General features: G+C 35.0%; 15 protein-coding genes and 3 pseudogenes across 19 annotated transcripts; 9 read left to right on the top strand and 9 right to left on the bottom strand.

The window, feature by feature from the left end:
* Positions 1–5,444: 5,444 nt before the first annotated feature.
* Positions 5,445–5,934, top strand: LOC120152021 (monothiol glutaredoxin-S6-like). Its single transcript, XM_039164323.1, has one exon. It carries the CDS (start codon positions 5,539–5,541, stop codon positions 5,845–5,847), a length of 309 nt encoding a protein of 102 aa, XP_039020254.1. The 5' UTR covers positions 5,445–5,538; the 3' UTR covers positions 5,848–5,934.
* A 3,282-nt stretch (positions 5,935–9,216) lies between these two features.
* LOC120152020 (monothiol glutaredoxin-S1-like) lies at positions 9,217–9,777 on the top strand. Its single transcript, XM_039164322.1, has one exon. It carries the CDS (start codon positions 9,278–9,280, stop codon positions 9,584–9,586), a length of 309 nt encoding a protein of 102 aa, XP_039020253.1. The 5' UTR covers positions 9,217–9,277; the 3' UTR covers positions 9,587–9,777.
* A 2,555-nt stretch (positions 9,778–12,332) lies between these two features.
* On the bottom strand, positions 12,333–16,114 carry LOC120152061 (annotated as a pseudogene).
* A 4,139-nt stretch (positions 16,115–20,253) lies between these two features.
* On the bottom strand, positions 20,254–23,765 carry LOC120152017 (zinc finger CCCH domain-containing protein 32-like). Its single transcript, XM_039164319.1, has 7 exons — positions 23,384–23,765; positions 23,097–23,239; positions 22,688–22,750; positions 22,463–22,582; positions 22,065–22,355; positions 21,665–21,982; positions 20,254–21,008 (listed from the first exon to the last, which is right to left on the bottom strand). The coding sequence occupies exons 1-7, from the start codon at positions 23,475–23,477 to the stop codon at positions 20,607–20,609; spliced, it is 1,431 nt and encodes a 476-aa protein (XP_039020250.1). The 5' UTR covers positions 23,478–23,765; the 3' UTR covers positions 20,254–20,606.
* Positions 23,766–30,757: 6,992 nt separating this feature from the next.
* LOC120152023 (cysteine-tryptophan domain-containing zinc finger protein 7-like) lies at positions 30,758–39,559 on the top strand. Its single transcript, XM_039164325.1, has 14 exons — positions 30,758–31,354; positions 31,857–31,929; positions 32,038–32,165; positions 32,263–32,664; positions 32,791–33,950; positions 34,128–34,558; positions 34,638–35,830; positions 35,863–36,402; positions 36,492–36,634; positions 36,841–37,001; positions 37,648–37,796; positions 38,245–39,015; positions 39,115–39,240; positions 39,360–39,559. Exons 1-12 carry the CDS (start codon positions 31,181–31,183, stop codon positions 38,437–38,439), a joined length of 4,749 nt encoding a protein of 1,582 aa, XP_039020256.1. The 5' UTR covers positions 30,758–31,180; the 3' UTR covers positions 38,440–39,015; positions 39,115–39,240; positions 39,360–39,559.
* Positions 39,560–40,684: 1,125 nt separating this feature from the next.
* On the bottom strand, positions 40,685–46,255 carry LOC120152081 (cullin-1-like). 2 transcript variants are annotated; one of them, XM_039164375.1, is made up of 20 exons: positions 46,040–46,255; positions 45,502–45,671; positions 45,284–45,383; positions 44,672–44,857; positions 44,526–44,573; positions 44,235–44,438; positions 44,057–44,134; positions 43,660–43,749; positions 43,476–43,556; positions 43,318–43,377; positions 42,955–42,984; positions 42,790–42,876; positions 42,552–42,701; positions 42,423–42,478; positions 42,181–42,301; positions 41,924–42,085; positions 41,677–41,820; positions 41,317–41,535; positions 41,051–41,218; positions 40,685–40,959 (listed from the first exon to the last, which is right to left on the bottom strand). In XM_039164375.1, the coding sequence occupies exons 2-20, from the start codon at positions 45,630–45,632 to the stop codon at positions 40,858–40,860; spliced, it is 2,217 nt and encodes a 738-aa protein (XP_039020306.1). In that variant the 5' UTR covers positions 45,633–45,671; positions 46,040–46,255; the 3' UTR covers positions 40,685–40,857. The 2 variants fall into 2 exon arrangements, with proteins under 2 accessions (XP_039020306.1, XP_039020305.1); XM_039164374.1 differs by having other exon boundaries at positions 45,502–45,681; positions 46,040–46,254.
* A 1,168-nt stretch (positions 46,256–47,423) lies between these two features.
* LOC120152070 (zinc finger protein GAI-ASSOCIATED FACTOR 1-like) lies at positions 47,424–49,839 on the bottom strand. 3 transcript variants are annotated; one of them, XM_039164365.1, is made up of 5 exons: positions 49,449–49,832; positions 49,347–49,394; positions 48,647–49,043; positions 48,087–48,544; positions 47,426–48,017 (listed from the first exon to the last, which is right to left on the bottom strand). In XM_039164365.1, the coding sequence occupies exons 1-5, from the start codon at positions 49,513–49,515 to the stop codon at positions 47,530–47,532; spliced, it is 1,458 nt and encodes a 485-aa protein (XP_039020296.1). In that variant the 5' UTR covers positions 49,516–49,832; the 3' UTR covers positions 47,426–47,529. The 3 variants fall into 3 exon arrangements, with proteins under 3 accessions (XP_039020294.1, XP_039020295.1, XP_039020296.1); XM_039164364.1 differs by having other exon boundaries at positions 47,425–48,544; positions 49,449–49,833; XM_039164363.1 differs by having other exon boundaries at positions 47,424–48,544; positions 49,347–49,839.
* Positions 49,840–53,707: 3,868 nt separating this feature from the next.
* On the bottom strand, positions 53,708–57,962 carry LOC120152013. Its single transcript, XM_039164314.1, has 4 exons — positions 57,810–57,962; positions 57,622–57,667; positions 56,013–56,837; positions 53,708–55,834 (listed from the first exon to the last, which is right to left on the bottom strand). The coding sequence occupies exons 2-4, from the start codon at positions 57,625–57,627 to the stop codon at positions 54,119–54,121; spliced, it is 2,547 nt and encodes an 848-aa protein (XP_039020245.1). The 5' UTR covers positions 57,628–57,667; positions 57,810–57,962; the 3' UTR covers positions 53,708–54,118.
* Positions 57,963–69,926: 11,964 nt separating this feature from the next.
* LOC120152076 (desiccation-related protein PCC13-62-like) lies at positions 69,927–71,098 on the top strand. The gene is made up of 3 exons (XM_039164367.1): positions 69,927–70,263; positions 70,338–70,575; positions 70,677–71,098. Exons 1-3 carry the CDS (start codon positions 69,944–69,946, stop codon positions 71,058–71,060), a joined length of 942 nt encoding a protein of 313 aa, XP_039020298.1. The 5' UTR covers positions 69,927–69,943; the 3' UTR covers positions 71,061–71,098.
* A 4,065-nt stretch (positions 71,099–75,163) lies between these two features.
* LOC120152022 (desiccation-related protein PCC13-62-like) lies at positions 75,164–76,442 on the top strand. The gene is made up of 3 exons (XM_039164324.1): positions 75,164–75,490; positions 75,568–75,799; positions 76,059–76,442. The coding sequence occupies exons 1-3, from the start codon at positions 75,168–75,170 to the stop codon at positions 76,440–76,442; spliced, it is 939 nt and encodes a 312-aa protein (XP_039020255.1). The 5' UTR covers positions 75,164–75,167.
* A 1,371-nt stretch (positions 76,443–77,813) lies between these two features.
* LOC120152062 (dol-P-Man:Man(5)GlcNAc(2)-PP-Dol alpha-1,3-mannosyltransferase-like) lies at positions 77,814–81,136 on the bottom strand. The gene is given in 14 exon segments (XM_039164359.1): positions 77,814–77,982; positions 78,067–78,123; positions 78,316–78,394; positions 78,471–78,565; positions 78,767–78,883; positions 79,350–79,438; positions 79,650–79,703; positions 79,808–79,874; positions 79,968–79,995; positions 79,998–80,124; positions 80,435–80,503; positions 80,605–80,742; positions 80,851–80,885; positions 80,968–81,136. Coding segments are annotated over 14 exon segments (1,293 nt in total).
* Positions 81,137–85,682: 4,546 nt separating this feature from the next.
* On the top strand, positions 85,683–86,399 carry LOC120152057 (translocator protein homolog). Its single transcript, XM_039164353.1, has one exon. It carries the CDS (start codon positions 85,733–85,735, stop codon positions 86,303–86,305), a length of 573 nt encoding a protein of 190 aa, XP_039020284.1. The 5' UTR covers positions 85,683–85,732; the 3' UTR covers positions 86,306–86,399.
* Positions 86,400–86,470: 71 nt separating this feature from the next.
* Positions 86,471–87,721, bottom strand: LOC120152055 (annotated as a pseudogene).
* Positions 87,722–89,525: 1,804 nt separating this feature from the next.
* Positions 89,526–95,872, top strand: LOC120152059 (DNA mismatch repair protein PMS1-like). The gene is given in 13 exon segments (XM_039164356.1): positions 89,526–89,871; positions 89,968–90,291; positions 91,039–91,238; positions 91,240–92,114; positions 92,117–92,349; positions 92,767–93,059; positions 93,140–93,266; positions 93,592–93,660; positions 93,773–93,846; positions 94,479–94,544; positions 94,694–94,797; positions 95,249–95,430; positions 95,680–95,872. Coding segments are annotated over 13 exon segments (2,907 nt in total). The 5' UTR covers positions 89,526–89,637; the 3' UTR covers positions 95,806–95,872.
* A 1,250-nt stretch (positions 95,873–97,122) lies between these two features.
* LOC120152058 (probable U6 snRNA-associated Sm-like protein LSm4) lies at positions 97,123–98,897 on the top strand (the record flags this gene model as incomplete). The annotated part of the gene is made up of 6 exons (XM_039164355.1): positions 97,123–97,201; positions 97,357–97,397; positions 97,517–97,615; positions 97,739–97,816; positions 98,276–98,315; positions 98,710–98,897. Coding segments are annotated over 6 exons (510 nt in total), but the record flags the coding sequence as incomplete, so codon positions are not given.
* Positions 98,898–99,230: 333 nt separating this feature from the next.
* Positions 99,231–102,183, bottom strand: LOC120152053 (WD repeat-containing protein GTS1-like). Its single transcript, XM_039164350.1, has 8 exons — positions 101,974–102,183; positions 101,651–101,858; positions 101,454–101,546; positions 101,168–101,242; positions 100,825–100,935; positions 100,204–100,295; positions 99,916–100,000; positions 99,231–99,771 (listed from the first exon to the last, which is right to left on the bottom strand). The coding sequence occupies exons 1-8, from the start codon at positions 102,111–102,113 to the stop codon at positions 99,406–99,408; spliced, it is 1,170 nt and encodes a 389-aa protein (XP_039020281.1). The 5' UTR covers positions 102,114–102,183; the 3' UTR covers positions 99,231–99,405.
* Positions 102,184–103,263: 1,080 nt separating this feature from the next.
* Positions 103,264–105,229, bottom strand: LOC120152056 (uncharacterized protein OsI_027940-like). 2 transcript variants are annotated; one of them, XM_039164352.1, is made up of 7 exons: positions 105,111–105,229; positions 104,633–104,819; positions 103,902–104,055; positions 103,778–103,815; positions 103,594–103,684; positions 103,473–103,491; positions 103,264–103,442 (listed from the first exon to the last, which is right to left on the bottom strand). In XM_039164352.1, the coding sequence occupies exons 1-7, from the start codon at positions 105,113–105,115 to the stop codon at positions 103,388–103,390; spliced, it is 549 nt and encodes a 182-aa protein (XP_039020283.1). In that variant the 5' UTR covers positions 105,116–105,229; the 3' UTR covers positions 103,264–103,387. The 2 variants fall into 2 exon arrangements, with proteins under 2 accessions (XP_039020283.1, XP_039020282.1); XM_039164351.1 differs by having other exon boundaries at positions 103,264–103,491.
* Positions 105,230–106,491: 1,262 nt separating this feature from the next.
* LOC120152074 lies at positions 106,492–107,046 on the top strand (annotated as a pseudogene).
* The last annotated feature ends 14,850 nt before the right edge of the window (positions 107,047–121,896 follow it).

The raw sequence follows: 121,896 nt of genomic DNA, 5'->3' as shown, positions 1-121,896 counted from the left end.
ATCCCATTGTTTGCGCAGAAATCTTTGAATCTTCTATTTTTGTACTCTCCTCCATTATCAGACCTCAACCGCTTGACTTTCAAACCGGTCTGATTTTCCACCATGGCCTTCCATTTTCTGAATGTATCAAAGACTTCTGATTTCTTCTTCAGAAAATAAACCCACACCTTCCTCGTAGAATCATCGATGAAGGTGACATAATATAATGAGCCTGCAAGAGATGGAACTGGAGATGGTCCCCATACATCAGTATGAATCAACTCTAACCTTTCAGCATTGGGTGTCTTACCAATCTTTGTAAAGTTGACTTTCTTTTGTTTGCCAAAGATACAATCCTCGCATAGTCCAACATCTACATTCTTTAGATACGGCAACTTCCCTTGTGACAAAAGTGTCTTCATCCCTTTCTCGCTCATATGGCCAAGCCTTTGGTGCCATATGTTTGATTTTCCATCAACATCTGTTACTGCAATGATATTATCTAAATTTGAGGTTACGTAGAGAGTATCAGTCTTCTTACCACGAGCAATGACTTGTGCTCCTTTGGTAATCTTCCATTCACAGCCTGAAAAGGTTGTGATATATCCTTCTCCATCAAGCTGTCCTATAGAAATCAAATTTCTTTTGAGTCCAGGAATATGTCTCACTCTCTTCAGTGTCCAGGTGGTCTGGTTTGGCAACTTTAATCGAATGTCTCCTTTTCCGACGATCTTCAAGGTTTCATCATCAGCTAGATGAACCTTCCCAAAATCACCACTGACATAGTTCTCCATGATTTCTCGGCATGGGGTGGAGTGGAAAGATGCCCCTGAATCCAAGATCCATGATTCAATCAGACTGTTGATGCTTAGAATCATGGCATCACCTGTCTCCTCTGTCACGTTGGCAGATTCTTGTGCGCCAGTATTTTTTTTTGGTGCTCGGCAATCTCTTTTAAAGTGGCCCTTCTTGCCGCAATTATAACAGGTAAAATCTTTATTTTTCGTTCTTGATTTTCCCCTTCGGGATTTGGATCTACCACGATTTGAATTTCTTTCTGAGTTCTCCCTCTGGACTCCGTGTGCAAGGCTGAGGAGGTTGATGCTTCACCTGATTCTCTCCGTCAAATTTCTTCGCTCAGTACCAGATCCCGAACATCGTTGAATTTCAATTTACTATTTCCTGACGAGCTGCTAACTGTTGTGACAGTAGCATTCCAACTGTCTGGTAGAGATGATAAGAGAATTAAAGCTCGAACTTCATCATCGAATTCAATTTCCACTGAACTCAACTGGGTTGTGATTGTGTTGAGTTCATTTAGGTGTTGTGCCACTGATGCCCCTTCCGCCATCCGCAAATTGAATAATCGCCTCATCAAGTGCACTTTGTTTGAGGCCGATGGGTTCTCATACATACTGGAGAGAGCCGCCATAAGACCCGTCGTGGTCTTTTCCTTTGCTATGTTGAAAGCAACATTGTGGGATAACGTCAGTCGGATAACTCCGAGGGCTTATCTGTCGAGAAGAGCCTAGTCTTCATTCTTCATGCCCTCTAGTTGCTTTCCTGAGAGAGATTGATATAGATTTTTATGGTATAGAAAATCTTCAATCTGCATCTTCCAAAAGCCAAAGTCCGCACCATCGAACTTTTCAATTTTCACCTTCCCTTCGTCTGCAGCCATCGCTCCCACTCGAATCTGGAATCGTTTGGATTGTTTCTGACAATCTTTGCGAACCACAGTGTATTAGAACACCTCCGTCGACAAATTCGTATCGCCGACAAAAATTTTTACTATTCACAAAATTCATTATTCATGTGAACAGTAATGAATAGTAACCTCGCAAAAATATTGATACAATTCACAACCAAAAGATCTGATTACCAGTTTTTGGGAAATAAACAGGTAACGAGTAATTTTCCTATAACCATATTAGTGAGAATGCGAAATAAAAGCGGAAAAATAATACCCGAAATTGATAACGGAGTTCAACCAATTTGCTTATGTCTCCGGACTGCTGCAGATCTTTTACTAAGAGAGAAACTTTACATGTGTTTACAAAACACTCACTACTCACAAGAAAACTCTCTAATATTGGGAGAAAGAAATGATTTTTGGTTGATTTTGAAGTTAAATGAGTTAGGGTATTTATAGTTGAAGCTTAGGGACTAATATTTTAAATACCCTAAAAATGCAATGACTAAAGTTACAATATTCCCATTTCCTATTTTCAAAAAAAAACAACACCGAAATCGGTGCATTAATTCCCAGCCAAACTTGTTGAAAACCATTGCAATCCCCTGTTAAAATCAATTTTAGCTGCCCCCTTTTTGACTTGGTTACTACTTGCTTTTAATTTCAACATCCTACGCTAATGATTTATCTCACGCAACCCCTTATGGCAATATCTCTTTCATTCCTATAGAAGCAGCAACCCACCTTTTCTTCAAATCCGAATCTGAAAGAGATGTACCAGTTAATTCAGAGGATAGAAGATAAGATTTCACCAACTTGAATCTCTTCAATGCTCGATCTCTTCTTTTTTTCTCAGCTTTCGTTAATTTAATAATTTTAATCTCTATATTTTTAGACATTAAATGTTCACCGATCCATGCATAAAAAATTAAAACTGAAATAAAAATGAAATCAAATTCATACAATTATCTTTATTTTATTAAATTGATCGAATACAATCCATCTGCAAACCAACTTTCACGTAGAGCATGAAGGCAAGAAACATAAACTATCGACATGAAACAACTTATTTCACTAGTTAACTAAACTAATCGTTATTGTTTTTAGAGGTCACGGGTTCGAGCACCAACGGCTACAACAAGATGATTGAACATTAATCGTAAAATAATTTAGAGTATTTAGAACAGATACTACTTATAATCACCTTAGCTTAAATAAAAAGAAACATGAAATAGCGAGGTCATGTAGTATTTTGTTTTTGAGTGATGAGAAACGAAACATCATTAATATCAACTGTATACAATGATTCAATAATGTTAATCAATTAATCTTGAATGATTATAATAGAGTATATGTTTAGAAATTTCTCAATTAATTGATCATGAATGTATACATATCATGTAGACATTATAAAAATTTTATATATTCGATAGATTAATTTTAGTCTAATAGTATTTTGGTTCATGTAAAAAACATTAAAATTTAAAAATCGTAAGAATCCATTAAATATTTAATCAAGTATGGGTAAAACTAAAGAAGGATAATCTCATGTTTTCAATTTTTTGTTTGATAACAATTTAGGTCATTGTAAGTTTAAATATTTGACAAATTAGACATTGTCTTCTAAATTTCAAGTTTAAATACCTAATAAGTCATTGTGTTTTTCTTAAAAACTTCAATACTTCGGCCCCTGTCAATATTTAATTTTAGTTACGTCCCTGATTGAGATCGTTTAATGGATTTTTTTAATAGTTTGAGTGATTATAAGATAATATATATTCATAATATTTCTTAATTATTGACAACGTACACATACCCTACAAACACAACTGCTTGAACTCAAAACTTATAATAAAAATGATTTTCTTTTTTACGAGTGAAATTGTTCAAAGGATTCATTATTTTCCCTGTTTAGAACTGTTTTCTTTTTCATTCATGGGATAATTATTACCATTGTGATTGTGGTGTATATTATATTATAGGTGTATAAATTATACTTCAAATTAATTTTTAGCGTCTAAAATTTTTTTTGTTAAAAATATGTATTTAATGTTTTATCCGTTATATTTTTAGATGTCTACCGTTAAAAAAACCGTTAAGTGATACATGTCACACTTATATATTTTTTAATTTTATTAAAATAAAAAATATTTAAAAAATATTTTAAAAAAAAATTGGACGTGACCCGTGACACATGTCACTTAACGTTTTTTTAACGGTAGACACCTAAAAATGTAACGGATAAAATATTAGATATCTATTTTTAACGAAAAATTCTTTAGATACATAAAAAAATCAATTTGAGGTATAGTTTAAACACCTAAAATGAATAAATTATAAATATAAAAAGTGACCCTGGCCTTTGGATTTATCTCGAGCCAAAGTTACGGCGCAAGCGCTTATTTAGTTTACTCTATGGTCGAATGAAGCAGATGTGCCTGGCTGCTGATAATATTGTGGTGATATCTGCTGGTACGTACTCAAAGGCTCTATATACACACGAACGTACAACGCGCTTTACGCTTTAAAGAAAAGGTGAAGAGATTTTGAGGCTATCAACAGACAGAAGAAAAGTAGATTCACCATAACAGTGCGTGTGATTCAAACTGGTGGTGGATTGAAAGTGTTCCAGCTGGCAAGGGATAAAGTGATCATAATGGATCCAGTTGTTCTACCATGAGAATATACTCTGACCTAATAAATTATTCGCATTAAAAAAAATACGTTAAGATATACGAATCAAGTGACTTCGTTGTTAAAAAAATTATTATTATTTTTTAAGGTTTCGGATTTAAGTATTATAAATGTTAGGGGTAAGGGTTCATCCTTAAATGGTTGAGGCTATCACCAGGAATTAGGGATGGCAAAAAAACCCAAATTCGACGGGGAAAATTCATTTATTTTAAACGGGGACGGGGACGGATTTGGTAATCCCCGCCCCGATTACCCGATTACCCGCCCCGATACCCGACCCGATAAATATTAAAAATAATTATTTATATATATATATATAATATTAATAAATTTAATTTAAATAAAAAATATATATTTAATTTAAATATATATATATACCCGGCCCGATTCACGGCCCAATACCGACCCAATACCCGACCCAATACCCGTTTAAATAACCGTTTATGCTAAACGGGGATACCCGTTTCCCCGCGGTTTTCCCCGATTACCCGACGGAGATCCCCGTTTAAATCCCCGCGGTTTTTTAAACAGGAACGGATACCGATTTTTTAAACGGGGATGGAGACGGGGGACCAATACCCGGCCCGAACCCGGCCCGTTGCCATCCCTACCAGGAATGTACGAATTTCGCATAGATGAGTGCACTAACAATGGGGTTTCATGTGAAGGAATATCTCCAGCTTCTTGCATTATTTTCCGGTGTAAGAGGCAGTGCTTGATAATGTTTGTGGGTCCCCAAGGCATCTTCTTCTTTGCTTCTTTGTACGGTCATTACGTTTGTGTTTTCCCAACTTGTTTTCTCCACTTTCAGCAGAGAGATGGTGCAGGCAAGAAAATGGAGATGGAATAGGAAGTTTTAGGATGGAAAAATGATAATCAGAACAGGAATACGATATGTATGAATACACGAAATCTTAATGCATCTCATGGCTCATGGATGGAAGATCTCTTGGATGTGAATAAGAATGTCTTTATCAATTTAATCATCAAGGGGAATATGAAGGAAGATCTTTTGGATGATTTTATTCCTTCTCAACACTGTTCGTGGACAGTATAAATAGGTGTCCAAGGTGGCTAGTTCTTCATCAAGCCTAGGAATTTTTTAAGTTTTCAAATAAGCTTCATACAGCTCTCAAATTAGTTACCAAAACGCTTCTCTGCTGCATATAGCAATGGATGTGGTGGCAAGTATGGTTGCAGACAGGCCAGTGGTAATCTTCAGCCGGTCCACTTGTTGCATGAGCCACACCATCAAGACTCTCATCCGTGGCTTCGGGACTAACCCGACAGTTTACGAGCTCGACGAGATTCCGAACGGGCAACAAGTCGAGAAGGCGCTGCAACAGATGGGGTGCAAGCCCAGTGTACCAGCTGTTTTCATAGGCCAGCAGCTCATTGGAGGAGCTAACCAAGTCATGTCCCTCCAACTCAGGAACCAGCTTGCCCCATTGCTCAAAGGGGCTGGAGCTATATGGATTTGAAAGATAAAGTTCCATTAAAACAAATCAATTGATAAATGCCTTTGTTCTCTGTGTTTATGTGTCACTGTCGTCTGTCTACATATTTTAGCTGAGAGTCCTTGTACACCATTTTTGGGGTTGTCCAGGGTTATTTATTATACTAGTACTTTCATTGTACTAACCTGTCTGTGCTTAAATAAAGGTATATTTGCTTTAACCTTGACTTGCATTGTAGTTTCACTATGGTCACTTAGCACATAAAATAGAAACTGTACAATAAGCTTTATACTGAGCAGACACTGTAATGGCAGCATGAACTGATAAAAACAAGGATGCCCTTTTAATGGAATTCCATAAATCTAATCATACAACTAATCATGCAACTTTGACACAAAATCAATGGAGATTTTATGTTTGTTGAAGATGATAACGCAAAGATCATAAGTCGTCCAAGTACAATACTAAACAAGGGTATGTACCAAGTGACCTCAATGATGTTATTCTTAGAAGTCTCATGTTCGACGAGTCTTCAGGAATGTTTCAGCTTAAACTAATACGAAGGGACACAGTTGCAGATCAATATACGGTATTAACAGCAAGTTGTGTGGTTGGCTGCACTAGATATTCTAATCTTGTGTAAGGAGCTCTCGATTTATTAGGAGGTGCGATTTAAATTTATATTTTTATTTTATCAGAAAATATCATTTTAACTAGATTTAGCTTTTATTTGATGAAAGTTATTATAGTGATTAAAATAATCAAATTAAAAGATAAATTAGTACAAAATTTTAGATTATAGCCGGTAATCTTGATTTTTTTTTTATTATTGATATAGGTTAATTACGCCGCTCACACTCTTGATATTCTTGGTGCTCGAACCCAAAACCTCAAGAAATAACAACAATTCTTTTATCACTAAGGTAACTTAGTTCGTACAATAACCTTAAATTTCAAATGTAATGGGATGGTATAAAATTACAATGGATTGAGGGTTAGTTTTACCTCTGTAATAGACTCAATTTATCATTTTCGCTACTATCGTATTTTTGCATCAATTTATCCCTCAAAGTTGTTTAATTACATCATTCTATACCCTGCCCCTAACTTAAACCCCTAAATTTTAAACCTTAAACCATTAGCCCTAACCTCTAAACCATTAGCCCTAACCATAACTTAAGACCCTAAACGATGGTAAATATTTTAAACATCAACACAATCGAACAACTTCAAAAGTTAAATTAATACAAAAATACAATAAGGACGAAATCGATAAACTGAGTATTCTACTTGGACAAAAATTATCTTTTTACCGGTTACAATTTATGTTGCACATTATCCATAATATTAAAAAAATTAACATTATAATCTCAAACAAAAATTTGAAATCGTATCAAATAATCTAAAACAATGTGAATACCAGCTTGACAACTTTCACGTCGACCATGAAGCTAAGAAACATGGAATGGTGAGGCACGTGGTCGAAACTAACGAAGAAAACAACTGCTCCACATATGCTGCTAGCAGTTCAAGACGATGATGCATTTTAATATTTGCAGAATAACTTTCATTTACTTCGACAACTATAAAACGTCTTCTTTTCATCGTTATATATAAAACAAGAACCGGCCAAATTCAGTAGTAAAAGAATTATTGTTATTTCTTAAGATCTCAAGTTCAAACACTTCTTGTCAGAGTATAAACGTTCAATATCAAATAATTGAGACTCTCTTTGAACATATACTATCTTGTATTTAACTCAAATTAATAAAATAAAATATCCTTATATATGGAAAATATTCTTCATAAAAAAATATTCTCCAAAATCTTACTGATTTGTTTTGCTTGGAAATATTTTTAAAAGAACCTCAATAAAATCCAAGTTGCTGTGATGCCAGGAGCCGACTTCGCATTGTTACTTATGATCTTTCATTGTTGTTCTTTTATTTTAGTGGCTCAAAGTACTTCAATATGTACAGGCGAATCAAGAAGAGTTGACATTCCCACACTGTCAGTTTCTTCACCATATCAGTATATATGTACTTGTTATCTTCATCGTCACTCTCTCTCTATTTCATGCAAATCAAGAATATTTCACATTTGTGATGGAAATATTTTCTAGTGTGCTTTAGGCAAAGGAAAAAAGTCGATATCTTTCACATAATATTCTCTTACAGATATCACTAGTAGCATATAGATCAATCCATGCAGGTGCCGAATGCATGGTAGCTCTTCATGCAAATATATACATATATATAAATGATACGTATTAATTGACCCCGGCCTTTCGCTTTATCTCGAGCCAGGTTTGGCTGCTGACAATATTACGTGTACGTGCTCAAATGCTATATAAATATTATATATATATATATATATATACACACTTCCAACACGTTTTATACTTGGAAAAAGTGAAGAGTTTTTTATGCTATCAACAGACAAAGAAGATAAGCAGATGCACCATAACTGTGGGTGTGATTCAAATTGGTGGTGGGATTGAAAGGGTTTCAGGGATAAAGTGACCATGATGGATCCTGTTGTTCTAACATGAGAATATATTCTGACCTGATAAATTATTCAACACCAAACAACTATACGGAGGAATATGATGATAAACATAAGTTATCTCGCATCAGATGCATGATCATGATGATGAGAAGATGAAATGAAGCCCAGTAAACCCCATTCCTTAATGAGCCATTTGTTAATGAACCATGTGATAATTATTGTGGAGTATCAACACAATGATTTAAGGAACTTACTTATAGGAGTCCTTATCTGCATTAGTCAAACTGCAGATAAATGGGAAAAGATATGTTAAAGAATCATTATCTAGCCATTAGCCCGCCATTTCATAAACTAAGAATCATAATCATACGGTGATTACTAGTGATTGTAGGCATTTCCAATAGTTGAGTGCACTAACAATGGGGTGCCATGTGAAGGCATCTTCTTCATGCTTCTCTGTACGGTCATTACGTTTGTAGCTTTTATAGTAAGCATCTCTTTTCTCTCCATTTCCCCCTTTTTTTTCTTGATTTGGAACTTATGCGAATCATTAATTAGATAAACCCAACTTCTTTCTCCACTTCAGCAGAGAGATGCCGCAAAAAGATAGATAAAAATTGAATAAGAATAGAATATGGACAGACTTTGCTCTCTTTGCACGCACATATGCATGTTAAGGATACTGCAGTCATTTAAAATAAAAATAAAAAGATATATATTGTCAATGTTTAATGTAAGGAGATATGAATGTCTTTATCAATTTAATCATCTAGGGGGAATATGAGTTGGAAGATCTTTTGGATGATTTTATTCCTTCTCAACACTGTTTGTTTGACAGTATAATAGGTGTCCGAGGTGGCTAGTTCTTCATCAAGCCTAAGCAGTTTTAAAGTTTCATACAGCTCTCAAATTAGTTACCAAAAACGCTTCTCTGGTGCATAAAGCAATGGATGTGGTGGTAAGTATGGTTGCAGACAGGCCAGTGGTGATCTTCAGCCGGACCACTTGTTGCATGAGCCACACCATCAAGACTCTCATCGGTGGCTTCGGGGCTAACCCAGCAGTTTACGAGCTCGACGAGGTTCCGAACGGGCAACAAGTAGAGAGGGCACTGCAACAGATGGGGTGCAATCCCAGTGTACCAGCTGTTTTCATAGGCCAGCAGCTCATTGGAGGAGCTAACCAAGTCATGTCCCTCCAACTCAGGAACCAGCTTGCCCCATTGCTCAAAAGGGCCGGAGCTATATGGATTTAAAAGATAGAGCATACTTCCATTAACTCAAATAAAGTGATAACTGGTTTCGATACATCTGTGTTTCCCTTTCGGTTCTTGTACATGTCACACTGCCTACGTATTTTTGCAGAGAGTGCTTGTACGCCATATTTGGGGCTGACCAGGGTTATATATTATAGTATTTTCCTTGTACTAACTTGTATTTTCACTTGCATGTGCTTAAATAAAGGTGTATCTGCTATTGTGTACTGCATTGATGATTCTTGTCATCTAATCTGGCTAAAACCTGCTAAGCACATCAGCTCATTTAATTACTTGATTATTCGCAGTAATTGATGAATATGGAAGTGCAAACACCGCCAAAAGGTGTTTAGTAAATTATGCTAACCAGAATGCCTAAAGTGTAAACTATATGGACTAAGGGTATTATAAAAGTAGGGACTAAATTATGCTAACTTAAGTTAGTAGCAAAATCACAAATTGAGAATATTATAGGGATCAGAAACATAATTTAACCTCGGAAATCTGGAGGTTTGCTTGTTCAGTTGTTTCCTCTCGGAGGCTGAAAAATTAGTATCGCAACGGGTTGGTTCGGTTTTGGTCAATTCGATCCGATTTAAAAATATATATTTTATTTGAATTTGACTTGATTTATAAATTATATATTCTTCACTAGAGTCGATTTAATCTGAAAAATATATATCTTTCGTATGACTTTGACCGATTTAAATTTTTAGAATATAAATTTGACCCGACTCGTCTTGACCAATTAAACAATAAAGATTTAACTGAAAAATATTTTTTTAAGAATTATATTATTATCTCTAAGTCGAAGTTTTCTAACCTTGTATTCGAACTCGATCCGACCTCAATCTCTTAAAAATCATATCAGACCCGAATTCAAACTTTTTTTAAAAAAAAATTCCGATACTATTGAATCGGGTCGGATCTAATTCCGTCGTTTTCGGCTTAAATTACCATCCCTAGAACAATCCACCTCCATTTTTCTAGTTCGATCTTACGAATTGGGGACGGTGCGGACGAGATGCGGGCTTCTCTTTCTCAATTAGGCAACATATTGCCCATTCCGAAGCTCTTCCGGTAATAAAAATTTCATCCTTGAATTCTTTTTTTTTAAGGATTTCCGAATTCCCAGTCTCGAAAAAGATTGAATCTCTTTTTTGTCTCCTTTTTTCGCTGATAATTTTTTTCAGGCAATTGGAGCAAGAAATGGAAACCGTAATCAAGGTGTTACAACCTGGACCCCTGGGGATTATCGAGCACAAAATCTCCGCTGAAGAAATTCGCGAGGCAAACGCTACTCTTCTTAGAGCCGTCGAAAATTGGCGAAGGAATGCAATTGTGGAACAAAGAAACGGGGTTTTGAAAGATTACATTCACAGGTAAACAATCATCATGCGGGTGTGTTCTTTTCAGCGTGTGATTTATAGAAGGAACTTTGAAGAGAATGGTAAAAGTAAAAAACTTTTGCTTGGTGTTTATCTTGTTATGTAGACTTTGCTATTAGTTCTGAATAAAGTTATCCAATTTGCCTTTTGGTGGGATTTTTCGTGTATACTGATGAAAGATTATATAACTCGAAACAATTGGACAAAATGGTTCCATTTCTGTTATTGGCTTTTGCTCTTCCCAGTACAGCGAGGATATCTTGTTATGTAGTTCAGGTGTTCCTTTACCTGGATTCGGCATAAATGATTGTACAACGAAGCTCTGCTTGTTAATGACCAAAACCTGTTTTTTATCATTGGGAAATGGGAATAAAAGGAGTAATGATATGCTCGTACCATCAGGTGGTTATCTGCTTCGAATTTGATCCCGCCAGGTATCTGCCATGAGCCCTGGATTTACATAGTGAATCGGGTATTCGTTGTGGATGTTTCGACAGCATAGAGTGTGCTATCGGGCTGAATGCTTGAATCCATGGTTATGCCATTAGGCTTGCATGTAATTCAATGCACGGTCATGGTCTTTATTTGTTTGCAACCCGGCATCGGGGATCAGTTGAGAAAGTACCTGTGTTCCATATTCTTTTTACTTCTGCCTTGTATGCAACGAGACTATTTGATGATTCACTCGGAGGGCCGTAACCCGATGAAGACTTCTGATGATAATTTTCCCAATGACTACAACTGCTACTCGGGGCTGGTGGTGAGAGCAATTCGAAGCTGTTCTTGTAGACCGAAACTACCATCTCAAGTTCCTACTTTTCATGACCGTTCTGATGCAAGCTTGGCCTTTCGAAGCTACTAATTGATAGAACCAAACATATGACAAACAGTTCATCTTCCTTGATGTTTTCCCAGATTAAGATAAATTATCTGAAACAAAGCAGTTGCAACTCCAATATAATTCATCTGTTGGATCTATATATTAACTTAAAAAGCACAGTGATTCTTAAAAGTTGATCGGTTGAGTATCAATTTATTTAACACCAAAATTTTTAAAGATTCTTAAAAGATAGAGATTCAAGTGAAGTTGAACTCGTAATGTTAATAAAGGAAATGGCATAGAGCTGTTCCTGTCTACTTGGATTCACAAATTTTGATTCAGAAATGCCCCTTCTCTCAAGACTCTTAAAAAATGTCGAGGCAATGATCTCACTAAACAATGCAACCCCAGAATCCAACACTCAAGAAAAAAATCATATATATAGATACTATCAACCCTGCAATTAGGCCACAAAGTACCACACTACATGCACATATAATGAGCTATACCTTCATTCCGTTTATCCACACCTAGTTAACTATGATATCGAGTGACGCCTTCTCCTTTGGATCAAGAACCGAGATTCTGCATTTGTTTACCCCTAAAGGCTTCAGATTGTTGATCCTGAATAAAGACTTGAGCTTGCTTAATTTCTTGGTGAATGATTTGAATATCTTGTTAGCAGGCTGAGACCTGACCAACTCGTGTTTCATTGACACGTGATCCTTTTCAAGGTCTGTTGGCCTCATTCTCGTCCTTGCAACTTCGAGTTTCAGCTCTCAGTTCTGTCTTCTAACTGATGCAACTCGGCGAGATGGCTCCACTCCCTGCACCGCTCCTCGAATGTTGAGGGAACTGGCCATTGATTGCACCGAAAAAGAACTGATTGTGTCTCCCATTCATTGCGTTCCGAAGCCTGATTTGCTCGAAATATAGCACTTGGACAGCCATTTGCACCGGTAAGCTTTCGTTCTGTGCTGCATGACTGCAAGCTTCTTGAGATAATTTCTGACAATCTATGGTTTTGCATAGTCTGCATCGTTCAGAATCCTTTATGTACGGATGAACCTGTAAAAAACAAAACAGAAAACGGTTCTAAGAATTCCCAAAGATGACTTAGCTATGAGACTAATTATTACTGTTTTCTTGTGAAATCCTCACCTTGAGAAAGATATCGACAGCTCTGTATAATCCGTCGCTAAGGATGCGAGCATGGTCGGGAAGTAATTCTGCAAGTGCTATGAATTTTGATGGCAGCAAATTTGTGTCCAGTGCAACTTTTGCAAGATAAGTGTCCAGTAGCTTCGATACTTTGAGGATTGAACTTTGTTTGGGAGATCCCGGGCTGTCGAAATCATATGCCATTTCACTTTCATCTCTCATGGGATCATCCTCATCCAAGTTCAAAAATATGGAGAAGATCCTTAAAATTGACTCCGTATCATACAAGGTTGTATGATTGTTTCCATGTGAATTGGCTGGCATTAGGATATCTTCAAGAATTGTCTGGTCTAGTTGCAAGCCTATCCTTCTCTCAAGATCCGATCTGCAAGAAGTGGATGCCGATGAGACCATTGCGGTTTTCAGTAAATTGGAGAGAAAAGCCATGGGAACGAAACTCTTCGTTGATTGAGTCGGCAATAAGCTAACCATGGCTTCAACAATTACCCTTTGTTTCTTTTGCAGCTCCAAGTCCAACAGGCTTCCCCTTACCAAGTGATGATCCTGACGACCAAACCTTGAAGAGAATTATGGGTGTAATTTATCAAAATTTTGCTGATCATGTCCTGTTTTAGACCCTTCGACTTCATGGCCGTTAAAACTCGTTGGAAGAAATCAAGATTAAGAACCTCCAGAGACTTTCCCCACCAGTCGGATGGTGTTTCCGGTTCGATGTTCGGCATAGCTTCTGATGGGAAGTTGTGATCAAGTTTCGAAGTGAGCTGCTCTTTGCATGCATTATTGGCAATTGCATTGATAAGCCTATTATTAGTAGTTATGCAAAATTATTAGTTGTCATACAATTAATAATATTTGTATAATATATAATAATGGTTCATAATGTATTGTAAGTTGACAACAATAATAGTTTATAGTTGACACTAATAATGATTGAAAAGTGACATGACAAAATCTCACATTTAGTCATTGTAATTTAAGGTATTTTCAAGATTAGTCCTTAAAGCTTCTACTATAAATATCCTAGCTCATTTAGCTTCAAAATCATCCCAAAGCATTCTAGCTTTCTTCCAATACTAGAGAATTTAGAGAGTTTCTTGTGAGTTATTTTTTCCTTTTTATCAAGAGAGAATTATCATTGTTTTCTCCTTGGTAGATAGAGAGAAGTTGTAATTCTTATTTTTTCATAGTGAAATTCTTCTACAGTTGCTTGTGGTTTTTACCCTATATTATTTAAGGGTTTTCCTCGTAAATTTTGTGTCTTCTTTATCTTCATTTTTATTTTCTCAAATTATCAGTTGCGATTTTGCTCTATCCGATAGCCGTCTTCCGCAACACCGATTAACCAGGTTGATCTCTTCAGATACAGGCAACAGGTTTTCGCAGCGGTGAAGAACGGATATCGAGCTCGATATGTTTGGGAGTACCATGTCTTTCAGATACCCTTCTGTCCGAGCTTCCAAATTCTTCTCCGCAATCTCTTCTGTCATCTCCAGGAAATGCGATGCACATCTTAACATGGCGACATTCGACAACGTAATCTCGATATTTATTACATAGCAAAACTTTGCAGCTAGCTCAAATGCTTCTGGTCCACCAGGAATGGAAGAGAGATTCATAATCGAAATCATTGCATCCTTCGCTTTGATCAACAACTTACGGATTCTTCCACTCCGAGAAACAAGAGGGAACTGAAAAGAAAATTTACAACCAAATGACTAAAGCTTCCATGAAAATGATGCAACAATTTCTCGGTCACAAGGTAAACATCTTTCAAATACTATATATGCATACATCAGAATTACATATTGGCTGCTAAGGAAATGCCAAAACAGTTTCAGCTTAGCTTTACCTTGTGAAGTGCAAACCTTGATGCTCCTACTTCAATGGTGAGATCACTAGAAACATCAGAAATAGGCCTGCATGAGTTATAACTAGGTTAAAAGTAAGATGAAAAGAGACAAAAACTACAAAATTAAAAAGAAAAAAGGGGGAGAAAGATGAATGAAATTCTACATGCTTGTTAGTGTAAATAGTTTAGACATCATATTGTTGCTTGAAATCATAAATTCCTCACTGCTTCAATTGTAATTGTTTCATTGAACATATCAGTCAATGGAAAAAGAAAAACATGGAGGACCCCAGATGAAGAAACTGACAAGAACACAATAATTATAGCATGAGTGGTGTTGCTTAAACATCACTGCATTCAATAGCCAATAAGGATCATGTTTGCCTATTAAAAGATTAAAAAAATCTACACAGCAGAACTGGTTCTAGTTTGGAAGTGGAAAAAACAATTAAACTATTTTACATTCATGAATATGAATTGCTGGGAACCAAATGGGACCCTTAATTTGATAGCTGTGTGTGTGTGTTTTTTTTTTTTTTGCATTCTAAGAGGATAAAGAAACTGTTGATAGGGTAGCTTATGAGAATATAGCATGTTGTATTATTGATTTTTTAGGATAAGAACACATCACCATATCCGGTAACCGAGCCTCGTGGTGCCGTCACTTAGGACGGAAGACTTCCGAGGTCAATATCTTAGCTCAGAGGGGTTAATCTGTCAAATTCTACATGATTGTATTCAGTCAGCAAGTGGTGATGTAATTTACTTGAAGAGCCCGGGGGGGGGCTTAGATGAGCTTAAGCCATTGATATAAGAAAAGGTTGAAATCCATGTACTTTTCTGATAACAGTTATTGGAAAAGTTATTGCACAAAGATGATTGCACTCTTTTCATAAATTATGAACCTAGGAAATAATACGTAGCAATATATATACTCTTGTTGTGTCAGAAATGAAGAATGAAGTTGGAAAACATCACTTTCCAAACTACTGAAAATAACCTTAAAAATCACTCTGCAACAAAGCTAGATTTCCCATAAACAACAGCAACAAAGAAGAAGGAAGTTATTACCATTCAGTAGCATGCCTTGGACTTGGACGAAAAGATCTCTTCCCTGATATAGTAGGTTTCACTTCACCAAGAGTAATAACGCCCATCTTCTCAAAAACCTGGAAAATCTCAGAGTTTAGCCCTATGAAAGTTATGAACCACAAGCAGCCACTAACAAGTTAGCAATACTCCATGGTTTCTGTTGCTGACAGGTTGTTGTTTAAGGACACAAAATCTCTCCTTTTCTTCTCGTAATGATCTATATTATGAAGGAGAAAGGCTGGACTCGGGGGTGAGGTGGAACTAGAAATCATGCATGATTAAAGGGTGGTGATGGCTTTAAAATATACTTTTAACGAGTGTTATGTACACAACGTGCTTTAATCTAAAGTCATTAACTATTTGGTTGTTTGTACTTTTTAGTGAAAGCCAGTGAGAGATGACCTTCTTTTTGACATGGTTTTTATTTATGAAGAAAAAAAATATTGCAGGAATCCTAAAGGGTTGCCTTGCTTTTTAGGGATGTAATCATGGCTAGTGAAAGCCACCCACATAAAATATTAGCTTAATTAACTCTTATATTATGTGTAAAGTCTTACTAAAGTAGGGTATCAAGAGGATGAGTTGGATCACATGTAATAATTAATACCACTCTCCTCTGTCCATATTACATCACTCAAAACTACTTTAAATTTTGCATATATATATGTATGCATGCATATATAGCCTATGTTAGGTCCTAGATAGAAGCCAAAGCCTGTAATTATAGTCATTTCTTTGTCACAATCACTAGGACATTACCTTAACGGGCTACAGTTACCTTACACAAACTTTGGTGCTAACACACTATTTATATGATTAAATATGAAACTCCTAACAGCTAGTTAGGGGTGGAAATGTTTACAGATTCAACCATTCTAACTACAAAAATATCCATCTTGATATTAATAGTGTTGGTTTTATTGTGTCAAGCTTCATTTAACCTAAACAAGAGTGTATATATGTACTCTTGGAATGGCAAACTGTTGGATTAATTATGATCAAAGATTGCATGGATCAAGTGGTAATAATATCCAATCAATTCTTGTTTTTCCCCTCTTTTGTACATTTAATTAGCTTTAAAGTTTGTCTCATAACATCCTAGCCCTCATTATATCTGGATGAGATGAAATTATTCCGACATTATTTTTTGATTTACAAATATTCTGATATTATTTTTGATTTACAATATTTAAATTAAGAATTTTAGGGTAAGGAATATCTAATTCTTTATTATTTGACTCGATAGATAGTGATGATAAAATGTCACTTTTTTTCCTTTCTTGGTTAGGCTTGATAACATCATTATGTTGTCCTCCTCTGTGTTATGTGCATGACTACTCAAATTCAATTAGGAATTTTTTTTTCTGGGGTGTGGGGGATTAAGGTTTGATTTTCATTTAATTGTTTATATTATCTCTTAGGTAGGCACATCATGAGCAACTTATAGGTCTCTTGTGACAAAAGACCTCTTAACTTTTGACTTTTCTTTCTTTTGAAATCCCATTTCATTAGAGCACACACCTTTAGATTTTTAAATGTTTGAACCAGGCATTATGACATTGAGCACCTACACCAGGAAAAAAGAAAGCAGTTTAACAGATTGGTTTTAACATGTTCACCTGTATTAAAAGTTCAACATATCCATATCGAACATGTACGAGTTGATCTTCGGTGTTCGATTTGAAATGAGAAATCCCGATTCCGGGTTCGATTTCTTTCAGAATGTCCCATTAAACCTGTATCAGCCAAGAACATGGGAGGACAGAGCCCAGAGCTGGACATTGATACCAAAAGCCAAAAGGGGATTTTCTCTTGGCCCTCTTTTTTCATTTTGTTTTCGAGTAAAACACAGGTGAAGAGGGGGAAATCAGTTTTGAATCATTAGTACAGCAGCTGGACAAGCAAAGCAAAGTTGGTGCCTACAATTATAGTTACAGTGAACATGTGAGCCCGCCCTATTATATTATCATAGTGACTTGCTGCAAATAAAAGGTTGTTGATCGTGTGGGGGTGTATGTATATGCTTAATCATGATCTTACTATAATCATTTATGAAGCTGAAGATTTTTTAACCTGTTCTGCACTTTCTGGTCTTTGCCATGCTCGAATCAAAGGGTTACTTTCAAAATATTGAACCATTGATTGTCTAAGTGTCTTCTTGCACGTGGGTTTGTTCATTAAGAACAGCTCTTCGGCCCTGTTTCTTCACATCCTCACCCACTTTGAAGCCATTTTTTTGTAAGAAGGAATTTATTAAGAACGTAAAGAGTAACAAACAGTTTGATGTCAAAATTTCACTTAACATGGCTATTAGGGAAACTATACGGTTGCTTTCATGCAAGTAAAACATGGGAGTTTATGGCCATTTGGCCATAAGTTCAAGCAAAGCAGGAAACATGGCTTTGTCATCAAAACAGGGAAACACTTAAAAAGTGATGGTTGCGAATGCACAAAAGTTCAACAGTGATTTACCAACTGATTGGTTCAAGTGGTTATTAACTTGATATCGTTTAAATAGGTCTCGAGTTTAAATTTGAGTTCGAGTAGACAGAAAATCTTCATTGTCAATGCGGATCGATCCGGATGAGTGGGGATGAAACCCTGGAAGAAGAATCGAAAGGACGCATGTACCACTCTCCTCCAGTGGCCCTCCTCCCTGTGGTTCATGAAGATGGGGCACGAGTCTTTCTTTGAATTTAGTTAGCATCAGTTTTCTTTTTTCATTTATTTACCAAAAAAAGAATGTAATGTGCGCCCTCTGTCCACTGAATCCGGTGAAATCCAATGATTAACTATTTAACTTCCCCTATTTAACACGAGCAAAAAAAATATTTCGTTACAAAGGAATTGTTATTATATTTTAAGGACCTGAGTTTAAACACCATAAATATTAAAATATTAGTATTTAATGTCGAAAGATTGAGAGTTATTGGTAAACTGTCTTATACTTAGTTCAGATTTATTAAAAAAATAAGCCACCTATTTGATTTATGTAATTGTCCCGTCTAGCAATTGAAAAGTATTTTTTGGTTAAAGCTATTTTTATATCCAGATAATCTTTTGAAGAAAAAAAGAGTTTAAAAAATATATTTTTCAAAAGTTAAGAAAATCACTTTTTGTATTAAAAACTATGTTTATTTTATAATTTATGTTGTTATATTTTCTATCAAGATATAGTAACATCATCAATAAATAAACTTTTGAATTTTTTTATAAGAGTTAATTGCATCACATGTCCCCAAACTATATCCCTCATTTTAAATTGATCTTTAAACTTTTGAATATTTCAATTTTATCCCCAAACTATGACCCTCATTCCAAACTAGTTCTTAAACTTTTGTGCATTCTAATTTCATCCTTAAACTATGACCCTCTTCTTGAATTTGTCCTCAAACTTTTGAATATTACAATTTTATCCCTAAACTCATCCAAATTTATAATTAGTTTCAATCATAATTTAACCTAAATTTTTTTTACATATAATAATATAACTTGGCGTAATGATTTTATTAACAAGAGATGTGATTAGTATCTACGTATAGTTTGAGATGAAATTGGAATGTTCAAAAAGTTCAATGACCAATTTAGAATGAAGGTCATAGTTTGGGTATAAAATTAAAATGTTCAAAAGTTTGAAGATTAATTTAAAACGATAGTTATAGTGTAGGAATGAAAATGGAACATTGAAAATTTTATGAACCAATTTAAAATAAGGGCAATACTTTAAGGACATATTATGCAATTAACTCTTTATAAAAAAAATCAATTAAACACTCAAATTCAACTAAAAAAATAAATAAATTCCTCTATTACATTAATATCATTAATATCATGGATTATGTTAACCCCGTCAATTGTTACATTAGTATCTTAATGATTTCATCAATCAAATGATAATATTAATAAAGAGTTTAAGACCAAACTAATACAACTAAAAAAATGGGATACAACCAACAAAGTTAATTCAAGTGGTAAGCAACTTGATTCCACTTACGTAAATCTCGAGTTTGAGTTCTTGTGAATACAAAAAATCTCTGATGGAAAATTCACCCACCAAAATCAAGTATGTAACCAGGACCGATTCGAATTAGGAAGGAGAAAAAAAAAGCGAGATACAACATTTTACTAATTTAAGAAAACTAAAAGGGCAAAATTACCCCCTTAAATCATTTTTGTAAATAAGTTGACCCCTCATGAACAGAACTATCCTTGAGGCAAACATAAATTGTCTCCATCAAAGCTTTTCCCACCTACACCCTCGACAAAAGCAGAGCAATACCGACACCTTTTAGCCCTTTCAATATAGAAAAAATACAAACATGGGGAAGGGGCATTGAGAACAATCCAGGTCATGTGTTCATTGCAAAATGATGTACATAACACATCAAGCTCAAAGGATAGTCACAGGCTAACCTGATATGGTGGCTTTATGTTGTGATTATTTGGAAGGTATACTACATACTCTGCTACAACAGCTTATTGCAGATAATTTTGACGGTAATAAAAAATACAAAGCTAGGCATAAATACAATTCAGTTCTACTCTGAGGTAATGCAGATTGGTTGATAGGCCTTGCACCTGGTAAATGTAACTTTGCACAGTTGACTATAATGTACTCATATCTATTAATAGAAGAAGAAAAACCTCCCATATCTGCCAGGTAATGAAGAATGGCTCTTGCATTTTACATCAATTTGTGCCACAAACCTCGCCACCCTGTCTTGTGCTTCTGCTACTGCTTAGAGGAACAGAACTCTGATTTGAAAGCTGCAAATCGGAAAGGGGAACGGAACCTGACTGCGAAAAAATCAAACCAACCGAACTACTAGATGTGCCAGCAGAAGAAGGAATTCTGCTCAAATAAGAATCCTTCTTAGGACCGGGAATAAGCTCCAGATGTAAATCAGAAGAAGATGAAGCAGGTGCCAATGTAGCCAGTAAAGACCCAATTTGATAAGGAGCAACCGGCATATCAATTAGAGATGATGCTGATGGACTAAATCTTATTGTTCCCACAGGGTGATCGAATTTGCATGTGGACCCAAACTTGCAGTGTCCATTCTGCAAGTAGAATGAACAAGGCTGCATACCCTGTTTACAAGAAAGAATCAAATCACACCAAGTTTTAAAAACTCGAGTAATTAGGATAGACACTGCATCTCAACATCACAGAACTGTGAAAGTAACTAATTCTAATATCCAATGACAACTTTGATGAATCTAAGTCATCTAGTAAGCAATAACTAGATTCCTGAGTTCTAAAGGCCAGAAAAAACCCTTCAACAGTATACTATTTGCAGGTGTAAACAATAATAAAAGTGTTAAAAGTGTATGAAGAAATCTCAAATCTATTAACGATGACCATTATTGAAACATTCTCAATCTTACACTTGAGCATTGATTAAAAGTGAAATCAAAGGTAAAAAGGCTATCACTACACTTGAGCATTGATTAAAAGTGAAATCAAAGGTAAAAAGGCTGTCGCTTCCTTTCTTTCCTATCTAAAGAACAAAACTTTGAACTCCATAGTAGATAAATTAAAAAACAGAATCTCAGACTTCTAGGGCAGTCGCTCAAAGTCAATTCCAGAGGTATTTACAATATATTAATCTAACCAAACTTGCTTTAAGAAAGCAAGATTTTGAAGCCAATATCCCTATAAAAGCAAAGTCTAAGTGACAGCATTCTAACAAAATGTCATCTTGAGCATAAAACACAAGATAAAGAGATTAAGAGTGTTCACATACCGGATGTAAAGGAAGTCCCATTGGATTGAGGGCACAATTTGTTCGTGGCAGAACCCTGTCTTTGGGATGATGATACCTACAAGATGATCCAAATTTACAATCACCAGTTCTCAAATAGTATTGGCATTCAGGTTCACCGGGTCTCTCTGGGAATGTTTGTTCCTTCTGGTAACTGCTTGAAGGATCAGTAGAAGAGGACAAGGAAGAATAGGGTCTCACAAATGAGGGTGTTGAAGAAGATAGCTGCGTTAGTCCATAGAGTGAAGTTGCTTCAACAGCCGGTTGCGCACCAGGAGAGAGTGCTGGGCTTATGGGCGCCTGCACAAAGCAAGTTAAAAACAGCTTCAGGAATCCCATTAACTTTGGCATTATTGTAATGCAACAATGCTGATTATCCTACCGAATAATGACTCCAACCCGGAATAGGAACTACTCCAGGGGAAAAGAGCACAGGAACATAAGCCCCTTGAACATATGAACCAGGCATTAGTGGAGGCCTTGTCACTCTCACACTGGTGGATGCTCCCCCATATTGTTCAGGCATAGTACCCGAAGGAGACTGCACCGACTGATAAAATTGAGGTGCAGATGCTGGCATTGATGTGCCAGCTGGCTGAGGATGATGGAATTTACAAGTAACACCAAATTTGCACTGCCCCATTTTCAAATAGTAGGAGCATTCTTCCTCGTCCTGTTAATGCATGCACATCAAACCAGTTCTGGAAGTTTTTAAGAATACTCAAATAGATATATACAAATTGAGAAAGAAAAGATGAGAAGAGAAGAGATCATCCAAACCGGTCGTAATGGATATCCATATATATTAAGTGGAACACGGCTAAAGGATCCACCTCCGTGTTTTGGATGGTGAAACTTACAGGATGCACCAAATTTACAAGTCCCGGTTTTTAAATAAAACTGCAATAACCACAAAAGCACAAGTTAGGGGGGAAATAAAGAAAAGGTCTTTGCAACATTAATTAGAAAAGGGGCTGATTCATTAACAAATATTTTTTCTTTTACCTGGCATGCTGGTTCCCCAGGTCGTTCAGGGTACTCCCCTGTAGCTCTTACAGCAGCCTCAACCTAAATGGCATCACAACCAAATAAATATGAGCAACTAAACTCTGACAATAGGCTTAAATCGAAATACATGGGGAAAAAATCATTCCAGACATCTGACAGATCATTAAGAATATAAGAGAAGGGCTCCTTGTATATCGATATGAAACTATTAAAATTAAATTCACTTAGTTACACCTCATCTGTCGCTGTTAGCAGTCAAATGCAACATCAATAAATACTCTTCATTCTATTTCCACTAACCAATATCAGTTGAATGTAAAGAACCAGACAGTACAACTGAAATCAATAAAGAAAAAAGAAGGAAAACCACATTTATTGAAGCAAACGATAAAAGGATTTTACTCACCGCAGCACGGTTGCGAGGGTGATTGTACCGGCACCTAGTACCGTACCCGCATAGACCGGTTCGCATGTAGTAAACACAGTCAGGTACCCCAGGCCGTTCCGGGTACGATTCAGTACCTCTCAACGACAACTGCCACATCGATTCTGCATTAAACCAAAGAAATACTACTAAAACACCTAATTCACTCTCCGTATGGCAAAAACCCTAAATCCCCGGATAAAATTAAGTTCTACCGAGGTGATACCGTTATAATGCGGGTAGAAAACCGGGAAAATAACGGAAAATACCTTCCAAGCCAGTTCCGGGACCGGCGGGGCTCCATTCGGGCTGGTGAACCGATTGCGACACGCTCCGTGTCGGGTTTCGACCGTACAACTCCATCGGAAACGGAGGGCGGGGCGGGTTCTGTTACTTCTGACTAGCTTACCAACTACAGAGAGAGAAAAAATGGAGGCTCTACACTCTACAGAGAACAATGGAAGGTTATAGAATGACCGGAAAGAGGTCGATCGACGGTGGAAATAAGCTGAGAAACAATGAGGAGGAAGAAGAGAGGTAGAGATTATTTGTTTTCCCTGTATTTGAGCTTTTGTTTTTTCTTCTCTCTACATTCTCTCTCTCCCTTGCTCTCCAATACCGTACGTCTGGGTTCGGGGCCCATTTTACAGCTTCGTTTATTTATTCATGTTTTAATGTCTAGTGATATTAATAAGGATAAAGTATGAAAATGGTCCCGACTATATAGGATCATGTTTATTAAGTCCTTTAACTATTAAAATTTATAAAATGATCATTCGATTATACAATGTTGCTTTGTTAAGTTTTTTACTATTAAAAGTTACAAAATGATCACTCGATTATTCATTATGTTTTAAACTCATCCTTTTTCATTTCAGTTGTTTAAGTTGAACGTTAACATGATGATTGAGATTTTGTTATTAGATTTTATCATATTAGTGTCAATATGTTAACGTTCAGCTTAGAATATCATCTATTTCTTAACGAAAAGGGACGAGTTTTGTACGTAATAAATAGTCGAGTGATTGTTTTGTAATTTTAAATAATGGAGAGACTCAACAAAGCAACACTCTATAATCGGATGATCATTTTATAACTTTTAATAATAAACTATCCAAGCTCACATAGAGTTTTTTTAGGTTGTGAGAAAATTATTTTTTAAAATCATATTAGTATTTTAGCAAAAATAGTTAACTGGATTATATTTTGGATTAAATACGTGGAATTATAAGGGTGCGTTTGGTTCACGGAATGTAAGATTACCAGTGGGAATAAAAGATAACCAGGGAATAGGATTACTGGGAATGTTGTATTTTGTGTTTGGCAGGAATGTAAGATTACCGTGTTTGGTTAAAGGAATAAAAGATTATTAAAATGTATATTTGACCAAATTGTCCTTATTATATATTTGTATAATATTACAAGTTGTAAAATATTTATATATTTTCTTTAAAAAATTAAATTCATAATATTTATATAATTTTTTTACAAAATTAAAAATATAAAAAAGGTTTAATGAAAGGGTAAAATTTTATTTTAACCCCTGAACTTCATATAAAATTTTAATTATAGATTTTTTTGTAAATCTAAAATAATTTAAGGATAAATTTGTAATTTAACATTCGTATAATTTTTATTATTCCATGACAGAAGAAGGATATTTTTGAAAAAAAATAAAAATTTAAGGGCATTTTAGTCTAAAACACCGGTAATGTTACAATACCTAAGAGAATGGGGGTAATGACATTCCCGGTAATATACCCCAAAAAATCCACTATTGGTAATAAAACATTACCGGGAATGACATTCCCGGCCAAACCAAACGGGGGAATGTGGATTCCATTCCCGGGGGAATCCCACATTCTCCCATCCAAACGCCCCCTAAGAGTAAAGAAATGAATAACGTCGAATTAAAATATAAACTCAAAATTTAAATTTATTATACTTATGGTAGAGGGACCAAAATTTTTGTTGTGTCGAAACCAGGGTTTAGGCATAACCAGGCGTAAAACATGCAACCGACACTTGTTTGAAACGGAAATGACTCGTATAACCTTGTACTTCGTTCAAGCGAAACAACCAAATTTTAATTCAAAATTAATATTTGACATATTGTTTTTAATATGGGTAAATTACATCAATGATCACTAATGTTTGAGTAATTCTTTATTTTCTTACTGAAGTTTTAAAAGTGGCAAATTGATCACTAACATTATCGATTTATAACAAAATGATTACTCCACCGTTATCTCCGTCAAATTGATGACGTAGTAACATTAATATAAAGGTTAATATTCAGTTTTACCCTTATATTACTATTAAAATATCAAATAATAATATCAAATTTACCCTGAAACTTTTTAATTTGAAAATATAAGAGACTATATCGACCCTTATCGGGCAAAAATAACGACATATAGCTAACACCAATAATTATGAACAAAAGTGAAGCAAATTTATGATTATTTGTTCACCAGCAATTGAGTTCGCCATAGTTATGACTGTTATACCTAGAATCGAAGTGGATATTACATACAAAACTACTCCAAATGCGGCTGCGCACAAATAATAATACAAAAATAAAGAATGATCAAAGCAATGTCAAAAGTATTTGGTTTCCTTATATTTAACTATCTACAACAAAATCTTTTAGTTTTGCTGAAATTAAAGAAATTCATAAAGTAAATCCACTACAAATTAACTTATTAGAATCTATTGTGATATTTAAGCATGGTACAATTGTAGTCCCAAGAACTAAAGAAAGAAAAAGTTATCAATTATAAATAAAATGTGTATGTTTTAAATATGGGTATAAGCATATGTAAACTAGAGATTCGGGAGTTAGTCAGATTCAAAAAATACTTTTCTACATTACAGTAGTAGTTGTATTATTTTTTTTGAGTAGAGAAATGGTGAAAGGATAAAGAGTTTGTTTTTGTGTCAACTAGAGCTTTTGAGGAATAGATCTGAGAAAAAAATGAAGTTAGGTAACACAAAATTATTACAACGATGGAAACCATGGATAAATGTGTTATTTCAGTATCAGTTAAAGCTTTTGCTACAAGGTTTTCGTCACTTGCTCCCTGGTTCGGATGACCTAGTTTGCTTAATATATCAACTTCAACATAAAATTCACGTTATCCTTTATCTTCTTTGGATGTTGACACCTCTATTTTTCTTGATCGCAATAACTTTCAGAATACATAAAGATAACATTTGTATGTTTTCTATTACTTTTTGGTTCATTACCGCTTATTGAAGCATAACTCATGCATGGAGCAAACAAAACTATTGCTATACAAATATTAGGAAAATTATAAATACCTCCCCTGATCATTCAAAGATTTAAGTAAAAACTAACCCACCATTTTTTGGTCATTCACCAATAATGTTAACATTCAAAGTAACATCATCAGTTTTGTATCTTTTCTCGAAGTTTACAAATTGGTTAATCCCCAACCAACAATCGTTTGAACCTTTTATTTTTTTAAAATTAAAAAATTTGGTGGTAAATTTGATATAAAATTATTGTTTAAGAACATAATTGATGTTTCAAAGGTAGTTTAAGGGTAAAATTTAATATTAACATTTTTATTAAATTTGTCACATCATCAAATTAACGAAGATAATGGTGGAGTGATCATTTTGTTACAAATCGATAATATTAGTGATCAATTTGTTACTTTTGAAATTTTAGTGAAAAATACAAAAACTTACTCAAACAATAGTGGTCATTGGTGTAGTTTACTCTTTCAATAATTGGGGGTAACTACAATATATTGTTTGTTTATAATTTTTTAATTTATTAACAACACTTATACACCTTACAAACGTAATTATTCGAACTCATAAATTTTAAAGATAACAACATTTATTTATTTTTCATTGAGACCACTTAATGAGTTATTTTTCGTATTATTAATTATTTTTTATAAAATATTAAGATATGTTATATGTTAAATATTTATTTACTTTAATTGTTTTAAACATATTTAAACATAATTCTTATAACCTTAAGACCATTTGTAAAAAAAAATTTCTGCCAATGATATAAAGGGTAAACTATTAGTATAACTACTTAATTGTTATATATTTTTCATTTTGATTATCAACTTGAAAAATTATCAATTAGACCACTTAATTACTTAAGTGTGTCAATCAAACCAACAAGTCGTTAACCTTTGGCAGAGGAATTGATATTTTCAAGCTATATAGGGTATTATTTTATTAGATATATCGACTATTAAAAATTATAAAATGATTCTTCGACTAAAGAGTGTTATTTTATTGAGCCCCTTAACTATCAAAACCTATATGATCACACAACTATTCATTGTGTTCTAAAATCGTCTTTTTTCGTTAAAAATTGGTGGTGTCTAATCTGGACGTTAGCATGATGATTAAGATATGATAGTCGTTTTAGATTTCAGGATCATATTTTATCAAATCACAATCAGTAAGATAACGTTAAGCTAAGAATACCCTCATTTTCAAAACGAAAAAGGACAAGTTTATCATATTTTATAATTTATATCCCTTGCCCGGTTGCCCCCTTGTTCTTGGTTATTACCGCATTCGGTTCCCATGCTTCTCATTTAGAACATTTTAAGAAGACAGTTGTAAACATGGTTGTGTTTGTGTAAGCATTTGATCAGCGGTTGGGATACGACAATTCAAACTAGTCGTTATCTTAATGTCTTCCACTAATTTCATGATGTGCTGTGTTTGGATGACAGGGACTTAAATTTTCAACTTAAATTCCTCACATTCTCTTTTTCACTTTTTATCCAAAGAATACCCATCAAAAGTAGGACTTGTGATTACCAAAAAAATTATATGTTAACAAAACTTAACCCCCCATAAGACAAGGCATACCTTTTTATTTACTTTTGTTTATAGAAAATAATTTCAATTCCTTTTAATTTCTTAAAATGGTAAAACATGTTTGTGAAATGGAAATCATTGACGGAACTTGGTGATAACGTTTGAGGTAAATTTAAATTTTAAAAAATTTAGAAGTTTAAATTAAAATTTTTGAAGGGTTCACTTTACATTTTTCTAGAAAAATTGGTGTATAATTATAATTTTTGATAATTTGAGAAGCTTATTGAGAATTTTTAAAAATTATGGGAGAGATTTAACTAAGAATATTAAAAAAATAAAAATAATATAGGTTTCTCAAATTGAGGGGACCAAATTAAATGTTTTAAAAAATTTAAAAGCCTAAACTTTAATTTTTTTAAAAATTTTTGTGGGGCCATGGCCCCACTAGCCTCAATTACCTTCCGCCTCTTATGGGAATGAAAATTTATCTTTAAAAGTATGAATAATATACTGAAGTTGAATAATATATTGACGGGCTGGTTCAAGTGATATTAATTTAATATTGTTTAAGTATGTTTCGAGTTTGAATCATTGTGTATGTAAAAAAAAATCGTTAGAAGATTCGCTCATTGAAATTAGATATATTGCTCGAATCAGTCAGAATTAATAAGAAGAAACCTTAAAAACTGAAAAGGTAATAAAAAAATATCAACAATATCTATTTTTAATAATAAAGATGTGATATTTATTTACCTATTCAAAAAATATTTAAAATCTATTAAAAATGTGATATTTACATGCACTCGCGAGAGTATGGATTTGCATGTCCTTAAGCTTAAACACTTGAATGGCAAAATTTACACTTTAACCCTTTAAGAATCTAACACTAAAAATATAAGACAATGACAACTTTTATATTTTGACCTGACAAATATAGAATTTTAGTTTAATTTAAAAAAATAATAATTAAAAGTTAAATTAATAATAAGATTTTATTTTCATATTTTGAAAATTACTAATTTAATTCTATCTCAAGAAAAGTACGACTTTCTCTATAACTTGAACTAGAATTAAATATTTGATATCTTAAAAAATTGAAAAATAATGTTTTCAAAATCAATTTATGAGTTAATTTTACAAGCAAAAATAGTATAAAATTAAACGAGAGTTTGATTTTTTTTAAATGGTTTATAAATATGAAAGTATGAATTATAATTTGAATATTTTATGGTATGTTTCTTAACAAAAACAATTAAAGTAACTTATATTTTAATTACTAGTTTGTAAACATTTTTTACTTTAAAGTTTTAATAAATGAATTTTAATTCACGTTTTTAAAAAAATAGGAGAATAAAAATAAAAATAACTTCTAATTTTGTAAAATCAAAACACACCTAAATTTATGAGAATGGACAAAAATATTTTAAACAAAATGAAATTATAACAATAAATATGTAATAGTAACATTTTAGAATATATATATTTTATACAAAATTAAATAAATGCGTTAGGATTCGATGAATCTCAAATTGATCAACCGAATAATTTGTCAACAGGGGTGAATTGGCTTTTTGAGTATAGAGAGAAAGGATAAAAAATATGAAATAATTTGCACAAGGATTTATAGTGGTTCGAATTCTTAACCAAGTCTACATCCACTACCTAATCTCTTCACTTATGATTTTCTAACAAATTCACTAATTTGTTCTTTCTTTTTCTTTGACAAAGATATAAAATTTACAACTCTCTAGCTTTTTAAAGGCTAAGCTAAAACCAATCCCTTTACAAAATGAATAAAAGATGTAAACAAAAAAACCTCTTTAAAAAATGTGTTTAAAAAAATTAGGCTCACAAGAAAATAATTAAAAGATTTGCAATGAGCTTAAACATACTTATGTACAAGAGAAAATGAAAGATAAAGAGTGAAAATGTTTTTCTCGATCTTTATTGCTTGAATAGTTGATGTCCAACCTTCTTAAAGTGTCCTCAACTTGTTTTTATATGTTAGAATGAGTTTGTTGCAGTTTTGGAGTCGTTGGGATTAATTTTTTGCAAAATAAAATTGCCCAAAACATGGAGTATCGATACTCTTTTCATGAGTATCGATACTACATTTATAATATTTAAATAAACTAGCTGTTAAATACCGTTAGACTTGACCAATATTGATACTATGTTTCATGGTATCGATACTACTGTGTAAAGTAATATCGGTACCCTTTAAGTATCAATACCTATTTTGCATTTTGGGATTTGAACAATTTAAAAAACAACAGGTAGTATCGATACTACCTAGAGAGTATTGATACTTCTCTTACCTTTGGTATCGGTACCACATGAACAATATCTGTACTATTCATATAGTATAGATATTGTAAGAACAGTATCAGTACTACGTACCCAAAAAACTGTTTTGGGATCAAATTCTAGTTTAAACTTTGAACAAATTCAATTAAGTCCAAAAATATTTTGTCTTAATTTGTTATATCAAAAATATTATAAAAACATAGTTCAACAAAATGTATTTTTTGTTGTCTTCTCTGATTATTAAGGTTCCGTCTTAATTAATCCGAACCAACATGAATCGCACATCTAATTTGATAGATGACTTTCGCAACGAAGATTCTTTATGCGCACACTCGAACTCAAATCTTATTTAAGTCATATCAAACTGCTGATCACTTAAGTCATATCAAACTGCTGATCACTTAAGCTAACATGATAGTAAATAAATGTATTTTTATATATTACATTATTATTTTTATTTTATGCAAATTTATTTTAAGAAAAAAATAAATCACAAATAAATAAATAAAAAAGGCGGCAGCTGCCTACACCAAAGACCAGGGAGAGTTCCTCTTTCTCTTTCTCTTTCTCTGTGCTATCAAATTCCAGCTAATGAGATCGCACCCAAATACAACAAATCGAAGAATCTCAACGCGGAAACCCTAAAACAACAATAAAATTCCCGAGAGATCCTTGTGTTCGAATCGGTACCCCTTTCGGAAATTAAACGGTTTTTGAAGTTCCAGGTAGCTGTTCGGGTTCGTGATCGAGTTTTGGGTTTTGGTCGAAATTAGGGAAAAAGTCGTCTTTCCCTTTGCTCGGGCTTTAAGGTGTCGTGGAGAATGGTTGGGAGAAACCTTTGGGCTTGGAATAAAAGAAAATTACGTTTTAGAGCTTGGTAATTTTTTTTGGGGGGGGTGAGATTTACCTTTTTCTATTTGAATTTTTCTCGTTGAATGATTTCATTAGGGAGTAACGATGCGAGGAAGGGGCTAGGGTTGGGGTTTGATGGAAGAAAAATGGAAGAGGCTGAGCTTGAGGAAGGAGAGGCTTGCTCCTATAATAACATTAACGATGATTATGATGCGTCCACTGACCCCGAAGCTGATTTATCTTCTCTCGCTTACATAGTAAGAACATTTGGCTCTTTTTTCCCTTAACTGATTAGATTAGCTTAGCTTTCCTTGTTCAATTATATTGTGTTGACTTTTTTCTTTTGGTTGGGTTGTAGTTTCGAAGTTTAAGATTGTTATGCTGATTAATTGCAATGTTGGATATTGCAACTTCAATTTAAACGCCTTTACTGCTTGATTGTGTTGCTTTTAGAAATATAACATATGAACTGGAATACTGGTATTTTAGTTTTTTATTCTAATATTGGGAGTATTATTTGGAACGCGACTGTTATACTGGGGATTTTCTAATTGGAAGTAGGAAGAGTAAGAATCAAGCACATTCATTAGCATATGGAGTTACTGTGCGTTACTAGTGCTTCTAGAGGATTGGCCACTAACTCTACAATGTAGTACTTTATGTTTTATCACTTGTCTGATGCTTGTTCTTAGTTCCTTCCATTTGTTTTGTTATCATTTAGTCATATACTGATATGTGATTAATGTAATGTGTTTGAAGGATGAGAAAATTCATCATGTTTTGGGACATCTTCAAAAAGATTTTGAAGGTGGAGTTTCTGCAGAGAATCTGGGTAAGTCGAAACAATAAGAGAACCATGGTTCTTATGAGGTCAAGAGTCACCATAAATTGGAGTTTATAAATCTAAATTGATGGTTTTGGGATTTTTACATCTCCGCAGGGGCAAAGTTTGGTGGTTATGGATCATTCTTACCGACTTATACACGTTCACCTAGTTGGCCTCATCCAAAGAGTCCACCAAGTCAGGGCCGCAATGCATCCAGATCTCCAAAAAGCATGGCATTGGAGGTAAGAGTTTTTCTCAATTTGTCTCATCCCCCCTACCCATGAAGTATAGTTTACTTCACGTGAGTGAGGAATCTTTCTATCTTGGTTTATTATATAGGATGTCCATCATAACTCGACGTATTGGGCAAGTGGTTCACAGTCATGGAAGGCTGAACCACCACCTATAAATTTTGGAACCCTCCCTGCTTTGAAGGCATCGTCTGCGAATGATTCAATTGAACAAGAGGTCAGCATAACACCTGGTGGTGCCGATGAGCTTGCCTCTAGGTGCAAACCTGCAAACAAGAAAGCTGCCAGTATGCCAGACCAGAAAATATTGAAGGTGCGAATCAAAGTGGGGTCAGACAACTTGTCCACAAAAAAGAATGCTGCAATCTACAGTGGTCTTGGCCTTGATGTCTCACCATCTTCCTCCTTAGACGAGAACCCTTCAAGAAGTCAAGGGATGTATCAAGAGACTCAAGGGCCATTGTTTGAATCTCCAACCAGTATTCTTCGAGTAAATCCTTTATCTACTATTTTGTTATTTGTCTCATAAATATAATGTTTCTTTTCTCGTATCTTCTTGCATTTGATGTAGCTAAAATGATCTGAATATATATTTTTTCCTGAATTTTTTGAGCAGTTTATGACTTCCTTCCCACTAGCTGGTGAGGCACTACTATCACCTCTCCCGGATCATCTACTTAACTTGATTGTAAAGGAAAAAGTTCCAAAAGAGAATGGATCTGATTCTGGAAAGGGTGATGGAATATTGTTGGGAGGCAACAGGAAAGCAAAGTCGGTGGAGAAAAACGATTTTCCTGCAGAAAGGAAGAGTAACAATAACAGGGAAATGAGGAATGACAATGGTGCTGTGTCAAAGAAGGAAACAGATATCAATGATGTAGCTGAGGAGTTGGTGGAGTCAAGATTTGCCCAAGAGATTAGCCTGGAGAGTCCAAGGGCTGGTTCAGCTCAAAAGGTTTTGGAGGAACAAAAGACAAGTCCTTTGGGTGATATTTCAGGTTGTGTGAAAAAATGTGGGTATAATAAAGCAGAAAAAACTTATTATTCTGTCAAAGCTGACGCTAATACCCTCAAAGGTAGCAAATCTCTAGATAGTGAAGTGGTAGATCCTCCCAATCAGAAGGTCATCCAGAGAGTGACATCGCATGAGCAAGACAATATGAAGTTGCCTTCTGCAAGGGAGCATGCATTATCTGGTGGAAAAAGAAAATCAAGAGATAGTCACAGTAATGGTGGTCTACGTGCAGAGGGAGCAAACGAATGCTTGAGGGTGAGTTCGTCTTTGTTGCTGAATAATAAGCAGGTTGTTCATGTGAACAGTTATACGAACAAAAAGGAAACAGGGGGCAAAAAACTTGAGAGGTCATTTCAAAAGGATGAAGATATGTATATAGATGAGTATGGAGATATCGGGGAATCAGAACGAGAAGAGAACCAAACAAATTCTTTGGAAATTCTTTCTAAAGATCGGGCGAAGATATCTGATAAGATTGAAAAAAGCACATCAGCCATAAACAATGGACATGGTGATAGACTAAGTGGTAAGAAAACTGAGGGTGTATTTGCAACTGAATCGTGGCCCAGAGCAACTATGGGTGCACATTCTAACTCTGCTAGTGTGAATGTTTCTGGAACTTCCCTTGCGACTGCTCCTCCTGTATTGATAAAAGAAAATTGGGTTTGTTGTGATAAATGCCAAAAGTGGCGCCTTCTCCCAATACACATAAACCCGTCTGACTTACCTGAGAAGTGGTTGTGCAGCATGCTTAACTGGCTGTAAGTTCTTTATCATCACCCCTTCTATTTTTTTAATGTTATTAATGGTTGTAAAAATTTTGTTAGATTGAACATGAGACCACATATGTTGATAGTTAACCTTTGTGATGAATTATGGCAAGATATCTCTTCTTCGTTGCTAAAATCTTCAAAACTGTTTGTCTTGTAAATGTTTAGGCCTGCAATGAATCGCTGCAGTGTTGAGGAGGAAGAAACTTCAAAAGCTGTTTTTGCTTTGTATCATGTTCCTGCTGTAGAGAGTCAAACTAATCTGCAAAGTAATCCTGTCAATATCATGTCTATATCAGCCTCATCAGATGCCCTGCAAACTGACCAACACCAACTAAGTTTTGGTTCACATTCCACACTCCCTGGTGGATGGAAAAAACATGTAAAGGAAATATCAAATGCAACAGATAAATATGGGCCAATTTCTATGAAGAACATGCAATTATCAGTCCAATCTGGAAGCCTGACTGATGTGACTCGATCTCCTGTTGTTGGCGAGCCAGCTCTAAAGCCTCTAATTAAATGTGATTTACCTGTTGAGAAACACAAAAATAATCAGAAAGAGAAGCATAAATTGTCCGAACACAGTTGTGATGGAGGTATTCTTTTTAAGCTGATACTTATTGTACTTAAACTTCTTTTTAAGCTGATATTTATTGTACTTAAACATGCAAATAGGTGATGCCAATACTTCAAAGATTAAAGGGAAAAGGATCCCTGATCAAGATTCTTTAAGGGCCTCCAAGAAAATTAAGGGTGAAACTTTGCATCTTGCTGACGAAGATTGGATGTTTGACCATGCTGGCAAAGGTGGGCCTAGCACATCGGAGGGAAAGGATCAGCCTAAACACAGTCAACTTTTTTCTTATAAGGATTCAAAGTCTGATAAGGACGGGCAACAGGTCCCTGGCAAAAGACTAACGGATAAAGTTCAGGTTTCCTTAGCTGATGGTCCATTGGATCCAATGAATTGTGATGGTGTGGAAGTTTCAAGAAAGAGGAAATATGATGAACGTGCGAGTAATCCCCTCCAGGATAACAGCATTTTTGTGAAGGAAGAGTTCAGTGAGAAAGAAAACAGGAGGGAAAAGAAGGCCAGGGTATCCAAATCTGGAGGGAAGGATTCTTCTGCTACTAAAAGCAGTGGGAAACTAGAGAAAAAAAGTAAACATAAACAGAAGCACCTAAGTGGGCAAGATCTAGGTAGTTCTCCGTCTCAATGGAGCTTAGATGGTAAAAGGGATTCTGGATCTGCCCAACCTTCTTTAGCAGCTACCTCTAGCTCATCTAAGGTTTCTTGTTCACATAAATCAAAACTTGGCTTCCATGAAACAAAAGGCTCATCAGTAGAATCAGTTTCCTCATCTCCTATGAGAATTTCTAATCTTGATAAACTTCCATTGACAAATAATGTTGCAGGGAAAGATGAGTACTGTCATACTGACCTTTTTGCTTCAGATAGTCCAAGAAGATGTTCAGATGGTGAAGATAATGGTAGGAATGACAAGTCAAGGACAGTAAGGAAGGAAAATACTTCAGCTGCAGCACAACATGGGTTCCTTGATCCCCTACTTGATAGTCAGGATAAGGATGGTGATCTATTAGGTAGTAGTAAAGCTAAGGCACCAATTAAACCTTTCCCTGATACTGGAAAAAGGCAGTTTGTGAATGGCGCTGATGATTATTTAGGCCAAGAGGCCCAATTTTCTGGTAAATCAACGGCAATAAATGAACACCAGGATGGGGAAAACCATGGCACTGCCAATGTCACTCATCCGAGAAAGTCTGGCAAAGGGACTTCACGGTCAAAGGAGAAGAGTTGTAATTTTAAATATGGTTTGTTGATGCACAGAAATATCATGCGTCTTCATATGACATGAAACCTAGGGACAGTAGAAATCAATTTCTGGAGAGCCCTGGAGTGAAATATGATGAAATTGAGAAAAGATTTGTCGAAAATAAAGAACCTCTGGGAAAATTGTCTGGTGAGATTGATAAAAGAGAGAATCAATCAAATGGTTGGTCAGATGCTAAACTGCTTGCCACTGGAGGTCAAGATGAAGAATATACAATGAGGTTTCACTCTAAAAACTCTGATCATGCAGAAATTGCTTCTGAGAGAGGGAAATCACTATCACTACCACCCTCTGGAGGAACTCAAAATGAGATGCCTACTCGTCATCCCAATGCCCTTTCTGGGTCCCAAAAGGGAAATGGAGCTGGTGGATCTCAAGCTAATGATGCACTCAAGGTACAGAGACAAATAAAGAAGGCTGATCGTCAAAGTGGGAGTCGGCAGAATAATTCAAGACATACTACAGCAGGTGGACTTATCAGGGATGTTGGTGCCCCAAGTTCAATGAGAAAGGATTCCTCAAGTCAGGCAGCTACCAATGCTTTGAAGGAGGCTAAAGATCTAAAGCACCTGGCTGATCGTATGAAGGTTTTTCCTTGTTTTCTTGAACTTATTGTTGTATTTTGTTTTTGCCCTATCCTCTAGCATTTTTTTAAAACTTTTGAACATTCCCTCAGAATTCTGGATCAGATGCGGAGAGCACAGCACTTTACTTCCAAGCAGCACTGAAGTTTCTTCATAGTGCTTCTCTACTAGAATCTTACAACAATGAGAGTACCAAACATGTGGAAATTTATAGTAGCACTGCAAAACTCTGCGAGTAAGTAAAATATTATTTGGTGCTTTAGTTGGTATTATCTTGCTTTTGTAATCCTAAGTTGGTATACATTTCTTGGAGCTTGATCTTGTATTGGTTGAAAAAATTCCTGTAACATGGAAATCTTCTGTTATTGCATTTTATTTGGGATGGTTTTGTTTTTTCTGATACCTGATTTTATTTTTGTTTGTTTACCATTCAATATTCAGGTTTTGTGCCCATGAATATGAGAGATTGAAGGAAATGGCTGCTGCTTCTTTGGCCTACAAGTGTATGGAGGTGGCTTATATGAGAGTTATCAATTCGTGTAATGCCAATGCAAGTAGAGATCAACATGAGTTGCAGGCAGCTTTACAAATGGTTCCTCCTGGTAATTCAAAGAACAATCATCATACTGGCTGAAACCCTTCCTGTTGGTCTGTGTAGCATATAAAATTAAATTATTTTTACTGGTCCTTCCACCACTCAGTGATTGGGCACAGAGTCTATGATCTCTGGTTGTTTTGTTTGTGAAAAGCCCCTTGCACATAAGACGATTGCATGTTAGAGGCATAGCTGAAACTAAATGTACTGCATGGATGGTTAGATTACTTTTAGATACTGTGTACTTGTTATTTGGCATCTTGAAATCTGAGAATCTTAAGAAGGAGTGCCTATCTGTTATTCATATTGTTTTTGGTTGTATTTCATTCACACAAACATCCATATTTATTCTTCTGTTTTAGGTGAGGATGCGAATCTGTATATCATCAGTGTTCTAGTTTGCATTTGACGTGCAACTTTTACTAGAATTTTCAAAATGGAGATTGGCCTTGTTAGTATGCATGCATTCAGATAGATGTTTTCTAGTTTGCCTGCTCATCAGTCTCTCAGTGTCCTGCAGGCCACAGCTTTTTAATCACCAACTTTATTTATTATTTTCTTTGTAGACATTAGATTCTTTATGACTAATGTTAAATAAAAATCTGAGTTTAATTTAACTTCTTTTCTTGACATTGGTGGTTGTTTCATATCAGGTGAGTCTCCTGCTTCTGATGTTGATAACTACCAACCAACATCAGCAGACAAGGCTGCTTTTCCAAAAGGTGTTAGTTCTTCCCAGATTGCCGGAAGTCATGTTATTTCTGCTCGAAACCGTCCTAACTTTGTTCGGTTGCTGAATTTTGTAAGTATAACTTTCCTAGTACACAATTTTGAAAGTCTAATTCATGTATTTTTACATAGCATAGGAAGGAAAGCATTCTTCAACACATCCTCCCCCTCCCCCCAAACCAACATAGCTAATATACACCTTTATCAGTAAAACTAATTTTCTTTTTGTCCTAATGCCTATAAGCTGTTCTGGCATTCTCTCAGCATTTTATCTACCTATACCTTTACTTAAAGGCTTCTGGTTACTGTATGTTCAAAATTGCACGTGTCCTAACAGCTTTATACATTTAAACACAGACTTATGTGGTTATTCAATCAATTGTATATATAATCTTTCTTTTTTGGATAAACTATTATCATCATCATCTCTTTCTTACTGTAATATTTCATGTTATTTCGTGCTCTTTGTTGTGGTACTTAGGTTTAGAGACTTAACTAAAATCGAATGTAATGATTTGCAGGCACATGATGTAAATTATGCAATGGAAGCTTCAAGGAAATCACGAGCTACTCTTGCGGCTGCCAGTTCAAGTTTGGAAGGGGCTAAAAGTGGGGAGGCTATATCATCGGTGAAGAAAGCTCTTGATTTTAGCTTCCAAGATGTAGAGGGAGTGTTACGTTTGATACGAGTGGCAATGGAAGCTATTAGCCACTAAGGAAAAATCTGTTGGTAAGGATGGTTGTGTACTGGGAGGAAATTTTGCTTTGATGGTTTATCCATGGCTATGAAGATCTAGATCTGACAAAGAAGAGGGGTTGGCAAGTTCTTCCTGCTTTGATCTTGAATTCTTCGAAGCTCACAAGTGCTTTTCTAACACTTTGTACATGTGTGCTATACAAGAAAAACCTGGGATTTTCGGTACATTTTTTCACAAGCTTCAACTGCTTTCTGACATGGAACAAGCTTTAATTTCCTTCCTGAGATGGTATTTAGGATACAGGATTAATAAGGTTTATATGCAAGATTGCTCTAAGCTGTATAAATTATACTAAAAAAGAAGTGTGGTTGAAGAATAATTTTGTGTAAATATAGAGATGACAATTGTAGATTGAGGTGGATTGGTAGAATTTTGTGCTCAATGTTCCCCAACAGCTGTTTTAGTTCACCTGACATTAATTTTTCCATGCTATAATAGTTAGAGACCTATTTAGCACAATACTGGAATATGCAGTAGCACTTGTTTTCTCAGTTCAGAGACTATGAAGCAGAGCATTGTACTTGGCAGTCACAGGTTTGCTACGCTTAGATTCATTTCCCTTTTCCTTGTCCTTTCCCATTTCCATTTATCTGTTTAAGTCTCACCTTCGTTATTCGTATTTGTGCAAGTCAGCTGTTGCAGTGTCTGTTATTGTATATACTTGTGATTGGGAGAAAATATATGGGGGGAAAAATTGGTGGTGCTAGAGATCCAAAGAAGGTTGCTGGAGTTCTTTACTTTCTTTTCTTCCCTTTAAAGGTTGGTATGCTTTTTGTTTGTGATTGCTTAATATTTGCTTTGGCCTACCATTGTTTCCAACGTTATTATTTTGTTTCCGTATATGTATTTATGTACCATAAACCTATTTGTGTTTGTAGGAGAGTCTATGTGGATTGTAGCAAGCATTTTTGTTTGTGGGATAGATCATTCTATCAAGAAGCAAAGCTGGTTGTGGATCAGAACATTGTAGCAAAATCGAGACTTAACCTTACAAACTATCTATGCATCTCAGGTGTCGTTTATATAATGAACTTCCTACTGCTTTTCTTCTGTGTATATAGCGATGACATTTGTTTCAGCTCTTTGTCAATAAAATTGGGGGTTTTTTGGATACAAAATAAAATGAAATTGTTGTTGTTCCTCTCCACTTAACGTTGGTGTGGTAACAGCTGAATTTGTTGGCCTTGGGTGGAATGGACAAATTTGGTTTTAGAGAAGGAACAAAAAAAATAACTTACCGTTATCTTTGGGATGAACGGTCACTTTGCTAAGCATCAGAAAAATTTGAACTAATTGAATTTGCCATTATTATTCAAATTTTATATTTGCCACTATTATTCAAATAAAAATAATCAATCTTTTATCAAAGATTATACAGATAATCCAAGTGGCTAAATAATATGTGATTCAAATTTAGGGCAAATTATGTATTTAGTACATAAACTATCAATTTTGGTCAATTTAGTATCTAAACTTTTAATTTTTTCAAAACCGTACTTGACGTTTAATTTTTGTTTCATTTTAATACCTCACAATTAAAAACTTAATGCATTTAGTAACTATACTATCATTTTTTGTCTGTTTTAGTACCTAAACTTTCAATTTTTTTCAAAACTTAACATTAAATACTAAGCAAGGGTACTAAAATGAAACAAATACTAATCTTTAGGTATGATTTAAAAAAATAAAAATCTAGATACTACAACGGATCAAAATTAATAGTTTAAGTAATAAATGTGTAATTTACCCTTAAATTTATTCAAAACTAAACCCACAAGTAATTAAAGAAATATAAAAATCAGAGAAACAAATAATAAAGAAAATAAAAAAAACCGAATGATTTAATTAAAGAAAAATAATTTTTTTAATAATTTAAAACTCAATTCGAAATCTCAGACAAATTTAAATTACTCGGATAAGTTTAATAATTTAATTCAAATAATTCTAAAAAACAATTATTTTTAAAATCGAAATTTAATCCTTCCTAATTGTGCCTATAAGCACAACGGTTGAATATTCCTTTAATCATATTTTATATATTTTTTTATAATTTCAATACAAAACAAAAATCCCATTTAAGGTGAAAAATTCAGGGTTTATCGGGAAACAAATTTCATAGAACTTATAATTTGGAGTTAATACAAAACAAAAATCCCATTTAAGGTGATAATTTAGGGTTTATTGGTGAAAATTTGGAGTGAGATACTAATCAAATTTCAATCCTTATAGTGAAAAACTTTCATCAACTTTACATAAAACTAATCCCACAAATAGAAAGAAAAGAGAAGGCTTTCCGTGTTCCCTCTTCCCCCTTTTTGAATATCCATTTTATCCACTTAAACAAATCCCATTTTCGAAAAAGAAGCCAACCAAATTTCAGGCCAAATACCTAAACGTGTTAGGATTCTCCTTGTCTCTCTCCAGGTAGTCTCTTGTGATGAGATCCTCCATCCTCTTCTTTATGGCTTTAATATCAGGCTGCAAAACCCGACCCACATCCGCGTCTTGGTTAAGCTACTATTAGAATGTGACCATATAGATAAAAAAGGGTTATAGCGTATATTAATACCTTGAACATGCGACTCAACTGCTCCACACATTCTGAAACTAATTGTTGGTGGCCTAAAACCTTTCTACTCTTCATTATGCGCACAATCGCAGCATCAATAGCATAACGACGATCTTTATCCACATCTTCAACAACTTTCTTTCTTTCATCCACAGGAGGGAGGGGAATCTATGTAGGATAATATACAAAGTTAACATCTTCTCGTACTAATAGATGCTAAAGGCAATAATATTATAAAAGAAAGGGGTTGCAAGACAGTCACGGACCTTAATCCTCCTCAACTTGTCGGTGAACTTGGAGTTGCACTCGAAATAATCACTCTGAGAGATGGTTTTTGTGTTTGGCTCTTTACTTAGAATCTTATACTTGGCACATGACAGCGAATGTAGCAATCTAACCAAGTCATCATGGGTCAAATTCAACTGGGCCATAATCTCTGAATAGCTCAGCCGGTCAGAAGAATTGAAGAGCAGAAGGACAGCAGCCTGTTTACATAGGCAACTGGAAATCAGGTTCTACCATTGAAGTTGAACTTCAGATACCATCAAGAGACAGACATGAACCCAAACTACATATTTTTTGTTTCTAATTTTAAAGAATGCAGAGTTCAAGAGTCTGTTTATTACCTGATATGTTGAAACAATCAGCTCGATGTTTTTTTGATCAAATTTGCCATTAATGTGGCATGTACCCAGCGAGTATATCCATGTAAGCTTTCTGTGTTTTGTTTTAGTTTCATAAAATCCTTTGAAAACTTCCACACACTTCACCTGAAACAATGGTATTCCTAAAGATAAATAAAACTCCCGAACACATAGCGGAGTAAGATAATTAGTTCGGTCATCATGCAAATAACATGTCTGAAGCCATTACCATCTCAGCAGGGAGATTGAGATCAAAAGATTTATAACTTGGCCAGAACCCAGTAGTAAGAACAGTAACTGTTAAATCAATCCCAGGATGCGCAGCAGCGTTATTCCTAAGATAGTCCTCAAAGCTGGCTTGGTTTTCTCTTGCCAATGTCAGATCCGTGACCTGTTAGAAAGGCAGAACACAAGTTCCATCACAAATTTAAGAGGAAAAAAACAATCCACAGAAAAACTAAACTTGAGAAATAAAGGCCAACTCACCATGCCCTCCATCTTTGAGGTGAACTGTCCACCGCATTGCTGCTTTAGCTTTGTCAGAATACTCCTTTCATGATCGTCATTAGCACTTCGATCAAAAAGTAATCGGCGAGCAAGCTTCTTCCTGTCAATGATTGCACATAGTTGAGGTAGTATCAAAATAAACAATAAGTTACTGTAACTGGTTTTCCTTCCCTTCCTGACAAGTGATATGAAACTAATTGACAAAAAAATAATATCCTCACCTGTAGAATTCTGCAAAGAGATCTTTATCACTAATATAGGCAAGCAGCTTAACTACCTACAGAAACCGAACAGATATTTCAGAATCAATTCAAAATCGGCATAACTTTAACATATAATTGATAACCTACCTTCTCAAGTGTTTCTTCAATGGCTTCATCACTTAATTTCTCACTTCCACCCTTTTTGAGGATATTATCACAGAAAGTAGCCAAAAGCTCTGCACTTGAGCTGCCAGTAACCGTTTTGTTGCAGAATACTTCAAAAGCCTCTTTCAAAGCCTATTAACATTTCAACAAAACATGAGTCAGGGGAAATGATTGAACATGATCATAATAGACATTTAGGACTACAATTTAGAACACTAACCTTGTGGAAGAGAGTATGGTTTTGAAAACAGTCAGTCACATATGCCATATACTTATCATGAAGCTCGATTATTTTCCTGATAAGGACCTGGTAATTGCATACAAATTCTCAACATCTATACTGATTTCAAGAGAATCAGTAGGCAATAAAAGTTGGGATATTTACCTGTTCCTGTGTACCTGAAGAACTTGTGGCCTGTAGAAATGAGTGACTATTAGCACTTAAAACCAGAAACAGGTGAGTATTAGAAGCAATAAATTATCATCTATTTTTCTCTCGATGGTGGGGAAATATTAGTCTGTAGTCGTAGGGATATGATCCCTCCCCCACCCCCACCCAAAAAAAAGAGAGAGATAAAAAGGGAAAGTTTGCAGTTGACAAGTGAAAAGGTTACATAAGAAATTTAGTACAGAAAAAAATCCTAACAAACAAATAATTTTAGCCAGAAAAAACCTTCATGAATTAACTTTAGTACAGAAGAATATCAATAAATGTATTCAGCAATCAAAGGACAACAACAAAACTAACCTGGCTATTTGCCGCATCTTCAACCTGTTGGACCAAGGCGTTACCTTCAGCAGTAATATGCTGAAAAAAAGGCACTCAGAAAGGTTCAGTAAAATCAAGGAATAACATAAGAATGATGACCCTTTATCTTGCAGAATAGATTAAACAGAAATTCAGACCTGCTTGAATATATTGGCAACAGGATCCAAGCCTTTGGGTATTTTAGAATAAAGCCTATACATTCTAGAAAGATCCTCCACCTAGAAAGTGTAAACAAAGTGAAATAAATATCTGATATATATTTTCTAAATCAAAGAGCCATAAGCTAAGCCTTGCTAGCAAAAAATTGATATTGCACCATACCTTGTCATCTCTAAGCAAGGCCCTGCACCCTGAATATTCTTTTTCAAGTAGCCGATTTGCATACACAACCAACAACTCATGTTGCACTTTCTAGAAACAGAATAAAAAGCTATTAATAGAGTGCTCTAGATATTATAGAATTGTCTTCATAAGAACTCTATTTTATTCTTATTAAAGTAATATACATTCCACCTAAAGAGAATTCATATAACTTTTATTGTAAAATCTTAGTGACAACTTTCACACATAAAAAAGTATACATTTATGTCCCCTCTTTTGGCAAACAATTAAACAGATTTTATCTAAAAAGGAAAGTGCACCCCTCACGCCAACGTAAGCTCAGAGAAAGAGCTCACCATTAACATATAAATTTACAAATTACAACAATTCAACTAACCTCTGACAACTTTGTCTCACTGCTTGAATGCAAGTAGTGGGACACTCTGTCCCTTTCCTTCTTCAGGCATTCTTCAGACTGCAATTAGCATTAAAATAAACACTATAAGAATCATCTGTGTTAATCATGGCATAACTCTTATAACCTAAGGAAAAAAAATGCAGGAACATTTTCGCACCTTCAACATGTAATCTGGACAAGAATCTTCCTCAATCCAGCTTGATGCTTTTCGTGAATAGTAAGCACCAGTATCCTGAAGCATGGCTCGTTCAAAATCATCCTCATAACGATCCATTTGTCCCATGCCGATCTCAACAAAAATATCTAATACATTCTTCAGTAATGCTCTGTCTATCTGCTCTCCCTCACGCTCTTTATCAATCTGATATGAAGTAATCATTCCGCTTAAGTTTTATATTCAAAATGTTAATTAAATACAATTAACAATGACACAATGATGTAAACTTACAAGGGCAATTACAGCATCTCTGACTTTTTCATGCACTTCCATATATACCTGAAATGAGTAAAACATATAATACATAGTCAAAATCCAACTCATCATAGCCGAATCATTATCATATAAAGGCGCCACTTGAAGAACTAATGACAAACCAGATCACGGAAGCAGGTCAGTCCAACTTCATTAAGTGCGGGGAGTGATCTCCGAGCAATGAAATAGCGATCAAGATAATGGAAGAAGCGTGATAACCACCTGACCATTACTTTATGGTTGGCCCATCTCTTAACAAGCTCCCTCAGCATGAACTCATCATGCTTCTCTCTTAAAGATGGCAATACCTGGTTTTAGAAAAGAGGGGAAAAAGCATAATTAGCACAGACAAGTAGATAAAAAGCCTTCATATCCTATTGGAGAAAACTATTAAAACTAGAGTTTACCAAATTATCCAACAACAAAAGCATAAAACTTTAAAACAATTACTAAAGCAACTTGAAAAACAATATCAGACAAATAAAACCAAAATTATCTGAGCGTGGAAGTTCAAATGGAGCAATTGATACGCAACATTCCTTTCAGCCCCATAAATAGGCACAATAAAAGATGTTAGCAAAATTCATTTCTCTTTCAATAAGCATTTCCATAAGATTTCACACAGAGAAGACCAGTTCCATTAGTTTCACGTAAAACACTAATCTATAAAAAGAGCAAGACAGACAAGTAGTCAGCACAAAAAATGTTAGCTAACATAAAAACAAATTCCTTACCGTTGAAGTAATATATTCTTCAAATGCCTCACGGTACTTGTCATAGAGCTGTTGAGAAAAATCATGAGGCGGCTTTTGAGTGCACATGTTGTAGATGGTCCTATAGTAGTTTCAATCAAGGAAACATGATGAGAATCGAGATACCAGATAGCTAAAATTAACATGCAGCTCGGGGGGGAAAATCAGAAAAACTTGAAAAAATAAGTAATGCGGAATACGTATAAAGCATCATATATTCTTCTGAGCTGAATGGAGGCTCCGGCAGTCCTTCTAAAATACTCTTCAGCTTTGTGATCCCCTTATGCATATAATCCCATCCCTGATCCAATTCAATAGTCTTGCGCTCCATTGTCCTAAAAGTGGAGAAAAAATTTCTTCAAATTAAAACCTGAAAAGCCCTAGCATTGTCAAAAACACGGAAACCCAAACAATCAAACATTAGCATCAAATTTGCAAGATAAACAACTCAACCTTCCATATATATAAACCAAATAATAATATATCAATAGATGAAGGTCAAACATTGACGAAAAAACCCTAACAAAAGAGCAAAATTAGCTCAAGAACCAGCAAGAAAAATATAATTTATACACAATGTCACCTCAAACGAAGCCGTACCCACAGATAAAACATACCCCAATAATCGATCAAGAAAAACAACATAAAGAAATAGAACTGATCGGAAAGTACTGAAAATATTGAAAAATTAATCGATCGGACAAAAAATACATTGAGAATAATCGGAAAAAGGCATACCAGAAATAGGATCGGGAAGCAGTTCAACGAAAGAAACCCTAACCTTATCGCTAAAGAAGAATCGAACCGGAAAGGGGAATTGGAGGAAAGGAACGTGATTATGGAAGAGACGAATGGTTGAAAAAGGCAGTAGAATGAATGTATATGAAGAAAAAGAGGGCCTTTCTTTTGCGAGAATTCGTTTGAAAATAATTTCTACCCCAATTGAAAAGTTTAGCCCTTTTGAAGCTTTGACCTCCCCAGATTTCGCCTTTGCTGCTTAAAAGCTTTGGGCTTTGATTTGAAGAAATGCAGACTACTTTCGTCCTACTTGTTTTATACATCTCATTGGGCCGGGGAAGAGTAGAGACCGAGAGTTGGAAAATAATCATTTGGTCTATTTTAGTACTTAAAAGGGTAAATTACGTGTTTAAGTACTTAAATTATTAGTTTTGATCTATTTTAGTACCTAAATTTTTATATTTTTCAAAATAATATTTAATGTTTAGTTTTTGTAACATTTTAGTACTCGTTAAAAATTTAATATTAAGTTTTGAAAAAATGAAAGTTTAGGTACTAAACGCGTGAAGTTTTTAACGACGGGTATTAAAATGAAACATAAACTAAACGTTAGGTATGATTTTGAAAAAAATAAAAGTTTAGGTACTAAAATGGATTAAAACTAATACTTTAGATACTAAATGCGTAGTTTATCCTAAAAAATCATATCTTATGAGTTTTGGGACGATAGATCTTGAATAAATTTATTTTTTTAGGCCAAGTTACTTTTTAGGATCATGTTTGAATTTAAGGTGTCATAGGAAAATTACAAATATTTCTATATATGGTTGGAGATGGATTGAGCGGCGAGTTAAGGCAGTCATCCCTTAAAATTTTTAAATTCTCATATATTTTAGATTTTTATGTGCATTTTTTTATTAATAATATTTTTTTCATCTCATGAAAATTTTATTAGTTTGTTTCCATCTAAAATTTTATACGTTCACCCCAACATAAAATCTTCCGTACATCCCTTTATACGACTAATTATATTTACAAACTCTAAACATAAATTATAAAACAAACATTATCATAAAAGTACACTAAACCCTAAATCTAAACAACATACACATTAATATATAGATGCAATGATTACTAGGGTTTACTAGGGTTTAGCCCAGATGAAACAAATGTAAATTCCTAGGGCTTGATTCGAGATTATCTTCTTTTTCATATTAAAATGTGTGTAAAAGATGGAGCACGTGGAGAACATTGATCATGGCAAGATGTCCAAAGAGTAAAATTCTTTCTTTCTTTCTTTCTTTTTTCTCTACACAAATTTGCTGTAGCTTGTAGCTTACAAGACGAAAGGAGCTCCATATTTGTTGTTTGTTCAGATTCTTTATGAAGAAGATGGAGACCAGCTGGTAATTTGATGATAAGATAATTGGGAAGTGGACCCTTTGAATATAAGCTTTGTCATCTTCAAGCCAAAAGCTGTAGGCTGAGGCTCAGACATCCCAGATGGGCTTTTCCATGGCTGAATCCTGTTGTTGGAAAGGGTTTATCATCGGTAATCTATGTTGCTGAAGGTGTTCTTCATGCAAATTGGTTGGCCTTGCCCCTCCGATCCCCATGAAATCGAGTGTCGTCATGTTACTTCCTCCGCCGCTCACTCCGAACATCGACAGCAGCACCGTCGAGTTCCTTTCCATTGCCTGAGATCTCCCTTGTACTAGCCCGGACCTGTCACTGTTATCTCCATGTTCCATACTGTTCATCAAGCCTTGGTTTCGTTCGGCTCCATTGATGAACATGGTGGTGGGGGTGGTGAACATTCCCATATCAGTCATTGCTCCTGTGGTGACATTGAAAAGCTGTGCCATTTCGTTGGGGGATTGACTGATCCCAACCATCGTTGAATGATGATCGGCATGCGACGAGAAATGATCGTATGATGATGTGTTCTGTTGCTGAATCCCGTTAAACGACGGTGGTCGAATCGATTGGTCCACGGTGCCCGCCATGCTACTAACAAAGCTTTTTTGCATCATGGGTGAGTTTATACTATTACTTGCGGTTGCACCCATTTGAGCTGCTTTCTGCAGCAGAGCTGTTGCAGACATGTAGGGTGACCCTGAAACTTGGCAACCACTTATGCTGTCCTGTAAATAATTGAAGCTCGATGAGCTGTTCGAACTAAGTTGTAAGCTCGAGGGCGACGAGGAAATGCTTCTCGGACCGCAGAATAAACTGCCCGAGCTGCTCGAAAACATGCCTCCTCCCATGTTCATGGACTTAAACGGCATCGGCACTAGCTCTTGAGGAAGGGATTTGAGCATGTTCTTCGAGTCGAAGTTGTTGAAATCAGATATACCCATATATGCATTCGCGTTGCTCGATGGCGTCAGCTCTGGCAGTTGGTTCGATGATCCGATATTGTTCATGAGTGCTCCATGGTTTACCTTGTTGTTCTCTTCAGCTAATGCATCACAGAAAGCTCTGTGTGTGATAAAGCTGTCTCTCCTGCATAACGAACAAGCAGTGGATAAACATCTTTATGAGAAAAACAAAACATTTGTTAGCAGAGCTAATGCAATGTATTGAAGTTGAGCACGTAAATTAAACCTGGAGAAGATGGTACCACAGTCACATTTGTATTCCTTAGTACCACAGGTCTTCTGATGAGCTTTCCAATCGGATTGAACCGCGTATTTCTTCGAGCACTTGTCGCATTTCCACTTCTTCTCCCCGTGCTTACGGCTAAAATGCTTCTTGATCCCGGTAAGGTCCCCTAGTGCACGAGCCGGACTGTGGTGCACGCAACTCGGCTCGGGGCATATGTAGACTCGTTTCTTCACCTCGGTCGTCGTCCTTTGCTTCAACTTCCACGGAAGATTGTGACCTCGCCGGTGCAGCTGCAGGTTCTGGTCCCTCTGGAACCCTTTGTTGCATATCTCACACACAAACCGATTCGTGGCCATGAGCGTTGTCGGCGATAGAGCAATAACTTCAGCAGCCGGATCTGATTCAGAACCAAATTAAATAAGAATTGTACGCAACTGTATATAGTAAAAGAACCGATGGCCCCATACAACAACAGTCCGAAACAAAAAGGGAAGTGAAAAGTGCAATCAAACAAACAGTTTCCTGGCAAATTATTGTAAACCCCATAGCAATAATTGAACCCTTTTTCCCCTTCCAAAAAAGCCATCAGCTTGAAGATACCCTCATCAGACAAAACCATACACCCAAAGCCATTTTTTTTATCATAAGATCACATGAAATAAAACAACATGAAATCAGCACAGAAAAATGGGATCTTTGCCTGGTGTTCCTGGTAAATTCCTCTTCTTCTTAACTGCTTGAAGTGGCTGTTGAGAGGAAGAAGAGTCATTGCTGTTTGAAGCAGCCGATTGCAGCTGTGACCTCTGCTGGACTTCCTCTCCTGTGTTCCCTGAAGAGAAGCTCCCATCATCACCTGTAATATTCGACATAATTCGAACCAAGAGAGCTGACGATTATATACGCACACACACTCACAAACACAAACAAGATTGTCAGTTTCCTTTGATTTTCCTTTGGTAACTAATCAAAAAGTGGGGCTTGGCTTGTTTTTTGGCGAACAAAAAAATCAGGGTCAGTGAAGAGGAAGACAAAACAAGAGCAGGGAATTGAAATCTCCTCCGTTTATGGTGAAGGAAGAGAGAGAGCTCTAGCTGACACAGGAAGTAACATTGGAACCGGGTCTTATTTGGCTTCATATAAATATATATGAACATGGTTAAAAATTTGAATAGGACAACTCGTCACATTTGCCCTCATTTTTCTCTCTTTTTAATTTCATTGCCATTTCTTTATTTGATAATAATATATATTTGAACTTATTTTAGGAAATAAACTTTCTCAATATCATTATTTTCATTATATATGTATATATAGGGATGATATATTGTTAAAATGCAAAATCCTTTAATTTTATATAGATTTAAGACAGTTGGATGAATGAAAATATATGACTAAAATTAAAAATAAGAAACGTGAAGATATTTATTGAAAATATAAAATAAGGGGTCAATCTCAACCATTTATTTTCATTCATCCAACAGTCCTAAATTTGTATAAAATTAAAGAGTTTTATATTGTGTAAGTGGATCTTAACCCATATATATATATATATATAATCTGATTAAAAAAAGGGAAAATCCCATAAGCTTATCATGCCATTTGTTTTTTGTTTTTTTCACCATTTGACATTAACACTCGTATTTTTGGTATTCCAGATGTTCGAACATGAAACCTCAAAGATCGTTTGGTTCGTGCTTGCATGACACCTATGATGAATAAATACATTCCCATGTCCTTTTAGGGTAAATTACGTATTTAATACCTAAATTATCAATTTTGGTTTGTTTTAGTACTTAGACTTTTGATTTTTTTCATAATCATACCTAAATTTTATTTTTATTTTATTTTAGTACCCTGCCATTAAAAACTTAATGTGTTTAGTGCTTAAACTATCGGTTTTAGTATGTTTCATACCTAAACTTCCATTCTTTTTTAAAATATTACGTTAAATTTTGAACGGGATACTAAAATGAAACAAAATTAAAGTTTTTAATGGTGGGATACTAAAATGAAACAAAAACTAAACTTTAGGTATAACTTTGAAAAAATTGGAAGTTTAGGTACTAAAATGGATCAAAATGGATAATTTAGGTACTAAATGCGTAATTTACCCTTTTTATTATTATTGTTTATAAGTATACAAATGATCCCCGACTATATGATATTGTTTTATTAAGGCCCTCAACTATTAAAAGTTACTAAATGGTCCTTCAATGATAGAGTATTGCTTTGTTGAGTCCCTCGACTATTAAAAGTTTCAAAATGGCCACTCGACTATTCATTATGTTCGAAATTCATCCTTTTCCGTTAAAAGATTGACGGCATTTTGAGCTGAACGTTTAAGGATACTGCTTTATTAAGTCTCTCGACTATTCATTAAAAGTATTAGACGTGTAATTTACCCTTTATTATTATTATTATTATTATTATTATTTATTGTAATTGTCTCATAATAACATTTAAGGAAATGTTCAAACACAAATCACCAAAAGCCTGGGTTTAGAAAGAGAAACAACAAAGAGACAGAAAGAATAATGATGAAGCATCGGCTAAGTTGTGAAACTATGGTCCATAAATATCATATATTTCAGAAAGAAATGCCATTTTTTTCAAGCATCTTCAACATCTCCATCACCAACTATAATGGTTACAAACAAATAAAAAATAAGAATTGCTTAGTTATCATCGATGGCTGATCGATATATTTTATCAAGGAAACACAACAATGTCAAGACACAGATGTGTTTTTTATTACTAAAGGACAAGAGCAAGCACAATTTATCGGGTGCTGGAATGTAGGAACAAATGCTGCAATAATTTAGAACCAACCAGGTTGCTAATCGACATTAGCCAAGCAACCCCATGCATAAAAACAAAACAAAGGACAAAAAGATGGCGTTGTATTCTTTCTTGTTTTTAGAATATTTTAATGGTCCCTTATGTTTTCGGTCTGACCAATTTTGGTCATCAATTTAAAAAGTAAGGGGGAATGATCCCTAATAGTATCGATTCGTTCGATTTTAGTCATTCAGTCGTTAACTCCCGTTCGGATTTTAGCCCCTCAAGCCTCAGCCATGTTAGGGACTTAAACAAAAAGGGGTTAACAAAAATTAATGGCTATGAGACTAAAATCGAACGGATCAATAACATTAAATATTATTTCTCTTTAAATTTTAAATCGGTGACCAAAGTCGATCAGACCCTAAAGATAAGAGACTATTTGTATAGTTTGCCCTATTTTTTCGCATGAAAGTGAGGTTTGATCAAGGTGAATATACACTAATGATTATTCTTTTGTTCGTTGAAATGGACGCCTTTTTTACGATAAAGAAAATGGCAAGACATTTTTTGTGATTACAGGTTACATAGTATATGTTTTAAAGAATCTCAATTATTTGATAATGAACGTTTAAATATCACATAGTTATATGCTCAAATTTGAAAAATTCTAATAATAACAATAATCTCTTTAACCACTGAAATCACTTGATTCGTTTTAAAATGACAAGAACTTAATTTAGTACTTAAACTATAACTTTTAGTTCGTTTTAGTATCTAAACTTTTATTATTTTTCAAAATCATACTTAAACTTTAGTTTTTATTTCATTTCAGTATCATTGTTCAAAATTTAACAATAAGTTTTAAAAAGAATTAAAAGTTTAAGTACTAAAACGGATAAAAATAGACAGTTTCGGTATTAAAAGCGTTAAGTTTTTAACGACGGGTACTAAAATGAAACAAAACCTAAACGTTAGATATAATTTTAAAAAAATTAAAAGTTTAAATACTAAAACAAATCAAAACTAATAGATTAAATACTAAATACGTGATTTTTCCTATAATCTCTCGTTTGTTGAAATTGACACTTTTTTTTACGATAAAGAAAGCTATAATTGATCGGCTAAAATGGAAAGCACCTTTTATTTTTTATTACTTTACGATGATTACAAGTTACGATATATATTTTAAAGATTATTAGTTATTTGATAATGAACGTTTAAATATTTCGAATAATCGATGTTTAAATAATAATCATTCATTTAATCACGGAGATAATTTGATTCATGTTAAAATGACAATAACTTAATTTTTCTATATACATATCAATATGATTAAAAGGTTTAAATATACGTTTAGTATCTAAATAAAACATGTTCTTTCGAGTTGGTATTCAAATTAAACACATTTTTCACCTACATAAATTTTACCTTCAAGTTTATACAAGAACTTTAATTTCATTCGTTATTTCGACATTCTTTTCATTAACGATGTTAAATTTTGATGTACAATGCCATGTTATCATATTGTCGAATTTAACATTATTAATAAAAGTGTAAAATCGTTTGATATAATTTAAGTTTAAGTATTAATTTGAGAGTAAAAACTTTTTAGGTATCAATTTGGAAAAATTGTTTAATTAAAATATAAAACGTATATTTAAATTAAAATAAAATATTTTAATTATAATTTTTATGATCATCAATTGGACCAAGGGATTGGAGATTAATAGGAGGGAGAAAGAAAAGAACTTTTCTAATCCAATACATCTTTGACTCGTTAAAGATGAATATAAAAAGGGCATTAATTAATTAAACTAACAAGGCAATTTGGGATTAGAATATGGCATTAAATTAACGATTAACATCATCATCAATTCACCACCGGCCTAATGAACGTGGGGTCTCTCAAATCTTATCCATGTGGGAAGAGAAATTATCAGCTACGCTCAGGGATGGACGAGAGTGTTGAAGATACGGTCATATCTTTAAGAATTTAAAATAATATTATAGATAGTCTTTATATTTTATATGAAATATTTGATTTTACAATTTTTAAAATTTTATAATCTCGTACCCCTAAAATTTTAATATGATATATCCATACCTCCGACATAAATTTTTGTATCCGCGTTACGCTAATAAATGGAAATGGACCCAATGCGTGGACCCTCCATGCATTGACCATGTCTTCAACGCATTGTTTTTAAAAAAAATAAGAATGCTTTCTAAGACCTAACACACTTTACTTGACAACAGGACGAGTTTGTTAAGTTTGGACACCATGATTTTATACGAGAAAGAGATAAATTAACTGGAAAAATAACAGTCATCTGTTTGCAGGTCAAATTATGAAGAAGACAGTAAGAACCACCTTTGCTAGTTGTTTTTAGCCTGGAAAAAGGCCCTACTTTCTGGGATTATGACCCCAAATCAGATCGTCGAAACAGACTTATGTTTAAGATGAACATGTTTCGAACTCCTGGATTTTGTCTGCAGTTAGTTGCAGTGAATACATGACGGACTAGGGAAATGAAGCGATCACCGAAAAACGCAATGCTTCGGAGGACATGGTGGGTGGGTGTTGTTTCTTTCTGGTACAGTTTGTGTATCGTGATTCGCCACTCATTTCTCGGTGTACCGGATTGTGATGTGAGATTGACTCGCCGTTTTGTTGGCACTGCCGAAACCATCCTAAGTTTTACCCATGTTGGGGTTATTAGCACCGTTTCTAAAATGGGCACTAACATGAGGCCTCGAACGTACTCGTCGTGAGTTATTCTGGGAAGCCTCTGCTGGCTTTCTCTTCCTCTTGGGACTGAAGAACCCACATTCAAGAGCTTCTAATGCTTTTGTGGTTAGCGGTCGGTTCCTAGTGCTCTGCCTCAGGTTTTGCGGTGAAGGATGCTGATTGACGTCGGCACCTTTATCGGGAATCTTCGAATTCAATGACTCGGGCTGCACTGTTATCTCAGACTGAAAGAATGATATCTGTGAACAAGAATTGTCACTGTTTTGCACCATCTCGGAGAAGGGTCCATCGGTTTCAAAACCCGTTAAAACTTGAGGAACATTTAAGTCTATCAATGTATGAGACTGAGTCTTTGTCGGAAATCCTTCTACATACAAGCAGTTTTCAGAAACAACGCCTTCCTTTCTCCGGTCAGGACTGCCTTTAGACATAGAACTCGCAGGTGACAAGTTTTGCGATCCCGTTTCAATAACCATATCTTCACAAGCATCGGGCGAATTAGACCTACAGTGTGAATTGTTTTCATTTAACATCCTGTCAACTGAAAAGTTTTCAACACTGCAGCTAGATTCTCCATTGATACAATCCGTTAAAACCTGCAGTTTAGTAACAGGAACCGAATATTTTGAATCGCTACGCTTCACCTTTTGGCTGAAATCATTCTTCTTAACCTTTTCTTCTACGTCATGAAGCAGACTCCTGTTGCGGTTTTCTCGATTTTCCGCTGATATAATGCTTGTATCAGAGGTGTGGGGAATAACTATATTTGAGTTGCTATTTACACAATCCGATACGTCGACACATTCTCCCCCATTAGCCAGGGCAGCCTCGGGGGCAATTGTAGTACTAGTCTCTTCTGTTTCATCTTCAGAGTCACCCAATGTATCCTCCTCGGAATCGCTGGAAATACTAGAGGGGGTGGATAAGCTAGTAGCTTCAAGAGGTAAGCTTCTGAGCTCTCTAACTTGAGATCGTTCAGCCCCTCTGACTAAACTAGTATCTACAATCGTAAACTTCATTAGATCTCGGTTGCAGCCAGATTTTCGCGGCTTGAGGTAACAATTACGTTTATCTTTTGTAGAAATAGTATCAGGATCTTGTTTTATTACAGGGTCCAACTTATTTTCTAGGTCATCTCCGCTGCCTTTCGGCCCTTCGTTTTCAAGCTCAAGAAGGCCCGGTTCCGATGCAACTTTATTAAGAACGTCACTAACGGAATCAAAATAATGGTCTCCTTTCACTAGTCTCCTCCTTGAAAACTTCTTAACACCAGGTACAAGGAAAACCAGAGAATTCTTTAAACCAGAAAAAGCATGATCTTTTGGCTGTTCAGAGTGCCAACCCCTAGCTAAAAGTCGAGGCCAAACAGCTTCCCAGAAAAGATCGTTAGATCTAGCTTTGCTCAACCTAAAATCTCCAGTCAGGAACTTGATAATCTCCGCTGACGTAAGACTAGAACAAGCTTTTCCAACCGGTATTTCGGGACGAAAAGAAATTACATGATTCACTTTTACTGGCTCCATAGCATTGCCAGTGAGGTCTAGCTTTCCTTTGCCAATACTTACGGCTTTTACGAGCATACCAATGCCTACTGTGTTCCTTATAGCGAATACATATTCTTCGAAGGTAACTTTTCCCTCACCGAATTTCTTAGAAACCTACAACGATCGGAATTCATAAAACATCATGGTGAAATATTTTTCTCTGAAAAAATAGACTAAATATAGCTGCAAAATCATGTTAAAAAATTCAGCAGTAAATTGAGAATATAACAGCAATACTCTTACAGAAAGATCATGTGAGTAGGTATTGAGCATAGAAAAGTAGGGAAAATACCTCGAGCAACATATCTTGACATTCTTTTGAAATATGAGAAAATAATCGAGATAATAATTCATGTTGCCTCCACCCAGTGAACAGCTTTTGTCCATGAACACACCATCTGCTTTGTAACTTTCGGCATTCTGACCATCTACGATATCCATCGCACTTGTAAAATTTTCCATAATAGAAAGACAATATCTCTCCCATGGCTTTACTCTCAACAAATTTTTTAACAAGGATAAGGTTTTTTCCGAAGATGTATATCCCAAGAAGAAAACTGTCAAGTTCGATATCCTTCCATATTTCACTCGAAGAACCGGGAAGAGGACAAGCACCTCTATCCACCTGATTCAGCTTAGATTTTGGCTCCAGTGGGAGGAGTAATTCGGAATCCATCTTAGCCCCAGTTATAGGTTGAAGCTCAAAATTCTCTTCCATGCCTTTCCTATCACCTAATGTAGGGTATAGATTTTCAACTTTATACTCTCCACAGCCATGGCTCGAAGTAATGCGGCTCTCATCAATGTTTTCCAACTCAGAAGCACCACTTATGCTTTCAACTTCAGTGTTTGTCCAGAAAAGAGGGATAGGCAACCCTGTTGGAAAAGGGTTCGGGACATTCGATATGACATTTACATCCACTGGTCGCATTACAACCTGTAAACTCCGACATTCGCCAACTAGAGGTGGAATTTCCGCTTGGTATTGATCTCCAACACGAGGAACCAGCTGTGGATCTCCAGAAATTTCATCCAAAAGGGAACACGAAGCTAGTGATTTTTCAGATGGTTCATATTCAATGCCCTCCATGTCATTATCCAAAAGAGTGATGTCCATCTGATAAAGAATTGAGCCAAAAATAATTAAACTTTAACACTTTATTATGCCATACCTACATGTAACTGCTAAAGTAAACTCCTTTGAAGCTAAATGCCAAATACAATCTTCCTAAAGCAACAATTTTTGTTCGAGATTGAAAAAAACAAAGGAATCGTTCAATGAGTGAAAAATCACAATTACCAGCATTCATCAAAAAGAAAAACACACTTTTGCAGACTATGTTCATCAAAAAATACATCATAATCATCCCATGAACATACATTCAAAAGATACATAAAATTAAACCGAAATCAGTGATGAAACTTCCGACATAGTTCTCAAAGCCGAAAAATCGGAAGCCCTTGATCCAAAAGCATGAAGTCTCATCATTGCAATCTAAACAGATACCATAATATTTCTAGTAATCTAAACTATCAACAGAGAGAACCAAAACCAAATGGTAACCGACACTGAATTGCCAAGGCACATACTCATCATATACTGATTCAGCAGATTAAAAACAAACAAGCAAACAAAAACTTAAATCTAAATCTAAGCTACCCGAACGACACATAGCTGTCAGTTCATCAATGTCGAACAATCTCATCGAAACACGAGAGTAACATGTCCATTGTTTCAGTGAAAAACAAACATGCAATTCCCTTTGATTAAACACATAACAAAACAAACAATTAGAGAAAACAGTAAGAAAGGACATATTAACTGAGAAACAGTTGGTAATAAATGTATATAAACATGCAAAAAAGAAGTTTTTTTTTTTAAAAAAAAACATATAGCTAACCTTCATACAAGGAACTCCAAGTTAAAATCCACGTACCAAAACCAACCTGAGAAAAATGGGTTTTCGTTGTTATACACATATAAACCTCGATTCACACTTTTTTTCTTTACTTTTCTTTTACCATAAATAAAACTACAAGAAATAAATAAAAGAAAAGAACAAACCGACAAAGTAAAGGTCTTGGTTACCTTGTGAGACAGAGATTAGCTTTCATGGATACGAAAACAAGTTGAATTCTTGAGGACTTGGCAAGAAAATTCTCTGTGTTCTTTTGCTGCTAATTTAAAAGGAGAGCAAAAACGAAGAGAGAGAGAGAGAGAGAGAGAGAACAAACGAAGATTAACGCTTGTGTTCGGTTCGATTTATGAGAGTCGAGACCATACGCGGTCGTAGGTAGGTTTTGATACGTGGACTAAATGACCAAAAGGAACATGTCTAATTGCTTTGCGTTGCCCTCTGGACAATCCCATTTTAGGAAATTCGGGGATTTAAATGTTTTTGATTTCAGGAAAAAAGGTTTCTGGGTGAAAAATAAAAACAAGCGGCGATTAGTGGAAAAAATCATAAAAAGGAAATAAAATAAAATATTAATATTTTTAAGTTTTAAATATTAATATTTTTAATTATTTTTTAAATTTAAATATAATAAATATCTGCTCACTGTAAAATTAACCTCCACAATACCTCAATTAAAAAAACACTTACAAAAGTTTTGTAGATTTCTTTTAGTTTAAATGGAATCCTGCTAAACTAATCAGCCGAAATGTTATTCGCAACCCAACTACCACAGTGAATCACCACAGCTTCGGATTAGTCTTTCAACAGCAACCAAACATTCAAAATGAGAAAAACAATAAGGATGAAACAACCTGTGGAAGTGAGGCTTTGATTTCCGATGATCTAGGCGTCGTCCGAGAGAACCGTGCGGTGTATATGCCGAGATGGTGGCGACAAGGAATGATATACTACGATTTCATCATCGTCGGATGGCGTATAGAGGGGATCGGACATGATTTGTTTTGGAAAGACAAATGAATTTCAACTAGATCTACGACAATGGAGAGAGAGTTTCTATGGAATCTATCGTTAGATTTGTGTCAAGGAAAAACAAGATGAATCGAATGTAGTAATTTGGGTTTCGATGCGACAGTCATTAACGTTCGTAACCGGCCAGTGAAGCAACTTTCTTGGTTCTCCAGAGCACCACGGTAGAGAAGGTAAAAGAGAGAAGAAATGAAAAGAAAAGAAAGAAGAGGTAAGGAGCGCACGTGGTTTTAGAGAAATGTTGATAAAGTAAAAAGGGGTAAATCACAAGGTAAGTCATCCAAGTTTGGTGAAAGCTTAACCTTGTCTCTTAGTTTACAAATGGTTATAATTATGCCATAATAGTTTCTATAAGATCAATATAGTCCCTAATTTAAGTTATTAGATATTATATTGGCTTCACAAGTTTCTAGTTTTACCAATTGGGTCCTCGAATTATTATTTAGATTCTAATAAGTTATTTTTATGGCGAGGGAAATTATGTTGGAAATTGAGTTTGTATATTTGATGGTCCGGGTACGTGAGAGAAAAATTTGGAAGCTTGACCTGATACATCCTGATCCATTCATATGAGTAAATTGTGATCAGTCGTATGGTTTTTTAAACCTTATAAATAATTAGTTTAGAATATTACTATGGTAGTAACTCTATTATGATATAATTTAAGATTGTGCATCGCTATAGAGTGTAACGAGATGAGTACTTAGTAGAACTCCTGATCCGACCCGTTTTGCGATATGTGTTCTGTTAGGATTTTCGGAAGCTCGAAACGACAACCGGAACGATTTGCAAAGAGGGGTCGGAACGGTTTTGTGTTTAGGGAGTAAGGAGATTGAAAGATAGAGAATTGCACAGTGATTTATAGTGGTTCGACTTTCTCAATCAAAGTCTACGTCCACTACCTTAGCTCCTCACTAAGGATTTTCCAACAAATTCACTAATTTGTTCTTTCTTTTGAGGATAAAGAGTAACCTTACAAACTCCCTAGTTTTTCCGGGCTAAACTAGAACCTTTCCCTAGATTTTACACGGGCTAAGCTAGAACCTTTCCCCTTTACAAAAGGATAATAAATGTAAACAAGAAAACCTCTCTAAGGTAGGTGTTTACAAGATTGAGCTCACAAGAACAAAATATTTACAAGAGAAAGATGAAATAAGATTGAAAAACTCTTCTCTTGTGTTTGATTGCTTGGATAGTTGTTCTCTTGCTTCTTCAAGTGTCCTTAGCTTGTATTTATAGCTTGGAATGAGTTTGAAGTCGTATCTAGCCGTTGGGGATGTTTTGGAGCCGTTTGGGAATGATTTTTCTACTCAAAAAGGCTGCCCAGAATGGGGGAATCGGTACCCCTTCATAGGGAATCGATACCCCTTTATAATATTCAAATATTATGACCGTTGGGCTGATGAACAGTGAGGGAATCGGTACCCCCTTGGGGGGAATCGGTTCCCCTTTTACAAACTGGAATTTTTGAGCCTCGGGTTACGTTCAAACAGTGATTTACTGTTCAAATAGTAATTTACTGTTCAAATAGTAAATTACTATTCATAAAAACATTTTTGTGCTCAATTTTAAATTAAAAGAACTTTGAATTATTTTTGTAAATTTTGAATAAATTCAATTAAGTCCAAAAACATTTTGTAAATTCAATTCAAGTCCAAAAACCATTTTGTAAATTCAATTCAAGTCCAAAAACCATTTTGCCTTAAATTGTTATATCGAAACATAGTTTAACAATCTCCCCCTTTTTGATATAACAAAACATTTGAAAAATTGTTTTTGGCAAAACTCCCCCTTAATAAAATGTTTAATGAAAAAGATCCTAGTTGTTGGAAAACATATGAAAATGTTAAGCTCCCCCTTTTTCATTAAGAAATTGAATTTTTTTTATTAAGAAATTGAATTTTTCAAACCAAACTTCTCCCCCTTTTTGTTATATTAAAAATAATTCAATCTTTGATGTTCAAAATAACTTTGGAGAGTAAGTAGTAAATTTTACATTTAAAATCATTTGAAAAATCAAAAGCTCCCCCTTAATAAATGCATTCCAATCAAAATTTAGCTTTTAAGAACTTGACACTTAAACAAAATTGAATTTCAACAAAGAATAACAAACAAGTTAGTAGCACATGAAATTCAATTTATCCAAGACTAAAATACTTTATGCAATACCAATTGTTGAAATTTGATATAAATATCAATTGTTAAAATTAAGTGCATTTGCATAAAGTTTTCGAAAAATGTTATGCATTAAAAAAAAATTGATATCAATTGTTAAAGAGATATCATTTTCATTTAAACCACATGCATAATCATTTAAATTTAGGTCAAAAATTTTAAAATTTGTAAAATTAAATTATTTGAAAAATTGATATCAATTGTTAGAGAGATATCATTTGCATTAAAACCAATTTTGACCAAAATTTTATTATGATGAACTAAAAATTCTTAAAAATTAATATAACTTTAAAATGTTCATCATAATCATCTTTTCAACATACATGAGATTAAACAATGATGCATAATCATTTAAAACCAAAACTCATGCATGCTTAAAATCAAATGAGCAACCAAATAACCAAAATTAAAAGCATTAAGCTTAGAGGTTACCCATTCCTTTTTCATGTGTGGCTAGAGCATCTTGAATATCATTATTTTCATCACAATTGCTCCCACACACCTACAAGAGACATTCATTTCGATTTTGGTATCCAAATTGCTTTGGATCCTTGGACGTTAGTTTCAATGCCCCTTGTTCCTTTCGGAACCCATACTTGTCTAATTTTAAAACATTTTCCTTTCTTCAAAGGACAAGTATGTTCCAAATGACCATGAAAATGGCAATGTGAGCATTTTGCCATTTTTACACATAATAGGTTATTTTTAGAAATTAATTCTTTTTCTTTTGTTAAGCCTTCAAGCTTAACTTCTAACTCAAAATTTTTCTTTTCTAAATCATTTATTTTGATTTTTGAAAGCTCTAAATCATTTTTCAAAATTTCATTTTGATTTTCAAAATCAACTTTTGCTTTCAAAATCAAATTATCTTTAATTTTGAGTTTTGAAATTAATTTCGTATATTTGGAATTCATGGTCTCAAATCCCAAATACAACCTATTATAAGCATCTTGTAACTCATCAAAAGTAAATGAATTAAATTCATTTGAGTTAGAAGATACCTCAACTTCTTCATGAGTGGCTATGAGGCATAGGTTGACTACTTCATCTTCATCATTGGAATCATCTTCATCACTCCAAGATGCAACAAATGTCTTCTTCCCCTTTTTCTTTAGAAGAGGACATTCATACATGACATGCCCCTTTCTTTGACAATCGAAACATACCGGGGGACTCTTCTTCTTGGTTGATTCATGTTTCACTTCCTTGGAAATCATGAATCTCTTGAGTTCCTTCAAGAGCTTGACCATTTCTTCTTTTTGTTCATCATCGTCTTCATCAACCTCATCACTTGAATCTTGATAGCTTTCATTGATGCCTACGTCCTCATTCTTCTTCTTCTTGTTTTTCTTCTCTTCCCTTTCTTCATCTTCCTTCACCATCATCTCATGAGTGAGAAGGGAACCAATTAGCTCGTCGAGAGTGAGAGACTTTAGGTTTCTTGCTTCGATAATGGCCGTCTTCTTTGATTGCCACTCCTTTGGAAGAGAGTAAATCATCTTCCTCACAAGCTTCTCATTTGGGATTACTTCTCCATATCCATTGAGACCGTTGACAATCATAGAGAATCTATCCGTCATAGCTTTGATGTCTTCATCGGGTTTCATCTTGAAGTTCTCGTAGCTATGGTTGAGAAGACTTTTCTTTAATTCCCTCACTTCGTCGGTTCCTTCATGAGTGACTTGGAGCTTATCCCAAATCTCTTTGGCACTGGAACAAGATGAGACTCTTCCATATTCATTTGGGCCTAAAGCACAAAATAGAATATGTATAGCCTTAGAATTAAGCTGAAAATTTTTCTGCTCTTCTCTACTCCAATCGTTGTACTTGCCGAGTGGAAATGAGTAACCGTCCATGATTGAGTACCAAGCTCCTAGATTGTATGATTGAATGAAGTACATCATCTTATTCTTCCAATGTGCATAATTTGCTCCATTGAAGAAAGGTGGCTTGTTGACCGGTTGTGAATCCATAATAGGATATTCTTCAAGATAATAAGCACCGGAGGAAAAAGTCATTTCTTTGTCGGTTGCGTCAGGAATTGCTAGAGCTTCTTCGAGGATCGTCTCAAGGTGGTTAAACCTTCTTAACGAGTTAGGCTCTGATACCAATTGTTAGGATTTTCGGAAGCTCGAAACGACAACCGGAACGATTTGCAAAGAGGGGTCGGAACGGTTTTGTGTTTAGGGAGTAAGGAGATTGAAAGATAGAGAATTGCACAGTGATTTATAGTGGTTCGACTTTCTCAATCAAAGTCTACGTCCACTACCTTAGCTCCTCACTAAGGATTTTCCAACAAATTCACTAATTTGTTCTTTCTTTTGAGGATAAAGAGTAACCTTACAAACTCCCTAGTTTTTCCGGGCTAAACTAGAACCTTTCCTTAGATTTTACACGGGCTAAGCTAGAACCTTTCCCCTTTACAAAAGGATAATAAATGTAAACAAGAAAACCTCTCTAAGGTAGGTGTTTACAAGATTGAGCTCACAAGAACAAAATATTTACAAGAGAAAGATGAAATAAGATTGAAAAACTCTTCTCTTGTGTTTGATTGCTTGGATAGTTGTTCTCTTGCTTCTTCAAGTGTCCTTAGCTTGTATTTATAGCTTGGAATGAGTTTGAAGTCGTATCTAGCCGTTGGGGATGTTTTGGAGCCGTTTGGGAATGATTTTTCTACTCAAAAAGGCTGCCCAGAATGGGGGAATCGGTACCCCTTCATAGGGAATCGATACCCCTTCATAATATTCAAATATTATGACCGTTGGGCTGATGAACAGTGAGGGAATCGGTACCCCCTTGGGGGGAATCGGTTCCCCTTTTACAAACTGGAATTTTTGAGCCTCGGGTTACGTTCAAACAGTGATTTACTGTTCAAATAGTAATTTACTGTTCAAATAGTAAATTACTATTCATAAAAACATTTTTGTGCTCAATTTTAAATTAAAAGAACTTTGAATTATTTTTGTAAATTTTGAATAAATTCAATTAAGTCCAAAAACATTTTGTAAATTCAATTCAAGTCCAAAAACCATTTTGTAAATTCAATTCAAGTCCAAAAACCATTTTGCCTTAAATTGTTATATCGAAACATAGTTTAACATGTTCCTTGTGTGCTATATTTATTTGTTTATATATATATATATATATATATATATATATATATGTATGAGCTACCATGGGCACATACTTGTTTTGACTGATTTTGAAAGCATGATTCTATTTTCTGATTTTCCTGAGTTTTGATTTTACTGACCTGGAAATTTGATTGTATGGTATTTGTTTTATGGATTATTGTTACTGTAATATGTATGTTTTATAAAAATAAAAAAATAGCTGACCCTTTTTTCTCATATATAATGGAGTAAGGGGGAGGTATGATAGTAAGTTGCCCTCAACGCCAGGTTGAGAGCAGCTTCCGTAGAGACCTCCGAATTATGAAATGCCCTCTATGAGACTCGATCCTACGACCACAAGGTTAAGAGCCTTGTGCTCTACCAACTGGGCTGGACGGGCATTTCTGTAATATGTCTGTTTTATGATATCCTGATTTTACTGGTGCTATTTGAAACTGTTTTATTGGGGTACTGTCTGGGTAGGTGCCTGGAGACTCTGAGGTTCAGCGAGCTGGTAATTCTTTTCTGTTCTAATCTTCTATATTGGACTTCTAGATCCTAGAGTATAGGGTAAGTCCTTATGAATGCATGTTCTGAGTATTTCATACGGTGTACGGGTAGAGGGCAGTTATCTGATTTAAATAAAAACTTTGTTGTCATCTTTACTTTATGATTCTTGAAATTGATTTTGAAATGTATTAGCATGTTTTTTTTGTACGGATTGGAACACACTGAGCTTCCTAGCTCACTCATCCCTTCATTTCCCCTTTTCAGATATTTTGGTTAGGCATCCTAGACCTGACATTTGGATGATCGACATATTTCGTACAATAAATTTTGTTGTAATGTTTCAATCTTTCGAACTGGCTTTATTTTGGTGACATGTGACAATTATTTTGATTTAATGGTTTATGGCTTATTTACTCTCACCTTTGATGAATCGAATTATTTTGTCACTAATTATTAAATTCATGTTTTATATTATTCGATTTGAGTTTTATCATTTTAATCATGTTTTTAAAGAAGTTTTGATTTTTAAAGTGTGACGATTATTTTTGTAAATTTTTATTATAACATGCTAGATATAGTTGTAATGCATAGGCTGGGTCTGGAGAGTTAAAAATTATCGATTGATTTATTAACATGAGATATTAAATCAAGTACCAATTGTTATACCAAAATTATTATCTTTATTTTATAATTAAATTAAATTTGAGATGTATTTTTTATTTTATACTCAAGATGTGTGCAAGCGAATGTCCTCAAAGATAAAGGGTTAATAACTTAAAATATTTCTTATAAGTATATATTAAATTTATTCAAATTTAAAAGTGAAAATAAATATTATTTATTGTTTGAATTAATCAATAACTTAAGTATCAATTGTTATACCAAAATTATTATTTTTATTTTATAATAAAATTGAATTTAAAATGTATTTATGATTCTATACTCGAGATGTGTGTAGGCGAACGTTTTCAAAATGGATTCTACGTTTTATTAGAGAAGATTCAAATCATATTATACCCTAAAGAAGATTCAAACCTTTATGCTCTTTAGCACTATATTTTAAGTATTATGTGTCAAGCATTTCATCATTGAGACATCTTCGGAGTGAATTATATTTTATGAATATAATATTTATTTATTGTGATGTATAGAAAATCCATCAAAGCAATTTTAGCGGTACAAGAAAGTATTATTTATTATAGAGGTTTTAGGATTGAGAAACTATATTTGCAAAGCATGTATACATTGTCAATGATTAAGAAATATTATGAATATATATTATATTGTAATTATCTCGAACTATTAGAAAAATGTGATGTATAAAATATATGACAAAGATGAAGTGTTAAAAAATTAAAATTTATCTTATAAGTATATATACATTTAGGGTCAATTACGCATTTAGTACTTAAACTATCAATTTTAATATGCACATAAATTTCAAATTTTTAATATCATACATAATTTGTTTCCTTTTAGTACATTGCAATTAAAAACTTAACGGGTGATTTGCGGGTAAATTCCATCATTCATCAGATTTATTTTTTATTTTTTATTATATATTAATAAAATAATAATAAAAATGTCATGTCACCAACATTTTTAAAAAAATAAATTAGAGTGATTAAAATAGAACAATTTGAAAGTTGAGTAGTTAAATTAAAAAAAATTAAATTTTAGTACCAAAATAGAAGTGAGAAGATAGTTTAATGATGAATGATGCAATTTACCCATAAAAATTGTGTCACACACAAATCACCCGCTAAGCTTTTAATGACGATGTATTAAAATGAAATAAAAACTAAACGTTAAATATGGCTTTGAAAAAAATGAAAGTTTTAATACTAAAACATATCAAAACTGATGGTTTAAATAATTAACTTATAACCTAACCATAAATTTATTCAAATTTAAAATCAAATATAGATATTATTTTATAATCCTATTAAATTATTTAAAATGTAAATCTACCGTTCTGTCTTTTTAAGTCACGAAACAAGATTTGTCGTTCCCACGTGCATGAAATTGCCAATTCATTAATTGAATAGTCGGTTTGTTAGTAATAAAAATATAATTTTCAATGCTTTACTTTAAATTAATTGATTTTTTTTATTTAAGTGTAAAATACATAAATGGTCCCCTGGCTATAGGTACTATTGTATTAATTTCTTTGACTATTAAAAGTTACAAAGGGGTCCTCTAACTATAGAATATGTTGATTTGTTAAGAACCTTGACTATTAAAAGTTACAAAAGTAGTCACTTGACTATTCATTATGTTCCAAACTCGTCATTTTCTGCTAATAAATTGGTGATTGTTTAAGTTAGGCATCAACATGATGACTGAGATATGATAGTCATTTGAGATTCTATAATCAAATTTTATTATATCGCAATCAACATATTATCGTTTAGCTCAAAATATCAGACATTTTTTTGAAAATAAGGTACTTTGTATTATAATAGATACAAAGTGACCATCCAAAGGGTCTCGATAAAAAACCTCCATAAACCTATACAGAGGAAAAAGAGTGTCTGGAAAAGAGTCAAGTAGTAGAACACATGATACAACCACAAAAACAGCCATACATGGCAACAGACACAAAACATAAGTTGTAAACCAAAACAACCATTTAGAGAATGTATAAACAATGAGTAGAGAACTCAACACAGTGATAAGCTTAATGTATAGACACCGTGAGGCAGATTGCAAAACCCATAAACACAGACAATACCAAAACCATGCGCAGAGCAAACAGCAGAAAGCTTATCACCAGAAAATCAAAGATAATCCCGCCTTGCACCTATGCATGCTTCCGGATTACATACGAAATCAGAAACTACTGAAATCAACAGCGACCACAGGTAATTAGCCCATACTCCAATCTGTAGCTTTACTCTGTGAAATATCTGATCGGCCGACAGCAAAACCCCATGAAATCTTAGGAGATTTCTGCACTTCCAAATAACCCACACCATCCCAAAAAAAACCAAGAATCCAAAGGTTCCGAAGTTTCCTCCTTATTTTCTGAGTGAACCAAGCCTCCAGCAGTTGCTTTACATTTTCCAGAAACACGACCTTAACATTCCACACTCTACACCATCGCTGCCAAACACCCCAGGTAACAACACAATGACAAAAGACGTGGTTTATAGCTTCCATCTCACTTTTACAGAACAAACAAGATAACTGGTCGTGACAGTTAACTCCTATTTTCTCCAATTCTAACATTATCGGCATTCTATTTTGAACTGCTTTCCACACTAAAGCCGAAACCTTTTGAGGAACAAACTTAAACCAGACCATTTTCCACACTGGGTCAGCCAACCAGCCTTCACAAGCCATTTTTAAACAATAAGATTTCGGAGAAAAGATTCCATCCAGCATTCCGGTCCAGTTAATTCTATCTATGCTTTGATTATGGCTCACCGCTCTATTCAAAACATGAAGGAAATCACACCAAATTGGCTTCTCCCAATCGAATAATTCTCTTCTCAATTCAATCCTCAAATCCCATAAACCAAGAACCCGACACCCGAAAATGACAAGTTTAGAACGTGATGAATAGTCGATGATTATTTTATTTTAATTTTTAATAGTCGAGAATCTCAACGAAATAACCTTATATAAAAAGAAATTAATGGCTAAGATTCCATCTAGAGAAACATAGGTATGGACTGAGATTTGAGTTCTTAATTTTTTTTCTCTTTTAGATTTTTTTAGGTGAGACAATTAATTAACTATTTTATGGGTAGTTGAATTAAAGAAATAATAAAATAAACGTTACTTTTAATGTCATTCTTAATTAATAAAAGAATACTCGGAAAGAGATTATAAATTAAAAAGATAATAATAAACTGACAACTTTTTATTATATTTATATTGGTCATTCCATTTACTCGACCAGATCTGATAGAGTTGGACTTTTTTTATAAAAAAAATCATATTCGAGTCTAGTCGGGTTAGATTTTTAGGAGGTGAGATCGGGTCAGATTCAGGTTGAGAGTAAAATAACTCCGACCCGAACCGATCCGAGGATAATAATGTAATTTGTATAAACTTTTATTATTTTTTACTTAAATCCTTAATTCATATCGGGTCGGATCAAATTTATACTCTAAAAAATGGGGTTGATGTGGAGTCGAGTGGAGGATATATATTTTTCGGGTTGGTCGGATGTAGGATATAAAATTTTATTGTATCTTTAAATTGGTCCTCAAAAACTTAAATGATTATAATACAATAAATTTTTTTAATTATTGACAACATACACATATTTTGTAGGTAGAGTTGTTCGAGACTTTTAATAAGATTAACATTCTCTTTTATTAGTGGGATCGCTTGATAGATTCCCTTTTCTTCTCTTTTTTTATGTAACTAAAACCTTTAATTTTATTAAGAATAAAAAATATTAAAAAATATTTTATATTAAAAAAATTCTTAAATAATTTTGATTGTATATTAAGTTTTTTATTGGATTAATATCAACAAATAATCGTATACTACTAAATAAAAAATAATTATTTTTAAATGATAATTAAATATTATATTACATCAATTTTATATTTCATATTTCTACATAATCTTTAAATAAAACGATTAAAAACCATCCTTCCAGACCTAGTTATCAAAGTCATGTTCGTTGAAGATTTAAATATAAATCATTTATCACTTTATTTAAAATTTATTCGATTCCGAAAAGTAAAACATTTTATGTGAGTGCCGAGCTTGGAAGCCGTTGACTAAGACCGCGATTCTCGCTGTTGAGATGTACTCCCCGATCCAGCTTCTCCATGTTAGTACTATGTTCCCCTCGTTGTTCTCATAATGTTTCATGGTGTGAATGATTTCGTTGGCTATCAAGATGCCACGATTAATATGATGTTTTTAATGTGGATTAATTACTAATCAATTTCTTATGACTTGATACAAGTTGTCAATATGTTTGTTCAATGATCCTAACAGAGCTTTTGCCGTGTAACGAGGGACTTCTATGAAGTCACAGGAAACTAATTAGTAATTAATGAAGTCCATTATTGAATTCTTGTTCCCAAATTCAAAAAAATCACCTCATAACAGTATTTTTAACTTTAAAAAATTAATTCTAATTACAAAAGGTAATATATTCTCCGTAAATGATTTACATTAGAGAAAATAACCTCAGTGACTAAAAATGTCTTATAATATGCGATAGTCGAAGTTCGTCTGGAAACTGATTTGTGATACCGGAGATCGCGTTGCGAATTATCGATCGCATTGCGATTTAGTTGGTCATTTTGGCAAATCCAAAAAAAATTAGTTAAAATCGTATATTATAAGACATTTTTAATGACTGAGTTTATTTTCACTTCACATTATGTCATTATCACATGAATGAATGTAGTAGATCTCTCCCCCATCTTATTTCCCGTCTATAAAAGCAGAATAACAGTGGCGGTGATAATCATCAACGGATCATTGATCTTGTATAATTAAGCAAAATGGCTACTCGATCATGCTCCTATGCTTTTCTCCTTCTTGTTGCCTTCCAATCCGCCGTTATGAAGGGGGATACCGTTCGTCCTCCACCTCAGTGCAGGCCGGTACCAGCTTCCACCTTAGAAAAGATTGAATTCGTCTTGAACTTGATCGTTTACAGAGCAGAAATTTTTCTGCGTTCTTCAGTCGGTCGTGGAATCAATGGTATATCACCAGGTCTGGTCCAAGGCCCCGTTCCCATCGGCGCCACCGTCGCGGAGCTCGACGGTGAAATCCGCGACATCATCGAGGAATTTGGTTTAAGTGGTGTCGGACATATCAGGTTCTGATCGAGTTTAGGGGACATTAAGGAATCCATCTTATGTTCTAAAATGATTAAAAAATTGGATTTTGCAGGGCTATCGTCAACGTCACGGAAATCAAAGCTCCGGTTGCAAGGCCTCAGCTGAATTTCAGCAGACAACTTTTTTCAGACTTAATCGACGTCGTTTTGAACGGCTCTGCTTTGACTCCTCCATTCGACGTTTACGGAGCCACCACCAACTTTTTGTTCGTTGCCGCCGATGCTTCTTCTCTTTTACAACAATATTTGCTCGGAATTATTCCTTCCGTAGTCGGCGACGCTGAACGACGGGTAATGACTTAAAATGAATTAAAATTTTAGTGCCTGTAACGAAAACGTCTTAAAATTCAATGACCATCAGTATAATTTACGATTTCTCATTTTTCATTTAGCTGGTGGCCGGAATAGCGCTCAAGGTGGCGGCAGAATTCGGAGTTATCCGAGCCCAACTGTACGGCAGGGCGAATTCAACAGTGTCGCCTTATAAATTCACTGTGGCGAATCTCACCATGCTTATCTCACAACTGGTTAACCAACTTGCGGGATGCGGTGTGAAAGATGAAGGATTGATGGTGCCACTCCAACTCGGAGCGGAGAATCGGACTACCAGTAACGTCGTACCGGCGGATGTGTATTCCCTTGCTTCCCCACGGTATGAACGGGAGCTCTTGAAGATCCTATTCGGAACCGGTAATGCAACCAGGCCCGGTGGATTTTTCCCAAGTGGCTTCAATGGGACACTTTTTAGACGAATTCAAACCCAAGGACTTAGCTAAGAGCTATGAAAATACTAGGAGTCCCACACATACTTTTATATTAAAGAAATAAACTTATAAAATTTTAAGAATATAATAAAAATTATTAATAATAAATAAAAAATAACTAAATTAGGAGTATGAGAGGCTAAATTTTTTATAAGGATAATTGCTCCATTAGTCTCCTTCGATTTATATCGCTGCATAAATAAATCAAAATCTAAACATATATTAATGAGTAGATAAAAAATTTAAAGTCAAAAACTAAATTAATTTGGATTTTATTATATTAGCTAAATGAAATAAATCTTATTCTTGTACAATTGAACAAAAATGTTAAGGAAATGGCGGACTTATAAATTTATTAAAGAGATGGTCAAAATATTTTTTTATTTTCTAGAAATATAATTTTTTAATTGACGAGTCTGATAAAAAATATTTTATTTATTTCTCAGAAATATATTTCCCTAGAAATATCGTATATATATTGGTCTACGTATGACTTAACATGCAGTTATTATAAAAGCTAGCATTCAAGGGATGTTGTGATCCCCAATGCTTCAAAGCTCTTGGACCCCCGAATTTGGAGTATCCTACTTTCACGCAATTCACAGGGTTCAATAAGCAATCGATATTTCACGATTAAGGGTGTAGTACTATTTGTAGTAGAGGTCCTTATATATCGTATTAACAATCGAAATATGGTTGAAAGAAAAAATCTCTATTTGACAGGGCTTCTTCCTATACCTAGGAATTCCATTGGACCCAGAAATGATACATTGAAAGAATCTTTTGGGTCTTCCAATATCAATAGCTTTGTCTTAGGGCAACAATCCGTTATGCCGTTATTGGTAGTTGAGTCGAGCTTATAAAATTACAACTCGAATTCAATTCGAGTCTAATCGAAAAATTGATTTTTCGACTTAAGTTGAGTTTTGCTCTCTCCTAACCCACACACATGAAATTTATTAACTAATAAAAGTAAACCTAACTTAAAATTTATTAAGCAATGAATGATAACCCAACTTGCATGTGGTGTTACGTGTTCACATGGCATGCATGAATGCATTCCAGATTCCCTCCACTATAAAAGGAGAACCCATCCCGATTCTCCTGCAAGTGAGATTTATCAAGGAATTTGAACAAAAGTGGCTAGTCGATCATGTTTATGTGTTTTTCTTCTCTTACTTCTTGCATTTCAACCTATCATGACGAAGGCCAACATTGTTCTTCCTTCACCTCACCGCTGGCCATTAATGGCTTCCACCAGAGAAATGTTGGAATTCGCTGTAAATTTGCACATTTATAAAGCAGAATTTTTTCTGCATTAGAAAAAATATGAAAAAATACATATGTATTGTTTATGGTTATAAAAAACCATTTAAATTAGAATCAAATAATTTCGTAACATTATAAATATTTACAATTAAATTTAAATAGAAACTCAAAAATTTGATTCGACTCGACTCGACTTAAACAAATTTTAGGTCAACTTCGAGTTGTAAAATAAGACTCGTCAACTTGAATAACTCGAAATTTTTTTACTCGAATCGACTCGATGGAACGCTCACCTCTAGGTTCATTGGTATAATTGAAACGAAAATCAATGACCAATGACATAACTAAAAATTTTAAAAGTTCAGTAGTGTAAACGATATAACGTCTAAAGTTTGGTGGTATCTGATGTGGTTTACCCTTAAATTTATGACAGTTTAAGAATAATAAATGAATTACTTAAGTCTGTATTTTTTCCCCGTTTCGAATCTAATCTTAATCCACTGCCTTGGTAATTTTCTCTTATTTAGTTGGCCGCTGAAATCGCGCTCTACGAGGCTGCATCATATGATGTTTTCCGATCACTACTCTACGAGTCTGTAAATTTGCACATTTATGAAGCAGAACTTTTTCTGCGTTCTTCAGTTGGTCGTGGAATCAACGATATATCACCAGGTCTGGTCGAAGGTCCGGCTCCCATCGGAGGTGTCATTGCCAATCTCGATAACCGCGCCAGAAGCTTTATAGAGGAATCTGGTTCAGCAAGCGTCGGGCATATCAGGTCCTGCAGATTGATTCATATTTTCCATAAGAATTGATTCCAACTTATATATAATACTTTTTAATTATTAAATTTAGGGTAAACTACATCAGATACCATCGAACTTTAGTTGATGTACCGTTTATGCCATTGAATTTTCAAAATTTCCAATTATAGCATTAAACTTTGATTTTTGTTTCAATTATACGACTAGACTGTTAAATCGTTAACAGTCGGATAAAAACAACATATTTTTTGTGAGTGTCTACGCTGGTAGCCATTAATCACGTCATTGTGATGTTAACAATTTAACGGTTCAGTTAGGGGTGAGCAAAACTCGACTTAATTTGAAAAATCGATTTTTTCAACTCGAAGCAACTCGAGAAAACTCTACTAGAATTGACTTTGAGTTGTAATTTCATAAACTCAACTTGGCTCGAAAAAATTTCAAGTTCAAATCAAGTTGTAAAATACAACTCGAGTAACTCAAATAGTAACTCAACTCGAAATTTTTAGTAATTAATGGATTGATTTTTAATTTTGAGTCGAGTCCCTTGACTCTGTATAACATATGTATATCACTAGGGGTGTTTAAATCCGGGTACTCGGGTCCTCGAATACTTGATTGATCGACCTGTGTCCCGTCCCAGATGTTATGGGCACCCGAATTTTGCGGGTACTCGTAATTCGAGTATTTGGGTACTCGGAGTTTTTATCATTTTCAAATTATTAATTTTAAAAAAACATACACAAATTTAAATGTTCAAATAACATACTAAAACATATAAAACATAGAATTTAAAAGTTCGAAATACAAAATATAATAATCTATAATATAAATAAAACATACATGTTTTTTTAAATTTTATTAGTTTAATTTAATACATAAAATTATTAATAATTAAATATGTAATATTATTTTATATATAATAGTAAATGTAACGGGGTATCCAATAATCTATAATATAAATAAAACATACATGTTCAAATTACATACTAAAACATATAAAACATAGAATTTAAAAGTTCGAAATGCAAAATCTAATAATCTATAATATAAATAAAACATACATGTTTTTTTTTTAATTTTATTAGTTTAATTTAATATATAAAATTATTAATAATTAAATATGTAATATTATTATATTATTATCTTTTTATTTTTTATATTATATTTTTAATTTTTAACAAGTATGTCCTTATGACATGTTTTGGTCATTTGGTCGTTTTTCATTTATCTTTTTTTAAGAGTTGATTTGACATCGCAACAACTGATCAAGATGACGCTTATATGTTATCATGATGATCTTCCATGCTTTGGACCCTCGGATTGGATTTTGATACTCAATTTGCATTTGTGGATAGTGTTTTTATGTCGCTTGACTCTAATTTACGGTTTTATCGGTGGTCTTTTAATAGTTTGATCCCCTTTTTCGATTTGTTTGTCGATTAGATCAGATATGTTTGTATTTATCATTGTTCGAGTTTTGGTTAGGTTTTTTTAATATTTCTTTGTATGGTCCTTATGTGATATTAAGATGTTACTTTTTTTATATAAATCTATTAGTTTTATTAAAAATATAAAATATCTAGAATTATAATGAAGATTTACAAGCATAACCATAAACGTAAACTAAATTATAATTAGGACATTTTCCAATAAACATTGACACAAAAACTAGACACCTATATTACACAAAGTTCAAAGAAGAAAAAAGTTAAAAAAAACCTAACAAACGCTCGAAACAAAATAAAAATATGAATAAATCTGACTGCATCGACAAACGAACCTCAAAAGAAGATGAAACTATGGTTTAAAGAAAGTGGAAGAGTGAGAGGAGGAAACATAAAATATGGTTTAAAAAAAAGGAAAGAAGAAGAAAAAATACAAATAAACTGGGGATCTAGTCTTGCGTGCATGAAATTTATTAACAAATAAAAGTAAACCTAACTTGAAAGTTATTAAGCAATGAATGTTATGGTGTTACGTGGTCGCATGACATGCATGAAGGGACACCAGATTCCCTCACTATAAACGGAGAACCCACCCCGAATCTCCTGCAAGTGAATTTCATCAAGGAATTTGAACAAAAATGGCTACTCGGTCATTCTTATGTGTTATTTTTATCTTACTTGTTGCATTTCAATCCACCATGTTGAAGGCCAACAATGTTCTTCCTCCACCTCGCTGCAGGCCAGTACTGGCTTCTACCAGAGAAATGTTCGAATTCGCTTTGAACTTGCACATTTATAAAGCAGTACTTTATCTGGGTTCTTCAGTTGGTCTTGGAATCAACGATATAGCACCAGGTCTGGTCGAAGGTCCGGCTCCCATCGGAGTCACCGTTGCCAATCTCGATAACCGCACCAGAAGGATTGTAGAGGAATCTGGTTTAGCTAGCGTCGGACATATCAGGTCCTGCAGATCGTTCCATAATATGGGATTTTAGCATACGCAGTTAATTGTTTATAAATAGTTTTGATATCTTGCAGGGAACTCGCAAATGTCACATTCCAAAGGACTCCACTTCCAATGCCACAGTTGGATATAAGAGCACAAGTTATTGCCAAATATTACGACGTTATAAATGTCACTTTGCATCCTCCATACAATATATATGACAACACAAAAAGCTTTCTCATTGTAGCTATTTATTCTTCTTATCTTTTACAACAATATTACGCTGGTATTACGCCTTCGATTGTCGGAAACCGTGAACAAGAGGTAACTGCTTTCTATCGGAAAAGTTGATATATTTTGAAGGAATTAAATCTAATATTCTTTATGAAAATTATAAAAACTTTGTCTATGAGTCATTATATATATTATTATACTTGTAATAGCTAACTGATGGACTCACCCACATGAGAATTGATTCCCACGGTTAATGATTTAACGGACAAGTGGTCTAATTCTACTATATTTTTTCGCACGTTTCAAATCTAATCTTAAACCATTGCCTTGGTAATTTTCTCTTATATAGTTGGCGGCTGGAATCACGTACTACGAGGCTGCATCATATGGTGTTATCCGATCACTACTCAAAGACATGGCTAACACAACAGTGCCGCCTTATACGTTAACGGTGGGCAACTTTACCAACCTTACTGCACAAATTGGTAACCGACTGGGTGGCTGCGGCGTGAAAGATGAAGGTTTGACCGTGCCGCTTCCGCTCGGAGCTGAGGGTCGAACTACCAATAACGTCATAGCGGCGGATGTCAACTCCCTTTCGTATAAACGGATTGAACGAGAATTCTTGAGGATCGTGTTTATATCCGGCGACGCCACCAAGCCCGGTGGACTTTTTCCGAAAGGTTTCGTGGGGACGCTTTATAAACGAATTGCTGCCCGAAAACAAAGCTAAGAGTTTTGAAGCATTGGGGATCTCAACATCCAGTGAATGCTAGCTTTTATCATAACTATCTGCCCCTTAGTTATGTCGCCTTCGAGTTTGGAAACAAAACCTACATGCTATTAAAGAAAAGAAGAACTCATTATGTATGTACTTAAATGTTGCTTCGAACTTCGAACAATCTATAAATATAATATTAGTTAAGTATTCTAGTTTGGTCCTTTTAGATTATGACATGATTGCTAAACACAAGAAAACACTTCACTAGAAGCACTGCAAGACATTAAATATCACTTCGCATAATTTGTTTATAGCGATTTTTTTCCCTATAGTGGCATTTTAAAACGACGGTTAAAATACTCTTAGTGTAAAAAAATGCCACAATAAGTGTTGGCTAAATTTTTATTTCTATGACAATTCTAATACATTATGACTTTATAACATAACTAGTCACTTAATTTATGTTATTTTTTATGAATGATATACATTAAAAATATGCGCCTAAAATTATGGATTTTAATATATCAATTGAGTTGGTATGGTGATTAGTTTTGAAAGTGAGGGTGCACAAAGTGTCTCAACGATCCTTCGGGTGGTCTTGGGTTCGTGTCTCGAGCTTTTATAAGCTTCAATTCATGGTTTCGTGATCGAGTCGAGCTTGAAAATTTTAAGCCCGCGGGTTTTCAAGTCAAACTTAACAATACTTAAACTCGACTCGACTTCTTCACAGTCCTGCCTTTAACCACTGAGATAACTTAGTTCATTTACACACAAATGTGTTTGAATAATATCCATTTTTATAACGAGGTATATAATTTCTTTTAAATAGAGAATTCTTAAATATTTAAATGTGAAAATTGAAGGGTATTTTCCGATTGAGCATAAGCAAAAGCCCAAATGAGAAAGGAGTTGTCGAGCGCCGAGTGAATTCAAAATTTAACCACAGGAATGGATCCCTGCAAGAGAAAGTCTCATCTGCTTTTTGTGTTCCTTTCAAAAACAAATAAGCTGCTTTTTTATTTTATTTTGGTTTAAATATACTCCCAGTACCCTTACTAATTGGACTTTTGAATTTAGTCCTAACCTTTTATTCCGAAAATTTAATCTTCTGTCCAAGTAATAACACTACAGACTCTCCTATTAAATTTTAATTTGAATAACGAAACGCCTCAATGGAATTTAATTGAAATAACAGTGTTATTAATTGATCTTTACTCGTCAAATCAAACAAGATACCAACTTCACAGAAATTCAAAGCAAACTAAAGTTTCCAAATCTTTAGAATACAAGGGGTGGGGGTATAATTAAACCTTTAAGAAATGAATGGATTCATCATTTCACCATTAGATGAAATGAAGAAAGTTCATACAAGGGTTGGGCGTTTCATTTTTCCTTTCGACAAACCGACTTCTCGGTCTCGTAAGGATTTTCGGGCTTAGAATACCACAAACCCAACAGTATAAGTAAATGTAGACAAAGGAGTAGAAGAGATGAATACAAGTTTGATGGGAACACATTCCAGCACAGCTCCACTCCAACGAAAATAAGCACGCTGAACAAGCGAAAGGTTAACAAATTATTATACGCAACTAACTGCACTGAATTCATTCAAACCGCGTTGGGGTAAAGAAGTTACCGAAGCAACGTAGGGAAAGGTGTTATCCACAACAGGTAAGGCAAACTATAGAAATACCTGCACCCATAGACTATAGTTAAGACCAGATGAGGGATCTGAAAGTATGATTCCACATAAACTATTGTGTAGAGCAGATATCGAATATATACAAACTAGAAAAGAACTTATCTAGATTGCCCATAATTATATGTATCATGGGAGGTGTCGAAGATATGAATATCAAGGCATTTGTACTAGCAGGACACTCACCACAGGTAGAATTGATAATGCAATGAACGAGCACATATAATGCCAATGAAGTTTCCAGCAAACATGGTTGTCACGATATCTGTGGATTCATTTCCACCAAATTTAGTATTCCTATGAAGAGGAACAGAGGGAAATTCATAGAAGGATAGACTTACGTTCTTTCTTGAGGGGTTTTGGCCATGGAGAGCTGGATGATGACAAACAACACCTAATCCTTGAATATAAAAACTTAAAAAGCCCACCTTCATGCCTGCAAAGCCGTATATATAAGAGCAATAAAAATTATTTATGTAACTCACATGGCAACAAATATTGCCTGAAAGGTTAAATCTATAAATTTTATGATAAACAGCACAAACATTCTCTAAACTAACTTTTTTTCTGGAAAAAAGAATCCTGTGACCGCACATTCAGCATTTACTACTAAGAGAACATAAGCCATTTCACTTACTTGCACCATTTATAATGAGCAAATACTATAAGCAAAACAAGTTGAGCAATCAGCAAAGAGATGGCAAATTCCTTCGACACAAAAATTGGTTCAGGAATGAACTTGAAGTTGACAGACCTGGCAAAAAATAAAAGTCGAAGTTAGACCTCAACAACACCCATTGTTGTGCAAGTTACGAAAAGCGTTGTCGGGAAAACAATGAAGGATAGAGCTATTCACAAAATACCACTGCAACATACAAAGTGACAATCCTTTAGGAAATCAAAGGAAAAATTTCTTATCAAATGGATTTATAAAGAGCAAAACAACAAATTTCTCAACTTCAGAATTCTTTCAGGTCAAATTTTTATCTAGCAATCCATTCTAATCTGTAGTCCCATGCGGAAAAGAAAATCTAAACTGTGATCATGTTGATGAACTATGAAGCTAATATTCCTTGAAATATCAATAATCCAAGAAAAATTACATAAACAATATTTCCATTTACTGCCATTCAGAAAAGATGCTACTGATTAATCCTGTCAACAAGTTAGTAACTGGCAACTAAGGAGAATGGTGAGCATTTTCAATGCTATAAAATTACCAGAAGTGGATGAAAACGCGTCCAAGATTAAAGGCACGTGATATATATTCAATTGGATATGAAACTAGAAATGGCAGCCCCAGCACAATCTGCAGAACCTTTCACTGAGTATGTAGAAAAGAACAAACATATTGACAGGCAATGCCTCCTGCCACGAAATTACTTGCAGTAGTCCAACTCACCTAACCACATTGAATATAAGTTAAGATGTGAGGAAATTGGAAGTAGAAATCCCGATTATAAGGAAATTTCAATGCTAATAATGAGTCGTCAGAGGCCAAAAAGGAATAGCTGACACACCTGCACAAGTGCCGCACCAGCCAAAGCTGATATTACCCCAGTGATATTCATAGCCTGTTATAAGAGGTTATAACAAAGAAATATGCAACTGTTTAAGTAAAATAACTAACCTAGTTGTTAATTACTAGAAAAACAAAATCAAGCAGAAGTTAATGCACCTTTAGCATGAGTATAAAAAGAGATGGAGCAAAGAGAAGGACATTCATCTTTACTGAAACTGCAGCACTACACATAAAAGAGAGAGAAAGTAGGATCAACTTCTTTTCTATTCCTTCTTAAAAGGGAATAAAAATTGTGCTGATAAACTAAGCATACTACCTAAAAATAATCAACCCAAACCGCCACCATCCAAAAGAATGGATGCCATAGCAGCATGGAGGAATGTCATCGCAAAACAGTCATTAAACAGTCGAAGCACAAATATTGAGTGAACTCGCTTTGAAAGACAAAGCAAGCTAAGAGCCCACCATGGAAGCTGCAAAACGTTTTAAGAACAGTAAATGCTGATAAAAAAGGAAGCACCAATACAAAATAAAGCAAGAAACAATAACAATAAAGAACATTTTCCTTTTCCAGAGACTTGATCGTTTCTGACGAGAAAAGATACAAACTTTAGTGGCGCTTAAGTGCGAAAATGGTATCAGAGAATCAAAACTGAAATCAAGTGACCTCAAGTACACAAGTTTCCAACGTTGACAGCACTCAGTTAAAGACATCTATTTCTCAGCTTTATAAATTTTACATGATATTAGTGCTTGAACCGTAAACAATAGCAAATTCCATACCACGTCAGTCTTTACATAGATTAATAAGACAATTCCCAGGTTTATGATGTATAAAACCCCAAACAAAATCTGCAACCAAGAACAAAACAAAATTGTAAGCATACATAACTGGTTTACATAAGCACATGTCATGGACAAGAAAATTATATTTGCCTAGCTAAAAAGATCACCTGAGCTAGAAACACTTGTCCTCCAGAAACATACTGAATAGCAGAGTAAACATAAAGGAAACCGGCTGGATAGACAAGCGGCCCAGTGTCCCCTTTCAGGTTCTTGTAATCCCTTTCTCCTCCAAGAAACCCACTAACCTGTCATCTCGATAAACACTAATCCTACATAATTCCCATTGAATAAAAACAAACAGACGAATAAACCCAGGAAGGAAATTAGCTTGATTAGGATAACAAATAATACACCTGAGACATGTAAGCGTCCCAATCTATCTTCGTATCTGAAAATTAAAAACCATGAGCTCAATTATACATGGAAGAAGGGGGAATAACAGTAAGAGAGTGGGATCTTCGGGATCTTACAAGGGACGTAGGCGATGATGAAGGAAACGAGGAGGGAGTCAATGATGAGTAAAGCTAAAGCCATTGTTGTTTTTGGGTTTTTCATGAGTTTGGGGATCAGGGAAGAAGAAGCATCAGCTTTTCTCCTAGAACGTTTGCCATGAACTGGTGCTGAATTTTTCACCGCCATGGTTTTTTTCCTCCCTTCTTTTTGTATTTTGGGTTGAACTTGTGTTGGCTTGTCTTGATGGAGGAGAAAGAAGGCAATCGGAGTAGTCGAGTTTCAAGACGCAAAGCGGAGATGATGAAAGAGTAGGATACTTGGGTTAGATTGTGGACAGTTTGATTTGGGCTTTAGACTGGAAATAGATCCGTTTGATGGATACTCGACTGCACATTCACAAACCCAAACCCTTGTTCATCTCTCTCTTCTCTAAACTATCACTTTTTCGTTTATTATTCATGCTTATTTCTATTTTAGTTTTGGGTAAAATTAGCAGAGTGAGTTTTAACTAATAAGGTTATATTTATATTTGTTTATTTACTTTTAAAGGTATTTATGTTTAATTTGTGTTTTATTTAAATTTATTTTATTATATTTTATGTTTTTTTTGTTTATTTTTTAAAGTATTAATATTCATTTTGTTTAACGTTTGTTATATGCAATGTTATTAAAACTGGATCGGATCGGCCGGTTCGATCGGTTGAATCGTTAACCGGTGGCCTGTCCGGTCCGGTTAACTCCCAAAACCGGATTAGCACATAATCGATAAAGAATCGGGAAGAACCGACTGAAAATCGGAAAAACCGGGGTGAACCGGTTGAAAACCGGCAAAACCGATTTGAACTGCCGGTTCACTTTTTTTCTTTAAAAAAAATTAAACCAAACAACGTCGTTTGTTCAACGAGCCGAATCAAATTCGAGTATTGCTGAGCTCGACTCGAACTCGAAAACTTTAAAAGCAAGCTCAACTCGACTCAAAAACTCACGAGCTAAAAATTATCAACTCGAAATATAATATTAAAACTTGAAATCGAAAAGGCTCGAACTCAAAAAAAAAATTAAAAGTTCGATTGAAGCCTAAAATTTGAGCTCAATTGAAGCCTAAAATTTGAGCTTAATTGAAGCGAAAGAATAGTTCGCTTTGTGCTCACCAAAAGGCTCCATGATTTTGAATGTCAAATTACCTCTATTATTTATAGAAGTAAGTTGGAATGCTCTTCTATGTTTCTTAGCCATGTGAGATTGTTTTTTTAAAAACAATTAAACCAAATGACATCATTTGTTATGATTTTTTAAACCCCAATTTTATTTTTTTGATTATAGTTATATAATTATATTTATTATTTAATATGTTTTACCTTAAATATTATGTTGTAGTTGATTTGAATCATTTTGTTTCACTTGATTTTATGGTTTTTCATTTATACATGTTATGACTTGTGATATTTTTATACCTTTTAATATTGTAAACTTAAAAAAGTGTTACATATATATTAATATTGCTTTGAATATTATGTAAAATTAAAAAAAAAATATTATTTTATATAAAATCCGGTTCAACCGCGGTTGAACCCGGTTGAACCAGTGAACCAGTACCTTCACCGGTTCAATGTCCGGTCCGATTTTGAAAACATTAGTTATATGTATTAAAAGAGGTGAATATAATGTAATATATGTTTAAATACTCTCCATCATATATTTAATGTAATCATCACCATCACTAATATTCAAAATATAAAAAAAAACAAATAAAAAAGTCGATAAATGAACAATAAATAAACTTTCAAACGAGTTTATTCCTTAACATAAACAAATTGAACATATACATTTATTCTTTTATTAAATAAATATATAAATTTTAATTGTTTAATTTAATAAATAAATATTATACAAATAGATTTATAAATAATTCATTGAACACTTCTATTTATATTAGGGATGACAGGCGGGTAGGATTTCATGAATTTCGCATCAGCGAGGATGGATATAAGTTTAATAGGTAGCGAACGGGTGTAGATATAAAAAATCATACCCGCAATGGATAGTGAGTAGCTGATGGATTTAAGATCTTACTCATCCCGTATCCGTCCGTCCACTAATTCTCCCCCATATAAAATTTTTACTATTATAAATTTAAAAGTATAATTTCACAAATTATTCTATAAATCTTAAAATTTTATAAGACATAACTAACAATTTAATCAAATATTATGATATAAACATTTATAAAATTGAATTATTCGCTCCTATCTCAAATTTTTAATCTTTAGAATTAATTGAACTCACATGTATATCTAATTGGGTAATGTATATGGAGATAAATTTGAAAATGTATACACGTAAACATATATAAACTTGAAAATTTTATTCATCATAAATGATAAATTGATAATGGATACAAAAATATTAAATAAATACAAAAATATTAAATAAATAAAAAATAAAAATATATGCATCCATCCGGTCGTTTGCTTATCACTAATTTATACCTCTAAATTTAATTGACTTAGAGAGAGAAAAAAAGGGAAGTTTTGCCGTGCGATGGTTAAAAACGACTAAAAAATGATATGACTAATTAAATAAGTGACTGGTTAAAATTTAGACCGGTTAAAATTTAGATCGGTTATGTTATATCATTTAACATGAAATATTATCAAGTACAATAGCATATTAGTAGCGTTATATATGTAATAAGTAGCGTAATAGTAGCGCTTATATAATAAAATAGGCATTTAAACGGAAATATTATTAAGTACAATGACATATTAGGTAGCGCTTATTATCAGTTATGTTAATATCATTTAACATGAAATATTATCAAGTACAATAGCATATTATCGGTTTCGATGTTTTTTGGATCGATACAATTTTAAACGTATCGACACTTTATGCGTGCACCTCGTTGGGCATTCATTCTGAAAAAAGTATCGACACAAACTTAAAAAGTGTCGATATATTATGTAGACCTATTTTCTCATAAAACCGGTATATTTCTACCGGGCACATTGTAAATTTACCTATTACATTGTAATTATCGGTTTCAATGTTTTTGGGATTGATACTTTTAATAAATGTATCGACACTTTATGAGTGCACCTCGTTTGACATTCATTCTGGACAAAATGTATCGACACAAATTTAAAAAGTGTCGATACAATATGTTGACATATTCTCTCATAAAACGGTATATTTATACCGGTTACATTGTAAATTTACCTATTACATTATAATTATGTTTCGATGTTTTTGGGATCGATACTTTTAATAAATTTATCGACACTTTATGCGTGCACCTCGTTTGGGGATTCATTCTAGACAATAAGTATCGACACAAATTCCACAAGTGTCGATACATTATGTTGACATGTTTTCTAATTAACGGTATATTTATACCGGTTACATTGTTAATTTACCTATTACATTATAATTATTGTTTCAATATTTTTGGGGTCGATATTTTTAGAAAATGTATCGACACATACGTTTACCTGTTCTCTCATTAAATCCATATGTTTTATAATAACATGTAAAAATATGATAAAACCGGTAAAGAGCTACTTAATATGTTGAAAGTATCGACCCTTTTTATAAAAATGTATCGATACTTTACAATATAACAGTTAAAAATATGGCAAAACCAGTTTCATTATGACAAAACCGGTAAAGAGCTACCTGATATGTTGAAAGTATCGATACTTAACAATATAACATGTAAAAATATGACAAAACCAGTTTCATTATGACAAAACTGGTAAAGAGCTACCTGATATGTTGAAAGTATCGATACTTTACAATATAACAAGTAAAAATATGACAAAATCAGTTTTATTATGATAAAAACGGTAAAGAGCTACCTAATATGTTAAAAGTTATGTAATTTATGTTTCAAAATTTTTTTAATAGCGTTTCATGTTTTCCACCTACAATATTAATTTAATAAATTAATTTACACAAAAAATTATTTGATTGTTTATATATTTAAAAAAATATTATTTAGAATTTAAATTTAACAATTTTAACCAAAGATAATAATAAATATGTAATATCTATGATTATTATTTTTAATTGAATAATAATATATACCGTAACATAAAAATAAATCATTAGACGCGTATAATTATTAAATTAATATTTTAAAATTCACTCAAAAAATAACTTTAAATTAATGTTTTCTACATTGAAATAAATATGAACACTTATATATATCGATACTTATCGATAACCAAAATTTACCGATTATCAAAATTTTTAATAGTTTTTTATATTTTCTACCTAAAAATTATTAGTCTGTCAATATAATAAGTAGAGCTAAATTAAATTTATTAAATATCTTTTAATATATCCGATAACATCATATATTAATCGTATATTAGTATGTAGAGACAATCCGATAATAAAATATTGTCAAAACCCCTGAAAACGAAGCTTGAACGGCTTAAAAAGACGTATAAAACCAAAAGTACTAAGTGCAGAAGGACTTATCCGGTCGTTTTCTATTTTAGTCAATTGTTATCCTCTTACATACTGATTAAACCTGTCTATCCCCAGAAGCACCAGGAACACCCAGCTTTATGTCGACAAAATAAAACCATATGGCCACGTTTCGCATCCACGTGTGTGACCGTCGCTGTCCAGTGTCCACCCTTCAATCACTTCCTCCGCCACCCGTCACTCATTGTTCGCCTTCCCAAAATGTTGCTCTCCTCTACATAAACCCCTCCTGGGAAATCCATCTTCCATCGTATAACTATAGGCTCCAATTAATCTCCGTTGCTTTCACCCATGGATTCCCAGAATCTTAGACAACGTTCCAGGGATGATTCTGGGGTTACCGCCGCCGCCGCTACCACCGATGAGAAGAGCAGAAACAGGCGAGAAAAGAGGATGGAAATGGCCAAACGTGGCCTTCGATCGTTAGTCATATCGGTTTCGCTCCCTTTGTTTCTCACCTTATTGAATATCTACCTGTTCGGCTCGGGTCGTGGTTATGGCGCTAAACCCAAACCCTTCTGGTTCCCTCCTTTGTGGCTTTTACATACAGCCTGCTTGGCCGAGAGCTTCCTGATGGGTCTCTCGGCCTGGTTCGTTTGGGCCGACGGCGGGTTCCACGTCAGGCCGAATGCCTTTTCTCTTTATTCGGCTTACTTGGGATTCAGCTTGGCTTGGCTGCCGACCGTGTTTTGGATGGGAGCCGGTTGGTCCGGGTTGGTCTTGAGCTTGGCGATGGTTGCGACTCTGTTTGGGTGTTACAGTGATTTCGGAAAAGTGAATACGATCGCCGGTAACTTGGTCATGCCTTGTCTGGCATGGGCTGCGTTCTTGTCCGTTGTAAATCTAAAGCTCGTCTTCCTTTGAAGCATATAACCGGCAAAAAATAGTTGTGTTTTCTTTCTTCTTCCCCTTCCATGTGTCGTGTAAATCAAATAAGATCAGGTTCTTCGTTTGTTCATTAGATTGATCATAAACAAACATATTCTTTTGATTTCTCTGTTGCTTCTTACAAGTTCATCGTTTTGATGTACATATTGTCTCCATTATCGACCGTTTTCATAAAGGATCTCGCAACTATCAAGCTGAACTAAAACCAAATAAATAAAATATATAGCAACAGTTCATCATGGAAAGCTAGTCGACCTGGCAGAGCTTCCTCAAGGTTATGGAAATTCTCCTCTCCTGAACCAGTTCTTGCGCTTCCCAAATCTGAAACCCAGGCTTGCGGTTTATCTCGTGTTTCCATTGATACCGAGCTTCACCCGACATTAGAACCAGAGAACCCGGAGTCAATAGAACAGGGATTGGATGCTTTTCACCATGCTTAACATTTTCAGAGCATCGGGTGAAATGCATCACACACGATGATTCTAATGACACAATGGCAATCCCATCATCAAATCGCATAAGATCAACATGAGCACAGATTCCCTAAACAAAAATAGTAACTTTTCATGAAGATGATATCCATTGATTTTGAACCAACATGAACAACTCCATAATATTAATGTCGTACCTCACCTGGATGGTATACATTCACGATAAGTTGATCAAACAGAGGTTTTCTCCACAATAAATTCGAAGGTAACAGACGGGGGCTTGGTGCCCCCATTAGAGGTAACCATGTCTATGGGTTCAGATACATGATCCCCTACGAGGATGGTTTCACGTATAGAGCTAGAAAGCTCAATAGCCCATGTTGGGAGATACCCAAATCTCATGGCCTGAATAAAACATGATTGAAGACATGAATTAACAGAGAGATTAGATTAGACAAACACTTGCCCCCGAAAATACCAAACCGACACTTAAATCACGGTCTAGGCCCGTAAACAAACCGAACAAAGAGTTGTTTACAGAACAAACATGAACATACCACAAATTGAGGGTTTTCTCGCACATAGAAAAGTGTACACGTACCTGATTGTGAGAATATTCGTTGAACCATCCTTCTGCACACAAAAAAAAAATCCACCGAATCCATCAGCGACGGAATCAAACATCAGATATATCTAATTATTTTGAGAAAGAGAGAACCGTTTAATACGGATGAAACCAGAGAAGACTGGTGTTGAGGAGAAAGGAAGTCTCTGCACAGCCATAATCCATTGATTCCCTTTATTTATTCCCATGAGGGAATTGGGTCTGCGATTTGCTCGTTGTTCAGTTGGGGATCGAAGTCTTCACTGTCTGATGATGATTCGCCGAATACCCTCAAGACTTGAGCATGATTCTCCATCTTCACCAATCTTTGCCCACGAATCGGGCTTCGCTTCGCATTTAATATTTGTTATGGGCTATGCTTGTTACGGATACCCATATTGAAGTTGGACCTGTCATCACAATAGACCATTATGATTTTACAAAGAAACAAAAGCAGATCCGAAATACGATCGGGATGCCATTGAAAAACAGTACAACAACAGGACTTCAGTGGGATCTGAGTAAAAGCATATATCATTTACATTTTACTCGGACATAATTTCTTGCTTTATTCATGCCATCCCTTTCATCATGCCTCGTTATCCTTACGTTTTCGAAGCTTTCCGGCAATGAGCGATGGAGCTTGTATTCGTTACATTGCTGCTGTTTTTGTGAGTCTGATTCTCTGATTTGCAGATAACACGGAGATGGAATTTGGGGGTTTAGTAAGCACATCGAACGTGGTTAAAGGAGAAACAGTCATGGTGCAATCGGATTGTGATCTTTTGTGGACCATTTGCCTTAAGAAGTCGTAGTAGCGGCTGTTAAGCTTTTTATGAATTGGCTGCGAATTTCACTTTTGATTTTGTATGCAATTTGCAATGCAGAAGGATTCGTCGTCGTTGTCGAAGGATTTGTCATCATTATTTTCGTCGTCGTCGTTGTGATCATTTTGGATAATGAGAAAACATCGAATTGCTGCCTGCAAAAGTGCAAAAGCAATGCAATGTAGCAATTGTTGTCTGAAAGTGGTATCTTCTTCATTACAAATTAAAGGTGAGTTCGGAGAATTTTCAATTACATTTTTTTCTTTTATTTTGATTTAAGGTTTTTTTTATTAATATGTGGTGGGGGTAAGTATGAGATATTATATGTTTATAGAAAACTTTCAATAGTTCGATATTAAATGCTCACACTCGAAAAATAATTATATATTCGTTTATCACAAATGTCACTTGATTCACTTGATTCATACATTTAAGGGCTAATTCTATTTTCTTAGCTGATCAACATCAACAATGTCGTTCTCATTTTAATACTATTAATTCAACTCTTAAATTATAGATGTTATCTTTCGATCCGTAAAAACATTTATTAGTTATTGCATTGTTGATATAATGGCTAATGATGTTAGTGTGATAATTTATGATTCTGACTATAACGATTTACATGAGAATGATCATATTATAAAAAGATAGGTAAATTAAGTATTTAGTATTTAAATTATTAGTTTTGATCGTCTAGACTTTTAATTTTTTTCAAAATCATATATAAATTTAGTTTTATTTCATTTTAGAACCCATCGTTAAAAACGTAATTTGTTTAGTACATAAACTATCAGTTTTTGTCCGTTTTAGTATCTAAACTTTTAATTTTTTTTTAAATTTAGTGTTAATTTTTAAACTGGTTTTAGGTGTGTTTTAAAAAGATTAAAAGTTTGGATACCAAAACAGAGTAAAACTATTAGTTTAGGAAATAAACGCGTAGTTTACCCTAAAAGGATTTAATAGATTTTTTAATAAATTTATGGGTATAATTATTTTTTAAAATTAATAATTTATTTAATTTTAAAAAGTTAATATATATTATAATATTAAAAAAAATTATTTAAAGATATCATTAAAAGTTTTTAAAAATAAATTAAACGTATTTTATTTTTGTATGTTTTTAAATTTACTATTTTTTAATTTCACTTCTTTAAATTTTAAATATTTTCCTATTTAAAAAATCAATTAAACTCTTAATTTTTTTAAAATTGTAATTAAACCTCATTATTTACAACATTCCTCCTCATAAAATATATTTGTATACGGATTACGGAGTTAATATTTCACTGGCGCCACCAAGTAAGCAGCTCGTCCAATTGCTTATTCGTTTTGGCGGCAAAATCTAGCGAGATAGGGAATTATATGTACTCGTAATTCATTCTCTAGGGTTTTGTCGTTCAAGTTGCCCGTGGATGCTCGGTTCGTTGAATTATTTACTCTCTTGCAATGGAAGGACCGGCTCCGTCCAATTCCCCGGTAATTAAGCCCATAAACAAAGGCGTTGTCCACAGAATCTGCGCTGGTCAAGTCATATTAGACCTCTCTTCAGCCGTTAAGGAACTCGTTGAGAACAGCCTCGACGCTGGCGCCACCACCATCGAGATCGCTCTAAAAGAGTACGGAGCAGAATGGTTTAAGGTCATCGATAATGGCTGTGGCATTTCTCCTACTAATTTCAAGGTAAATTATCCACCATTTAGCAGCACAAAAGTTTCACCATTTAGTTTCCTCCGTTTTTTCTTCTTCTAATTTTAGACATTCGTTTTTATTTCGTAGGTCGTGGCACTTAAACATCATACGTCGAAGCTAGCGGATTTCCCAGACCTTGAGTCTCTGATTACGTTTGGGTTTAGAGGGGAGGCATTGAGTTCGCTTTGCTATTTGGGGAGTCTGACTATTGAAACGAGAACGAAAAATGAACCAGTAGCAACGCATTTAACTTTTGACCATTCTGGTGTGTTGATATCTGAGAAGAAAATTGCACGGCAAATTGGTACTACAGTCACTGTAAAGAAGTTGTTCTCGAACCTACCAGTGCGAAACAAGGAATTTCATCGCAACATACGCAAGGAGTATGCCAAACTTATTTCCTTGTTGAATGTGAGTGCATCCATGGGTGTCAAAAGCTTTAAAATTATATACTTTATTACTTGTTATATAGGAACATTTTTATGTATAGATAAAAACAACTTTTGATTGGCCTTCATTTGTTGTGCCTTTGGTGATTGTGAAATAGGTTTGAAGCAATCTGTTTTCGAGTCCTTGTCCTCGATTTAGAAGGAAAATAAATATGAAAACCTCTTTATTGTAAGATTTGCTACATTTTCAGGAAGATATTAAAAGTGCCTATAAACTATGACGGGGTCTATGTAATGCTCAACATGTTGTTGTTCAGTTATTGTTTGCTTAACCTTGAATCATGTGACTAGTTGTTTCATGAGGGATTCAAATAGCGGTTGCTTTTTCGGTCGCGTAGTGTTTGTCGCTATTGCGGACATAGCGGGTGCTATTGCGGGTATCGCGGTCATATAATAACGGTCGCGGAGGGCACAACTACCGCTATATCGCGGTCGCAGACCGCTATCTAAATCCCTTCGTGCTTACAGTGCACAGACACATCATGGTACTGTATAATTTACTAGTTCATAAAAAATGTAATCTCTTGGGTCTCTTACTGTGACAACTATCGTTTGCCTTCTTCTCCTTTCTCTGTTAAGAGTTAGTGATACTCATTACACAATCATAGCGGTGTGGTATGTCTTCATGGTGTTATTTATTAATCATCCATTCACTAATCTAGAATATTTTGGATTAAAAGGATATTATTCTAATGTTCTTTCAATTCAGGCATATGCACTCACAGCGAAAAGAGTCAGGTTAGTCTGCAGCAACACAAGCGGAAAAAATGTGAAGTCTGTGTTTCTTCAAACACAGGGAAGCGATTCCCTCAAAGATAACGTCATACAAGTTTTAGGTGTGAATACATTTAGCTGCTTAAAGCCTGTATCTATAGGTATATCAGACAGCTGCAAGATTGAAGGTTTTATTTAAGTCTGGACAAGGTTGTGGCCGCAATCTGGGAGACAAACAATACTTCTTTGTAAATGGTAGACCTGTGGATATGCCTAAGGTGACCAAGCTTGTGAATGAATTATATAAAGGGGCAAACTCTAAGCAGTATCCCATAGCCATAATGAATTTTATCATTCCAACTAGAGAATGTGATGTGAATGTCACTCCTGATAAAAGAAAAGTGTTATTTTCTGATGAAAGCATGATTTTGCAATCTTTGAGAGAGGGCTTGCAGGAGATATATTCCTCGAGTAATTCCCGTTACATAGTTAATGGTGTTGAGAACACTAAGGAAGCTGAATCCTCTGAGTTTTTCTCTTCACTAGAAGAATCTAATAGCCTTTTAGAAAAGTTACCTCCAGCTGGAGTTAATTTGGAAGTTTCCTCGAGGGAACATTCTGTGGAGGGGGACCCCTCTTTTACAACTGTTAAAATCTACTCTCAAAGTTTGCAGTTTTCAGAAGGATTTGTTTCTAGTGATCATGAGAACATGTTGACTTTAGGAGTACAGGGAACAAAGAAGATTGATGTTGTTATAGAGGCTAATGCGGGCCAATTGACAAGTCATATGGATGGTACAATTAACAAGGATTTTTCAGAAGGACCGATCCTTAGACACCATGAGGAGTCATTGAGAAAGGACTTCATCTTACAAGTTCACTGAACTAATAAGATCGATGGTTTTACACAGTCTAATAATGGGGGTTTGACAACTCATATGAACAGTATAGCTAACAAGGATTCTTCGTCTCCCACAACTGCAACTGGGAAAGGAATTTTTATAAGTAGAGATTGTAACAGTCATTCAGGCTGTGTTCAATCATCACTGAAAAAATTTATAACCATAAGTAAGAGAAACATGAAAGCATTAGTACTGTATTATCTGAAAGGCCTGTCTTAAGAAATCAAAGTCTTCGTTATCAATCAAAGAACAGCAATTCAGATATGTGTGCTTTGAGCTCAGGAGATCAAGTTGACGATTACACTAAGTTGAATGAGAATGAGCCTAGAAAGTTTCTCAAAGCAAATAGCATCTTGGGTGAAAGTGGAAACCCTAGTACTCCTAGTGGTGGAAAACCTGGAGAGGTATATGGTCCTGTTATCTATTCGAAACTCGTTCAGTCCTGCTTTACCAGTAAAGAAACAAGACTAAAAAAATTAAGCTGGATAAATTCCATATTGATAACAAAAGTAACTCCAACCAGTATTTAGGAAAAAAACTGCATATTGCTTTTCGGTTTCAAAACTTTTTTTTCTAAACTATGTTACCTAATTCTTCTTTTTACCCATCATATACTAGTCAAAACATATATCAGATGCCTCAAATGAACATGAGTATCTGGTTATAGTTATAAAAGATCTGTATCATAATTATTTGCAATGCATCTATCATTACTCTGAAACCTAGGTAGATATCATGGTTATGGTGGTACAATCCTTCAGGACCATGAAGATCAACTTTCCATGTCTAACAGTTGTCAATGTTCTCTCGTTTTATTTCAGCTAATTCTTTTACTGGAATTGCAGGATCATGAAAACACAGTGCCTTCTGCGGTAAAAGAACTAATTGATTTATTCCACAAGAATCCTGAGGATGTACCTGATAAAGGACCGACAGTTCCAACATCAGAATCTTTATCCTCTGCTTTAGTTGTTGATGCTCCCCTACCTCCATCTGATAAAAAGGTATGTTCCATCTTGGAGTTTAGATTTCAAGACCTATTGGCAAAGAGGCAGCAGAGGATGTCAAGTATATTGCACACTAGTAACAGATTCCTCAGCATGAAGAAGAAAAGGTCAATGAAAAGATTCAATCCGAGTAGCAAAATTGTTATCCGGTTCTTGTTCAGTAATTTGATTTCATTATTGTCAATAGGTGTTATACTGCTGCGTCACTTGGACTTTCTCAACCAGAAATTGAGGAGCGAAAAGTACAAGCCTTAAATGCTGCTACTGCAGAGTTCGAGAAACTTTTCAAAAAGGAAGACTTTAACCGAATGAAGGTTCTTTTCTTTTCTTTTTTCTTCTTGCTAATGCTTTTTATGGACATGCATGAATTTCTCAGAAACTAAACTCATACAAGTTTCTTCCAGTTGATTGGGCTCAATCTATTAGAGTACTTGGTTGCTACTTAGTTTATAGTCTCTGGCTAGGATTGGTTTGGATTTGGGTTAGGTTTCAGTTATGACTATCGTGAACTCGACCAAATGTCTCTGTTAATAACATTGGTATCTAGTAGGTTAGTTTTCTAACGTTACAATGCAAGCCTGAAACTGTGAATGTGTTGGTTGAATTTATACATGCATGAAATACTATCATGTTTCACAGGTTATTGGGCAATTTAATCTTGGATTCATTATCGGGAAGTTAGATGAAGATTTATTTATTGTGGATCAGGTAACGCATGAGCTATTTCTTTTTAATTCCTTATTGGTTTTGCCTCTTTCATGTGGAATTACTTGCCGTTTTCTTTAATATAACTAATAACATAAGATCTGTATATTTTCAGCATGCTGCAGATGAGAAATACAATTTTGAGCATCTGGCTCAATCAAACATCTTGAACCAGCAGCCTTTGCTTTGGTGAGGAGTTTTATTATTTGTTGAATTACCATTTAAAAAAAATGTTTTCTCAATTAGAAATTCTGAAGTCAGATGTGAAGTCTTTTAGATGATGATGATTGATGACTAGTAAATAGATCCTAAAATTGCACAAAATTAAAATTAAAAAAAGTGCATGAAGCGAAGCATGGGATCCTGATGCTAGGAGTGTTTCTTATCTTCTTTTTTCTGATAAATAAAGTAGATTCTTATGGATATGATCAATTTGCAGAAAAGATATGATAGTGTTATTATCACTCTATTTATGTCTAGATATCATGTAGTTGTAGCCTGTGATCTAGGAGAGTTCTAAGAGTTGTTGAATTGAATGGATACATCATGTGGCTTGCGAAGCACCAATCAAGCTGCCCCTTCTTCTGAAGCTTCCAAGTTTTTCATTCAAGGGGTAGGAACTGGATGACTTTGATATATTTCTTGTAATTACTCTGATGCAACAATTGAACTGAGGTGCATGGAATACAAAATTACTGTCATATTATTTGGATTAGTATTCTAAGATTTGTTTCTGTTTATTTTCCTACTATTTTTCTGATTATTGAGATCATTTAATTTCCAATGAGAATCGCATTCTTGACTTGACTTACCATGTCCAGGCCACTAAAATTGGAGCTGTCTCCTGCAGAAGAAGTAGTTGCTTCAATGCATATGGACATAATCAGGTTCAGTTCCTGTAGGATGTGATTCGTTTTCATTCATTTGAGTATATATTTTTCTCCTTTTTGAATGCTTTGAACCTTCAATTTTCATGACCTCTTTGAAGTAAATCTTGTATCGTTTCCTTAAGAATATCTTTATCTTAGATATTCAGGAAAAATGGGTTTGTTTTGGAAGAGGATCCGGATGCTCCACCGGGGCACCATTTTAAGCTCAGAGCTGTTCCCTTCAGTAAAAACATTACTTTTGGAGTTGACGGTAGTCCTTTTCAGTATTCTCATGTGTTCAATGATGTTCTTTATCAAAGCCAATTTACCCCTTAACTGTGTATACACTGGTTAACACACTTGCATAATATTTTAGGATTTATTGTTTTAGTAACTGACTTGCAACTACTTAGTATACGTATGATATATGATGTAAATGTCAACATGGCAATTTAAGGAAGAAATACAGATGTCAAGATGGTGGGAACAACATGATCAACGTATGCCATACACTTATGTGTAAGTAGATATGACCGGGTGTGGCAATTTTTAGACTCCTGTAAAATTGCTGCATCTGTTAATAAAGCATTAAAGTGGTTGTCATTTTATAAAAACACCCTAAAATTCTCCCCGTCTAGCGACTATGTTCACGATTAATTTTTATTAACAGACTTGTTTCATGAAATGTAATGATGTCTTGAAGATATTATCTCCGTAAACAGATGTCAAAGACTTGATCTCTACGCTTTCAGACAGTCAAGGAGAATGCTCAATAATCGGTAGTTATAAAACAGACACATCTGATTCTGTTTGCCCAACTAGAGTCCGTGGGATGTTAGCGTCACGTGCTTGCAGATCATCCGTCATGGTTGGAGATCCACTTGGACGAAATGAAATGCAAAAGGTAAATAACCTTAACCTGCAGTGGTACTGGAACTTTTATCATTGTGAGCATTTATATATATAGGCATTAAATACACTAGTTGGATTTGTCTCCACTTGATGGAGTATGAGCGCTTTGGCCAATTCCTAGCCATGCAAAGTAAACAATGCTTTGATCTGATAATTTGGCTGCAGTTTCTATGTATCCGAATCCTGCGTATTATACGGGTACTAAATGATTGCTTACCCGAGTACGTTGTGATTTTCGCAGATACTTGAGCATTTGGCAGACTTGAAGTCGCCATGGAATTGCCCGCATGGCCGACCAACGATGCGGCATTTGATAGACCTGACAACCTTAAGGAAAGAACCAGATGAAAGTGGCACAAGCCCTTGATCAGCATTCCATCCATGTGGTTCTGGCCCCTTTTTTTTGTCTTCACTTAAAACTTATTCTGTATGATACCTTTATTCCTCTTGTGAACAGATGTTAACTACCTAAGCGCTGGAAATGTACAATACTGCCGTACTAGGAATGGCTGTCGCATCGGTTGGGTTCGATTCTTGCTTCTTTTTGTAATGTAATCCTAAGCCAGCGTCTAAGAACCAACAGCGCAGTATATAAAATTATCTTTTTTCAGTTAAACTTGTTCTTTTTGCTTCTTTTTGTAACGATATTCCAAGTGTTCGAACCCGGGATCTCAAAGAATGTATGATCGTAATAAATGGCCCCAAAAGAATGGTTAATGATAAAAATTGATGAATAAAAATAAGAATAATTTAATGAAAGAATTTTTTCATAGTAGTGATTTTAATGGAAGTTGTATTTTATTTTGATGACGAAAATGAAAGTTTTTTAAAAGTTCATGATTACTAATACAATTTTCCTAATAATAATGAGTACTCATGAAACATTTTTATTTATGTTTTATATAAATATTTATGAACATAGTGAAGGCTGGCAAAAACCCGCCCGATCCCCTCGAAGCAAACTCTATATTTAAATCAGTGACTGAGGTAGTGAGATCGAAATTCAAATATAAGCCTTGAAAAGTTGTTCGTCTCTCCTCTCAGGCTCAGCTGATCTTCCTTCTCCCTCGTTGGTATTTACGATTTCCTTTCTCTTCTTTCTTATTTAGGATTTTTATTGACCCGATCGAATCAAAGCTTTAATTGTTAGTTGTAATTATGAATTGTATAATATTATTATAAATTGTTCATCTGAGCTAGGGTTAGATTTGAAACCGTAATTGTTCTATCGTAATTAAGACTGAAGTTCCTTGCTGCTTTTTTAAAATTAATTACCTTACTCTCCGTGATATTTTTATTCAGGGGTTTATTTTACAGGGATTACTTCTCATTACAGACGTGCATGGACTGCATATGAAGATTGTTCAACTACGTATTTTATTTATTTATTTAAGCATGCATTATATTTTATCTTTGTTATTAATTTTTTGACTGGCCGGAAGTCTTCCACGGAAGCTGCTCTCAACCTGGCGTTGGTGGACAGCCTACTACCCTACCTCCCCTTACCCCATTGCATATGAGAATAGGGTTTTGTTGTTGTTGTTGTTGTCGTCGTCTGTGATATTGTCCTTGACTTTTTTTCTCTCTCCCTATTTTCCTTTATTTTTGTCCCAGTTTTTTTTCGAGGATTCTTCTTTAGGATTCTACTGCATTCGAAGAGGAGAAAAATGGTATGTTGCTCTAATTAACTCTTCGTTTTGATTCCTTAGAAATCGCCTGGAGAGAGGGGGGGAACCGGGAAAGGAAAAAGAAAAAAGTTTCAGGTAACTTCTCCTATGTTGTCTTAGGGATTCTGGATTACTTTTTATTTTTGTTATGTTTTTTTTGAAATGTATATATATATATATATATATATATATATATATATATATATATATATATATTCTCGTCTAATCCATTTTACTTAAACCTTGGCCAGCTTCCTCTTTCTTTACTGAAAATGTCCAGGGTCATCCTACGGTAAGATCACACTTTTCCCTAGCATTCCCATTCTGGACTTGCTTGCTAAATGCTTGCTTCATTTATTGATTCTTCTAAGATACTTCGTGATTCGGTTTTTTCTTTGTGTTCTCTAACAGCTGGTGGAACTGAAAAATGGGGAGACTTATAACGGTCATTTGGTCAATTGCGACACTTGGATGAACATACATCTTCGTGAAGTCATCTGCACTTCAAAGGTACAAGAATCGTTCAAACATGTTCTTTTTATTTCTTTTTAAGAATAAATGTGAGAATGGTGTTTTTCTTCTCTTAAAGAATGGGGAAATTTTGGTTGGGGTTTGATTTAAAACATGTTGTAGGATGGAGACAGGTTTTGGCGAATGCCTGAATGCAATATCCGTGGAAATACAATCAAGTATCTTCGAGTTCCTGATGAGGTAGCTTTTACTCCTTATATATGTTGTTTAGTTTCCTTACGTTAAGAACTTAAGATTATAACATTTTTTAAATTTCATTCAATCTGTTAAATTTATAAATGCTTGATTTATAGTTATCTTCATGAAAGCATATAGTGGATCTTTAGTGATTTAAAACTGTGGTGTTAAAAAGGGTGTTCCTAGTCTAGGAATCTAGAGCTAGCTGTGTAATAATTTGTTTTAGTGATTTAAAAATGTGGTGTTAAAAAGAGTGTTTTATAAGAACATCCGCCATCTCTTAAGGAAAACCAAATTTTAGATATTTGTACTTATTGACATTCGCGTTACACCGTCTCAAATTTTAAGTTCCACAAAAATATTGTTGCCTGATTTTTATTATGGTTTTGTGCGTTCTCCCAACCATTTTAGTTACCGTATTTCTCCAATTTGCTAAACTTAATAGCTTTACTGTTGAATCAGGTAATTGATAAAGTTCAGGAAGAAATGAAGAGCCGTGCAGGTATGATTTTCTTCCTAAGTATTAAAAGGGAGGGACAATTATTGTGGTATTCAATTCTAAGTAAAAATATTTTACTACAAGTAATATGTTTCTCTGATGAGTTGGTTGCAAGCATATGTACTGCAATCTCTGAAGCATATGTTGCAGATTAAATGTGCTTGGATAATTGTCTGCTGAATGTGATGTAATTTTGTTCATATATTGTCCTTGAGGTTGATAGTTGATACTACTAGAGGTTTCTGCTTATTATTCTGTCTGCAACGTATTGGTTTCTGTTCGGGCATCAACTTATCAGAACTTTAACCATGAGGTTGATAGTTGATACTACTAGAGGTTTCTGCATATGAAAACTGGAGTAATTAACTTGGCTATTTGACTTTGCTGACCTTCTCAGATAGGAAGCCTCCTGTTTTTGGCCGTGGTAGAGGTAGAGGTAGAGAAGATGGTCCTGGAAGGCAACCAAAAGGAGCTCGGTATGGTTTTGAAGATGGTGCCAAGGGGCAGGAGGACGAGCCAGGGGTGGCTCAGGTGGAAAGACCAGCGGAAGCAGAGATAAAATTGCTATAACAAACAACTACACCGGTAGTGTGTATTTTGGCATTGAATAATGTGTCATGGTTGGGTATATATTTTGACATATTCAGACTAATGGCCTGCTGCCTTTCCTTATGGTTCTTTGTCGGGCAACATTGCTATTTTTAGAAGCAGGTTGTGCATCCAATCAACTGAAATCAGTTTCTATCTTCTTTTTTTCTGTCAGAATGGGTGCTCAAAGAACCAATATTATGTAAAATTGCAGAATTCACAACGGTTTGCTGTTGGATTTCTGCATTCAAGTTATATATAATCTCATGCCAACTTGTTGGAACCAGTTTGTTTTTTTAAAAATATTAGTTACAAAACTCGAAATTCTTAACAAAATAATGAAATATTGATATTAATGGTAGAATGCTTTCATTTTCAAGTACTTTCTCACATTACAGCACATAAAAATTAACAACATTTGCTGAACTCGGAACACTTGTGGGAAAAGTGAAGTTACAAGAACGCTATTAGACACGCAGCATGAGAAGGAAAGGAATTGATATGCTTAGTACGGCTGGTGCCTACAGTTTTTGCGAATTCGTGGTGACTTCTTGACCAAACCACCTGATATCCAAGACCGAGTGATCTCCGGTGAATCATCATCGCCCATCCAACAGCACAAGCGACCATCCTCGCCGCCCGTCCATCCAAAAATGCCTCGATTTTGAGCAGGTCCACTTTGCATGTTTGACATAGGCAATATGCTCCTAACAACACCCATATGACCACCCCCGAGAACTGCTTCTGGGGGTCCTATCACTGCTTCTCCTTTATACTTTACCGGGAAATAACCTAAAGAGCCACCATTAGTCCCCCCAATCACCCATAAATTCTCTCCTCCAGAACTGTGACAATCAACAAAATAATCAACCTGCAAAAGATCTTGAAAACTTGGTGCATGTTCAATCAAGTTTCATAGCTGCTTTACCCTAGAAAAAGCTCCGAATTTGAACTTCAAAAATGACTCGTAAACAGAACAAAGCCAGTAAATGAATTCAATTATTTTCAGACTTACATGATCCAATGTCCAACTCTCTGATGCCAATGAACGAGCATCCTCAAAGTTTGCTTCATTGGTTCCTTCGTTCCAATTCCATACACTACAAGGGGTTGTGAAATAAACATCTAAACACTAGTTCTGGGGAAAAAAACATATATCTACTCCCGGCATTTTATAGCAAAGTCATGGAGCTTAAACCTTTTCTGCATTGGTCCTAATTCATCGCCACTAAATGAAGGATGGAGAAAAGAGAAGCTTCCATTTAACAAAGGCTCATATTTTGAGGTTCAAGCATAAAGATACCTTAAGGTCTCGATGTTTGTCAAACACCAGAGCTTCTCAGAAGAGTCCCCCAAAAACCCTATTTTCGCAATTGAAGTTCCAACATTGATAACCTGAAATGTTGGCATAAAAATTAATCATATTCCCAAGTGGAGTAATTTATATGAATAAACTATGCATTAGGTAAACCATTACGTCAAGCAAACATAGCAGATAATTTTGGACTATTGAGCATCAGAATGATACTCTTTTAGAGCTAAAATAGTTCATCTTCTTGTTTAGTGTATAGACTGAAGGGACAATACTTTGAAAAGGAACAGACAAACAAGGAAATCGCATATGAAGTATTTATAGAGGGCTATCCTACGATTAACTCATAAGGAGGAGTCAACGGTAATCATCTCTATGCAATAAAACCTGGCCCCAATTATTTGCTGAAAACAAAAAGTTTCAATCATGTGCTGATAAGTAATAATATACTAACCAAACTACCATCTAGCTAACTGCTAAAAGTTCTCATGATTGGAACAAGGACCTGAGAAGAAACCGGCCTTCATAGTTCTAAAAGGATTAGGAAACAATATTATCTAGCCGGTAGAGCATCTACTGAAAAAACTAACACAAAAACCGGTCTGCGCTTACAGATTCTAGATGATCATCATCATTGATATCTCCGTTGGTATCAAATATGCATATCAATCCATCGGCGGAAGCAGAAGCTAGCTTGTTTTGACGGCCAGGGACAAAGTGTACCTTTCAACAATAGGAGAAATACCAATGACAACAATAAGCCACATGATTCAACCGCCAAATCTCAACACTTACTAGCTTATGGCTGAAGTATATATAAATTTGTTAATCTACATTAAGCTTCCTAATGCCAAGCATCGCCAAAAAAAATTGGATGTAATTATGTAGAAGAAACAGTAGAAACTCATAGACCTCAAACTAAACAGAGATCAAACTGAACAGGGGGAAAACTAACCTGAGTAACATCGTCCACGTGAGATTCCTCCAAGCATGCGACTTGCTTCTTGTTCCTCCAATCCCAGAAAAGTATCTGTGTTGTAGATAAACAAGCAAGAAGAAAGTCCTGAGAACTGGGACACTGTCAAAAAAAAGTTGTGCCCGACAACTTTTCATATAGGATAAGCATATTGACTACAATGCTGCAAGAACATCTCCCGTCTTACATTAACACTAGGCCAAAACTAACAGATGCTGATCTAAAATGGGAAAAACATTAACTTTTAAACATAAAATGTGCAGACCTGGGATTGACATCCTGCAGCCAAAAGATTATCATCTGAACCTCCAAATGAGAAGCTAAAGACCTCTTGAGAAGAGCCAGCTATACACGAAACCTACAAATAAAACAAAAATCATCAACCAAATTGCACCAAAAAAATTAAAAAAGAAGGGTCCTTTTTCAAAATTTGTACACTAAAAAGCTGGTCTAAGAATTCACCTGTTCAAAAGTTCTGGTATCCCAGGCTCTGATAGTTCCATCAGAGGAGCAAGAGTGCAAAACATTTTGATTGGAAGCACCAGAAAAATAGATATGATTAATAGTCGAGGAATGTCCTTTACACTCTCCAAGATATTGACCAGTCATCGGAGAGTAAAGTTTCACTGCATTAGTCGACAATGATACCGCCATGGAAGTCCAATCATCCCTTTTTCAAAAACCCACCAAAAATAACCCATCACCATCAACTTTAACACCACAAAAAAAATCAAAATTTCCAATTTATTCGATGATCAGAACTGATTTTAGGAGAGGAAGCGTACCTGGGGACGATTTGGAAAACGTAGTCGTCGCCGAAATTGGTTTGAATCGAATTTTTTAGACCGAATGTCTTGGTTGAGCTCCGACTATTCTGAACCGGTTGTTCTACTTCCATATCTGAAGCATCTACCTCCATCTCCATTCCCTTTTTTTTTACAATCGCCGTTGTGTTGCTCTATGCTTTAAGACATTGAAAAAGAGCAAAGAGGCGAAGCAAGGCGGCGATGCCTACGAATTCAGGGTTTAACACAGGCAATTGTAAACGGTCAGGTTCAGCTTAACTAATTTCTTGTGATCAATCCATTAGTGCCACCTCGTTACCCTGTTTTATTTAAGAATAAATTACATATTTAGTCACTCAAATATTCTGGCGCTTCTGTTTTAGTTACCTAATTATTTTTTTTAAATAATACATAACAGTATATTTTTGTTCTATTTTGATCACATTCCACTGAAAATAAACATAAGTAGTGATGTGATATTTTTTTTATTTTTACAATGATGAAATAATATTATTTTATAGTGACATATCAATATTACTATTAATTTTTTAACGACATATAACCAAAAGTAAGCACTAGATATAATTTTAAAAAAATAATTGAGCGACCAAAATAAAATCACAAGAATACATAAGTGACTAAATATATAGTTTATCCTTTATTTAATCTTCAATTAGGGGCATGAACCAAACGACCTTGGTGGTAAAAGAATTTTTTTTCCCTGAAATCCCGGGTTCGAGCACAAAAAATGTCAAGGGTGTAGGCATTCAATGTCAAATGATTGAAGGTTATCTTTGAATAGATATTATCTTGTACTTAGAACACCAAGGACTATAATATTGATCAAGTGTAATTTGAACATATATTACTCTGATATCAACTTATCTTAATAAAAAAATAACCAATTAAATTCTCATTCATTAATATTGTTTCAAATTAAACTTTTAACTCCCAAGCTTTGCCTAAAACACAAAAGTTCATAAAAATAAGTCGGAAGCCCCAAGAGATAAACTGACATGAAATGTGAGTCCTTACACAAAAAACACTTGAACCTCGATACATAAAATTACATTGTCAGTAATCCTGTCGTTGTTTGACAGCGAATTTGGAATGAATTTGCTGAATTTCATGATGTTAGTTCGATCGTGGGATTGAGCCAGGGAGAATTATTGTGGGGACAAATAAGTTCCAGATTATCTCATTTCTAAATGATTTAAAGGTACAATTACAGCATCCTAAATTCATGTCAAGGAGCTAAAATTGTCTACCCGTTGGACAGAAACATATATCTTCCCGGTTTAACCAAATTTTTAATCTCGCGCACTTAAAAACACATCAGGCTTTCATTCCTGTCCAAGATACGAAAAACGAAAAATATAGCTAAACAGCTTTTCAATTTTCAGTTAAACTGATTTCATGTGCTTGCTTCAGCTTCCTTTTTCTCCGAAGTTCCTGCACCATGCTCATCCAGCTTTGCATCTCCTTCGGCCTTGTCAGCTGGCTTTGTTGCTTCTTGCCCTACGTTTGGCAGGAAACCAGCAACATATTAAACGTGACACATCAAGAGAAAAGTTAATCACAGGCAAAATATCACCGTCGAAGCAGTTTTAGAATTCTTACCTTCATCATCACTGTCTTCAAACTCATCCATTCCACCCATGCCGCCCATTCCCCCCATCATGTCACCCATGCCGCCCATGCCGCCGAAGTTCTGAACAACACAATTATTAGGTAAGGAAGGAAGTCTTCATAAGTTAATGCTGGAACCATAGATCAACGTAAAATATCATTATCCGTTTCATACCGAGAAGTCCATTCCTCCCAAGTCAAGATCGCCAGCACCTGATCAGAAGTAGAAGGAAATAATAAATTGTCAGTTTGAACTGTATTGGTCTCCGCATCAGTTCAATCCGAATAAAGAAACATACCCTTGTCTTCATCTTCATCCACCCATTTGTCCCAGTCAACCTTGACATAATGGGGTGCCTTGCCGTCCCCGCGGAGTAATTTTTTCCACCACACTTTCTCAGCTTTCTCTAAGATGCAGAATATGCTCCTTACACCTACATTTATCTTGCTTTCCTTTTTTCAAGAAAAAAATGAAAAAATTTACAAGATGTCAAATAATGAAGGAAGAATGTTTATCCCAAGCATTGAGAACATTAATAGGCAACAGTTTCAAATATAACTTAGACCTAGCTTGTTAGAGTTGATAGAATTTAGAAAAGATAAAACACTTTCTTTCTTTTTTTGCATTAGAATGCTTGGTAGAAAAAGGGAAAAATTATTTAGGTCAACGATTGTTTGACACGAATGTAAAATAATTTACTTTGCTATTTTACTCCTCTTATTTTTCCCATTCAAAACACACCAAAAATTCATTTTCTTTCACTTGTGTCACCCTTCTAACAAGCACATCCATAAAGTCAGTATAACACAAAAGAAAAAATGCTAATGCACTTAATTGTAGTACTAAAAATAGGACATTAAATGCTAGCCATAAAATATTCGGGATTCAATTAAAAAGCAACTGCTCATCAACATAATACTATCATAAACTGATCAATGTAATCGACAGCATCCAGTATTCTCAAAAAAACCTAAACAAATGGATCAAACGCTTTGTCAATTCTCGATAATGGCTAGACCGATATCTTACCTCCACAATGACCTTATCGTAAAGATTCAACTTCAACTCATAATGGGTATTGCCGGTTCCAGCAGTACCAGAGAAACTAAACACTCCCTCCGGCTCAAGATTGACATTTGCATCCTTCGAATCGGATAATTGCACCGTAATGAAAACCTTATCAGCTCTTTGAGCCCATTTCACCTCGGGATGACGACTATAAAGAAAGAAAATAAACAAAGTAACTTAACCACAATTAATAAAAGAAAAACCCACACTAAAATTCACCCAAAACGAAACAATCGCAGATACCAACCCTAATCAAAACCCACTACAACAATTCTTCCCAATAACGAAAACATTCATAAAAAGAACACTCATGTCGAAACAGACGAAGAACACAAATGGTAAAGAAAGAGCAATATCAATCAAATCAGTAGGGGGCGGCGGGGGACACAGATTAGGAATATGAAAATAAAAATACAAAAAGGAAGATCGTTAAGCTTACCTCATGATTTAGTACTGGGTAGAGACAGTTGAAATGTTAAGAAATGTAAAACCCTAATGAAAACGCAAAAGCATACAGCAGACAACTAATAAGTTTTTAAACTTACGGAACGGACAACATTTGCCCTTTGCTTTTCGTGTTATGCCGTAGGTAAACCATGGTCCTTTTGTATTTTCATCCTAGATTTTTTTTTTTTTTTTTGATGCTATTGTGCGGGAAGTTGTATTATCTTTATTGCAACGTCGTCGTTTTGACTTTGATTTTTCTGGGTCTGGGTATTGTCCAGTTAGTCTAGACCAATATAACTGGCTCGTTAGTCCACTGGTTCAATTAAGCTCGCCCAATTTGGTTTTGGACCTTTGGGTTTTGGGTTCAATAGTAAACTATAAGAGTAATCATTTTCGTTTTACTTGTGACTTTTATTTAATTTTTCTCCGACAATAAAAATTTTAGTGACTAAATATTTAAAAGCAGATACAAAAGTGATCACATCTTAATTAAATAAAAACGAACATGATCACATCTTAGTTAAATAAAACCGAAAGTGGTCAAATATTATGTTTTTTTAATTCAGTAAGGAAAACGTACAAAACTTAAACGAATGTGACCAATCATATAATTTATCCTAATTTTTTTACACTTCTTAAATTATTCATAAATTAATAAAAACATATTATGTGTGTTTAAAACATAGTTTTTAGATTATATGATAGTAATAATTTCAGTTTAATTAATATTTATTCGATTATTTTGTGAAATTAATTTAATATTTTTTCTTATTTCTAAATTTTTTAGATAATTTATTTTTGTTTAACTCTATTTTAAATTTCGTTATGTATAACTAATATCAGGATTTATTATAGTATATTTTTGTAATTTTTTATACGTGTAAGTTTGTAATATATCTTTTTTGAATAGGATAGCATCTCTTTTAATAATATTATATTTGAAAATTAATATAACATTTTATTGAGCGATTTCAATGATCATAGAATGTAAATTTCTCTAAAGGTCTTAAGTTCAAACAACAATGTTTGCATATTGTAAAATTTGTTATCAATGAATTTGCAAAAAGTTGAATAAAATGATTAAACTGAATAAAATATAAAATTGAGAGGCTATATTCAAAGAAAGAAGAAATTTATTGTCAAAAATTACAATTAAAGTTATCCAAATTACAAATATTCTTAGGATGAGTAGCATATGATTCAAATTTGGTTCATATGAACCAAAAGCGTAAGAGAAATTAAATAAATAAGTAAATGAAGAATTAAATCACAAAACAATTAAATTATTTAGTTCATACAACTCGATGCATCCTCTATAAAGAACCATCCTCTATAAATCCGGAGAAATCATTCATATAAGCTCATACAACTCGATGCTGATGGCAAACGCCAATGTTTACCCTACACTTTTGCTTCTCCTTCTAAGCGTCCTAAAACGTGGTCGATCAGCAAGCAATTACGTGCAAGACGCGTGCAGCGTGACCAGGTACCCGTGCCCTTGTATCAGCACACTGGCACCATTTTCCAGCGCCGCCAAGACAAGTACGAGCAAATGGGCGCGAGCCGGGGTTTCGGTTGCCATAGGGGAGACCAAGAAGGTTCCCAGTACTTAACCGAAGTGAAGAAATACAGAGAGATGAGAGGGAGATACAGAATCCCAATCTCGGATTGCATAGAGTGATTTCGAAATGCAATCGACCTGCTGCACGGCTCACTCGGGGTCCTTAGGAACCTGAGTGCCGGACATTTTTACGAACAGATGGGGGACGTGACGTGACACCTGCATGGAGGGTTTCGAGAATCCCAAGGGAAAGCAAGCTAAAATGCTGCGGTGTCAGGGTTTGAGATCCTCGTATTTTACGAGCAATGCTTTGGCTTTGGTCAATAAACTTGCAACTTCGGGGTTGTCAAGCTTGAACCATCCTTGACGATCATGGAGTGAAGAAAGGATTAATGGTGAATAAGTTATGTGCACTAGCATAATTTCAGATGAACAAATGGGTTCGGATGTTAATATGCACCAACCAATCGACTTCGGTAGTGAAGAAATCGTTGTTTTTCCACGAGTTCTTAAATTCGAGCACCAATAATGACAGGAGTGTAAATTTTTATTGTTGGTTGAGAGTTATTTTTAAACAAATATTGTCTTGTAGTTAATTGCATAATATATCCTCAAAGTATGACCCTCATTTTAAATTGATCTATAACTTTTAAATGTTCCAATTTCTCCATAAACTATGACTATAATTCTACATTAGTCCTCAAACTCTTAAACATTTCAATTTCATCCCCAAACTATGTACTTCATTCTAATTTGGTATCCCAAACTTTTTGAACATTCCAATTTCATCTTAAACTATATGTATATAATAATCACCTCCCTTGTTAATAAAATTGTTAGGCCAATTTCTATTATTTTATATTTAATAAAAATTATGTTAAACTACGGTTGAAACTAATTACATATTTGGATGAATTTGAAGATGAAATTGTAATATTCAAAAGTTTGGGACCAAATTAGAAAAAGGGTCATAGTTTTGAGATGAAATTGAAATGTTCAAAAGTTTAAGGACTAAATTAAAATATGAGTCATGGTTTGGAGATAAAATCAGAATATTCAAACGTTTAGGAACCAATTTAAAACTAAGGTCACAGTTTGAAGACATACGAAACAATTAACTCTTATACGTCACATAAAAATTTGGAGGAAAAAATGTAATCTTCAAGATGAGCCATATACTCACATGCTATGGTAGCTAGCCCATGATGATATTGGGCTTTTATGCATTCATTAGAGGTCTTTCTCAACAAACCCAAGCCTCCCGATGTGGGACTTACTTATTTGTCGGATTTTTTATCGATCCGATCTGATCCGAAAAATAGATCTTCTCTACTCAAATTCAATTCGATTCGAGTTTAGGGTGATTTCATCTTGCCCAAAACCCTTGCACGCAACTCGGATCACAACTCACAAGCTTAACCCACCGAACTCAGGCAAACATTGGTCAAGATTCGATACAACTCGGCGGTTGACCGTACACTTCCTCTTTGTTGCATTATTTTAGTTTCTAGTTTGTTAGAGGAAAAAATATATATATATAATTTTGAGTAGGGTGTTCAAATATGTAATTCAGTTAACTAACTGAATCGAATTATTCAAATTTTTATTAACTGGTTTTTTTCCTTTAACTGTTAATTGAATTGATTTTTTTAAAATAATTTAACCAAACTGAGGTTAATTAGTCGGTTAATTGAATTAACCGAAATTTATAAATAATATATATTATATATTTAATAGTTAATATTTTTTAATTTATTCGGTTAATTTGGTTTGTTAAAACCGAAGTTTAAACGCCCCTAAAGTTAAATAATATATATAATATATTAAATATTTAATAATTTTAGTTAATTCGGTTAATTAATCGATTTCGAACCAATTTAATTGAAACCAAAATTTAAAAAAAATCATTAACTGTTAACCGACCGAAATTTCGATTCGGTCGATTAATTCGGTTTTAACCAAATTATAAACACCCCTATTTATGAGGCCTGATAGTTCATACCTACCCAAGTCAATTATCTAAATCTATATTCTTTTATAAAAATGCTATTTAGAAGGGAGTAAATGGAAGAAAAAAAATAAACACCATGTAGCTGCCACACGACTAATATTATAATATTAACTAATAATTTATTTTTCAAAAAATCTTTACGAATTGCACTCGTCCTTTTCTTAATGGAACAAGGGCGTTGAAAGATCCCTCTCTTTAGTTTTATATATATATAATATTAATTATCATGTACAGATAGGGTCCTAAGTTTTACAGATTAACACTACACATGTGGTTCGTGTTGAAGGAAAATATTTAAAAATTAATCGAAAAACAACAACCGGGGAAAACTCAACAGAGGTAGTGTGGTTATTTGAACTTTCAAAAATTTCAAATTTGTAACTAAAGTTTAGTTTTCATTTCATTTTAGTACTTGACGTTAAAAACTTAACACATTTAGGATCTAAACTATCAGTTTTCGCCCGTTTCTTTAAAAAACTTGACGTTAAAAACTTGTCATGTTTCTTTTAAAAAAACAAGGGTTTGTCTAAGGTGAACATTAACATGATAAATGAAATATGATAGTTATTTGAGATTCTGGGATAATATTTTATCATATCATAGTTAGTATGTTAATGTTCACCTTAGACAACCCCCAATTTTAACAAAAATGACGAGTTTGGAACATAATCAATAATTGGGTGACCATTTTGTAACTTTTAATAGTCGATGGACTCAACAAGGCAACACTTTATAGTCAGAGGACCATTTTATAACTTTGAATAGTCAAATGACTTAATAAAGCAGTACTCCATAGTCGAAGGACCATTTGTGTACTTTACCCTCAAATATATATATTTTAATTTATTTTCGTTGAATGATATATGTATTGTTGATGTCTAGTTAGATTTATATTTGTGTCCTTAACGTTTAAGAGTTAATTGTATTTACCTACTTAAATTATAACTTTAATTGTAAATTAGCTTCTAAACTTTTGAATATTTTAAATTCATCCCAAACAAAAATAACTTGCATTCTAAATTAGTCACCAAACTTTAATTTTATTTTCAAAAAAATAACCATAATAAAAATATATTAAGTTATTTTTGTACAAATTTTATTAAAAATATATAAATTAGAAATAATAAAAAATATGTTTTCTATAAACTTTCATTTGTTCAAAAAGAAAATCTATCTCAAGGACAATTTGGTAAAACATACATTTTTCTTATCTTATATTATTTCATCCAAACATTGTAATATCATATTGTCAATCAAACCAAACAAGATAATACAATATTATCACTAATGTAACATTCCAGTAATCTTATTCCCAATGGTAATATTACATTTTGTGAACCAAACGACCCCTTATAGCATGATATAGTTTTAATTAGGATTAACGAGTTCATACAATTATATATTAGGGAAACTTATATGTTTAGTACCTAAACTATCATTTTTTGTCTATTTTAGTACCTAAACTTTCATTTTTTAAATCATACCTAAAGTTTAAGTTTTATTCCATTTTAGTATCCCGTTCAAAATTTAACGTTACATTCTGGAAAAAAAATTGAAAGTTTAGGTGCTAAAACGGGCCAAAACTGATAGTTGAAGTACTAAATGTGTTAAATTTTTAATAGTGGAACACTAAAATGAAACAAAAACTAAACGTTAGTTTAAGTACTAAAACGGGCTAAAACTGATAGTTTAGATACTAAATGTATAGTTTACCCTTATATATATATATTGAGTTTTAAGGTTTGAATTACTCTCCTATAATCTTTATAATAAAATTATTGTCAAAGGTAGATATTTTTTTATATTTTATGATTATTTAGGTGTCATTATCTTAATGACATTTATTATTATTCTATTTAAATATCTTTTTACCATTTAGATTAATATAGAAAAATCTATTAATTATTCTTTCAATATATGGTAATGAAATTTAAACATAATAATGCTTATAATAATAAGATTAAAGAAAGTATACTTTATAAATGAAATCTTTCTTTCGAAGTGACATCTTTTCCATTGTTACGAAAATGTATGTGCTCTTTTTGATCCGATGAAACGTGCGGATCTCTTGTCGTTTAAGGAACTAAAGGAAACTGAGATCCTAAATTATCGTTTCTAACATTAGCCCAACATAACAAGTTAGAAGGAAGACATCGAACATGCCCAATTTCTTCTAAGTTGGTTCGCGTGAGGTGAGTTTCACTTTAAAAACTAGGATAAATTATGTATTTAGTACCTAAACTATCAATTTTTATCTGTTTTAGTACTTAAATTTAAAAAAAAATTATACCTGATGTTTAGTTTTCATTTCATTTTAGTACATCATCGTTAAAAACTTAACGCGTTTTGTACTTAAACTATCAATTTTTCTCTGTCTCAGTTCCTAAGCTTTCAGTTTTTTCTCTCCAAACTTAACGTTAAATTTTGAACGGGGCACTAAAATGAAACAAAAACTAAAGTTTTTAACACATATACTAAAATGAAATAAAAACCGAATTTTAAGTATGTTTTTGAAAAAATTAAAAGTTTATATACTAAAATAGATCATAGTTAATTGTTTAGATACTAAATGTAGATATTCAATTTGTCCGGGGTCTTATTCAAAGTTAATTCGAGTTTATTATTATTAATATTATTATAAGTGTGATATTATATAATTATTAATATATATATATACATATAAGCAGTAAATAAGTAAATAATTAAACAATTAAAAATGCACTAAACATTGTCTTTAATTTTTACAGGCCCAAGTTACAAAGGGTCATTTGATCCAATTCCAGCAACCCAACCCAAGACCCGTTTGGGGCCAGAACTGATCCAAGCCTAAGGGAAACCCTAAATTTTGATAAGGTTTCCATAACCCTCTAGAGTGGCGCATCAGGAGTCGTTGGATTCAGGGAGATCCAACGGCATGCATGCTTTAGTCATTAGGGTTTTAGGACCCTTCAGCCGCCACCTTGAAGCGTAACCCTCGGATCTGGACCCATCCAACGGTCCAGATCACGTTCTGCTGCCAACCCATCTCGATCACTGAGTTGCCACCGCCGTTGGACCCAATTACGACGGTCGACCATCCCACGTGAACCTTAGCAACCTGCAATATCAAGAGAAACACGACAGAAGACTCAGAACCAAGTTTCAAGGCAGCAAGACCCAAGTCAACGAAGAAAAACTTGCAGTAGACTCACGGGATTTTGAAAGAGAAATCAGAAGACAAAAATATTGGTTCTATATAAACCAGAACCAAAATTTTGTAAAGGGGGGGACCCTCAGATATTTTTCGAGAGAAGAAAAAGAAATAAATATCAAATACTTTTAAAAAAAAAACTACCAGCCATCAACAAGAAAAACGGGAATAGAGACCAAGCAACCATCGAAAAAAAAAAAAAAAAAAAATAGAACGACCCGTACCTTTCTCGTCTGTAAAGACCCTCGTCGCCCTCATCAGGAGGCAGTTCCTCATCGAATCGAAGGTAAACCCTTCACCCTTCGTTGGTTCCTGTTGGGTTTAGGTGTGCATGTGCGTTTTGGGTCTGGAGTTGGAAGCTGAAGGGGTAGATCGGGGTTAAGCCATCGTTTTTGGGTTAGGCTCTAGGTAGGTTTCTGGTCAAGGTTGCTCATCGGAGTCATCCGGGGAGGTAAGAGGTCACAGTGGCCGTAGTGTTGGGAGGTTACTAGAGGGTGAAGCCGGTTGGGTTTTCAGGTTTAGTTTGGGTTTAGGTTGCCGGTTTAGGTTGGTACTTGAAGGGGTTGTCGTCGGGGGGAGTTTAGAGGACGTCTCGGCTCTTCATCGGAGCCATTAGACGGCGGTGGCCACGGCGTTGGCCATGTTTCGTCTGGGGTTTGAAGGTTGAAGAAGGAGAGAAGTTGAGAACGGCTGGGGCGAGGTTTTTTTTTTGGTTTAGGCTGAGTGAAATAACGAGCTAGGGTTTCAAGTTTACCCTAATATGCCGTATAACCACACGCCAAAACGGCGTCGTCGCGCTTAGGTCCAAAACGACAGCGTATTGATGTCTGAGGGAGATGCGCCGTGTTTTGGAAGTTGGGTTAATCGCCTGATAGGCCATCGTGGTTTTGTTTTGTATTATTTTGGTCCTGAACCGAGCTTTATTGATATTTTGATTTCGCCTCGTAATTTCCAGCGTTTTACATTTCAGTCCAGAATCATGCAAGGGTTGTTTTCGTGATTGTTATACATTGGATATGTAATTTGAGAAGCTTTCAATTTGATCCTATGCATATTTTGGCTATATTATGTTTGCAGTACCCAGAAATGAAAATGTTATGAAAAAGGTTGTTGTTATTATTTTTTATGTTTAGTCCTTTTAATATTTTATGCATGATCGTTAGGTTAATTTAGATTTATTTTAAAATATATGCATGTATATATTATTTCAAGCATGTTGTTCATACGCACGTAGGTGTAATTTATTTTTATGAGCATGTCTGAATTCGTTCACTTTAATCGCATATTTAATTATTTTTTGCATTAACATCACTTGTATAATTTTTGGCATGATATCCTCATATGCATAACTTGACATTATTGCATAATCGGAATTAAGGGTAATGCCCTTTTAATCTAAAATTATCAGAATGTCTTTCCTTAACTTACAGGAAAGTTGTTTTGACGATTTTAAATTAAATGGTGTCCCGTCAGTAACGCCTAATTAAATTTGGATATGTCATTGTAAAATTTGGGAGCGAAAGAAAAGGAAATATTCGACTATTTAAACTTTTCGAGAAAAGGTCGTTAGAACTGAACTAAAGATCTGGTCTCGATATTTTTAAATAATCGAATATTCTTTATCTTTCTAATGACTTGGTAATTTTAAATTAAATCTATTTTGTTGCTTTGAATGTTGCAAATTTGCATGTTTGTCGTTTAAAGGGATCATTAATCAAATTAAACTCAAACTTGTGAAATTCGTTGCAAAGACAATAATTAATCGACTAGGTACCAATTTAGGGCGTTGTGGGGGTGCTAATCCTTCCCCACACGTAACCGACTCCCGAACTCAGATTTTGATAACGCAGACCTCTACTTGTCGTTTTAATTAAAATTAATTTTTATTTAAAATGACAAAATGTTTTTGGGTGCCCAATCACACCCTAATCAAAGATTGGTGGCGACTCCTCGAACCTTATTATTTTACCGTAACGGAATTTCCAATTTTTCGAAACGAGAGGTTTTCTAAAATTGCATCGTTTTTAATTAAAATTCAATTGAAAAGAGAATAATTAAAAATGACGCGGTTTTTCAAAATCGCTCCCCCCGCAGTTAAAAATCGTTTCGACAGCTTGGCGACTCCGCTGGGGATTTTTAGAGAGTCAGGCCTATAGTCGATTAATTAATTGTCTTTGCAAACGAAAGTTGTAAGTTCACTTTAATTTGATTTTTGATCCCTGATTTGTTTTAAATTGTTGTTTGCATTTTAATTTGCGTTTTAATTAACAAATAAATAGTTGTACTAACGTGTGATTTACATGTTTCAGTTTTTTTTCACTTTAGTTTGTTGTGTTTCTTGGATCGAGGGAAAGGATTATGGGTTTCTCCTTTACAGTCGCAACAACCATTTTGATATTTAGAGCCTTCTAATTGTGCTCTGTCCCGTTAAGTAGGGGTGAAAGCTACGCTTACGTGAGAAAAATTATTGTTCTCCGCACGGGCTTTAGCTAGTAACCTCTGGGGTACATGCCTTATGTTTACGAGTGAAACATTGAGTTTCCTCGCATGGACATAGGGAAATGTATCCTCTCGAAATTGAACTTGATCCGTTTTAAGCCTATAATGGGCGAGGATCGAGGGTCTGGCAAGCCCAAGGGGGCACCAGCAAAGGACAATTCGAGGACCCTTTTAGAAATACTGAAACTCTGCCCATCTTATGTTTAATCTCTGTCCGCAGACACAAAGGGGAAACTCGTTCTAACTTTTCCCTCGAATTCATTTTTTTTTTTTTTTTTTTTGGGCAAAAAGTATGCGAACTAGAGATCATGTGGTTAGGTTTATTTTTCAAATATGCATGTGAATTAGATACCATGCGGTTAGGATTTTTTATGAGTAACAAAACATGTGGGTAAATATCATGTCGGGTAGGATCTACCAAAGCATGATTCGGTAGACGCCATGTTGGGTAGATACCATGTGAATTAGGTTTAGGATGTATATATTTTCTATCTTCATGTTGTTTGTTTATTCTTTGACTATTCATTGTAGATACTAACACAGTTTTATTTTTGTTTGTGTTTTATTTATTACCGCTGCATTGCATCATCATTCATGAAGAAAGGTGTTGATTCACAAGGTGGTCATAAAAGTAGAAGGCGATCATAAAATGGACAAGAGCTTTCATAACAAGGAAGTGGATAACGCAGAAGTGAGGTCGTGGTCCGAGGAAACTCAGAGGAAGAAAGGCGACAGTTTGACTGAAGATTACATATCAGTACTACCAGAGGTTGCTCCGGTCAGTCTAAAGCAAAACGATTTGCAAGAGTTACGCGAAATTTGGGAAAGTTGGAATTCTGAGGTGAAATACTCTTTCTGGCAAAAGTATGGTGATATCGCCCTTCTGTTGTATGTGAAAGTAAACGAACCCCTAATCAAAGCTCTCGTCCAGTTTTGGAATCCCGCATATAGCTGCTTCACTTTCAACAAGGAAGACATGACTCCCACGTTAGAAGAATACACCTCCTTGTTTCATTTCGAGACGATACACTTGGACCGTATCTACTCAAAAGCCTCAAGGACCCAATCCTTTAAGAGCAAGCTCGCAAGGATTACTGGGATGGGAGAGAAGTGGGTTGCTGATCGGATCCAAAAGAAGGGAGAGTCCGATTGCTTCCCTTGGTCATGCCTCAAGGAGCTTATCGTCAAGCATAGCGATATCGAGAAGAGCATGGAGATGTTCGCCCTGGGAATTTATGGTTTGATGATCTTCCCGAAAGTTCTTTATCACGTGGAAGCCGCAGTGGTTGATTTATTCGAGCGTTTGGAAAGGAAGGTAAACCCTGTTCCTGCGGTTTTGGCTGAAACATTCAGAGCACTTAGCAGTTGCAGAAGAGCTGAGAGTAGCCGCTTCACCGGGTGTGTCCAGCTGCTTACTGTTTGGATACGCAGTCACTTCTGGAAAATTGACCGAGAGTATAGTCGACGGTTTTCTACGGCCTATTCACCCTTAAAAGATTTCCTCACTAAAGAGTGGCCAGAGCATCTCACCAGGAAAGATTGGGTTTCACTCTTCAGAAATTTACAGGAACATGATATAGTGTGGCGCGTCCCCTGGTTAGCTTTTGTGGATGTGCTGTACAAATGCGGGGATTCCGATTGGGTAACCCTATTAGGGTTATGGGTGGAGTAGGTTATGCGCCACTGATGGTACTAAGGCAATTTGGGGCACGCCAATTCATCCCAGCTACATCCGGTCTGAAGGCATCTGAATTTGTGTACTGTGGAGATCACTACAAGAAGACTGCTCGTGCAATGTCAGAGGCGTGGAAGTCAACCTTTAGAACTGATTTCATAGCAGCTGAGGTCATGCTGACCCCAGACTACGTGGCATGGAGGGCGGCGCGAAAGAATGATATCCTTCCGTTGGCGGATCGTGACCAAACAATTCCTTTGGAAGCACAGTTTAAATACGTACCGTCTAAGTTGAGATACTAAAGAGTGAATTCGAAGCGGAAATCGCCAGGAAGGAAGCAGAGTGTGAGGCCCTTAGACAAAAGAATTTCATGTTGGACATCGATAGGGGGTTCTATAATACACAGTTTGAGCTTATGCGCAAGAGAAAGGATGAAGTGGAGGCCAATCTCACTAGTTTACAGAGCGATTACCAAAAAATGAGTCGAGCACGGGCAATTGCTGGCCTCGGGAGAACTTCAGAGCAGTGGCGGTTAGAGCTCCGGGCTGAGAGGGATCGTCGAGTTAGAGACGTCAGAGCCGAGAGAGAGCACCGAGTCAGAGAAGTAGAGACAGAGAAGAAGAAAGAAATCAAGAACTTGAGTCTGAGAGAAGGTCCTGGGTTAGGGCATTGAAGAGCGAAAGGACAGAGGCTAAAGAGTTAAGACAAAGGTACACCTTGAGCAAGAAGCGAGAAGAAGAATTGCATGCTAATATTGAAGAACTCAGAATGAAGGCAAATAACATGCAACTTGAACTTGAGGATCGAAAGCAAAGAATCGACGAGCTCATAACTGAGAAGAGGCAAAGCAAAGAAGAGCTAAAATTAGAAAGGCAACATCGGGAGAATGTGCTCCAAGGAAAACAGGATGAAGTATTCCTCTGGATACAGAGGTGCGGAGCAAAGAACGAACGGATAGAGGTACTCAATCAAGAGATGCACGAGATGGAATCAAGGCATGAGGAAGAGTTAGCTCGAGCCAAGGCAAAGAATGAAGAGTACAGTGCCTACGTTATGCAGCTTGAAAGTTCCTTATCTGCAGAAAAAAGTCAGCGTTGCCAAGTGGATCAAAGGGTTAGCCTCGAGGAGAACGCTGCTTTGCAAAAGATTCATGATTTAGAGGCTACCTTACGAAGCTGCCAGACACAAATCGCTGGTCTCGAGCGCACCGTCCAAGGCACCAGACTGCAATGGCAAAACTCAAACGATCACTTTAGAGACTGGAAGACAAACGTGAATCACGTGATCCGAGAGACCATGAATCAGTTAAGCGGCGTTGCGAGGCAGTTGGGAGAGATGGACCTCCAAGCAAAAGTCATCCAGAGCTATGCCAATCCAGCATCAGGCGTAGGAAAGAGGGTCGATTGGCTTGTCAGTCAGATAGTAGAGCTGAACATGAGAGCTAGGCCATTTCTGTAGTGGACTTTTCTTGTAAAGATGATGCTTTTGTCCTAAATGAAAGTTGTTCTAAGACTGATCGCGTCTTATGAATCAATGTCTTTCTGCATGCATTTGCATTTTATTTGCAATTTAAGTTTTGTATTGCATTTTTATCGCACTTCACATAATTTGCATTCATCCTCAAAGCATTAAAATTAACAATAAGGGATACATTACAGAATACTGGGAAATTTCAAGCATCACTATAACACAAGGAAGGCCATGGATGATAAGATTGCTCAAATAGAAAGAACTCAATTGCAGTTGCAAGATGATTTGAGGAAAATGCAAGAAGAGATGCTTAAGGCTCAAGAGGATATGTTGTCTAAGTTGGCAAATATGCTGGGGGGGAGAAATCCAGAGCACGGAAAGGCCCATGAGCAAACAAGTGAAGAACCACTTTACCCCCCAGGGTTTACCCCGGTACAGTCTCCGAATATCCAAGGAACATCTGTCCATACCAAAGTACACATAAATCCTGACGGCATTGCAGTAAATCCGCAACCTGGATCTTGTTCGCATCCCGAAGAAAGCCCATATCACCAGGTCCCGGACCTTGATGAAGAAGCAAAGAAGAGCGAAACAAGTTGTTGCAGGAGCAATATAAGCAGCTAGCAAATGAAGTACAAGCTATGAAAGAAGATACCAGCTTGTATGGTCTCGACGCTAAGGAACTGAGTTTAGTTCCTGATCTGGTCCTACCTCCCAAGTTCAAAACTCCTGACTTCGAGAAATACGACGGTACCCAATGCCCTTCTGCCCATATCACAATGTTCTGCAGGAAAATGACTGGTTACGTAGGGGACGACCAGCTGTTGATCCACTGTTTCCAGGAAAGCTTAGTAGGCTCAGCATTGCGATGGTATAATCAACTAAGGAGAGTTGATGTCAGGACATGGAAAGACCTGGCCAAATCTTTTCTCGACCAGTATAAACATGTGAAGGACGTCAGGCCTAACAGAATGGTGCTGCAAGCAATGGAGAAGAAGCATAGTGAAAGTTTCAGACAATATGCTCAGAGGTGGAGAGAGATAGCAGTACAAGTCCACCCACCGTTGGTAGAGGAAGAAACGAACCTACTTTTTGTTAATACCTTGAAGGCTCCATTTTTCTCACATTTTGTTGGTAATCCTTCTCGAAGTTTTGCTGATATAGTTATGGCGGGAGAAATGATTGAAATGGCGATCAAAAGCGGGAAGCTTGAGGGAGGAGATTCCAGCAAGAAACAACCGATGAGGAAGAAGGAAAACGAAGTCAACAAAATAAGGCAGTATGATTCCCATAATATCACAGTGTCCCGACCACAGGGAACGGTAGCATCGCCCCAAATTGACAATAGGCAGGGGGCAAGAGATCCAAGGAGAGAGAGGCCTCAATTTGATCCGATTCCCATGACTTATAAGGAGTTATTCCACGAATTATATGATCGACATGTAGTCTCACCTTATCATGTGGACCCTATACAACCCCCGTATCCCAAGTGGTATGATGCTAGTGCTAAGTGCGAATACCATGCAGGGGTTTCCGGACATTCTATTGAAAATTGTCCCGCTTTCAAAAAGGTCGTCCAAGCTCTGAGAAGAAGAAACGTCATCAACTTCGGTGACAGTGAACAGCCAAACATAGCCCAGAATCCATTGCCAAACCATGCAGGAGCCGGGGTTAATGCAGTCGCTGAAGAGAAAGGAAAAACGACTGTAAAAGATGTTAGGGAGGTGATGTCACCCATGTCTTGGGTGTGGCGCCAAATGGTCAAGGTAGGACTATTAAAGACTAATCTGCCACGTGAACATTTCAATAACGAAGAGATGTGCCACTACCATAACTGCACAAAACACAGTATACAACAGTGTTCGGATTTCTTAGGGCTGGTACAAGAGATGATGGATAGTAAGGAAATCGAGTTCTTCAAAGAAGGGGCTGAGAAAAAGAAGCGGAAGTTTACGCCTCTGAGGGATCATCCAAAGTGGTCTATAGTGCTAGTTGTCCCCTCGTCATTACTCCCAAGAATCGAGTGGCTGAGAGGGTAGCTCCAAAGGTGATTATTACACCTCCCTCTCCGTTCCTGTACAAAGACAACAAACAGGTACCCTGGAGATATACTTGTCAAATAGGAGAGGTGACAAAGCAACAGGAAGAGGTAGATGAAGTGGGACACATGACCAGGAGTGGTAGATGTATCACAAAGAACCTGAGAAAAAGATTGCTGTCGAGAAAGGAAAAAGTATCGATGTACCCATCGTCAATGAGCCAGTAACGGAGAATGAAGCGATGGAATTTTTAAAATTTCTGAAACATAGTGAATACAGTATTGTTGAGCAATTGCACAAGCTGCCGGCCCGTATTTCTGTCCTATCACTTCTTCTAAGTTCAGAGGCTCATCGCAACGCCCTGTTAAAAGTTTTAAACCAAACATTTGTCCCGAAGGAGATACCCACAGAAAAGCTGGACCGACTAGTTGCCAACATCCAGGCCGATAATTTTTATCTTTTCTGAGGACGAGATCCCTTCTGGATGATTGGCAATCATAAGGCCCTACACATCACAGTTAGGTGCAAAGGGCATGTTCTATCCAGAGTACTGATAGATAACGGTTCGGCGTTAAATGTGATGCCCTTGGTGACCCTGAAAAAATTGCCAGTGGACAGCACCCTGATGAGAAGCTGTCAAAGTGTGGTTCGAGCTTTTGATGGAACGAAGAGAGAAGTTCTAGGCAAGATTGATATCCCTTTGACTATTGGCCCGCGATATACGAAGTGGAGTTTCTTGTGATGGACATCATGCCTACATACAACTGTTTATTGGGAAGGCCCTGGATTCATCAGACCGGTGCGGTTCCGTCAACGTTGCACCAAAGGATAAAATTTGCAATGGATGGGAGGCTTATATGCATTCATGCTGAGGAAGACATTATTGCTTCGGTTTCTACTACTGCTCATACGTTGAAGTGGAAGAGCAAGCTGTTGAATGTTCTTTCAGATCGTTGGAATACGTCATGCCATGTTTGCGGCAGAAGGAAAGAAGATCCCGAAGCCTAGATTGTCAAACTGCACCAAAATGGGGCTTAAGCTGACTCTTGGAAGAGGAGCAAAAACTGGCAAAGGGTTTGGACGTCGGTTGCAAGGACTGGTGGGCCCAATCTACCCTGTAACTAAAAGAGACAGGTTCGGTTTAGGGTATCAGCCAACTTTAAAAGAAAAAATGAGAAGCAAGAAGATTCAGGAATTGAGAAAGGCAAGATTGACTGGTGAGGACCCAAGCTGGGAGCCCATGACATTCCCGCCATTGAGCATTTTCGTATCAGGAGGATATATGTTTCAAGGGACTTTAGAAAGCAGTAAAGGGATAGTTGAGATTGCCTTGGAGGACTTGAGCATTAATGTCATAACCGATGAGGAGTTCAAAGAAATGAGAGCTATGGGCATTTACCCTGCGCCACTGGGCTTTGTGTTGAACAACTGGACTGCGGAGGAATTGCCTGTAGTTTACAAATCTTTTGCAGAGTAATACACTAGAACTCTTCCCTATTGTTCATACCTGGGACAGTAGGTGATTTGATGTAAAGGGTTAAGTTGTGTGTTTTTACTTGCTTTCAATAAAAGATGTTTTTTGCTAATTCCGAATGGCAAACACTTCCTCATGCATTTTTGTTTGAATATACACATATATTATTCCTTTCTATTTGTTTATATGGGAAAAGATTCTCCCATATGTATATATGTATATAGGTATATATCTTCTTTTTCGTTATCCTTTCAGGAACTCAGATATCAATAATACGAATGCTAATGACTCTGACCCGGCGATTGATTTCGAGATGCCCATATGTCAAGGGGAAATCGAAGGTTGTGATGAGGATGAGGGATGTGAACCACCCTCAGAATTACTAAAGATGGTGGAACAGGAAGATGACAGATCCTGCCTCACGAAGAGCTTACAGAGATCTTGAACCTGGGTACAGATGAGGATAGAAAGGAAATAAAGATTGGTACCACCCTGTCTACTGAAGGGAGGCAAGCTTGATAGAATTACTTCAGGTTCAAGGATGTATTTGCTTGGTCATACGAGGACATGCCAGGGCTGGATACAGAATTGGTTGTCCATAAATTACCAATAAGCCTGATTGCAAGCCCGTACAACAGAAACTGAGAAGAATGAGACCCGAGATGCTGCTCAAGATTAAAGAAGAAGTGAAGAACAATTTGACGCTGGGGTTTCTCACAGTGGCCAAATATCCTGAGTGGGTAGCAAATATTGTCCCAGTACCAAAGAAGGATGGGAAAGTACGAATGTGTGTCGACTATAGAGATCTGAATAGAGCTAGTCCAAAGGATAATTTTCCTTTGCACATATAGATACGTTA

The sequence above is a fragment of the Hibiscus syriacus genome, unplaced genomic scaffold (genome assembly GCF_006381635.1).
Source record: "Hibiscus syriacus cultivar Baekdansim isolate YM2019G1 unplaced genomic scaffold, ASM638163v2 tig00111084_pilon, whole genome shotgun sequence".
NCBI lineage: Eukaryota > Viridiplantae > Streptophyta > Magnoliopsida > Malvales > Malvaceae > Hibiscus > Hibiscus syriacus.
The sequence above is the reverse complement of the archived record's forward strand: the minus strand, read 5'-3'. Positions and strand labels throughout refer to the sequence as shown.

Bases quoted from the DNA above. Each gene is read 5' to 3' on its own strand.
- LOC120152021 (XM_039164323.1), top strand. From the start codon at position 5,539: ATGGATGTGGTGGCAAGTATGGTTGCAGACAGGCCAGTGGTAATCTTC.
- LOC120152020 (XM_039164322.1), top strand. From the start codon at position 9,278: ATGGATGTGGTGGTAAGTATGGTTGCAGACAGGCCAGTGGTGATCTTC.
- LOC120152017 (XM_039164319.1), bottom strand. From the start codon at position 23,477: ATGGAGTTGTACGGTCGAAACCCGACACGGAGCGTGTCGCAATCGGTT. The intron at 23,240-23,383 runs GTATTTTCCGTT...GGTTTAATGCAG, and splicing joins TCCCGGAACTGGCTTGGAAG to AATCGATGTGGCAGTTGTCG. The intron at 22,356-22,462 runs GTTTGGATGATC...ATGCATTAACAG, and splicing joins ATGGATATCCATTACGACCG to GACGAGGAAGAATGCTCCTA.
- LOC120152023 (XM_039164325.1), top strand. From the start codon at position 31,181: ATGATTTCATTAGGGAGTAACGATGCGAGGAAGGGGCTAGGGTTGGGG. The intron at 33,951-34,127 runs GTAAGTTCTTTA...GTAAATGTTTAG, and splicing joins TGCAGCATGCTTAACTGGCT to GCCTGCAATGAATCGCTGCA. The intron at 37,797-38,244 runs GTAAGTATAACT...AATGATTTGCAG, and splicing joins TTGTTCGGTTGCTGAATTTT to GCACATGATGTAAATTATGC.
- LOC120152081 (XM_039164375.1), bottom strand. From the start codon at position 45,632: ATGGAGCGCAAGACTATTGAATTGGATCAGGGATGGGATTATATGCAT. The intron at 42,479-42,551 runs GTAGGTTATCAA...CGGTTTCTGTAG, and splicing joins TTGAAGAAACACTTGAGAAG to GTAGTTAAGCTGCTTGCCTA. The intron at 41,219-41,316 runs GTCCGTGACTGT...TATCCTACATAG, and splicing joins ACAAGTTGAGGAGGATTAAG to ATTCCCCTCCCTCCTGTGGA.
- LOC120152070 (XM_039164363.1), bottom strand. From the start codon at position 49,515: ATGTCGAATATTACAGGTGATGATGGGAGCTTCTCTTCAGGGAACACA. The intron at 49,044-49,346 runs GCAAAGATCCCA...GTTCTGAATCAG, and splicing joins GAATTTACCAGGAACACCAG to ATCCGGCTGCTGAAGTTATT. The intron at 48,545-48,646 runs GTTTAATTTACG...TTCGTTATGCAG, and splicing joins TGTGGTACCATCTTCTCCAG to GAGAGACAGCTTTATCACAC.
- LOC120152013 (XM_039164314.1), bottom strand. The intron at 55,835-56,012 runs GTATTTTCCCTA...CGATCGTTGTAG, and splicing joins GTCAAGATATGTTGCTCGAG to GTTTCTAAGAAATTCGGTGA.
- LOC120152076 (XM_039164367.1), top strand. From the start codon at position 69,944: ATGGCTACTCGATCATGCTCCTATGCTTTTCTCCTTCTTGTTGCCTTC. The intron at 70,264-70,337 runs GTTCTGATCGAG...TGGATTTTGCAG, and splicing joins AGTGGTGTCGGACATATCAG to GGCTATCGTCAACGTCACGG. The intron at 70,576-70,676 runs GTAATGACTTAA...TTTTTCATTTAG, and splicing joins TCGGCGACGCTGAACGACGG to CTGGTGGCCGGAATAGCGCT.
- LOC120152022 (XM_039164324.1), top strand. From the start codon at position 75,168: ATGGCTACTCGGTCATTCTTATGTGTTATTTTTATCTTACTTGTTGCA. The intron at 75,491-75,567 runs GTCCTGCAGATC...GATATCTTGCAG, and splicing joins GCTAGCGTCGGACATATCAG to GGAACTCGCAAATGTCACAT. The intron at 75,800-76,058 runs GTAACTGCTTTC...TCTCTTATATAG, and splicing joins TCGGAAACCGTGAACAAGAG to TTGGCGGCTGGAATCACGTA.
- LOC120152057 (XM_039164353.1), top strand. From the start codon at position 85,733: ATGGATTCCCAGAATCTTAGACAACGTTCCAGGGATGATTCTGGGGTT.
- LOC120152053 (XM_039164350.1), bottom strand. From the start codon at position 102,113: ATGGAGATGGAGGTAGATGCTTCAGATATGGAAGTAGAACAACCGGTT. The intron at 101,547-101,650 runs GTGAATTCTTAG...TTTTATTTGTAG, and splicing joins ATACCAGAACTTTTGAACAG to GTTTCGTGTATAGCTGGCTC. The intron at 100,936-101,167 runs GTTAGTTTTCCC...TATTGTTGAAAG, and splicing joins ACGTGGACGATGTTACTCAG to GTACACTTTGTCCCTGGCCG.
- LOC120152056 (XM_039164351.1), bottom strand. The intron at 104,056-104,632 runs GTAAGATATCGG...TCTTGAAAAAAG, and splicing joins ACGATAAGGTCATTGTGGAG to GAAAGCAAGATAAATGTAGG. The intron at 103,685-103,777 runs GTATGAAACGGA...TGTGTTGTTCAG, and splicing joins TGGGAGGAATGGACTTCTCG to AACTTCGGCGGCATGGGCGG.